Source organism: Pezoporus occidentalis, unplaced genomic scaffold (assembly GCF_034315485.1).
Source record: "Pezoporus occidentalis ecotype Australia unplaced genomic scaffold, CSIRO_AGI_Poc_V1 ctg98, whole genome shotgun sequence".
Lineage (NCBI taxonomy): Eukaryota > Metazoa > Chordata > Aves > Psittaciformes > Psittacidae > Pezoporus > Pezoporus occidentalis.
Window position 1 is genome coordinate 3,209,233 of NW_026916347.1, and position 128,291 is coordinate 3,337,523.

At 39.5% G+C, this 128,291-nt stretch overlaps 2 protein-coding genes and 1 long non-coding RNA gene across 10 annotated transcripts; 1 reads left to right on the forward strand and 2 right to left on the reverse strand.

The window, feature by feature from the left end:
- Positions 1–8,736: 8,736 nt before the first annotated feature.
- PANK1 (pantothenate kinase 1) lies at positions 8,737–48,012 on the reverse strand. Of its 5 annotated transcripts, none has more exons than XM_062606737.1 (8): positions 47,939–48,012; positions 42,914–43,026; positions 27,458–27,810; positions 18,833–19,086; positions 16,418–16,594; positions 15,891–16,014; positions 10,860–10,985; positions 8,737–10,254 (listed from the first exon to the last, which is right to left on the reverse strand). In XM_062606737.1, exons 1-8 carry the CDS (start codon positions 47,941–47,943, stop codon positions 10,195–10,197), a joined length of 1,212 nt encoding a protein of 403 aa, XP_062462721.1. In that variant the 5' UTR covers positions 47,944–48,012; the 3' UTR covers positions 8,737–10,194. The 5 variants fall into 5 exon arrangements, with proteins under 5 accessions (XP_062462721.1, XP_062462720.1, XP_062462722.1 ...); XM_062606736.1 differs by lacking the exon at positions 47,939–48,012 and adding an exon at positions 46,637–46,898; XM_062606738.1 differs by lacking the exons at positions 42,914–43,026; positions 47,939–48,012 and adding an exon at positions 46,637–46,891.
- On the reverse strand, positions 23,868–27,202 carry LOC134157622 (uncharacterized). The gene is made up of 2 exons (XR_009962395.1): positions 27,120–27,202; positions 23,868–26,245 (listed from the first exon to the last, which is right to left on the reverse strand). It is a non-coding gene; the product is annotated as an uncharacterized LOC134157622 (long non-coding RNA).
- An 8,850-nt stretch (positions 48,013–56,862) lies between the features above and the next one.
- On the forward strand, positions 56,863–95,091 carry KIF20B (kinesin family member 20B). 4 transcript variants are annotated; one of them, XM_062606643.1, is made up of 34 exons: positions 56,863–56,986; positions 57,904–57,961; positions 59,286–59,442; positions 59,943–60,029; positions 60,141–60,257; positions 60,451–60,589; positions 61,997–62,181; positions 64,289–64,337; positions 64,900–65,094; positions 65,216–65,327; positions 65,750–65,821; positions 66,243–66,389; positions 67,672–67,834; positions 68,652–68,888; positions 69,612–69,751; positions 70,310–70,454; positions 71,006–71,273; positions 72,006–72,067; positions 72,212–72,331; positions 73,801–73,963; positions 77,743–78,943; positions 80,262–80,400; positions 81,306–81,428; positions 81,792–81,852; positions 82,681–82,806; positions 83,070–83,206; positions 84,211–84,366; positions 85,319–85,498; positions 86,067–86,231; positions 88,744–88,947; positions 91,177–91,254; positions 91,981–92,125; positions 93,670–93,812; positions 94,832–95,091. In XM_062606643.1, the coding sequence occupies exons 3-34, from the start codon at positions 59,287–59,289 to the stop codon at positions 94,907–94,909; spliced, it is 5,493 nt and encodes a 1,830-aa protein (XP_062462627.1). In that variant the 5' UTR covers positions 56,863–56,986; positions 57,904–57,961; position 59,286; the 3' UTR covers positions 94,910–95,091. The 4 variants fall into 4 exon arrangements, with proteins under 4 accessions (XP_062462627.1, XP_062462629.1, XP_062462630.1 ...); XM_062606645.1 differs by having other exon boundaries at positions 71,072–71,273; XM_062606646.1 differs by lacking the exon at positions 91,177–91,254.
- Positions 95,092–128,291: the final 33,200 nt, after the last annotated feature.

A 128,291-nucleotide genomic window follows, 5' to 3' on the forward strand; every position in this document is an offset into this window, starting at 1 on the left:
CCCTCACCTGGAGTGCCTGACCAGGTAAAGGACAACACAGCTGGCAAGGGGATTGTTTTGGTTTAGACCCTATGCAAACAAGAATAGTACCTTTGCTCTCTCTTACACTTTCCAAGCCACAGAAATAATCAGGAACTGTAACACTAAAGAACTCAACAGGTAAAATAAATGCTTTGACAGTTTGGAGGATGGTTAGGTGCCATGACACATGAATAGCTTTCCTATGAATGTGCGTGCATCCTTTAAAGGAACCTTTACATACAAATACCTGTCGTAAACTACAAATCCCACTACCCTCCTTTCTCTGCCCTCTTCTCTCCCCTTGATGTTACAGCCAGCCAACTTCACAGGGATACGCTGTAATGGCATGCTCAGAGTATCATGTTCAGATTTGGTCACTACCATGTGGCTCTACAACCTTTGGCATCCTGTAGCCAAGAGGACACCCTGACACCCTGAAAATTCAGCCAAAGACATCACAGGCTGGAGAAACTGTAGTCCCTATGGTTCCCTGAGTTTCCCCCACTGCAGCAAATCTTGCCAACTCCAAAGCAAGAAGGTGAAGCACTCACCACTTGCGAGCTCTTTTCCACTTGTGAGAGGCTCCTTTCCAAAGGTGAAGGAAAGCTCTGTTTCTTACCAACATAAAGGGCCTTCAGCAGAAGATCAAAAGACTGTGGTCAATTCCTCAAAATAAATATACGTGTAAGTCCTATATGGAACCTAGGTCAGAAAAGAGAAAATACGTAATTGTTATTCCATGGCCTCCTCCCTTTTACATGGATAATAGCAGTTCTTGGAATGTGAGACTACATGCAGGTATGTCTTGCAACCTATGCTACCTGAGTGTTTCATCTTCCAGAACCTTTGGAAATTTGGGCAGAAATATCCTCTCTTTCTTGATATAAAGTAAGCATAGGAAGATCAATACTCACTATTAGTTGAACAAGAGGATGATTACAAGCTTCCACATTTCAAACCTCCTTCTGTAGGAGGATGCTGTACTGCCACTGCCTTTTTTCTGGGGTATCCCTTCTGGTTTGTCATTGAAAACCTTGGTCCAAGCACACACTGTAAGCTTTTTGGACACATTTTGATGCACATGTTTTACAAAAAACAGCACTCCAGCTAGCCAATGCACCAATTCTTCAGTGCAACAATTTTTCACTACAAAATACAGATAACATCAAAAAAAAAAAAAAAAAAAGTCCTATGGTTCTAAAAACTTTTGGCTGTACAAAGGCAGGAGCTTTAAAATAGGCCCTTATCTGTGAAATGATTGTTTTGGCAGCCTGCTAGACTTCCTGCTAGCAGGCTTTTTGGGTGGAAAAAAGGGAAATTCCAAAATGTCAGAATTTCATTTCACATCAGAAGAAAAACTTAATTGGATGTTGGAATTTTTCACAGCATGAGAATAATAAATTTGAATTAGTTGTGCTTGGAAGCAAGCCTTTGCACAGCAATTCCAGTCTCTCTTCCATATCCCCTTGACTGTGGACAAGAGGGTTGGGCTTTTTCAGTCCATACAGGAATCCAACACCAAATATAGGCTGTAATGTCACTCTAGTCTGAGGAGAGCTAACCATCTCCACAGCTTTGCAACCTTTCCTGGCACTGTGTTTTTGTTCTTCCTGCTGGATAACGAGTATGGCTTGCTGTGCTCTTCTGCAGAGATGGTGTTAGCAGTTTTTCCTGCTCATCACCAGCACCCTTGCCTATTCCACCTCTCAGGGAAAAGCACAAGTCAAAGAAGGCTGAACCAGGGTTCAAAGCTGGAAGGCAGAGCAGATCACCTTTATCCTATTCCCCCAGTCGTCACACAATACCAAGTAAAAGATGGTGAGCTACCCCTGGATCTCCACACCTGCACGGCACAGAAAACCAGTCACTTGTCAAGATTTGGCAGTACCTCCCACCAAACTCCAGCTGGCGTTTGCTGACTGATGGGGCTCTCAGGGGGAGCTCCTCACTGAACCCAGGGTCTGCTGTGCCTCTGGATGTGGTTGCGTTGCAGCTCACCTGTAAAACACACACCTTAACAGCTAAGAATACTTGCAGTTCTGATTTTATACCTAATCGTTGCATCTGTTTTGTTCACTGGCTGGGGAAAGAATTTCTTTGCTTTAAGCTTTAATACACTCCTTTAAATAAAATGTGCCCATTGATAATATCTTCAGCAAACATTTACAGAATTAAACACGAACTATTGTCATTCCACTCAGAGACAGTTACAAGCATCACAGATTCTTGTTGTATTTGGAGATGTATCAGATTATTTCCAGGGCACTTATGCAACACAAAACCTTACAGATAACTTCATTTTTCTTTTTACTTTGTGTGTGTGCAAGGGTTTTCCCCCCTGCCATTTGTTTGCTTTTTTTCCTCTCCAAGTTAAGCATGTGTGGACAGAGACCTAAACCAGAGCTAGCTAAAAGCACATCAGAAACTATCTGCTCTGTGCAGCAAGATATTTTGGTAAATATCATGACATTGATTGTCCGCAGCCTTGCATTTCAGTACCAGCCATGTAGCTGCAAAGCCAAACTGCTGCCATTTTAACACAGTGAGGGTTTGGTTTCCCCTGGCCACACAGCAGTAGCTAAGCAAGGTGCCTCATGGGTTTTCAGCAGTCTTTTCAGCATGGAAATTCAGCAGCCCCTTGAAATGAGAAATGTCTGTCAGACAGGCGCCCATCAGAGCTGTGGGGTGCCCAGAGGGCCACGGGTGCAGGCTGACTTGTGGGGGTGCTCACCCGCATACATACTGCTTTCAGGTAGCTGTAGAGCTGCCAGGTCCCCCAAGACTCCTCTTCTCCAGACTAAACAACCCCAGTTCCCTCATCCGCTCCTCATCACACTTGTGCTCCAGTCCCTTCACCAGCTCCGCTGCCCTTCTCTGGACTTGCTCCAGCACCTCAATGTCTCTCTTATAGTGAGGGGCACAGAACCGAACACAGGATTTGACACGCTGCCTCACCAGTGCCAAGTACAGGGTGGTTATTACTTTGCTAGTCCTGCTGGCCATAGAGTTCTGATTCAAGCCTGAGTAATATTCTACTAATTGAAGAGTTTTGCTGTTTGTCTTTAAAAGCAGTTCTCTGATGTTTGTGTAATCAGCCTTTTTTTTTTGGGTGGCCAGACGTTCCGTCATCAAAGTTGCCAGTCAGGTACCATCACTTTCCTAGTATATCAGGCAAAGTGGAAAGGTCGGGGACTGAAAGGGAACTGACTGTTATCTTCTTTCCTACAACAGGTCTGCAAGGCAAATAGACTAGAAAAGGAAAAGCCAGTTCTTCTCTTATTCTTGTGAATAAAGAGATTTCAGTTGCCAAACCTAACAATCTCTATGCATAGAAAAGACAGATTTCTACAGTGTCTTGATACCAGTAGTCAATGGACTCCACAGTAACAGCTCTTTTGCTCCTATACTGATGAAGGTACTTAAAATTTCAGGGTTGGTATCCAGGAGCTTTATAGTAATGCATGCAAAACAAAACTCAAAAATCCCGTAAGGCTGTGAAGCAGATGTTCATGGAAATCTGACACAGAACATTTTAGAACTCTTACAGGTAAGAGAGCCAGAACAAGGCGAGTTGTCGGATGGCAGGTTAAAAAACCCCTCCTAATAGTGGAGAAAAAGATTAGAAATTGAAAAAGGGAAGTGTTCCTGACAAAAACTAAGCTGCCCTTGGTGATTCTTCCCATCAATAAAAGGTAAATTCATCTGCAGGGGTTGGTGATCTTTTTATTTTTTTCTAATGAAATTTCTCATGTGATGAGAGCACAGAGTAGAGGGGACAGAAAACCCTTGTGGAAGTTCAGTTCCTGAATACTTTCTGCCCTACCTGTAAAAAAGCGGCTGCAGTATGAAATGGGTTATGTGTCAGCTCGCAGGCATCATCAGAGAGCAGGTATAGCTTTCTTTGAGGTATTCTTCCCTTTCAGAGAAGAGTCAGGGAGCTGCCACACTTACACAGGCAAATCTGCTTGACTTCAAACCTCTTCTATTTGAAGAGAAGAGATAACTTAATTTCTAAGCTGAAGAATAAATGACTAAAACAGTGGGAAATTTGGGAGTGTTTTGGCTTATCTTGTAAATATTTCTGGATATTTTCATGCACGGCCTTTTGTAGCCAAGTGCAATATGCTGGATGCTAGCTGGGTAACAGCATGGTCCATGCTCAGGACATAGGAACAGCACGTATTTGTTTACTTATTCAAATAACACTGGGGTGAGGTTGTTCAAAAAACAAAACAATTCTTCTAAAATGAACTAAAATTTCTTTTACGTGCATTCAGCATTTTGCAACCCATTTAACCAGCCAGCTTTGAAAACAGGAAATTCATTTTAGTCTTTTGAATATGCATTATTTTACAATTAAATTTTTAAAATATAAAAATAGTAAGAATAATTTTCAAACACCAGAGAGCATTCTCACTGTTCAAATCAGTTCCAGTAATAACTTACTTCAAACTCCAGGTGAAGCCTATCGACCTCCTCAGGGGAGAAGCTTCTCACAGCTTCAGTTGCCTTGCCCACATTATACTACTAAATTTCACAAGACAGAAGTTCGCAGACAACATTTACTGTGCTGCCTCCATTGCATGCTGGGCTAATGGTATGCTTCCAATCAGGATATTGATGGGGTAATGCCAGTGGGAGGATAGAGGGGGCAGATTCAGCAAAGTAGGTAAAAAATGTGAAGATCTTAACATGGTATTACATCTGCCAGTTGGTAATGATTTACTGACTTACACAAGAATACTTCGATTGCAGTCTCTCAACTGATGCAACTGTCATAAAAACTGCTAGGAAAGTACATTTTCATCAGAACATCTTTGCTATGAGCTTGATGCATTAATTTCCTCATCCTTACTGGCACACACATATTCCCTATTCCACCCAGCCAAGCATTTGCAGTAGGAACTCCTACAAGTTGAGAGCAGCTATTTTATTTTTGTGCAATTGGCTAACACATGAATGAAAACTAAAATCCCAAACAACCCCCATGATGGAGTTAAAACATACCAATGGACACAACATCTTGCTGCTTGAAGCACCGATGTCTCTGTTGCGATAACGCTCTGCATTAGCAAACCAGTGGCTGTTCCTGAGGCTGTGTCTTACTCTATGCATTGTTCCTCGATGCTTTCAATGCATCAGAGAATATGTATTCCCTCAGAAGGGAAAGTTCCTCTCATGAAAGAACTTAAAACCAGAAAGTATGCCAGTTGGAAAAAATAATTCAAAATATATTATGTCAGAATGTGGCAACAGGGTTAGCCAAGGCCACATCTGCATGGATGGGCATAAACTGAGATCTCTGTGACAGGGGTAAACTCAACTCTGTATACATCACCAAGGCTGCTTTGGTATATCATAGCATTTGTTAGAGGGTACCTTCTGCTGGGTTCTAGATACGGGGTTCAGATTTGCTCAGACTTAAGTTTGCAATGAGACTGGATGGGTCATCCAGCCAAAAAGCTGGAAAACAGTGAAGTCTACTTGGAAAAGCACTTCTTAAGCTGGAAGTGCTCTGATCTTCACAACAAAATAAGTGAACCCAATTAAGAACAGGGAGTGACACACTGCTGTTTTAAGTACAACATGATGGTGTTTCAGGCTGCTTGCCCTCCTTCATTGCCTTAAATCATACCTTTAACTTGTGTTTCATAGTTGCACCTACAGTGTTTAGGAATCCAGCAGACAGGACCAAGGCGCTGTGCTGGGGGTCTCTGCTGCCTGCACCACCCTGCCATTGGAAAGCAGTCTGGGGGGAAGCTGCAGGAGGCTGCTGACCCCTTGCTGCAACCAGCTGCTTTGCACAGCTGCGCACAACAGAGCAAGCTGCTGAAGGCGAGCAGAAACAAGCTGTGTCTCTGCCAATACAATAAAGCTGGTTGTGATGGAAAAAAATAATTAAAATCATTTGGAGGCCAGTACATTCCTCACTGTGTGTCTCACGTACTGAGACAAGCAATGATTGAGACCAGGCCATTTCCCCACACATGAGAGCACATCTGCATCTAGAGACCCAACACAAGTCTCTCGGTATTTTACACAGGATGCTCAATGCAAGTAGTAGCCATTAACTGCTGAATTAGAACAGCTCTGCTATTCTGTCAAACAACCTGGCCTCCATATCTCTGCTGCCCATCTTTCACTAGCTGTACTTACAAAGAATTAGTGCATTGTTTACCCTGCAGTGCTCTTCTCACCTTGTTCACATCACCCCCAGAAAAGTCCAAAGGTGATGCTTCCATGCCCCTTTCCAAGGCACAGCAGATTCCCCTCTTGTGAGCCTTCACTTTTCTCACTCATTTCTCTTCCAACTCCCCAAGTGCTAGTACCTCCTCTTGCTTGAGGTGAATCTCAACTCCCAAGGCAGTTGGCAGGTTCTCCCACTTTTACAATTAGAACCACAATTTTTATTTGCTGCTTGGGATTTTTGGGGTAGGTGGTAGGGGGAGGTTTGAAGAACAGATTCTTACTGCACAGCCTCTACATTTCTTTTTCTCCAATCACACTAGTAATCATGCAGCTAGTAAGTTCCCATCAGCATCAGAATACTGAATCAGAAACTTCATTCATTTTTAGGCTTAAGCAACCACTTCTTTTTCAGGACATACTAGAGATGAGATGTCCTCTACCTCTCAGGCAGTGGGAGGTAGCAAGACACAAGACAGACTGGTCTTTCTCACAGCCTGTATTTAATCCCAAATTCAAAGACACCTTGTACTTGAAAAACAGATCCCAGTAGAACTCATCCAACTGGAAACAATCATGTATGTTTATTTTGTCATCGGTTCAACCCCATATGGTTTCCCATCTCTAAAATTCTGCCGTGTCCTGCCAAAAATCACTTGCAAGTATCTTGTGACAGTCTTAAGCGCTGATAACAGCGAAACACCAGGACAGCTTTGCTGAGGTTGGAATGCACTGCAAACACCCCACTTGTCCTAGAAGTTAGATTCTCTGAATTGTCCTGATGCACCCCATGGTGGTCTTCATCAAATCTGATCAAGCAAATACTTTATCTTAGTCATCTCTCACTCCTCAGCCTGCATTAGCAACTTTTCCCAAATAATCTAGTCCCCAAATTTACTTTAAAACATAGAATTTCTTCCTACAGGATGTAATTAAGCTTTTTGTCAAAACTATTAAAAATCAGGGTTTCTTGGCAGGGGTGAGAGAATGAGGAAAGTAGCATGTGTTTCACAAAAAACAAATGTTCCAAGTCTAAAAGAAGCAAGAAATTGGCACAGGAATCCCACTCATTCTGTTCCAACTTACCTTGTTTCAGAAGAGAAGCCAGATTAATATGGCCTAACTTCTTAAGATATCAATTTATACCAAAATGAGTGCTTTGAATACATACTAAATCTGCAGACTCACTGATCTTCCTTAGGGAGGCCTGCTCCTTCACCCTCACCATTCCCAAGGATCTGGGTATTTCTAGATTCTCAATACAACTCTTCAATAGTGGTACCATTTTCTAGTTTGTACCAGTCACAGTAGAGGATCATCTATGTGGTCAAGTAAAACTGTTTTCAGACTCTTTAGATGCCTCTGGATGATTAAGTGGGCCAAAGAACCCTCCCATCAGATGACTATAGATAGTGACTGGATACAAAAATTCAAGACAACAGCGATGCTCCCAGAACAGCCCCAAAGTGCTCCTCTAAAGCAAAAGCATTGGAACAGGGCTAGAAATTAATCACAGTCATTCATCCACCTTAACTATGATACATGGGAGGAAACCATGGTGGGGGGAAGGCAGGCAGAGTCTAAAGGCAAATTACAGTAGCAGCAGATTCAAATGATGGTGCTGGTGGGGAAGGAGAAAAAAAAAGTCAACTGCAGATTACAGGGTAATAAAGAAATACTGCTGCAGCGGGCTTTTCTCCTTTGGGAAAGGAAGAATTTAACTTAAAATGGGTTTTGTTTCTGAGTTTGTTTTTTTTTTTTGACTAATTTCTCCTACTTAGTGAATTCTCAAAACTCTTCATCCTGTTAGTCTGCTAATATTTTCCTCAAACAAATATACTCATTTGTGCATTTTAGAGTATTTTCCCAGCTCTTTAACTACAGCAACTTGCCTATTGAGCATTTTAAATTTCAAACCAGCATTTTGCAGTTAAAGTTTTATTCTGTGTTTCTCTTAGGGCTGCTGTCATCAGCTTACCTGACAGTCCCTGGAATCTTACAGAAAAAGATGGAATCTTTCTCTGAAACAAACCAGCCAACCCCACAAACTGCCCCGACTTCCACTGCTTTAGCAAAGCATATTTACATTGTCGATGTTATGCTTCCCTCTACTGTTTACCTTAAGAAATGCAGTTACCTCTTAAACATTTTGAAGTCTTCCTTAAAAAGCGCCAACATATATATAAACCAACGAGTTGCAGGCAAGACTCACCAAGTAAGCTTAATGAAAGTTTCATTTTTAACAGGAGATAAAGGAGGCACTAAGCAGAACTATCCCCACTTACCTCAAGCTCAATATTAGATGAAATATCAACTACAATGTGCTATTAGTCTCATGTTGTAGTTTACAGTCTGTGAAAGAGTCAACTTCAAGGAGGCAAAAAGCTTCACAGACCAAAGCAATGTAACGAAGAGTAAAAAAAAGTCAAGAATCAAAAAATTATCATAGAAATAACAAGTTATGTGACAAAACAGTGTTATGTATTTCACATCACTGATTTCAAGAAATGAATACCACAGAAACACTAAAACAGTCAAAACAGTAGTGGTCTTTATTTCCATCAGACAAGTTAACACTTTTGTCGATATTAATTTATTTCAGCATTTGGGAGAAATTAATGACTATTAAAAAAAGTGAAATAAACCCTCTTCCAAAAATATACTGGATAATACATGTGTCTGAATTTTATACTGTTCATCTGATGAGCCCTTTACGTTATGTGATATCACATACAGTTTTTGCAAGACAAAATTTATGGACTGTTTTTCAGCTTCTGATTTGTGAGCCCTCAGGGTGTCCAAGAACAGCAAGCTTCTACATGCCATGCAGCAACCTAACAACATAGGTTTCAAAAGGGTCTCTATTTAACAGGGAAAAAAATAATCTAGAGAAGTCTACAAATCAAAAAAGGTAGAAAATACTGTATTGGAAAACCCACTCAGGTCTTAGTGTCCTGGAGGGAAAGTTAACCTCAGTTTAAAAACAGAAAATACATTAGTCAGTATTTTGCTAATTTTAGAAACTGGGCCTTGAATAATGCAATTATCAGTTGTTTTTGATTAAGAACAAGTTTAAAATTGCAGACTACAGAAAATTCTTCAAATAAATGAACACAAACTCCTCCCTTTGTCATCTAACACCAAGTATGTACCATATAAATAACATCTGTACTACAGTACTCCTTGTATAGATCAGTGATTTTCAACAGGAACAGGATTTCATTTTAGTGTCAAGCAAATAATTAAGATTTTAGTTTACATCTTGTTTAAAGTTTTTAACATAGAGGACAATTAGTCCTGCAAAACCAGTTAGCACTCTGTTCCTGCTGCAAGTCATGACTACTGAAAACATTATAATCTTAAACCCCCTGCCCCACCAAGTTTTCTCACAGTCTTGCCCAGAAACCCATGTAGCCACAGAAAGTTTGTAAATCTATTTTCTGGGAGGAGCAGGGAAGATATTAAATAAGAAAGTGTCTCATCTAATGAGGAAAGGAAAGGCAAACAAAATCAATGACTAGTTTTCACAGTAAAATGCATCAGCTTTGTAGTTTCATTTGAAACCAAGAACAAATCATGAAACGTCATGAAAATAAGATAAAAAAATCTCCTAGAGTGATTACTAAATGAAGTTATAATTACCACACTGATCAGTAAACCCCAGAAGAAAAGCAGATGCCTCATATTGTAGTTTCTATATTAAACAGTATCTGCTTTTTAAAATAAATCCATAAAATCTGTATGTTTGGCCGCTTTGCACATTTTTCCCCTAAAAAATACAGTGTACAGAAAAAAAATCTCATTATTCCCAGTATGAATTCTTAAGTATAAGCTCAAAACCCAGAAGTTAAAGATCACTAAAAGAATTTTAAATTATTTACAAATCCAGCAGGTAGAACTACCATAATGGCTTCATTTCCATCCTTGTAGTGGCTTTCACTCTTATCCAGCAGCATCTGCAGTAGGAATCTCCTTCAGACAGCTTCATCACTGATCATCTGTCATTTTAAGCAATTCTAGAAGAGCCCCAACAGCTCCAAAATAACCCTTTAAACAAGGCAAAGGGAAACCAAAACCAATCAAATCCCAAAATAAGACATAAGCATGAACATGTACAGTCTGTTAAGGCAATTTAAAGACCTTTCTTATAAGACTGCTGTGCCAAGTATTTACTTTAATATGATCTTGTTTAGGTCCAAGAAAAGGCCTTATACCATGAGACATCTCACACAGTTGTCCAAAATCGCCAAAAAAGAAGGAACTACAGAACCACTGTAATGATGCTGGACTGAAATAGGGCAATTTCCATTATGAACACATCCACCTGATATTTATCTCAAAATTGTGCTTAAAAAATTAGTTCTAGTTCAGATTTATATACCAGACCATGCAAAAGAACATTGCTGGTAACTAAGGTCAGAGAGCAAAAATAAGAGATGTGCAATGTTCAGCAACAAATACCATGAGATTAGCGATCAAGCCAGGGAGTTAACAAGGGATATTTTCAAATGAATGTGTAATTATATTGATGCTGAATTTAAGTTTGTGCATTCACTTCAAAGCAGTTAACACTGAAACTCTCCCTTTTAACTTCACCAAGAACCACAAGATTTTTGGAATTACAAAGAAAAGTTTGACATGCATTTCCTTACCTCGTGTTCCAAAAACAGAGCTTTCAGCTGTCCCTTGGACCAATAATCCATTGCATATGCTAGCACCTTCATAGAAATCATATTAATTCTGAGAAAGTTGCCAACAAAAACCACCTTGTCGATGTTCTGTAAAATTGAAAACCAGACCAGAAAATTTATATTCAGCTACATTATTTGCCTCATCCAACATGTACTTCTACCTCCACTATAAAGTTAAATGGGAATTTTAGGTAACATTTAAATTCTCCAGACTGAAAATTAATCACAGTTACTGACTGCTAAGTCGAGATTTTGCAAGAGAAAAAAAAAAAAGAAGAGTTATCCAAAGAAAGTGAGAGGCTGATACCAGAGATGCTGAATATGGTGAATGTTTGCTTAAAAGCCCATGGCCATCCCAACATGAACAGGGTTATGATTGCCTTGCTGTATTTTGGGGGGTGGAGGGGTTGTGGCTGTTTGGGTTTTTCAGGGGGTGTGTGTAGCAGGGGTATTTTTAAATCATATATGACTATGACACGGCTGCACTGAAGACATCTTTCCCCCATTTGTTAAATGAGGCAACTTTTCAGTGATCACTATGATTATTAAATGCAGATGGACAACCTCTGAAGGGTATCCAAGAAGGATTACATTACAGATGGGAAGAAGCATCTTTCATTATCTATTATCTCAACTTTGGTTCCATTTTCAAAACGCAAGTGAAACATGGCCAACATGATATTTGAATATATTGCATTCCTTTATTTCAAAGCTCACTTGTACTCAGTTTTCATACAGAAGCTTAAGATTTTTGAACAATCAGCACTACACTGTCATTAAGAAAGCCACACACTATCATTACCTGTACACACGCCAGCACATGTAAGCAACAGTTCTGGTGCTTAAGCAATACCCATAACTATCTTCTCAAGCCACCTTTTGCCTGCTATACACAAAAACATACTTGCATTTTGAATTGGTGTACCATATGATGTTCACCATACAGTCAAATTTGTCTAGAAGACTCAGTAGGAGGCCATAAGGCCATCTTGGAGACAAGCTTTTACAGGAGTCCTGAAGGAGCTCTACAAATGTGTCTTCTAGAGTTCTCTGCTGAAAATTAGCATCAAAAATCTGCACAGGCTAGAATTACCAAGTGTTGCTTCTCTATGTTCATTCAGCTCTATAAAGCCCAACACTCGGCTTTGCAGCAATTACTCTCCCTGCAGACCACAGTTTTGTCATGTCCGGTACTGTGCATGTGACATACCACAGAGAACATCTTCACTTGAATACTCAGAGTGTTAATAGCCAGATGTAATCAATCATCCATTCATCCAGTCTCTGATGACTGAGTTACATGTCTGATTGTCCTCAAACCAAACATCAACACAAACTTTAAATAATTCAGAGTCATCTATCCCCATAGACCCTGCAGCCACACAAAACATATTCATACTTCTTCATGGGACCTTTTATGACTGAAAATAAGAACTTCTCAATTTTCAACAGGCTGCTATTAAACAGGGCCGAGAGCACTCTGCATCCTCTGACAAGGCAGTTTTGTCTCTGAAGTAATTTCTGACAAAGGAGGGACATGTAACTAATTAATTGCCTATAATGCAATGCCATCAAATTTATTAGAATCTACATTTGGATTTCATTTTCATGAATTTGTATTTTTTGCTGAATGCACACAAGTTACTGTTACCAAAAATCCAACACTGAATACCTACCACTGCATACAGAAATCACAGAAAATTTCAAATTTAAAAATACTAGTCATAGCTACTAGAATTGGAGAGTATATATCAACATGCAAATTTTGTATCAATTTCATTTTCCAACATTGCTTGACTTCACCAGGTTAAAAATGATGCTAAAAGTTTTCTAGGGTTTTGAACTGAACTAAAACCAGCTTTGGCATATTTCAGGAGTCAAAAAATGAAGAAATGCTACTTTCATCTCCTAACGGAGTCTTGCCAATTTACTTTTAAATTGTTCACTGCTGAAACATTCAAAGCTGAAAGAAAGAAGTCTTAAACTGATGAACTGATAGTGATGAAATGACTAAGCTAACTAAATTACAACATCATGGAAAAGACTCTTTCACTTTGTAGGGTCTTGCTAACTTGTTCAACTACCCTACAGAAGAAAGCTATAATATAGCTTCAATATAGTACACACACATATTTCCAATATAATTGAATAGGGGAATCTGTATCAAAGATGCAATAAAAAATACCCTCCTGCACATGTTTTTGCAAGAAGCCTCATTCAGATGCAACTTACATGTTCTGCTAGTAAGGAAAGTATAAACCAGGGAGACTGGTTTCCTTTATGCAGTTCTCCTGTGCCTAAGACAGACTGTTTCAAATGATGTGCAGCCAAATGGTTCCAGACTATGGAATTTTTCTACCCCACTGCCAACTTTGTGCAAGCAAACTTTGCTTTGAAGTTCTGCAGACAAAGTATTTCATTTATTCCCCAGCCTCATTTTTTTCTGCACATATGCAAGTAATTTTCAACACAATATTAAAGCTGCAAGCATTGAAAAAAAAAACCCCGAAAACCAAAACACACACCCAAAAACCCCCATCCAACAAACAACCCAAAAACAAAACAGAAAACCAACCCCCAAACAACAAACTAAAACCAACTTATCAAAACTCATGCTTCAGGGCATAAACTGATTTTGACAACTTAAAAGTGAGATTTACCGTAACCCTAATCTAATACAGAAAAGCTCCACAAAAGAATATATCATATTCGACTGCTTTTTTAATCTCTTATTTAGGCATTTCATTCATCAAGCTTGGTGAGAGTAAGAGCCATATCACCCAAAAGTAGTTTTGGTGTCTAGATTATTTAGAAAACAATGGCATTACTTCCCCCCGCCCCTGAGAGCAAGCTCTCTGGAGATCAGCTTACTTGCAATGATATATCATGTTTGAATTTTCTAATAGTATGTAAAGCTACTAAATGAAGGTTTCATTCTCTAAAGCTACAAAATAACTTAGCACATGTGTTGGAGAAATTACATTTTGATATTGTTTGCAAAATGAAGAATGCTTTACATATCAATCTACATTCCTCCACAAAGTTCTGTGGATCATGTTCAGTTTTTAAGTAAAGCCTGTCCACAAAACAAAGATGTTAGGAACTTTTTCACAGTGACTCAGAAGCATTCGTTTCATTAGCAGCCCATTTCCTCCTCTGAATGCATCACATGTAGTTCCCTGCTGCAACTCTCCATGCTTTGATAGCCCTGTACAATGCTGCTTGAACTCCATGCCACAAGGCAACACTGTAAAGAAGCTGAAAGCAAAGAGAACACTGAAAGAGAATCATCCTGACTGAAAGAGTCAAATTGCCCAAAAAATAATGTCTGTAGCCACTCTTCAGGAAGAAGGGAGGTTATCAGTGGCATTTGATAGAGGCAGACACTAAGATTTGTCCTGTTCAATATATTTTAAAAGTGCTCTACAGAGGAATATCAGCAACAAACATAACAAGCACTGGCAGATATTCAGGAAAGTCAGGATAAAAAAAAAATAACAGCACAGCAATGCTGAAGAGACACACAGTGGCCAAGGAATAAAATAACAGATGAAGTTTAAGTTAAAAAAAAAAGTGAAATGACACAGAAGGGGGGAGAGAGACTTCAGTATTCAGACACAATGATAGGCTCCAAATTAGCTACCCCCAATCAAGACTGTGGAGGGACTGTGGATGGTTTCCTAAAAGTGATATCCATGGTCACAAAAATCAAATATTAAGAACTGTTAGTAGAGGAAGTCAGAATACTGAATTTATCAGTATGGCATCACACAAATTCACTGTGCAAACACACTCTGAATACTGCATGAAGATCTGATCATTCGATCTCCAAATCAGAACCATACAATATTAAAAAGATAAAATAGCAGGTGGAAAGGCCTAGAGAGAGACATGGTAAAGGTTTATTAAAAAACAAAACCAAACCCCACCAAAAGCAATATTTGCTATTTCTCATAAAACAAAAAGCTAGATAGGACCCAGTAAAGTAATCAGATGGCAGTTTGGTGATTCTCCTGGGTTAGTTTTATTAGGGTTTTGGAGGGCTGTGTGGGTGTATTGTTGATTAAAAAAAAAACAAACTAGAAGCACTTTCTTCTAAACAAAAAATGCTATGGAGCTCAAGATATTAAGTATTAAAAAGAGATTTGATAAATTAATTGAGAGCAGATAACGATTAATTACCACATAATAGTAAAGGATGTAATTTGCAGCTGAAAACAAGTGCCTAAAGCACTTGGGGCTTTTTTTGTTTGGTTTGGTGGGGTTTCTTTCTTTGGTTGGTTGTGGTTTTTTGGGTTTGGTGGGGATTTTTTGAGTTTGGTTTGAATTTTTTCTGGGGGGTGTTATTTTTCTGGGTTTTGGTTTTTTTTGGGGGAGGGGTGTTTTTTAAACTGCTAGAAGCTGGAAAGGTGTATGAATGGAACAATCCATCTCTAGCTATCATTCTAAAGAAAATCATGCAATAGCATTTGATAGGAGTTTGAGGCAGGATAATAACCTATACTTTTTTTCTTTCTGACCCAATACAATGGATCTCGTATCTAACCATTTAAAACAATATGCAGTTTAAACCCATCATGCTATTGAAAGCAGTCAAACAAAATGCTATTAAAAAAAAAAAGTATCTGTCATAGGTAAGACTGTTAGTAACTACAAGGTAATTGGGAGTATTAATTTTGATTACAAAGGTGTTAATACACTACGTATTACATACAGCTTGAGAGCAACTGAACAGCTCTAGGCATCAATGGTTCAAGGAGATCTTTACATTCAACTTTTCTTCTTTTCTCCCTAACTCTGAAGCTCAAAGTACCTTACACTTTGCATCAAAGCATACACATAACACAAAGTTAGGACATCGCGTTAAACATATGCATATTTCCCAAGGCCAGCTACATACCTGCTATATCACCAATTTGCATTTTCGTATTCTGATAATCTTACTATGTTGTTTGTAAAGGTTCTAAGCTCATAGTAAATATGCACTCTTACCTCATTCAATGCGCACATGCGAGCAATAGAACCTATGTTGTTGGTGATGGTGACCAAAGTAGCTCTAGCCAAGTCCTCTTTACTGATGGAATCTCTCTTTTCTTTACTCATCATATGACCAAAGCTGTGTAAGGAAGATTATTCCTTTTAATATGAGTTATTCAGGAGTGCTTAAAGCCCTTATAAATTTTATCATTTAGTAAGCTTTGCTTGGATTTGATATCCATTGATTTGAGACAGACCTGAAATGTGAAAAGGGATCTCATTGGAAAGGCACAACAATGGGCAAAGACATGTCTAAAATAACTGTAATTTAAATTGAAGCAAACTACACCAAGCACTGCTTACACTTGTTTTTTAAAAAAAAAAGAAGGAAGTAGGTGAGAGATCTAAGGGCAAACAACATGATACATTCAGAGTGACATTTCCACATGGACCTAGTACATAGTTCAGGGATTACGCACTCAGCTCAGCATGCACAGTAAGTTTCCCAAGGAACAACTAAAACCAGCTCAATTAACACATACCTTGAGGCTACAGCAGACCCTTGAAGGCCAAACCGCTCATAGTCTCCTCCGTAAATATCCTTCACCAGCTTATCCACATTGGTGCTGTCTCCTTTGGCAGCCATTTCTAATGCTTCTTCAAATGTCTCACAGCCAGTCAGCAGACAGCACAGGCCCAGGAATGTTCCTCCTCCAAGACTAGAAAAGCACAGTTCCATCAGACCAGCAGCTTGAACCAACTTTTAACACAGCCCTTCAGACTCCTGTTTGCAATATGGTCTAGATAGCTACCAACTGTAACTTATAACTCCTCCTTCAGAGCAGTGAAGACAGACACCCTGAATTAAGTTTCCATTTAACAAATGTCATCCAGCATGGTTTTAACTGAACTGCTCTTAAGTCCTTAATATTTAAATCAGAGAAATGATACTAAATAAAGGGTTAGCTGAGAATAAAGTCCAATCCAACACTGCAGATGTCAGCTTGCTATTTGTAGCACTCTAGTAAGCTGCCCTTGCGCAAGAGTAATTGGCCAGCAGATCACTTAAGACAGTGATGAAAGAATAAATAGAGATCAAACCTAAATATCTACACTGGGGTAGGCAGCCAAGACAGATCTTGCCCCCCTAGCCAGCGGCAGTCTGATTGGTTCCTGTTCAGAGTAAGGCTAGTATCAGCTGTTAACATCTCAGCCCTCTGAAGAGCTCTTCTTCAAGAAGAAATCAGTCACTTTAATATCTTGCACAGGCTCAAGTACAATATTTACTGACTACATAAATTTAGCAGATTGGTAACTCATTCATAAAAATTCTACTTTGGACTCTCTAGTCTTAACAGAGATGAACTTCAACTTACTAAGCTCTACATCCTTCCTCATTCTTTTGTAACCCTTGAGAAAGCTACTTTATTTGCACTGATCGCAGTCACACCATCTGTAGCCACTTTAAATGAGAGGACCAGTGAGACACACACGTGCACTTCACAAGAAAGTATGGGTGGTCAGATAGAACACCATTTAGTCACAACAGTCTAGCAGCACTGTAATATATTCAGTATTTGAACAGCAGCAAGCTCTGTACACCAGCCACAAGACAGGACTTATTTCATCATCTATAGTAAGTCAGCAACCTACTGCAGTCATGTTTTTTCTTTCGTAGTAGAAAGGTGGGAAGCACATCTACAGATACTAAAAGTGCTATGCTTGAAAAACAATCAGAATTGCAAGAAAACTGATGCCTCTTCCATTCAACTTGTGTTCATCTGCATCGTAAACAGAAAAACAGCTCGTGGCTACCATGGCGGCAAAGATATGCCCTAGATAAGCCAACAGAAGACACATAGGCAGTCATGTGCACTATATAGGAAAAGCTTTATTATATGTACCATGCACTGAAGAACAGAATGCAGTTTGGAAGGGACTACAGCAAACCCAAAAAGATTCTTTGGTGGTTGTTTTGGAATGGGATTTTTATTTTTTTATTTAGGTTTCCGTTTTGGTGGTTTGTTTTTAAGATTACAAGATTACTAAAAATGAAGTGTATCAATTTGGTTTGCATGTATGAAAAAAAGTGGGTTAGATTTATAGATACTTTTACTACTAGCCTGGACATATTTGTAACCAAGTTGTTTCCTATAAGTAAGCATGGTTGCCACCTCTATAGTGTGAACTTAAACATGCCTAAGGCTGACTTTTGGCCTTGAGAACAAAATTCTGCATCCACACTACTGAAATCCTGGACTCCTAAACAGAGCAGTCACATCTAAATTTATTATGGAACGTAGCCCAGAGACAATTTCAACTCAGCTGTACCTTACAAGCCATTTCAGAGAGCACTAGCTAAGGGAGGCTAAAATCACGCTAAGAACAAAGTAAGAATACAGACAATCAGGTTCTAGTCTTTACATGATGGCATTTCTTAATTTAGCAGCATGGTCCAAAGACTAGTGCAATCGGTAAGGAAACAAGAGATCTAGTGAGATCCCTCCGCCAAAATCCAGTAGTACCGGGTAATTCTGCAAAGTTTTCCTATATCCTGGATTCAACCTAACTACTAAGCAAGAGGTTATTGTTTAACCCCAAAACTTTTCTTTCACTGCTCTGGCTGTTCTGGGGGATCAAAGCAGGGGAAAGAAGATTCCTTTACCAGGACAGCTTTATTTTGGTAGTTCACAGCAAGAGACAGAATGTAGGTAAGAACACCAAGAAGAGACTAAGCTCTAAAGTTGAATGGATCAATGATTTCCTGATATAAAGACCCCTCCCCCCCCCCCCCCCGTAAGAATCCTAGGATATTTCCAGCCTTGGTACTGGTAGGCTTTTAAAAGAAATAAAAAGACAAGCACAATTTGGGGCTGCACCTACTAGTCACACTGATTGGTTCTATCTGTTCAATTAGTAGAGAAAACAGAATTAAAAGAACATGCAATTAAATTTACCTGGATCCTGTGACTCTCTTATAGTTGTCCTTAGAATAAACAGCTAGGATGCTGACCCCTGAGCCTATGTTAACCAGCAGCATAGGATATGGATTATCAAGGCAGTAAGGTTTTTTCTGGCACTGTTCACGATCTGTAGGATTTTCAAAATAATAGCACTCTGGCTGGCCATTGAAACCAACAGAATCAACATAAAGGAGGCCCTGGATCAAACAGTCCAATTCATCCAGTTTATGAAGCTGTAGATCAGCAATCTGGAAAACAGCAACAGGAAATTAATAAACAAACACTTCCTAGTATGATACAACACTGAGAAGGACAAAAGGCTCTGCTGAAGCACTTTGATCACTTTAATAGTAACACATTATGCTATTTAAACAGTACAAAGATCTGTGTAAGCATGAAGTCCAAAATAAAAAGTTTGTTATCCACCCAACAGTGGGCAACTCCCAAAACAATGACATGCTGCACAGTAACATCGCCTAGCTCCTTTGCCTTTGAGACATTCCCTGCTCTGCAAGCAGGAAACATTCCGTTGTCCTGCCCTCCGTTGTGTGTCCGTGTCGTGTCGTCGTCGTCCCCCCCAGTATTCTGAAGCAATAAATTTCTTTCTCCCCTTATCCCATGCCAAGGGGAGCTGTGTTCTGCAGCTTTTGGACAGGATGCAAAGTGCTATATCCAAGTTATCATCCAACTACATTTCCCAGCAATTCAATGAAATTTTTAATAGAAACTTTAAGAGCAAGAAACTCCAGTTAAAGAAGATAAAGCCTTACGAAGTGCACATTTATGTTAATATGCATTAAATATGCAGTGAGTTATGCTTATATGATCTGATGTTTTCCCAGTATGCATCAGCAGTAATCTAAGAGAGCTATTTTTATTAATTATTTTTATTTATTATTTTATTAATTATTTAATAATTATTATTTATTAATTATAAGATGCCTCAATATAAAAAAAAAAAAAAAAAAGAAGAGGATTCCCTATGTTTGGTGAAAAACAATGTAAAAAAAACCCACAACCAACCAAAAATACTGTCAGGCCCATGCCCCCAGCAAAATGTTAACAGAAATACAACTGTGACAGAAGGCAGAAAAACAATCATAAGAGCTTCAAAGGACATGCCCTCTGAGATCTCACAGGTCATCTGTGATTGTATTTAAGCAGACGTGCCTACTTGCCATAGCATTCTGTTTACTAGAATTAGAAACTGTATCCCTTTCTTGAAATAGGACACAGTGACAATCTGTTTAGAAAGTCTCCTTTCCAGATGACATTGAGTTTTGACTTATGTTAGGGAGAGGAGAGGGAGGGAGGAAAAAAATAAAATAGTAGCTGTCCATCCAAACCCTGCGGTCATTTGCGTCCCCAAAAGCAGGTCTTACCCAACTCCACTTTCTAGCAGAAGAAGCTACAGGCTATTAGGAACAAAAGGAATTTGTAAGTAGAAAGCTGTTCTCAAACATTTGCATATTTCAGGATGTTTTTATAACAGCTAATGGAAGAGATTTACAAGGCTAACTACCTCCTATTTTTAATTCTGAAAGCTATATTAAGTCACTATAGAGAAGCAAGATATTTCTGTGGAACGGGCATGGCCAATAGGTTACATTCTTTTGAGCTACTTAAATCTCTCCCAGGTTTTTTCTCTACTTGAACATAGCTCTAACTTGCCTTAACTGAAAGCCATTCTATTCTTTGCATCTGCCTTTTTGTTACACTTGTTAATCTTCAAACCCTAGAAACATAGAAAAGAAGTAAAACCAAAAAACCCCAAACTAGCAGTCTCAAAGACCTCAATATATAGATCCAGTTCTTCATAGGACAACAGAGGAAGGTGGAGACAATGTCTTTTTAAGTATTTCCTCCTGCAACTTTTAAAATCCATTTGTATTTTTTTCTTGAAATAATTTTCATTTATTATGAAATAATTTTCATTTATTACCACATGGCTACACAAGTTACAAGCCCAGAAGTGCAGCATAAAAGACTTAAACCACTTAGCCAACAAATAAAAAGAATAAACACAAATCGGAAGAAAAGGTTTTTAAAGAAACATTACAAAAATCTTTAGGCTGCTTCAAAAATATCATGTATTTCAGTAATTTCTCGCTATTAGACTGAGAGGAAAAGCTCCAATCAAGAGATACACACTATGAGGCATTAATAAAATAAATGCTTCATGCACTATCTTTCACCATGAACATTGTGAGCCCAATGAGTCATCACTTGTTAGAGGATTTGTTTTATTAAAACACAACTAACATTGCACAAAGCTCGTAAAAATAAGGAAAGATTCTATACTAATCATGATCTCTCTCTAGGTTATGTGCTGTATATTCGATTTCCTCATTTTACTGTGTAAGCTAGATGCAGCATGACCAAACATGACCTAATACAGATACAGCATGCATAAACATGCTATGAACCAGAATCCTGATATATAAAGACAAGCCATTAGTAGATTTACAGCCCCTACTGTCAAAATCTCCATTCTCTCATAAGCCAAACACACAGCCACAAGCTGCTTTTGTCTCATCCATGTTATACCTTTACAAATAGGTTAAGCATCAGTGAGAGACCCTGCAAGACACGAGCCAGCAATATAAATCTAAGAGGAAAACACTTCTGGTGTCAGCATAAAAACACAGACAAAATCCTGGTTTCTACAAAGTCTCCACTAAGACCACCAATCCTGTAAGGACAGAACAAAAAACCCTAATCAAAGGTTCTTTTTCAAGCACTAAGCATAGCAGTTTTATTAGGTCCAGCCGTCCATGTAAAAAAGACATACTAGAATCTGTTCTGCTTTTTATAGCTCTGTGCTATATTTAACAGCTGATATACTGTAAGCAGAAAAGCCTTGCGATTGCTTTCTTTCATGTATGAGATCCATAGACAGAAAAACTATTTCCCTGCATTGTTGCAGCAGTCTGGTTTTCGTTTTTGGGAGGAGCAAGACTGGCATCAGTATTCCATGTCAACCCACCTTCATTCAGAGAACCATGAACTCTGCAGCCACTAGACCTCTGCGGCTCCAAACAGCCCAGTGAGCTACGACTGCTCTTATTTCTAAACACAAATGAGGGCACAGTTGCAAGAAATGCTGTAACCCAGTCTTGAACAATAAGTCATGATAAAACAAGGGTCACAATTCCCAAGACTTTTCCCTGTATATATAACTGCCTTCTCTTTATTTGTGTCTTTGCTCAAGCAGCAGAACTGTACCACAAAATAGATGTGCCTGTAAAGATGATAACTGCTGTGTGATTAGGCAAATTGTTAGGGTGTTTTCTGGTGCCGTGATCTGACCTACCACACCCTACTAGTCCTCATCTTTCAGTTGTTCAAACTGCTGCTTCTTGAGGGAACAAAATTTAAGGTGCAAAAGTGCAGAGCAAAACCAGGAGCTGTGTGTAGAAGCATGTTTTAATGTTATGTTTTTTTTTTTTTTCTTACTTTTTACAAAATGCATTTGCAGATAGCTTCCAGCCCTTTACAAACCCTAATGTGAGGGCAGAGAGCATGATGGTCAACTTATCCTACTCTGTACTCCTGTAACTATGTGACTATCCAGAAAAGATTTATGTCAGAAAGTTGTGCTGTGCAAGGAAAAGCTGAAGAGCAAAGCAGCATACAAGACCCTGGAGGGAAAATTGATGATGGTTACAGGGAAACCATATGTACATTTCTTACAAGACCTATTTTTCTGCACTGCAGAAATTCCTCTTTATTTTAGACTGCTTTTTAAATACTGAGGTAAGGGAAAGAACAAAACACTTTGAATCTCTCACCAAATTCTTCAGCACCATCAAAAGGAGGGACTTGGGACTTCAACACAAGCAAGTGCAAGACAGCAAGGAAGCAGTGAACACATCTATGCACCCTAACAGATCAACACTGGTGTACAGACATTTTTCAATGAAATTCCAGCCCAAGATTTCACTCAGTTTGAATTTTCAGGTACCAAGTTCTGATGAGCACAGAAATGTCCAAACCTACACGCAGTAATGAGTTCATCTGTCTCTTGGACTTTCAATCAGACACATGATTTTTTTTTTTCCTGTAAGAAATTGTTAGGAACTAACATCTTGCAAGTTTTTAACTATCAATTACAACAGCCTCATTTAGTATATCACTGGGGCTTTTATATGCTTTCTGGGCATTGTGCCAGTTTTTATTTCTTATAATAGCTTACAGCCTAGCTTTTCCTTCTATCTCCCTCCCATTACGGATCCTCCACTTTCATAAAGACATACTTTTCTTCCTTTAGATTTTTATTGTCTTTACCTCAACTGCTAAACCTGCTTCTTTTTGAGCTCAAATGAGGCACTCCCCCCGCTGATTCCACACCCTGAGGGTGGGAAATAGCCACTCACATTCAAACAAGACAAAGTATAATGCAAATAAAGGGTAAGCCCAACTTTGCTGAGGCATAAAAAAACCAACTAGTCTGGGATCTTCTGCAGAGAATCTGCCCTCTTGCCCAGCTAGGTGTAAGAATAGCTTCCCTCTCTTGGCAGGTGCCAAGATGCACACTGCTTCTCCCCACTCCTACTGAAGAGTCTTCCAGCAATCAGTGGGAAGTCCAGTGGTGGTAACAGAAGTTAACCACACTTATTTCACTCATTCTTTAGATGCAGCTTTCAACTCCAGCCCAGTCTACACACTACAAGCCAGCATCTATGGCCTGAGCAGCACCACTCAGCCTCCTCCAAGCAAGTGAGGTGCAACAAGATTTTTGACTGAGTTACACTAACCTAGAGTTACACAGCTTACTCATCCTACAACACAGGACAGTAAAATTTCTATAGGTGTTCAGTAAAGGGATACAAAGATCGCACTGCAACAGAAAGGAATTTTGCAACAGAGCCGGTTTAGGCAAAAGTCTGATTAGTCCATTCTCCCCTCATCCTCCATGTATCCTTTACATTCAGCTGCTTTAAAAAACTGAGTGACAGCTTATTAATTTATTCCTCATTACATTAACAGCATACTTTTGCACAAGTAATGTGACAGAGGAGTCACAAAGTATAGAGATTTTTATTACAGGTATATAAGCATAGATACTCCTTATTTTTACAGAACTGATGTTACTTAAGCATTTACAGTTAACAGTATGTAACTGGGTAAAGATTATCAGAATTAGATGACATATCAACATATTCATCTATGTTTTAACACCACTGTTACCTGAAAGTAAAGTCAGCCAGACATAAAAACCAGTTATTCAGAAAGGAAGAAAAACCAAACAAAACCCAACAACAAACAAACCAAATCAAACCAAAAACCTGCTCTAAGCTGGAAACAGTCCTTCAGTGCATTACTTACCGATGTTGTTCAATGAGTATAACCTTCTAGTTGGTAAAAATGATTTCTGTGGTCCAGCTTAATGAATAGAGTGCTTCTAGGGGAAGCATTCAGATCTTAAGAATGAATTAAATGATTTGCCAGGCTACTGATTGTTATTGCTGGCAGTTACCATGCAGTTCATGGAGAATTCTCCAGGTCTCCTACTATTCAACACTGTGGATCACATAAGAGGGAGATCAGATAGCTAAACCTAGCTATCTTTGTAGATTTAGTTGCCTTTCTATGGCACATAAGACAGGCTTAAGGTAAACAGAAAACACCTCCCTATTTTATTTTGTAATACACAAAAGAGATGTCTAGACCAAACCTATTTAACTCATTTAGGGATTTGAAATTAGACACTGGAACAGGTGAGGAACAACAGGGTGCTTGCTTGCTTGTCTACTTTAAGGAGAAAAAGTTGCTGTTATTTTAGAAGGATTCCTTATTTGGGATTTGAATGCTGTTTTGCAATATGCTGGATGATTTGTCCTAAACTTATGCAATCCTGAAAGTCCCATAAGCATTTAGAAATACCATAAAAGACAAATAACTTAAAATCATGTACATGGAGAAATCAAAAGCCAGAACAAAAGCACGTGATCTGTATCAGTTTCATGAGTTTCATAACATTTAGTCAAAATTTCTCATGAAATTATCAACATTCACAAATGTACTTCAGTTTTTCCACGTCACTTCCAAGTAACAGAAACAAGAATATTTAAAGTCTCTTCCATATAAGGCATTATACAATATTGAATCCTGCAACAGAAGGACTTGGCACGTACTCTCCACTTCAGCAGGTGCATTAGAGTGATCAAATATTTGAAACAGACATTTCAATGCTTTGAAAGAGCAATCCTGAAGCTGTTGTCCAATGTCAATTTACAGTCAGCAGAACACACTGAGATAGCCAGGTGCTGTTACAATGGCTAATGGAGTATGACAATTTAAGTGCTAGTACCCAGGACACTCAGCCCTTTGAGACAGATTAAGCAAGCAAGCCTTCATGTAATGGATAGTATTGTGCTTCTGTGATACTCTATGGGTATTACAGTGAGCCAACAAATACTTCCTATAAAGGAAGGTGTGGATCTAGGTAGCTGTAAGAAGAGATGTCCAAAGCACTCACATAGTTGTGAGTGCACTTCACTGACTGCTACAAAACATCCCAGCCAGCTTTTATGGTGTTTTTCTTAAACTACCTCTTAAGTGTTGCAGCACACAGAATGTTAACCAACACTGCAGTGATATGGGATTCATGCTTAAGTCTGACAGTAATTTGCTACATGACCTCATATCTTTGCACAATAACTAGCAAAACAGCTCCAACTTCAGTTATGGCTTCCAGTGCTACATTAATTATATTGCAACAGAGATTACAGAGAGTTGTCCCTCACTGTAAGCTGCATATTTATACCAGATAAAGCCAAAGCTATGGAGAGAAATGCCAAGCTGTGATAGCCACCAGGTAACTTCCAGTTCAGTTCTACTGCTGGGGGAGCAAGGGTCATGAACTTGCTTGTCAAGTAAGCAACTCTAGCTCCTAGTACAATATATAGGAGAGAGGAATTTGGGAAGACTGACCATTCCAAAGGGATAGTCAGCCTCTTCAGAAAGTCTCAAAGTGACCTCTCATTGTTACTACAGAACATGACCTGAATCATTCCGCAGACACGTGGAAGGATGCTTGGAAACCTGAACTGATACCACACTGACTAACACTAGAATTAACCTCCTTAATGTGGTGCCAACATCCTTACACATTGTGAGACAAACTAAAACTTTGGAGGACTCAGCAGCAGCAGACCCTAACATGAGGGACTTGCAACCAGCCTAAAGGACAAGAAATTTGTAACTAGCAGTGGACTACTACAGCAATTCAGAAACTTGCTAGTACTTCATAAGACTAACTGCTTCCATGTCAAAAATTTACTGAGGGTGATTATACAACACTATAACAGCTGGGATTCTTGCTGATCTTCAGCATTCTCTCTCCTCCTTAGGATCCTGTCATTTGTTAGGTGAGGGGTATTCACAAAGAAAAAATCTCTTGCACTGCAGGAATAGATGCTTGGAGTTAAACATGAAGCACACAAAGCCAAGGACTGCACTCAATTGCAGTTTCTGAATCAGTATGATAGCTCCCTAGACTGAAGCGGAGAGAGAAAAGGAACTGATGTAATCTGTCATTCCCAGCAGCCATCCCTCGCCCCCAAGATCAGGTCAAAAGTTAGGGACATAAATATCAGATCTGTCTGTCAAGTAAATCATTCACATTAATCTTAGTGAGATTGCTCTGGTGCAGGCAGATTAGTCATTCTTTTACAGAAAATAAATGGAGATATGCTCCAGTTGAGACACATACACAACAGGCAATCGTCTTTCAAATGACTAGTTCTAATACAGTTTGTACAATGGCTCTCTATGCCTCTGTCACCACAATCAATTTCTGCAGCGCACTCAGTGAAGTCATCTGGGAGTTAAGACTACTGCCGAAGTTTGTACAAACAGCAGCATCCCAATACATCAGATTTACACCACCTTCTGGAGTGCCTACAGAGGTTATTTTTAACTTCTAGAAGATCTGGGACCCCATCATCTCATGAACTGCTTTTCTTCATAATGCACTCCCAGAACTGAAATCAAAAGCTAGCTGCTACTGTTAAGTAAGCATGGTTTTCTGTTTAAGTTCGGTTTCACGTTTGGTCAAGTTTCTGTTTAATGTTTGGTTTCACCTTTTCTGTTTTCTGTGAGGTTTACTGTTAGGTAAACCTTGGACCACGCTTGGTCTTCCAGGTCTTGACTTATGTCTGCTTAAAGATCAGTACAAGGGGAAGGGAACCTCAACCTAATCTCCAGCCTGCATGGCTTCATTTCTGGTTTTCCGATACCTGTACTCTCAGGTTCCTGTAACTACAGGTTACAACACCTGTAATCTCAGCTTCTAGGTTGTTGTAACACACTCTCAGTTGATTATGAAGCATGTGATCATCACAGCTATACTCTAAAAAAAACAAACAACCAGCAGACCAACCCTCATTTTCTAAAGCTATCTTGCACGGTTAATACTTAGTAGAATACCCTCTTCCTGTCCCCTCCAAAATCTCAGCAATTCCACTAATTAACAAATGTGAATTAATTCTGTTAGTCTTAAACCAGTTAGGATGGACTTACAAAACAAGTTTTCTCTGAAAATTTCTACAGGACTCCTACAATTTTTTTTTCCCAAAGTACTTCCCACTGAACCCATATGAACCATTCACATACCGTTCTAAAGTCTTCCTCAAACTTGTAAGCTCCACCTCCTGTGGCACAGAGCGTAGTGTGCAAACTGGAGAAATTCTTTTCGCTACCCATCTGTATGAACCTGTGCATGGCAGAGCTGGGAAAGCGGATGAAGTGCAGGTTTCCTTTCCGTCCACACATAGTCAAATTTTTCAGTTCAAGATGGACATCACGAATGCCAGTTTTACCATATGCTGTATTGGAGGTCAAGTATTTCCTAATGCTTTTCAGATTTTCCACCTCTTCCTGCTCCTCTTCTGCAGTAATGTCCTTAGGTTCAAAGTAGACCAGTTTAACCAACGTTCCACCGATATCCATTCCAAACCATGGAAATGCTAAGGATGAGGGGAGAGAGAAAGTCACTATAAATATAGAGGTTACCCATATCACTTGAAGCATTTGCTGAAGGACAATTTAGTGCAGTCACAATGACCTCAGTTAAGAAAAAGAACAAAGAAAACCTCAAGATACTCTTTCTCTGGAGAAGTAGGTTTTAATAAAATGAAAGTATTTTTCCCAGGAAAACATTTATTCCTCAGACAGCACCTTATGACAGAGCACATTTATTGCATTTCACCCAATTGACTCCCGGCACCAGCTGTTAGAATAGACTAAGGAGGAGAGGAGAAAGAAACAACCAAACAGAAGAACAAGATTTCTCAAGTCACACTGCCACTGCATAACATCCACAACTGCCTTTCTAAGACCAGATGGAATTTCCACTGTCACAAGGCTCTGTCTGAGCAGCAATACTCCCATTATCCTGGGAGTCTCCAGACTTCAACCCTCCAGAACTAGCAGCTCTGTTGGAACTACACCGCTTGTATATATTAGCAGAGAGAGTAAGATATTTTAAGTTCCATATTTACCACTGACAATTGTTTTGAGAAAATATGAAACATACCCTTTGCTGTATGTGTTAGGCTATCATACAACTATACAAGAAATGCCACTATTTGCTTCTCAGCATATACAGAATCATAGAATAGTTAGGGTTGGAAAGGACCTTAAGATCATCAAGTTCCAACCCCCCTGCCATGGCCAGGGACACCTCACACTAAACTGTCACCCAAGGCTTTGTCCAACCTGGTCTTGAACACTGCCAGGGATGGAGCATTCACAACCTCCCTGGGCAACCTATTCCAGTGTCTCACCACCCTAACAGGAAAGAATTTCCTCCTTATATCCAATCTAAACTGCCCCTGTTTAAGTTTTAACCCATTACCCCTTGTCCTGTCACTACAGTCTCTAATGAAGAGTCCCTCCCCAGCATCCCTATAGGCCCCCTTCAGATACTGGAAGGCTGCTATGAGGTCTCCACGCAGCCTTCTCTTCTCCAGGCTGAACAGCCCCAACTTTCTCATCCTATCTTCATACAGCTTCATACGTATTTGCCACAGCCAGCCTAGATCAACCAAAGCCTTTGTTCTGCTAAGAGCAAGAGAAAATGAGTATGGAGAACCGCAGGCATAAAATACTAACTCGATTGGTGTACCTGCTCTGCTTGTATATACAAGCACACGTTTCAAATTGTAGGCCAAGTAACTTTATAAAGCAATAAGAGGTGAGAATATAAAATCTACATACAGGTACTGCAAAGGAAGGCAGCTAGTAATGTTGCTAAAGAAATGAAATGAAAAGTATTGAGCATGTGGCTTAACATCCAAGATATATTTCTAAAATAGGAGTCACATAGTCACTTTCCTGCTTTTAGGGACAATCAGGCAGACTTGCCAGAAGTGAGATTCTACCACCTAGGGCATCTCAACTTAGTGTTGCTACAAACTCCGAACCATGAATACCATTTACATTACTGATTTTTCTGCCAGTGAACCAAGATGTAAGCAATCTGGGGCAAAGATTTTAACTAGCATAGGAGGTAATGATCACAGTTTTCCTCACATCATCACAGATTACTATTAGGTTACTCAACGTTATGCTGAAAGGAGCTTAGAGTCTTCTACTTTTTACAAAGGTCTCAGCATCACTCTTGTCTGGCTGGCTAATTCAAACTTCAGTTTCACAATTGTCAGAACATTCCCCACCCCCTAAACCAATCCTTAAATGTCAGAGGTTTAAAAAGGTTATTTTGCTCCTTTGCTGTATGCCAAATAATTGAATCAGTTTCTCCCTCTTTCCCCAAGGACAAGGCAGACAAAATGCATAAACTCCAAGAAGTAGCTTGCTTACTGTTCAGTTTTTCTAAAAGCACCTACTCTTATCTGTTTTAACATCTAATTTCTTTTTCCATATCCTGCAAGCTGCAAGACACAAAGACACTAAGGCACTGAAGTGAAGTCTAATTTGATGTTTGGGAAGATACATACTATTTGGGAAGATACATACTATGCAGATGAACAAGAGCTCCCTGAAATAGGAAAAATGTAAACCAGGTGTTTTAAAAATAGGTTGTGCTTGCTTTTTTTTTTTTTTTTTTGGGGGGGGGGGGGTGGTGGGGGTATGGGTGTAACTCAAGCACTTCTGGAAGTACAAGGTAAATATTTAAGCAAGAGTGGTCTGGTCCACACTACCAACACTATAATGCAGCAGAGCTCAGGATGCCAATTGCATTAGTAATTTTCACAAATCTTTATTTAAGCTGCTGAGAACTTTAATTACTTGTCCCACTGGAACAGTAAGTCTCCTCCTCAGATGTATCTTAACTATGTAGGCAGGAATTTTAATTTTAAAAGTAGCATGGCTGGACTATGTGATACAGAACCACCCTGCAGCTAGATGTAAGTCAACTTCCAATATTCGACATCACGGGCATAAAATCTACCTGTACCAACAGTTGCTTTAAAGCTACAGTGTAGATTTTAAGAGAGGGAAGGAGCATTCCAGCCTCCTATCAAACACACATCCAACAATAAAAGCATTAAGTACTAACAGCTGAGAGCCCATAAATGACTGCCAAGACATTTATTTTATATCTTAACATTCTGAGGAATCATAAATAAATCATTAACAAAGAACAGGTGCTGTAGAAAACAATTCTTGACCGAGGTACAGATAATGCTCACATTTAAAAAGCAAGCAGAAATACCAAAACACTTTCTTTTTTGTTGTTGTTGATTCTTCTCTCTGTGAATCTAAGCTCCTTTCATTTTGTTGCAAGCCAAACAGAGCTGCAGAAAGAAAAGAACTTTGCTCTTAGAACTGCAGTTTTCTTCAGCACAAATAGAGAGCACAAGATCAGTCCACGACAACTAGTATTTTGGTTACACAGAACAACAGCTTAATTTTCTTCACAGTTTTTCACACCAGCTGTCTGTTGAACTCACTTGCAGCAAAGACAACTATTTTGACTGGTTGACCAATGAGGACAAAACCCAAGACTCAAAGCTCCTGACAAGTCCCACTGTAATTCATGTAACTTCCATAAAACTGGAGTGACAGTAGAAACACTTCTGTATTACAGTGATTAAAAGATTTTTTCATTGTACCTTTTGTTATTATTGTCACATGCCAAAATGAAACGCACCACTGAAGTTCTGTCACTTCGGTATATTCAGACACCCCACCTTAGCTGGTACATACACACTTCAACTTCCCTGACACTGCTGAATGCAGTGGTAATGGAAGCATACATGCAGGCTGCAAGGTGTTCCTGAGTTCTGCCACCTCCCTGAATACAGGCAGTAAGACCATACAGAGGCCACCAAAATTATTAGGGCCCTCACTACTACAGACTGGGGACATGAAGAAAGAAAGGTATTTATGTTGATACAGTCTCCATAGACTTGAGGGAAAATTGTGGAGTTTTTTTTAGGGCTGTTCAGATTTTTTGTTTTAAACTGGAAATTCAGCATTTGATTGATAACCAGACAAAACACTGAATAAAACTCAACATTTGTTGAGTACTTAAAAGCCAGAAAAGCAAGGAGGGGAAAGTGAAATCCATCATATCCACATCTTAGGCTGATAACAGTTATTCAAAATTGTGTGATTTACCATGAAGACTTAAGACACGGGATATGCTGCAGAGATGCTTTCACAGTGTAAAAAATGCACTTAACTAAAATTGTCTGGCAAGACTGTTATGAGCCAATTTCTCTCTTTTCAGCTGTCAGTACTGGATCAATGCAACCTATTACGGTGGCGAAAACACACCTATTCTACTGTATTGCTCTGTACTGCTACATAGCAGTAGGTCATAAAAAGTAACACCACTATAAAATCTAAGACCCATGGAACTGATACAGAAAGTGTCAAGATAAATTATGCATTCTTAAAAGCCTAGCATAAACCAAAGACTTTACTTACCTTAAGAAAATTAATTCTCTTTATGCTAATAAGCTGCACCAACTACTTACTGGCTTGTTATCTTGAGTTAAAGATCTCCATTACTCCAAAATCTGCTGCACAAGCATGTGACAATGCAAACAGAAGGTATCAATAGCATTGCATAATTAGGTAATCTGATGCACACCGACAGCTGTGCTATCTGGGGGAAAGGTTCACTCATGAGACACTCCATGACATATTTTACCTAGTTTCTGTACAAACTTTGAAGGGTATGAACCTAGAGAGCTATTCCTGTAAGGCATTATTACATTCACAATTGAACACATTTGATTTTTAAAAACCCTGCCTTTAACACACAATGTAAGGAGAGGGGTGAGGGGTAAATACCAAATCACAACCTGCTCCACATGGACAACAGCTCAGGGGAAGGGAGAATGAAGAGGAACTCCTGAGTCCCTAAGTTACATCTCCCCTCCATTAAACAGGATAACCAAGAGTAATCCTTTTCATATGTTCAAACAACCACAACATAAGGTTGGCTGAATCTTTTTACCCCTCAACTCTCAAAGACTGTGCCTGAATCCTGCTGGTTAGAACTTTCTTCTCTCTATCTGGCTCCTAGATTTACTCATGACCAATTTGCAGCAGTTTTATTCTTTCGCCAAAACTGTTTCAGCTTACACATCTCTTACAAGATATGCATTTCCTCAAATACAGGTACAGTATCTCCATTTATTTTTTTTTTAACAATAATTTGAATGGTGGTATCAATACTCTGATATCTTAGTCATATATATCTCAGATAAAATACCTTAGGTTCAGCTGATTTTCTTCCTGGACACATACATGATGAAATCCTATTGCTCCATTTACATTTCATTTGCATAGTTGGATGATCTAAGAACTTCCCATTTTAATTGGAAGAGGCGAGAGAACACCAAAAAAAGTGAGGGGAGGGGAGATCAAGAGACACACATAAGATGAGACAGCATTCTCGCAGCTTGTTAGCTGCTTTTTATTAAAAAAGCTGATAATAGCTTACTTTTTTTTTTTAATCACTCCTATTTTTCACAGCAGTTTTGAGCAATCCAAATAAATTGTAAAATGGAAGCATTTGCTTCCTTTGAACAAAAATAGAGTACGTATCTTAAAAAATAATTATATCTGCTTAGTAATGGAAGTTTCTTCAAGACTTACAAAGCTAGAGCTGAATAAATCATGCACATATATGAGGTGATGCCTTCCACTTGATTTTCAGCAGCAAGGTCCTATGGAATGTCTACCTCCTCATCAGAAAAGGAAAGAAAGAAACCAAAAACACCCCACACAAAAACAAACTCAGAAACCAACAAACCTGCAAGCACAGAGCTGTTTGTTAAACAAGTGTGACTATCACATGCAAGTAGTCATATTATCATGAATTGATTTCTGAAGATAGCGCTAAGAGACTAGGTCAACACCTAGCCTGTACAGACAGCTTCATTAGAAAACTCTGAAAAATAAAACCCCAATTTGCAAAGCTACAAGAAGAAATGATTAGCTACGGAGAATCTCATTCTTTAATCTAATAGCACCCAACCCAATGGAGGTGATAAGTTTAATTCTCCCATTCCTGTTGGAAATGCATTATCTAGTTGATATGCAGTTTTAACTCATGGGATGTTGGACCACAACACACCAACTAGTTCTTTATGACCAGTCCTATTCCTTCAGCAACCCTCACTTCCAACTACATTAAAAGCAGCTGGAGACTAACTTTAAGAATTCCTTCAGGTCACATGCTTCAGGTCACATCCTAAGATTAAAAAGACTGCAGGATATTCCAATGCCTTGGACAAAATTTCAGTAACTGATAACACTGTATTTATTCACCACATCAAACAGTAGCAAGATCAAAACCATTTTCCCACCTGTAGTCTTCACTAAAGCAGGCTAGATAATCATAGCAATCCATATGTAACATCACGACATATCAAAAAGCCTAGGTTTTCTTTCTTTTCTACCTGGCCTTAAGGTACACAAGCATGCTGCAGCCAAACATCACAATAACAACCTCAATATTGGTCAAAAGCCTTCTTTACAGTGAAGCTACAACTTTTTAAGTGTTCAGAAATTATCCACGACAACTATAATTCATAATAACTAGAAACAGTCACACTACCTCAAAACACACATTCTTTGACATGTAACAGTTACCATCTGACTCAGGGTGAGATAAGATACTGATTGGAATTGACCTTTACACTAATTTAAGAAAAGCAATAGCATTAAGATGCCCAGCTGGCTTCTTCTCTATGTCTGATGTAGAATAACGCTGTGAAGCAGCAGTCTAGTTAACTGCTGCTCTGAAATCCTTTGTCCTCACTTGGCTACAGTGCTGTTTCAATAGGGATCAATGAAGGAACTTAACTGCTCTTTTTTTTTTCTTCTGTTCAAAGATCACATTTAAGCTGAACAACATGACAGTTTAGGAGGCTTTTGAAATTTGCAGAGTTTACACTTTTATTACCTTCTGGAGCACTTCACAATGCGAGGCATCATAACAGGTATTTTTCTGCGTTCATTATGCCGTGCTGCAGAAAGGTAATGCAGACCTTAGTCTCACAAAGGTTCTGCACTAGTAATTTGAACCAGAAAACTGAAATAAGCCTAAAATCCCTGATAACTCACCAGTTCAGCTAAGGAAAACACAAAGCAAAGACAAGCTTTTCAGCAGAAGGCAAGTCAAAAAGAATATAAACTGGTCCTCAGATCCATTCTCACCATACTCTAATCAGCAAAGCACACTGGTTTCACAGGGAATCTTCCTTTCTCAGAGTGAAAACAGACTTAGGAATATAGAACTCTACCTCATGCTAGCAGAAAGTAAATGCAGTCAAGAAAACATATAAGGATTTAAAGGAATAATTGTTGTGGAAAGATAGGCTTCATTTGCTGAAATACTGGGAAATGCTAATTACCTCATTATCTTTTCCACAGTACAAAGCAAACCCCACAATCAATACTGAAGTCTTACATGCCATGTGGCAACTGCTTTCCATTTTGCAATGTATCCTTAAACACAGAACAAACATCTGCAAAGGTTGGGATTAAATACAAAAACCAGTAAAACGGGACTGTGTAGTATTCACTGGAGATGGATAGAGAGGAGAAGTTGAATATAATTTAACTATTTTTTTAAGCTGGTGACAGTCTGCTATCATATTTTCCTGAAGGACTAATAACTGCAAATTATATAATCATATAAATTAAAAAGTTCAATAGCAGCAAGAATTCATGTCATTTATTTAGCAAAGAAAATGCCTACAAAATAGTTCTACAAAGCACTTCCCTCATCTGCTGTTTTCACTAAAGCCTCATTTCGTTAAAACCCCACAATGAAGACCTGGTTGTCACACACCTTGGCAATACAGCCTAGTCACTGATGCTCTTCACTCTGATGGGCTCTTTTACCTCTTCAAGATGGGAATGAAATTGCAAACTCCAGATTCTTTTTTACTCAAGTGATTCCATGAATCCTAAAAGCCTTAAGCTTCGCCTCAAAGTATTTTTTACTGTTATGAAGAGTTTGATATGCAAGTGCTGACTCTTCCTAGCTACACCAAATCAAAATGTGTTAGTCCAAGTTCTGCAGGTTTTGTTGCTGAACGAAAGTGTGAAACTGGACAAAGGCTAACCTGGTTTGTGATGGAGAATGATTTGGTCATCAACATGTTAAATTTGGTAAATTAATTTCCAACAGGTACACTACACAATTAATGAACACAGAGAACATTCTAAGGGAAACTGATATGTGTAGCTCAGCAAAAAACATTTAAAAAGCTGGACAAGGTACTGGCTATTAAAGTAGCCCTGTGAAAGCTGCAGCTCTCCAAGGCTGTTTCTAACTATTTTGCTCTGCTTATACAGAAAAGTTTTTTAAGTATTCAGTTCAAAAGAAAGAAAGAAAGAAAGAGATTCAGACCAGCTGAATGCACACTACTTCCTACTGAGTAGAAACATCTTTAAGTTTTGGCAGTGGGTAGCTGTGATCCCGACTATTCCTGATTACCCTTTCAGAACATGCTGAACTTTTAACAAAGAAGCAAACATTTCTGGCTTTATTGGAAGGGCTACCGAAGTGGGAGTACAAAGAAACAGAGTGCTTTCTCCATTGGACTGTTTTACTTACAGAGCTTACCATCAAACTATTCAATGGCGCCATACCTACACAGAAGTTAGCTATGATCAAGAAAGTAAAAGATGTCATTAATCAACAAACTTCATACAGTTAAGTAAATTACAAATACGGATGCTTGAGGCTTGCAGCCTGAAAAAAACATGGAAGGCAATTCACTAACACCTCCCAAATCAACTAACCAAAAGACACAGGCAAAGCTCAAAAGGAGCATATTACAGTTTTACCCTGTGGGCAATACACTCCCCCCCCCCCCCCCCCGTCAGAAAAACTCGCACTCGGCTCCTAGTCTTCTTTTCTCTTAACAGCGTGTGGGGAAGGCGAAGGAACATGAAGACCGCAGAGCCTTCCCACCACTCAAAGCATAGCAGCGCTCACAGCGCTCATGCCGACCCGGCTCGAGCATTACTTACAGCGCTGCTTGGGCACTATGAGCTTCATGGGTGCGTCCGGGAAGCGGCAGCCACCGGCAGGACCCTGGGCACCGCCCGACGCGATGCTCGGCGCTAGCACGAAGCTGCTGCCGCCCGCCCGCTTTCGTGCCGGGCCGCCGCTCCCCGCCCGCCGCCGCCCCATTGGCGCAGGGCGGGCCCGGCCCACGCGGCAGCGGGGCCGTACCCGGCAGCTGCCGCCGCATTGGACAGCACCAGGGACCCTCGCTCCGCCCGCCCGGTCCGCGGAGGAGGGAGGAGAAACGCCCGCGGCGCGATCAGCCGGGGGGCAGCCAGCCCCGGCCGGGCAGTGCTCTGGGCGGAAAAAGGGGAGAGAGCCGCAGCACCCGCAGCCGCCTGACAGCGGGCTGATACAGCCCCCCCCCCTGGCCGGTCTGCAGCAGCGCCGCACAGAAGAGGCCGGGCCGCCGCGCTCATCACTTACGTGGCCTGTGCCGGCGTCCCGAGTCCATCCTCCTGCGTAGCCTGCATTTCTTGGCCGGGGAGCCGTGGCTGAGCGGCGGTAGCTCCGCCCGCAGCAGCAGCGTGTGCGGGGCCTCTCCGCAGCCGCCGTTGCTCAGGGGCTGGCTCGAGGGGTGGAAGCCGTTCTGCAGCAGCCCGCCGAGCAGCGAGCAGGAGGAGGCGGTGGGCGGTGGCGGTCCCGCCGGTGCGGCGGGCTGTGCGCGGAGCTGCTCGCCCATGGCGGCAGCCTCTCCCCTTTGTCTCCCGGCTCAGCTCCGGCTGGGCGCGGCAGTGCCTCTGCTCATGCCGGCGCCCGTGCCCGCAACTCCGTGCGCTGGGATGCAGCGCCAGGCCCCCCCCGCCGGTCGCGGCGCACGGCGCAGGCGTCCTGCCCGCAGCGCGCTGCAGTGGGGCGGCCACCGCCCTCCGTCGGGGACGCGGCGACCCTCCCAGCCCGATCCCCCGGGTGACGTGCGCGCTCCCGGCCGCCGCTCCCGGCACCTGCGGGGCAACGCGCAGCCCAGGAGCGCGCCAGGGAGAGCGGGAGGCTCGGGGTGGTCCCCGCTCGCACGATACGGGCCGGCAGAGGCAGCGGTACGGTTGCAGTGCGCCTCCTCTCCCGCGGCCCGGCTCGGTGCGGCACACTGTCATTTTCGGTTCAAGGTGTCCACAGGGTCTCTCAGGTGACTCGGGTATCTACGTCTCGGGGGCCTGTGACCCCAGGTGTGCCCGATACCTCTCACACACCTACTCGGGCATCAGCGTTCACGTTTTTGTCTACATCATCACGTGTTTCCTGCACAGCGTAGAGGGACTAGTGTGACCTTGAGGGTGTTTGACCTCATGCTATTTTAGTGTCTTCGCTTTCCCTGCCCAACACTGGCAATCCTGTGACTGTGATTTACTCCCCGACCACTGAGACCTCCAAGTGTAAAAACACATCTTCTGAATGAAATGTATTAAATATCAAGTGGACATAAAACAATGCGAACCGTGCTGCAGTGTGTGTCATGTGTGTAGCTGAAACACTAACTGAATTTTGCCCTGCACATGAAGGTTATTCCTATAGACATACTGCCACTTACAGACAATTGTCCTTAAAGCAAAACCAGGTCACATAATGGCCCCTCCCTACACCTAAAATTAGTACAGGACACAGGCCCTCCACTGTGAAACACCTACAGAGAATGAAGAGCTACTCTCTAACTGCTTCCAGAAAGGGATACTGTGTTAAGAAACTGCTCCATGAGATGTAACATGACATTCTCCCCTTTTTGGCTGGGCCAAAACATTATGTTAAGATTTCTAAGAGCAAGCCACAGGAAAAAATGTACACAAAGTTGCGGAAATGAAGAAAGTGTTTGAGAACAACGAACAAGTAAAATTTTCTTCCTAAAAACCAGCTACCAATGTTCCAAAGGTGATCAAAACACTTGCTGTTTTCCTCATATCCTAAAGAATAAACAATTGCTGTAATTGCCAGCCCAAAAGCAACTGCCCTGAAGAGGGCAGGAAGGAAAGCAGGCTACATACATTTACTGCTAGAACTTGTAGTGCTTCCAAAATTGAAATTTTTCAAGACCCCCTAACTTACTGAATTATGTTTAACCTAAAAACCAGAAGGCTGCTGCATGGATTTGGAGGGACCTTCACAACACTTGTTGGTAGTTCTATGCAGCTGGCTGCTTTATGAAATTCCCTTGTTAATTCATACCTCTCCTGGCATGAGGAATCCTTACTGCTACTGTCCCCAGGTGGCAATGGTTGTCCCTCGCTCCATCCCTGACACAGAAACTGACTGCACACCCAACCAGCCCAATGTAGAACAGGATCAGTCCTATGAACTCGTTTTTCTCTGCAATTGCAGTATTAACAGGGAGCAGACACATGGGCAGTTATGGTATCTCAGCTTAAGGGTGGCAACTTTTTACCTGACTCCAACAAAAACAAGACCACCTTTAACTGTATGCTTACATTACCTTGTGGTAAGATAGCCATCCTTCCACTGACTCTCCAATGGAATGCTGTTGTTTCAAGTATTGTGCTCAATTTTAGGCACTAAACTTCTGTAATAACTAACACAGTATTAAATGAAAACATCAAGTTTTAGTCTAGAAAATTAAACACTTGAAGGGATATTCAATTCTGGAACAGGCAACAGCAAAGGAAATATATCGCAGTTGCTGAGAAACCAGAAAGGATCTATAATCAATAACTGCAGTAAGGAAAATTCACTTTAGACTTGAGGTGGACATTTCCTAGGATGAAGTTAGACAAGTATCAGGCTGCACTGTCAGACTCAGTTGTCCATTGCTGCAAGCTTTTAGGAAAAGGTAAGTATCTGTGAGGAACAGTAGAGCTGATTCTGACTTAGAGCAAGAACAAGCCATGGCCTGAACACCTTTCTGAAGTTCTTTCCAATATTTTATTTCTAATTAAATATTTCCCTAATATTTCACTGTAAATACTGCACAACTATGCCAAGGGTAGAAGTGGATTAGACTCTGCTGAATAGAAGAAGTAGGTCAGGAAAATACTGTTGGGATACAATCCAAATCACTGACAAGTCAGGGGCAGTGTAGACCAATAGCATATAACAACAACAAATGTCATCTCAAATAATGCTGGAGAAAATATAAAAATGGAGAAATGTTAAAGACTGTCCAAGTGAATTGACGGGGTTTATGTAGAGGGACAGATTAAATTCTACGTGTGCAATTTTCCCTGATTTTGTAAGCTGTCCAGCAGAAATGGATGAAAACGCTTTCCAAACTTCAATTGTTTAAAGGTTTAGTTTCAAGCTAATATGCTGCTTTATCAAACCCATTTCAGACTTTTGTACTGGTGAGTCTCACATGAGCTGATTTCTGCACTGCAAAATACCACCTTTTTCATATTATTTTTGTTTACACTTGATTAATTTTGGAATGAGCTTTTCAAAAAGTTTTACAGACCCTCTTTAGTTTTGATTTCGTAATTCTCCAGCTCTTCTACAATGTAAACTTAGACAAAGGGAATAAAATTAGAGTATGTGTGATGTAGTATGTGATCACCTGTAAGTGTTTAAAATGAAGAAATCTCATGTCCTCCAGTGCATATAGCCTGGCTTATCTTGGGCACCAGCAAACTACAGTGCAATCATTTGGCATTCAGGGAAAAAGACCTGAGCCTTTTGCATTAATCAAGTTGAAACTGAGAGCAGATGAACCATTTATCCTGTTCTGCATCAGCTGTGAACCACAGGTAGAAAATCTATGAGCCACAGGTGGAAATCTGGTAGCACCAGATTTCACAAACTCATTGCCTGATACAGTGATGCAGACAGCCTGTGCTCTTCTAATACCCAGCACAGGGGCTAAACTGGTGACCTGATGGTCTTGCATTATACTCAGTATTTCAAAATATGGATTGTCTTAAAAAACATGATGCAGATTAAGTATGACAGAAGTGATAATGTCACCTCCTTAAAACAGGACAAAAAGTAGAAATAAACAGCCCTGCTACTCTCACAGTTGAGCAGCAGGCTCAAGACCTTCTGTCTGCTGGCTTTTTTTAATCCATACTATTTATGAGACAATGCATCACAGCACAACTGGCTGAAAGCAGGTACTATTTTTAATGGGTGTTGTACTCTCTTGCCTTCACACCACATGCATACACACCCAGTATGGTACTGCCTGCTCTACATCCCTTTATATTAATTTATTTTATATATATTTAAGTTGTTGCAAATCAAGACTAGGTAGAACATAAATCAGTGAAGTAATGGCATATATTAAAGGTTCAGTTTCTAACACTTTGGTGCAACCAAACTCAACTTTTCCTCTTCCTTTTACTCTAAATTTCTAAACAAACTCTGTGAGTCAGTTCAGGTTTCAGTCTTAGCTTGCAAGACAACAATCCAGGTAGAGATGCAGTACTGACAAAATCAAGGATGCTTCCCGTTCTTTCAATATTAATTTACTCAGTATTTCTGTCTTCCTTTCTGAACAGGATATACTTCACTGTAAAACACTGTAAAACAGAAATCTGCTGGGAAAAGGACTGCAAACACATAGCATATTGAAGAATCCAGGACATGAATGGACTCAGAACAGTGAACAAGTCTGCTGTACTGACTCACTGCACATTGCACATTTGCATGGCAAACACTTCATGGACTATTCGATACCTGCCTACACTTCAGACATCAAGCTTTCTATTACCTCTATTTATTTCTTTAGAAAACACGGAGAGCCAGGCTGCAATTTTCTATGAGTCAGCTTCAACAAACTAACAATTACCTTGTGATTAAGATACTATGCCACAGGATCAAAAGTGCTGTGCTCCAGCCCTTACTGTTTCAAAACCAATGGCACTGGAAAACAAAACAAAACCAACCCAAAACAAAACACCCCACCCTTTCAGATATGTTATCAGGCACCCTGGCCTGAAACTTTTTGGAATATATCATAGAATCATAGAACATATAATATTTAGGGTTGGAAAGGACCTTAAGATCATCTAGTTCCAACCCTCCTGCCATGGGCAGGGACACCTCACACTAAACCATGTCACCCAAGGCTCTGTCCAACCTGGCCTTGAACAGTGCCAGGGATGGAGCACTCGCAACTTCCCTGGGCAACCCATTCCAGTGCCTCACCACCCTTATAGTAAAGAATTTCAAGGATTAGCTCTTCCTCCCTCATTCTGTGGGGCTCACATATTCCTGGTCTGAGGACAAGCTAAAAAAAAGCCATCAAACAGGTGCAGTCCACATGTATATACATCACCCGAGAACCAAACAGATTATTACAGAGCACCAACGGTGTTACTCTAATTCAAAGCCGGGCAGCTACAAAGCTTTGGTCACATTTTGGAGAGAAGTGGTAATGAGGAGCATCTACACATCTCAAATTACATAAACTGTATTACGCAATGCAAAAGTGTAATGAAACAGGCTTCTGGCACAGCTGCCTGCAGACTTATGTTCAAGGGGTTGCTGGCACTCAGCCGTTCCTGTTTTTGTTTCCATTCAGGTTACTTCTACGGTTATCCTGTTTCTATATTACAGGACAATCACACTAGATCTTATTCAAATTTTTCCCTTTAAAAATAAAGCAAATACTGTATGGCTTAATATACTAATATAAAAATATTAAGAATATTCCTTGCAAAAAAATGAATATCCTGTTGATTTGGTTTAGGTATATTCACATTTTACACATATTAAAAAAGTGCCAACTCCAGAAGTCCAGTATTTCTTCCCAATTTCTTTTCAGAATGGGAAAAAAACCACACTTTTTTGGTCTCTGCAGGTCTCTTTGGTAGACACATGTTTAAAATATACTTCAATGCTCTTTTCCCCTTACTTTAAACTGCAGGGCTAGAAGACCAACAGTCAAACATAAGTATATAATAACAAATTATAGATGTATAAATCAAATGGGACAAAACAGCTCTAAAACTGTGTAAAATTCTTATCTGGAAAATGCAATGACAGAGTATTTAAAAAAGGACCCAAAGGGCTCTAGTATTGTCAGTGTGATCACAGAAAAATTCAGCCTTGCTATGACAACAGCCAGCTAGCACGAGAATTCTGCTTTCCCTGAACACTAACACTTCTGAGAGAGGGGGCCTGACTGCAGATGACAGAGAAAATGAAGGGCATAAATATAGTCATATACCTAAATCTTTACCAGATGGAAGCCAAGAAAGATTATATTGAGACCATCAGTTCCTTCCCTCCCCACCCACCTCCTGGTGCAGTTACGCTTTCTGTGACACTTAAACAAAACCTGTAGATTTAATGAAGGAAAAGTCCTGCTCCCCTGCAAAGAGTTGAGGCTATCTCCCCTTCACTTTAATCAAGGGAGTAAAAGATAAGACACTCTGCCTAAGTAGGAACTTAGCTTTGGCAGTCTGAATGGCCCTCAAGAGGAACTTTCTTTCACTTCATTGTTGACAAATGGGGCATAGATAGATCTCCTGGTGCAAGGGTCAAGAGGAGTGTCCAGGCAAGGCAGTAAGAACGCTATCTGGATAAAGTTGTCTGGACTAGGACATGACTTGTATATATACACAATAGCCAGGACTAGAGAATAACAGTCAGAAGAAGACATAGGTGTAGTCTGGTCTTACCAGCCTGCCAATCCCTGTGGGCAGATTTTGCAGTGGCCCAAGTGGTTTCTGTAGTTATCCTTGGGCAGTTCTGAGATGAGGTTAGAGACTGCGGTTGCTGTCTTTCATCCCAACTGAAAAAAAACACACAGCAGTCACAAAACAGTGAAAATATTTTCCTTCTAAATCTTTCCCTGCCAGTACTTTTGTTTCTCTGTGTCCAACTAGACAACTACAAAAAAACTGCAGGTGCATTTACTCTCTACAACTTTAACTGAACCCTGGCAGAGCTGTTGGTGCCCTTCTTTTATAGGGGACAAAAACCTTCAGTGCCTTCAGTTCAGTTTTAAATCTAGTCTATGAAGATAAAGTAGGTGTTGGAGGTGAATCACCTTTTTTTTCACGCCAGTTTCTATTCTGAAGTGATTTTGTGAAAAAGAAAAGGCCAGGTAATGGATTTAAATTATCAGGTATGTAAAAAACCTGATTTTTCAATTACAGTCCCCTTTGACCCTATCCACTGTATCTCGTACCTAACTATGGCTCAGTGCATTGCTGCTTATCTTTATCAAACTTAAATATACAAAAGGTAATTGGAAAACATGAAAGTTCACAACCCACAGATGATTGAGAAATACTGTTCATCATCATAAAAAAAAAATAATTGCAACAAGTGGCAGAGTATTTGGTAGAGAAAACAAAGGCCTTTGCTACTGACTGCTCCCCATAGACAATTACCCTCATGTATGTTTATGTACTGTCTTTGCTTGGCTGTCTTTACTTTTTTCAACTTGGCATTTTTATGTGGTCTTACATAATCCCAAACAGGAGGGAAGTAACAGTTTCAGAACCAGCACTTTGAAAGACAATGACAGAAAGGCTGACAATTACAAAATAATCTCTCCGTCATTCATCACTGCTACATCTGAAGAGGAGAAACAGGTTCTCCTATCGATACTCAGCTGTATGGTGATTTTTCACTTGCCTTGGTCTGTATGCCCAGATTTTACATGCTGACATGAAATCCTCATGGATATTAATGATGACAAACCAGGTCAGACTTTCTACATTTGTATGGGGAAGGGATAAAAAAGGCTTCTGTCTGAACTGTTTTAGCTAAACACATATACCCCCAAAGCAGACAAACCTGACTTACTCTTCTAGTGCAGAAAAAAACAGTGTCCGTCAGAGGGTAGAGAGGACACAGAACTTCTATGTTCCTTCTTCCAAACTAGTCCACAGATGGGAATCAGTGTAAAACAGAAACAGACCACACCTTTGGTATTTCTCCTCGACCACCTTCAGTAGCAGGGGAATGTATGTCTGAATGAGCATTTAAGCATAGGGTTAAGTCTAACCGCCACAACTAATCTGGACTTAAAATTTTAGAACTTGAACAATATGACTTTGCTTTCAGATAGATAACCCAAAGATTTTTTAGGTTTTTGATGCTGAGAAGAACATTTAATATGTCCTTGTGAGACTAAGCTGAAACCACAGACAATAAAACTCAAATGCTAATCTTATTTTTAAAAATATCTTTTTATCCATGTTTGCAAAGAATGAGAGTCTTGTGTGGGAAGGGGCTGTGCTATAAATGACAAATTTGTTCCTAAAGGCTCCAACTACCTAGTAACAAAGAAGGGAAACAACCAAACATTATACTAACATTGGGTTGGTTTGCCATAGTTACATTCTCTGATATTTCTGGGACTAGTGACCTTTCAGAGTAAATACTACAGTGAATAGTCTGTTCTTTGCAATGCATTTAGTTTCGTTCCAGAGGCCAGTTTAGAGATTTCAGATCTTCACAAGGTCAATACAAACTATGTACACACAAACCAAAAGAAAAACAGAACTAAAATCATAGACTTCTGTTTTCTCATTACAGACATTGAAGAAAAAACCCCGAACCAAAAGAAAACCAATAGGAAGTAAGTTCCAGCATCTCTCCTGCACAGAAAGCAACTTGCATTTCACTGCAGGAATCTTAGTGTCACCAAAATACTCGTTTTTTGTAATAAAACATAACTAATACAAACCCACAGTTGGTCTAATGGGAATTTAAGATGCAAAGAGACCACCTGGGTCACAAAACAAGTTCCTTGAATCAGTGATTAACCTGGAAGGATCTTAAAAACATATGCCAAGTACCATGGAGCACAAAATTTTGTATTATTTTGTAACATATGACTGGACACCTTGGGATCAAAACATTATTTTGACACTCATGTATAAAGTCCTAACTATCCACATTTATTGTTGTTTTGAACCCAGTATGGCAAATCAGATTCCTTGGTCTCATGAACAGCGCTAACCTGATTTGTTGTATTTGTCCTTGATTTTGACAAGGAAGTTAGATAAAGGAGCTACAGTTACTTTTAGTGCCAGTAATTTCACATATGGGAAGAGAAACCAAAAGCATTGTGCATCTCCTGTAAAACAGATACCTTTTTTGTTTACAAAACTTCTGTTTATCCACTGAAAAAAGAACTGATATGGCTAAGACATGGACTTCTCATACTTTTTGCCTGACTGCTCTAGATGTAGCAAGAACCAATTTATTTGCTTTTCCTCCATTTATGAAATTTACTTAAAGTATCAAAGGAGACATGTATCTTATCTTCATTCCACTTCCTCTTAGAAGAAAGGAGAATTAAAAAGGAAAAGCACACAAGCCAGAAACGGAGGTACCGCTACTCCATCATCTGCAGATACGAGGAAAACACTGCCACAGTAGTTATGAGGCATGCACATAGAAGAATCCCCACATGATCTAGTCTCCATTCACAGGCACAACTGTAACCTAGTATAAACTGGAATTGATATGTCTGACCTAAAATCCTAACCCAAGAAAAGTTGTCTGATTTATGACCTCCTTACTATTGCCAGTTTCCATACCTTAAGAACCTCCCAGAACATATAAACAATACATACATAAACCAGATCATTTTTAGAGCAGATTAATTCCCACATTCTGAGGCAAACAGCACTGGATCAACACACCATGACTGTTTCCATTGCATTAATAAAGACTGCATAATCAATGAAAACACTAAAAAATAAAGATCCCTTCCCTGCAGAGAGAAATCAGGCTGGAACCCCAGTTTCAGTGAACTAGAAAGCCTGTGATTAAAAAAAAAAAAAAGCAAACAAAAAGAACCCAAACCACTACTTCTCCCCTATTCACCAACGAAGTTTAAGTTTGATTACAAGCAGATTGATTTCAGTCACAGCACAGAGTGGCATAAGGAAAAAGGAAGAAGACATAACATAGTTCTGAATTCAAATACTTTGCACTTCTCTGTAGCCACAGATCTTCAGACATTTTGCAAACTGTGACTCACTGCTCTTCCCACCTCCCATCTAAAGAAACAAAAACAACCAAAAAGTAACGAGCCAGCTGAGAAAGGACTTGCAGACAGATCTCACCTCCAAAATGAAATCTGTATTTGGATCAGTTTGACCCAAAATGGTAATTACAATACCCATGCCCCTCAACTGGAAAATTTAGTTGCAGTATTCCAGTCATTTTCAGATTTTTAACTCATCTGTCTAGGCAGGGTCAGTGCTGAAATGGAAATCTGAGATTTCTGTCAGAAAAAAATCAGAATATCTTGATTTTCTTAAAAAGAATTCCTGTTTTTCTCAACCAGTGACAGACCCAAGAACAGCTTCAGATCCCCAGAAGTTCTATTCTCAACAAAATCAGCTATTAGTCTAGCAATTAGCAGTCAAACTTACATTTCACCAGATCGAATATGCTGTCTTCCATTTGATGTGTCAGGGCCTTGAAAAAACTCCTCCTTCATGCTGCTTATTATAATCAGGATCCATTTAGGTTTAAAAACCAAACAAACAAACAAACCCCTTGCCTGCAGTTTCAGCAAATTAACTCATCAGTATTAGCTTCCTTTGCTGAAGCTCCTTGAGCCTCTTAGATACATACATTTTCATTTCACTGTCATTTTGCTGTTCTGCTTGTAAAATTCAGTGAAAAGCTATTTATCTTTGCAGGTACATCCACATAAGTTGTGTCATTTGGCTGTTACGACCGTGATCAAGGTTCTAGGTACATAGGTTACTGACCTCAAAACACGCTGTTTGAAGACCTTGTCTGACATAATTGTGGCTTAAACCATGACAGTGTTATTCTCTATGTCAATAGTAGTTTCATCTGTTGTCTACTATATTTACAGCTGAACAAAATAAAGAGAATAGAAACTACTACTCAATGCAGTTTTCTTCAGACATTCTCCTGTCACAGTACTGGACTTAATTTCAGCTATACTAGTAAGTAGCCTACTTTTTAAGGATAAGGATGTTGAGGTATGTACAATGGAGAATTAGTGATTTCTAATGTTACTTCAACTCCCAATTTAAGAATCATATTTAAGAAACATGAACATCTCACTAAAATGTGCCAGACGTTCCTCTTCCTTACTTCAACTGAAAATCATTCAGAACTGTTACAATAAAATTGTGTTCCATATTTTCATTGCATGATGAATGTTCAACATGGAGGTAATATCTGACTTCCTCAGGGAAGAGTGCATGTATAGCTAAATGAACTACATTCCCACCAACCAGTGACAGTGAACTTTGATGTGAGTTAATGATACAGAGGAAGCAACAGGGCAAACTGGAGGGGAAAGGGGAAGATGAGCAACAAACTTGCCCGGTAAGAGGCTAGAAATCCCAAGTTTGTGGTCTGGGTTCTCTTCCCATCATAGGCAGGCATTGGCACTAGTTGTGGTTTCATCAGATCAACCCTACATTATGATACTACCTTGCAAACTGCAGCCAAGGAGGAGGAGGGAGGGCAGGGAGAGAAACAGAAACACAACAGAGAGCGTTGAAGCCAACAATACTATATACACCCCAAGTAAAGACGGCACAGATCTTCATATCATCCCCCTATCAATGTTCTCAACAATATACATCAAACAATTTACTAAGAATTCTGAGATGGAAAGTTTATTCATACAATGTTCATGTGATGAGGCTTTAATAAATCACAGTTCCTGGATGGGAAGAAATACATACCACATTAAATTTTCCTTGTCTAAGTTCACTGCAGAGATTCCTGGTGACCACAGCTGCTTTAGATGCCCATTATCCACCTAAAACTGGAACAAAAGAGTCAGATGAAAAAAACTGACATGTGTAACACATCCTCAAGAAGAACTCTGGAGTAATTTGCAGGGTATAGCAACATTTGTTATACATAAAATCAAGCCTCATGTTTATGTGTAACAGAATAGCCATCTGATTAAAACAATAATAAAACTATAGCATCTACTTCTGAGTCATTTATCTTGGATAATTAATTTGCCAACAGCATGAGTCACTCAGAAATGAGTTAGCGAATGACTCATTTTAACTTTTATTAACATTCTCCTTAAAATTCCTTCCTTACCCTTAAAGTGTTGCACATTTTAGTTCTTCTCACAATGCCAAAATCTGCTTTATTTAGAATAGCTGGATTAACTGCCGGAATAATTATCTTCTTTTTATTATGCCATTCACCCAGAAATCTTATGGTGCTTTATAAATGTGTGTGTATTTTTTAGAGCACCCACATTTACAATGAAGTGTAGTAGTATGACAGTACCTGGCAGCACCACACAAAAGCACCTGACTGGAACTGCAGTTAGAACCTATTATCTGTTGAAATATCAAAGGGAAATTCAGATGCACAAAACTGAATTACAAACAATGGAATTTTGCTGTTTACATCTCAGTTTTTGCACAGTAGGGTTTATTTTGACTACAGAAGGTCAGATCAGACGGTGCTTAGTAACTTCAGTGGAAACCTTTCTATTTCTTCGGATATCAACTGTGAGCAAACTTTCATTAACGAAGCCTGGCCTGTTTCAAAAGCTGCTTTTCCTTGGCTGCAGCATGGTGTGACATCAGGCAAAGCAGCATAAAATTGAGAACTGTATGTGGAACTATGTTTGGAAATACTCTTAACTCTGCAAGTCTGAATATGCCCAAAGGCTGCAGTCCATTCAGCTGCCTGCAGTTTAACTCCTTGCTGAAGAATTGCCAAAGGTGCAACTTCACAAGCAATTTAGACAATCTAAGACTGCGTAACAGAAGAGAAGCAGCCCTGCCCTTCTGTCCCACCAGCATTTCTGCCTGTTCTTCCGCTATTCCAGCATCTGTTTGACCAAATAGGTTTACTTGCTGATTTGGCTGAAACTACTGGTATAAAATGTGATTAAAAAATTAGCTGCTCATTAATCCACTCTTTAGAAGCAACTGAGACTTTACGAGTTTTCATCATCTTCCATCTGTTGCTTCACTTTCAAGGAAGAAGACTGTGTTTCTCTTCAAGGACTGCAAAGAGCAGTGTAGTCTGACTACATGGCACAAGTATAGGCTCTTCTTTTCAGGAGTATGACTTCATTCTGTGCAGGGCAGATGTCTAGTGTGTATTAAGCTCTCTGCCTTCTGTGTTTGCTATAGGTTGGTCAATGCCAAGACTGAAATACTAATAAAATACAAGCTTAAAAAAAGAAAGATGTTAATTCCTTGCTCTTTTATCATTCTGTAGGATAACTGTGTTACCCAATATTAGACATTCATTTTGATAAATGAATAATAGGCTAGTGAAGACAGCTAAGGCTTCATTCCTGACTTCTTCCAGAGGGTAGTTCAATTACAGTTCTGTTGCTTACCTGTACCATGTAGCATAACTGCCCTTCCAGAACAAAAATTTAACTTAGACCTGAAACTATTCTAAGCATTTCTCGCCACTAGCTCTACAGGAAGCGTAAGGTAAAAAAATCTGAAGGTCAGTGGTATGACTGTCCCACTTCAATCACATCCTCACATGAGTTCAAGAAGCTCCAAGTGTCCAAAGCCATGATGACGTTCCAAGGAAGGGTACATAATGTCAGCGAACAGCACTAGTTTCTGAGGTCAAGGCAGACAGTTGACACTTGCCAAGAACAAAAGATCAGTCTTGGGTGTCAGAGCCAGAAGGATGAGTAATACTACACTGAATTACTGTAATGGCTGCACTGTAATGTATCCTGCTTCTTGGATTCAGCCCATGTTACATGAGCAGCAAGCTTCTTGCTCTTGAACTACATCCTTTTCAGGCACCTTGTATTTCTGACATACAGAACTGTCCAGTCTTCCAGCTTCTAACAGAACTTATGTCTGTGTATCTATATATATGTGCACACAAACACACACACACACACACACCCCTTTAGTGGAAATCTTTCAGTTTCTTCAGCTATTAGCTATATATATCATACCTATTTGACAGATCTTAGTATCTTGTCCAGTTTTCCTATTTCAGACTTTCTAGATACTTACTGACTTAATGTTCCAACTTATTTATCTTGTTTTTAGTAAGATGACACAGCAAAAGTTGAGAATGCAATGATCACCAGAATGTCTTGGTGAATTTTTCTGGAGCTGTTCTGAGGGGTCTGGGACCATTAGACAGCTATTTATAACCCATATTTTACATAACACTACAAAAGAAGAAACAGTGTTCTCAAAACAAAGTAATCCTAAGAATTAAAGCCTGAATTTCTTACGCCATGGAGAATTTCCATAAGCAGCCTGGAACTGAAATAAAACTGAAACAAAACTGAAACACATGTTTCATTTTAGGAAAGTCTACCCTGAGATTTCACCTTTAAATCATGATTACCCATCTTGGTATTTATATAGCTCTGTGGATGATGGAAAAGGAATCAGCAACACATGGAGAGAAATAAAGTTTTACTAATAAGATCTGGAATACACCCCCAGCCCTTAACCTAGAGGTTACAAGCTAACATGCTCTGCAAAGAAAATAATTAACATCAGGTATGGCAAAAAGTGGCAATAGGTCTAGGCCTAGAGTTGGAGCTAAAAGGATATTATGCAAATATTTGCATAATTAAGCACTGGTTTAGGAAACCAAACAAAATTTGGATACATACTTCCAACACCCTTCATGAAATATAAGCAACATTAAAAAAAAAACCATTTTCTGAAGTAGTCAATGGTTCTGGACTGAATGTATCCTTCTGTATCAACAATACTTCTCCATTTTTATGTCCAAAGGATACAAAGACTTGAAATCCACAGGAAAACTGAGATGTAAGACTCTGGCTATGTGTAATCAGTGACAAAACTCATACTGACTTATCTAAATACAGGATTCAATTTAGTACTCCAGCTGTAGAGCCATTTCTAACAGTATGTCCTGAGACATCAGTATAATGTCGACTAGGAGGGAAGAATATTTTACCCACCCAGTCAATACCAACCATCAGTCTTCCTGCTTGTGGATTTTTGTTACGGTTTCCAGTTACACGATTATCAGTAGATCAAAAATGCCTGGTTTACATGATTTAGCATGATCACAAACGAAAGTGACACAGAGTACTGGGTCTGGTTATAATGGAGTTAACTTTCTGGGGCACATCATAAATGCCCCAGAAACTATATTCAGCAATCAGTTGTATGTAAAAGTCATCTGTGCAGAGTGGTTTTAAAAAAATAAGACAGCATACAATTTAAAAGAAATCATCTATTCTCATATAAATATACTTTCACAAAAGAATCCTTTGACTGTATATTTTTAAACAATAGTTATACTATTCACAACACGTATCTTAAACACCTGATAATGAACTACATTATTTCCTACATGACTATGAACCAGACAGATAGCTGATACATTTATAAGACAAATGCTTCTGTCACAACCTGAAAACAGTTCGTACCATTTTCTCCAACAGAGGCCACTTTTGCTGTTACATCGACTAGCATGACATTGTGTTGTTTAGCCTGATCAGCAGACTCATGTCTATGCTTCAGCACAAAAACCCCAAATACTTAGCCATCACTAGTGGACTTATAGCACTGATTGCCAGAGTTGCAGAAAGACCCTAGAAAAGGCAGAAAAATAGAAGTAATTGTTTTGGTTTTTTTTTCCCTCCAGTTAGTAAAGCTTCAATTTCCTTTAGAATAAAACACACAAAATCATATATATACACACACACATACCCAAAATATTTCTCAATTATTATTAATCTTGACAGTCTAAGAAAGTTCTACTCCAAATTGACAGTTCAAATGAGTAGGGTGTATCACAGAAACATTTAAGAAACATATTTTATCATCATTTATGCTGTGATCATGGTTAAAAACCCCTGAGGTTAAGAATCCCACTATATTAGGAAAACACGAGTACAGCTGCTGTAATGAAAGGCCCTACTGATTCTGTCTTGAAAAGTTTCCTGTTCATAATAACAAAAGATTTAAATATGTGTGGGTGGAAAAATATACAACATTAATACTGAAAAAAACCCACCCTAACTGTATTACTAATTCCTCAGAATATCGAAGCCATTTACATGCTTTAGTCACCAGAGACAGTATAGAATACTATCACTAAGACACATTGTTACACATGCTTATTAAAGAGCTGTTCAAGTTCAAATAATCTGAAAACCTAAAAACTTGGTAAGCATAATGATTCAAGGCACCTGATTATGTCTATAGGTATGTTTGAAACCTGTTGATGAGAGGTAGAAGGTTCTGATTTCAAAATGCTAGATCTCACTTTCAAAATGGTTATTATTTATATCACTGCATTACAGAGAGTAATTGATTTTGGAAATTTTTAGTTTAATTCCAAGATTGAAAGTTTGGTTACAGCTGAAATGTTCTCTTTAGCTCATCAGAGAATTATTCAATTAAAAGAGGGACAGAACAAATAACCAGAAGGTTGAAGGAGAATCCAAACGGAACAGCAATAACTTTGTCTCATTTGTACTCTCTCCAAAGACTAAGCCTTGAGTTATTCTAACTGAAGAAAATACAAGTCAGTAAATTTATTTCAGATCTTCCCTGCATAAGACAATATAGCTCCTGCTCAATACTATATTATATGAGTAATACTATGCTTGCCATGCACAGATTTTCAAATAAAAACAGTATGCTGGGCACATGAAGCACACTTTCATTACACAAAACACTGGCAAGGGACCAGGAGGCCTCACAGCATCTACAAGAAGCACACATGTGGCAATACCTAAACAAGCCTTCTTAACACAACCACATCTCCAGCTGTGAGCTCCCTGTCTCTTCTCTCAGTGAATGACTTTTTAAACAACCATAACCTTACTTTTTGAAGCAACCAGCCCTCGTCCTGGGAAGCAACCAGAGGCCAGGAATCAAGCCCCAGGCCCAGCATCAGACACTCCAGCTTGCCTCCAGCTTGCTCATCAGCAATCCCCTCCTTCCTCCCCAGGCTCCTACCTGCATATCCCACACTGGATTGTGCTCCTCAAGCCAATGGGTCTACGATTCCTCATCAAACCTTTCTGTCAGTGGGTCTATGATTCATTTGTCAAACTGTATTTTGTGCTCCCAGATGACCTCACAACCGTCCACAAGCTCCTTCCAGTAAAGATCTCCTCCCACCCCAGTTGAAATCCCACAATTACTCAGTTAACCAAATCAGACATGAAACAGCCGCAGCATTTGTGGCTAGCAGAAAGCCCCTGCCCGCCTACTGGGGAAAGCTGCCCTTCATCACCCAGCCCTGCTGCCATCCTCCAGCCCTGCTGCCATTAGCCGCCCCGGGGCAAAAATCTCAGGAGCCAGGGAACACCTGCGGAAGCTCTTGGTTCCCCTAGGCTAGACTGGGAGTCTTCTGCTGGGGGCTAGCCTGAGAACCAACCAGGGTGAGGGTGGTGGAGGGCAAGCTGTGGTCTCAGTCCCAGCCAAGGAGGCTTCCCCAGTGCAGTGTAGTGAGCAGGGCTGGAAGGACCTTTGTGGTGGGGCTGAGGCAGTAACCTTGGACACTACTGCAAGCCTCACACTCAGGGACACGCCACCTCATCTCCTGTAATCAATCTGATGTGTGTTCATATCTGTTTGAAGCAAGAAACTCAGTGCTATTCAACTTGCACAGGATGGCAACATGAACATTTGTTTGCTTTCAGGTGGACTGCCTCTGTGCACATGGTTCAAGGGAAAACTTGAACATATGCAACGCTAAAGCAGGCTAAATTAGACTGACAAACCCAAGCCATTTTTCTCTTCGTCACCTTAAAACTAGTCTTGCTGTTTCAGATAATGTAATACCAACTTTTAGAGAAAACCAAAAGATGTTTTAGGAGGCATAAGCAGAAAACAAACAAATAGGTAAAGATTCAAAAGTCAACCACAGAAAACCAATATTGAACAAACTGGGAAATGTGAGACTGAAAAGTAGCTCATAAAACAGATGATAAAGGAAAACATGTCTGTATTACCAAAGAAAAATAAGCAAATGAACAGCCTACAAAGTCATGAATTCATAAAATCAGTTGTTTATGCATCAGAAATAATGGCACATGAAAGCAACCGACAGGTGTGGGACAGTAAGGGTACCACTATACATGCTCAAATTAAACAAAGTGTGAAATGCATCCACAGGACTGCAAGCAACAAGATAAATGACAAGCATTGCCCTGAAAGATAGGGGTGAAAAAAGGCTGATGTGGCAGACTCCCAAGAAGATAACACAACACACCATTTTCCTTCAGGACACCTATGGGACAAGGAATGGGGGTTTTCTTGACAGTCAGCTGCAAACCCTGCAGAACTTTGTCTGCAACCAGGATGGGAAAGCAGCACAGTCAGAGCATGAAGCACAGCAGAAACAGGAGGGCTGAGGAGAAACTGAAGTACTTTGTTAATTCCCTGGGGAAGGTGAGTTGAGTACAGAGCTGAAGCTACTCCTGGTTTGGCTGCTGCTCAGATGTGCTGAAGGATGTTGGGCCAAGTCCCAGAAGTGTTGGCTGTGTCTCTACTTCTGACAGCAATTTAAAAGCTAGCTGAGTTATGCTGTCTCATAGGGCATCATCTCATCATTCAGGTGAGTAGACCATCCACAACTTTGGAATGCTGTCCCAAATACTAGGAGCATAAGATTCTAAGGGTAATGGTGAGAGTTCTAGCAAGTAATTTATAGAATATCTTTTCCGCTTTGGGCAGTGGCAGCCTTGCTCCACAAGTTACAGAGAATTTGAAAAGAAACAAACAAATTTCAGGGGTGAAGGAGTTAACAGTTTTGGCAGGAAATATTTTTGTTGCAACTGGCTGTGGTTGCACAAACCACTTTAAGGAGATGATATTGGTGGAAAGCCATAAAGGTTATTTACATAGACAGAGTTTCATCTCCCACTCCAAAGCAGGCTGGATTGTTTATGCTAATCTAATGTTTTCTTTATCATGGCCTAGTGTGAAGCTAGGAACACATGTTAGGTTGTGTTTTTCTTTGCTCTTTCAGTACGCTGCTAGCAGTCCTTTGAGATACTGGTTTAATGAGATACTAGTTTAAATTATGCAGCATGTGCAATATCATAAAAACAGTTTCAGAAATTTAATATTCAAATAAAACCAAAATATTGCTTGTACCATCAGCTTTATTATGCTCCAATGTAGCAAGAACAAAGTTATGCAGGAAATAGATCCCAACCTTTTTAGGAATATACCTTGTAAAATACTCCAACAAGTTGAAGAGAACAACTTTCAGGTTTGCTTCTAGCAGCTATTTTTTCCATTTCCTTGACAGCCATTCTCAGTCCCCTCCTGGTATGAGAAAGCTGTTTTGGCATTAGCTTAGTTCAACAGTTGGTATTTACTGTTCTGTTCAAGTCAGAAACTAAGATACTTTTTATTTAAAAAGCCTAAGTCTTAAAGCATGTCTACAAGAGCTTGTCAGTTTTCTTTGGCAACAATTTCAAATCCAGTGTTGCATCATATTCTGCTGTTAGAACAGACCCACTCTTGCAACATAGCCTGCACGCAAACTGAGTACACATCTTTTTGGATATGACATAGCCTCTGTTTAAAGAAAGATGGGATTTGATATTAAAATTAACAACCTCATCAAAGCAGCTGATACAAGATCTGTGTAGAATTATTTTTTTTATAGGATTGCTTGCACTGGCTGGCATTCTTTTCATCAAATGAAAAACAAACGTTTGGTTTTGGTAGTTACTGGCTATGTTCAAGTTACTTTTCCTTTAATTTCAAATTAAAGCAGGCAGACATTCCTTATTAAAGTTCAATGAATTCCTCTCTGAATTCCCTAAAGAGAAACTTAAGATGATTTTCATTACCAAATCCTGTGTATTTCCATACCCTGCCATTCTAAGAAAGGATGATCTGTTTAGCATTATGATACTATTTTGAAAATAAAGCCAAATGATTTCTCTCATCCTTGTTTAAGAAATTAAATCCCCATCTTGAAAACCAGGTGTTGTCCACCTGGGGATAGTTTTAAGCAAAAGCACCTTACTAAGCATTTTCCACAGCTGTCACTCTGTCAGTATTGTAAATCAACGTAAAGAAAAAACACAGCCTGAACTTAAAACTGGAGTTTCCCAGTTCTGCTTATCCTTCCTCTGATAAAACAGACACGTGCAGCTGGAGCGGCTCATCTGGCCTTTTCTCTTTCACCGCTTGCAAACAGTGATTATCCTGTTTGATACACAAACTGCAAAACGCCTGTGGAAACAGCATCCCTGCAATCACCCACAAAATCGACAAGCTTGAACTTACATATATCCTTCTGCCAGGCCTGAGGGAGGCACAGCACGGACTCTGGAAGCGGCGAGGAGAGCAGGTAAAGGTAGGCCCGGCGAGGCTAGGGCGCCTTCCCGTGGCAGCCCAGCTCCTGCTGCCGCGGAGGAGCCAGGTCCCGGTGGCTCTGGGTGAGGACAGAACTGAAGCCCAGTAAGCACCCCCTCATAGCCCTCCACCACAGCAAAGCCCAGTCGCACCCTGAGCACACATCACATACTGCACCGCTACCCTGGTCAGGCCGTAGCGCTGCGGCTAATAGCCCACCCCCCGCGACTACATTTCCCGCCGGCCCTTTCGCCCAGTCACGCCCACTCCCAGCAGGCCGCGCGGCGCCGCTCACTGCCATTGGTGGAATTTGAAAAGGAGCCGCGGCCGTACCGGTATCCTGGTACCGGTGGTAACGGCAAGTGGTCCGGGAGAGTGGGGCGCTGGGCTGTCTTCGTGTGCCTGGAGCTGGCGGCTACGCCCGCCCAGCGTGGCCTCGGCTCTCAGGTAAATCTGGCGGGTGGCGGGGCTGCCGGGCTTTCCTCTGAGGAGGAAAGGAGGCAGTGGTCGCGGCCCGCGGGTGGCGAAGTTGAGAAGCAGCAGTGTGGGTGCCCGTCCGGAGGGTGGTGCGGGGGCCTCTTCTGCTCATCGTGGCTGGCGCCTGCGGTTGGGAATGGCGTGTGGGAAGTCTTGGGGTGGGAGGAGTCTGAAAGCTCGGTACGGCTGCCGGACTTGAAAGCCGCGGGTAATGCTTGGGCCAGGGCCGTGGTGCTGATAAGGCAATGTGCCAGTGTCCCATAAAACCGGGAAAATAATGCAAAGCCTTGAACTGAAAGGTTGATATTTGCAGAGGGAAAATGTTAATTTTTTTTTTTTTTAATCTTTGTTTTCGTGTAATATCTGATGTCAAGCTGCTGGTCTGTGTGGAGCCTTTTCTATCCTTTCTTGTGCTGCTTAACAGAGCTACACAACCTGTGTGTGTACTTTGCAGTTTGCTGTGTGTGTCTTTCTGGATCCCTTTCTGCTAGGGTCCCTGCAGATCTAAACTCTGCTGTCACTATAAGCAGAGTTACAATAACATATCCCAGTATGTAAGTACACTTTGATGCCTACAGCCAGGTAGTATACCTGTTTACATAAGAATACCTGTGGTAATTACTGTGCTGTATGACACGCTGTGGAGGTGGACAGTCTGCATCTTGGGTCTTCCATGTTATCTGGCCGAACTTTACTGGTTTGAGTGCTGGGCTCATATGAGCACTTGGAGTTCCAGCTTTGCAAACGTAGCTTAATGTTTTTTGAATTGCATAAAAAGGTATAGAATAAGAGCATAATCTTCACAAATCATGTTTTAAGTTTATATTTAAAGCAACTAAGGTGTCAGTTATCTAACAAATATTTTTCCTGTCAAGTCCTGATAAAAGTTTTACAGTGTGACTTTCTGTATCTGATCAGTAAGACTTCTAGGTGGTGATAGCGCAGGTATGTTTGTTTCCTGTAGTAGCTTAGTTACAGGTCAGTGTTTGTTCAAGCTGTGATAGTATTTCAGGCCAAGTTTTCCTCGCTTTCATACCAGGCCTGACAAAATAAAACTATATATTAGAAAAAACTATATATTAGAAGAAACAAAGTAAATGTTGCTGCTTAGTTTACCTATAACTAACTCTACCTCATTTGTAGCTTGGTGATGTTTACCTAACTTAATGAAGTCCTGTGTCTGCCTTTTACAGGCTGGGTAGGAAGACTAAGCCTCGAAGTGTTTTGGCTCTGAAGTGCAGATGTGTTTCAGGTTTTATGCTGGGGGGAGCAAAAAAGTTACAACTGCTTTATAGGCACGACTCTTCCTGAGCAAAGGGGCTTTGAACCAGCTCTGATCTGTCCATTGCTTTAATGAACACTGCATGTGCATTTCAGAACTAGGAGGTCATATAGTAGGTGTCCAATTGCTACAATGCTTGCTGCCATCCTCTGTGAGCAATTGCCCAATGAGTTAGTTATTTTAAACTCAATCCGTAATTAAGCTGACAAGTCACATCTGTAACTCCACAGGAAAAAGCAGTAAGAGAGTAAAATGCCAACAAAATATACTAATATTTTTAAATGCACTTTTAAGAAGTTATTTTGAAATTTACCTGTCTACTCAACATTGAATTAATTTATTTCGTTTTCTATAGCAAATTTTCAATTCCCAGGTTCTGAGCTGGACAAAAGTCTTTAAATTATGGATTTATAAATGAATTGCTGATGCATAAAATGGTTGAAAAATACTAAAAGGCAATACTTTAACTTACGCTGTGACATGAGGTCTTCTAATTTTCTAGTGTCCCCTTAATAGCTAAAGGTATTTTTTAGTCTTTGGAATTTATCAGGTCCTGCAGAAATAACCATGTGTTTTGGTTACTCGTGCAATGAGTATTCAAAATGGATGCTATAATGGGATGATGGACAAGTGGATGTGGAGCAATATAATTTGTTTGGTGTTTTTTTTTATTTTATTTTATCTTCCTTGTCAGACATGGCTTTTAGCAAAGTTGTGGTATATGTGTAAGGCCTTTCCTGGTAAGCAGTTACTTTCCATTAAAAGAAGAATGGAAGCATGGCTGCTCTTGTTTCATCATGATGCTAACTCCTCTGCAGACTCTCTCCCTAGCTATCAGAAACTGGCTATGTAAATTACATATAGAATAAAGAAAACTTTCTCCTTGGAGAAATTGAACCTATTGGCTTCAAACTGTATTCTAAGGGACTTCATGAGCTCTACATTGTATGATCAAAGAGCAAAAGATAGTTTTGTTTTATCTTGCAGGATGGAACCAATGCTGGATAATGAGCAACTTTTCAGACACTCCTATATTGCTAGTATTGAGCCACCTCAAAGAACAGGACCAGTAAATGTGGAAGATATTAAAGCAGATCTCTCTACTGAATTTTCTTTGGTTTCTTCAAGCTCAGATACAAGCCAGGTAAGAAAATTTTGATGCTTGCATTGTTTGGATATCTTTTTAAAGGAGTTTAGACCTTTCATTGATAACAATAATCAGAACTTTACATAGAAGATGAAAAGCATCTTTAGTATGTCTTTAATTTGGAGAAGATGCATAGGATTAGACTAAGTAGTGAGGCACTGCACTAGTACCTTGCAGGGTGCATTGGTCCTCTGTGAATGAGGCTAGTTGCCAGTTTAGAGCAGCTTAATCATTGAATGTTTTTGTGGGTTTCATTCTTGATATCTAGTTGGCCTGTATGTAGTGTATATACATGTGCTGCTAGATTAATAACTGTAAGTTATGACAGTGACATTCTGCAGTGGCCTAGGCACTTGTAAAAACTGATGTAATGAATTACTTTTGCTTCCCATGTCTTCAAATAAGTTTGTTCAAAATAGCCTGTTGAAAATAAAATTGCTTGTCAAAGAACATTAACAAATTTCTAACTTAATTTTTTTTTTCTTTTTTTACTTAAGAGGAGCAGTTTGGAGTCTAAGGGACACATACAAGTTTGTCTGCGTATTAGGCCATTTACGTCATTGGAAAGAGAGAATGAATTCCAGGTGTGAAACTTAATTAGTTTAAAAATACTTTATAGGGGTGTTTTTTTCCCCTGTAAGTTGAGCTCTCTGTACTCTTTTCATGCCTGCATTGATTATGTTTCCTTTTAATAGGACTGTGTTTCACTTGAAGACTCAACAAGCATCATACTGAAGGCTCCCCAAAACTCTTTGAGTCGACTAAGTGAAAAGAATGCTGGACAGATGATACAGAAGTTCACTTTTTCAAGAGTAAATTAATTGTCTTTAAATGTTTTTAATTTATTCACGGGAAAACTTGGTTCAACTTATTTAATATTAAGCAAACTAGATTTTTAAACTGTCAATAGTCTTTAAGTTTACAAATATATAATATTTAAAAGGTTCTTTAGAAGCCTCTAATGATCGCTTTACCAAGAGATATCTTTATTTTGTTTATGCTCAGGTGTTTGGACCTGAAACAACTCAAGAAGAAGTCTTTGAAGGTGCCATGAGGCAACCTGTGCTGGATTTCTTAGATGGATATAATCGCCTCATTTTTACATATGGTGTTACAAATGCTGGGAAAACCTACACATTCCGAGGTATAAGCATAAATGAGTCTCCTTGAATGAAATTTCTCTTTTGAGTGCTCATTGTTTCTAGCAGAAATATTATAGCTTTTTCCTTTATTTAAAGTGTAGGTCCTAGACATTGACTTATCTTGAATATTAATAAATAACCTTCAAAGTTCCCTTCCATAACAAATATCACTAAGCTGTCAACAGATGGAGTCCCTCCCAGAGTTAAAGTAAGCATATAGTGATTTGTAAGGTTACAATAATTTCAACCAGTTGTTTGATTTTTCTTTTCCCCTTGAAGTATCTAGAATGTCAGGGAGGAGAGGGAGTTAGGAAAACATACCTTCTATGTAACAGGATATGAAAGGTGTGTAAGTTACTCTACACTATACTAGTGTTTGGGTTTTTGTGTCTTTTTTTTAAGACTGTTTATTGTTTGCCAGTGAGTGTTACTTTGTTCATGTTAAGTTGACTAACAAATGACATCGCAATAAACAAGAAATGATTAGAGAAGAGAGACAATGATGAGAAATAAATGTAAGGCAACAGTACTTTAATTTCCTATGTTATTTAGTTCCTGGTTTGGTTTTTAAGTGCTACCTAGATTTTACGTAAGTTCTGATTTATGTGGCGCAGCTAGTGCTATAACTCTTAGAAGCCCATCTGTCTTGAGTAGCAGAAACTGTCAGAGGCTGGAAGATGATATTTTCAGAGTCTGAGATAGAACAGTAGTTTCTCTTCTAGTCTATCACATTCTGTCTGTTTAGAAATCAGTTAAGTGAGCCCTTCTTAAACTTGCATCTGGATTCAGAAAAATCGAATGTGCACAAAATTTTTTGTCTCCTTTTTGCCTTTCAGGAGCAAAAGTAGTATGCTCTGAGAAAAGGGTCTGGGACAGCGAAAGGCCTGTGTCTTTCCACAAGGCTTCTAGTACTACTTTTGTTGGGTCTGTGGAGTTAGTACAGGACAACAGCTGAGAGATCAGTAATGACTTGTATTTCAGGATTACTTCCGTGAGAGAGTGAGTGAAAGCAGCTTGTGAAATGCAGTCTCAAAAACTGCAGTTCTCTAAATGTCTTGTTGGTTGTAGTATTTTTGTTTGGGTTGTTTTTTTTCCTTTAAGGCTAAGCTTATGAGAATACCACAGCATTTTTTTGTCATATGTTTTACCCCTTATTGTCAGAAGTGTAGAGCATGAGCAGTTGTTGAAAGCCAATAATTTAAAAAAAAAAAAAAAGATGTTTCTGTTATATTGAGAAAACAAACAAACAACAATGACAAAAAATCAAAACCCTACTGCTTGATGCTGTAAGTGGCCTCCAAATTCCTCATGCATCCCTTGAGATTAGGATTGCTTGTTTTTGTCTTCATTTATCTGTTTACCTTGGTCCCAGTAATAATTAGGATCTTTCTTTTGTATGTTGCCTTCAGGGACAGAAGATGATGTTGGTATTCTACCAAGGACTATGGATATGTTGTTTAAAAGCATTCAAGGAAAGTTATATACAGCAATGGATCTCAAACCCCATCGGTGTAGAGATTATATAAAGCTGACTAAAGACCAAGTGAGAGAAGAAATTGCTATTAAAAATTCAATACTTCGCCTAACAAAAGAGGTAGAGAATCACTTCTTCCTATACTGATGAGTATGCACATCTTTAGGTAACTCAGTGTTACCCTGTTCATTTCTCACTAGAAAGACACTGTATTTAAGCATGGACATATCTATTTGCTGTCAGCCAGCTATTCAGATGAGCGATAAAGTGGCCAGTAGAGCTGATGAACCCTGTTCTCCTGTGGATTTCTGTCTTGTAGCTGAATACTTGGTAGGATGTAAACTTAAGGGTGTGTTTTTCTGTAGTTTGGGCACCTGACAATTTATCCTCTAGGGTTGCTGGTGCTTAAAAAGGACTGTACACTAACAGTATCCCCATCTGTGGAGATGCTGTCAGGTCTGCTCTTTTAAAGAATTACTGTCTTTCAGGATACTTGACTGAAATTAATGATTTTTGAGGTTCTTCCCCTCTTTGTTTGGCAAGTATCCTCAAAAGAAGCAATTTTTATTTCATTTTCCTTTTTTTTTTTTTTTAACAGCAGAGCTATAAAGCCAGTGGACTTCTAAAGATTTGAATTAAAATGGCTTTCTTCTGGGCTTCCTTCTAAAACAGATCACTGTTGAATAGTCAAGAAATACACTTCAGTTTCATGAGCTGTCTGGAATTCTGAAGCTGTTTAGTCTAATTACAGTTACAGGGGATTTGTATGTTATGTAAGGATACCCTTTTTCTTGATGTTTTTAATTCTGAAATGAATGAAATAAGAAACCTGAGTGTATGCTAGCAATTTGAACTAGGAAGGGATTATTGTGGCTTTTTTTTTTGTTTGTGGTTTTGTTTTTTTTTTATTTTTTTTTATTTTTTTTTAATCTTTAATGAAAATGTTCAATTTATCTCCCTAGTAGTATGCCAGGTTATAATGAAGTATTCTGGCTGTTGTGTCTTGGAATATATGTGACTTTTTTTTTTTTTTTTCATCTTAGTTAACTGGACTTCTCCAGTGTGGAAGGCAGGTGGCAGCAAAATTCTTCAAGCTTAACTTCAAAAGCTCAGGCTCATCTTAAATCTTGCTCTAAGAGTCTTTAAGAATTTCAGAAAAGCCTGTTATATGTGCATTGAATACATGTATGCGTTCCCTCTATCTTCTGAAACTGTGCTTAAAAGAACAATACTTCAGCTTATAAATTTGGTGGCAAAGTTTGTGTCTATATTAAGAGACAGATTTTGATGGCTGTTTTTTATGTATAAAGTTCAAACCTAAAAGTTTTGATTACTTAACTATTTAACTATTTCAGGAATATCTTTATATAATTCCAACTTTAAATGAAATATAACCTTGACAAAATATTAAAAAAAACCCAAACAAACCAACCAAAAAAAAAAACCCCTAACACCCAAACAAAACCCAACTGACCTAAACCAAACTTATTTTCCTCTCTCTTAAGCAGTTCTGTTTCTAAACAAAAATCATTCAACCAAAACTAAAACTGGGAATGGAGTACATGTGTATGAACCTCATAAGCTCTAATTTGTTCTTTTGATCTTTGCTGGACTTGTGGTTTTCTTTTATTGAAGAGCACAGCGGAAGATTTTTGTTCTCTTCCTAAGACCTAGACTTTATTACAGGCTGTAGAAACCTTTCGCAATTGAATCACGAAGCAATAAATTGCTCACTTAATTTCTTAAGTTGAACATATGTTCTACACTTAACTGTTTCTGAGAGTTGACCTAATAAGCTTCAAGATAAGGAATTCTGGATTAGCAAAATGCCAATAATAAAAAATAATCAGGACTCTACATTTGCTGTGATAAGAGTAATGGTAAACTGCAACTGGATTCCTGCAAATCATCCTGTTTAAATAATCCTGTTTCTGTGTGGGCTCTCACTTCCCTCTTTTTCTGTGGCTCATTTTCTTCTGGTTCAGCAAGCTGAAGTGCTGTATGCTGTGATAAGGCCTAACAGAAGTGTCAGGAATGAGTATTAAAGTAAGAACAATCCTTTCAACAGGAGTCTACTGGTGCACTAGGCATAATATGTAGGTAGAGTTTTTGTATTGATACATTACAACTGTGCTGCATTCCTATCTAGTAGGACAATAGAGCTACTACAGGAGTAACTGGTGGAGTACAGTCAACAATATATCTTCAAGTCTGTTCTCTTTTATAGGTAGACCATCAAAATGGCACCACCAACAAAGCTCCGGCTGATTCTAATGGTACGTTTAATATTAAGGAATTGTAATTGAAGCTCACAAAGAAGTTTTCATCAGGTCAATAACTGACTTATGGACTATGTTAATAATAAAGTGACTACTTGACATTTTTATATGCCTATGAATTGGGTAGTAAGCAATTTATCTGTGCAGAAAACAGTACTACTTATTCTGTGGGCCCTAGTTGTGTCCTGACAGGCTTTTAGAGTAACTGTATGTAATCTAATTCTCGCACTTAAAAACTACCTAGGTTTGCTTTAAAAAGTCAGGATGAAGTGTACTTGTTGATTTAATTCAATTTTCTAAAGATACTGGAGAGACTTGAATAATTCCAGGCAAGCTGTGTGTGTTTGATAGAATTTGCAAGTGGAAAAGGAAGTGGTAGAGTGTCTCTTGCAATTATGTAGGGCAAGCATATGATGCTTAATAAAAGGGGGAGGGGATCTTAGTTGTTTTTGTCTATGACATGTGTTCTAGAAGGCTCAGTTTTCACTTACTAATTTTTTTTTAAATGAAATTCACTTTACTAGGCCTATATTGACTTGTAATACTTTGTTCTTGGCAGATTTGGAACAGCTCTTAAAAGACCCGGAACAGTCTAGCCCAACTGTGAAAAATTACGTGAAGTTTTCTGTTTGGGTTTCATTTTTTGAGATTTACAATGAATGTTTTTATGATCTCCTGATTCCTGTATCAAATGACAAGAAGAGAAGGACGCTACGCCTTGCTCAAGACATCAAGGGATGTTCGTATGTAAAAGGTGATTGGAATACATTGCAAATTGCCAAATAGTATTACTCCTGGTGTGCATATGTTATCTCTGAAGCCCTTCTTACTTTTTGTTGATATTTACAAATTTATCATGTTTGTTCTTCCTAAAGGTCTGCAGTGGGTACAGATTTCTGATTCTAAAGAAGCTTTTCGACTTCTAAAACTGGGGTTGAAACAGCAGAGTATTGCAAGCACGAAACTAAATGCTAACTCCAGCAGGAGGTGAGAAACATATTGAATAACACTGGGCATAGGATGGTGTGTGGGACGGAGCATGCAACAAAAGTATGTCTTGAAGGTCTAGGGAAGAAGCTTTAAGAAGGTCTAGGTATCTAGGTTTAGGGTTTGGCATCCTTTAGCAGTGCTTTAAGCCAAAAAGATTCAGTCCTTCAATAAGATGAACATGTACTAAACCTAACAGTGTTTTAATCAAATAGTCTCCTTCAGGCAAAAGCACTTGGCTCCTATTCTATCGAAATGTCTGAGGAAAAAAGGCAAAATAAGTGCTACATAAGTATCTCTTCAAAAGTTTGTATCTGATAGGGTATATGCTTAAGTATGTTGGCAGAGTCAACAGTGTTTTAAACAGACGTGATGGAGTCTAAAAATATTTTCACTTCTCTACTGATTTAAATTTCTTTTAGTCACAGCATATTCACAGTTAAAGTATTGAAAATTGAAGATTCAGGAGCACCGCAAGTGATTCGAGTCAATGAGTAAGTTCAGAGCTGCGTCTCCCTCTTCTTTTATGATGTCAGTTATCTTACATGTTGATGTACTAGTATTGCACTATACCCTCAGAACTCCCTGGTAGAGCCTCACGGACATACAGAGTTTTCCCCACTTTCTAAATTCATATGGTACTTGGTCCTCTATCACAAGCCATCAGGTGGCAATGCTGTTCTGTATCTTGTACCCTCTATTCAACACAGGGTTCAGTTAGCCTGCTGTACTCCTGAACTCATGTAAGTCCTCAAAAGGAATTGAGGTGGAAGGGGAAACCTGTTGGGAGGCAGTAGTGTGAAACTTGTTTAGGGAAACAGCAAGAAATTCTTTCTCTAAGAAAAGTGTTTTTAAAAGCAAGTAATTTTTTCATGCTCAAAGGTAGATAAAGTGAATTTCTTTATATGCTTTCAGATTGTCATTGTGTGATCTTGCTGGTTCAGAAAGATGTACCAAGACCCGTAATGAAGGTGATAGACTGAAAGAGAGTGGAAATATAAACACCTCCCTTCTGATTCTAGGCAAGTGTATAAACGCACTCAAGAACTGTCAACAGTCAAAGTAAGTCCTCTTATGAATTGCAAACTGGTTGTGGATTTTAAATATTGCCTAGAACATTTAAAAGCTATTGTTTAAAATAGACAATGCTCTCACTAAGGTTTTGGTAGAAAAGATATATAGACTTGTAAAGTCTATATTGTAAAGTTGTGTTGATCTAGGAAAGCTATTGTTAAACTTGCTTTGTTTTGTTCCTTATCTCATTCAAATTCTGACATCCTTTAGATATGCTGTTATGGATTTAATCAAATTAACTTGCTTCTGAGCTTGGCTTATCCAACAAACTTTGCAAAAGAGTGTTTTAAACTTGTGTTAGAGTCAGATTTTCAGCCTTCTGTTATTCCTTAGAGCTAACTCTATTTTCTACATACTTCTATTGGCAGCTGCTCATAAGCTGTTAGTCTATTTAGAATGTGGTTTGGTTTTTTTTTTTTTTTGATCTTAACTTTGAATTTTAACAATATAGAAGAAATACTCTAAAGCATGATCTCTTAAAATGCTAATATGTGCCCCTTTGCAAGCTGGATTGGAAGCAGTAACTTTCCTAAAGGAGTTTTGTTTCAGTCCTGCAGCAAAGCTACTTATGAGCTGTACATGTGTTCTGGCAGGAGCATCACTATCTTGAGTTCTACATTACTGTTCATATAACTGAATAGCTGTTGTGTGTCCAAAATGCAGGTAACTTATTCAGTGGCAAGTGTCTTTAATCATATCTTAGGAATTCTCATAAAAATTCTTACCATAAAAAAACTACATCACCAGCTGTTATGTTCAGGGTCACAGCTTTTGATTTTTGAAATGCTAAACTGCTGGGAATTAGGAAAAGTTCTGAAAAGTATCTCCATGTGTTTGATGTATACTTGTTTTCTTGCAATTGTCTGTTTTCAGAGACAGGATACTGAACAAGAGGTCTCTGGTAGTGTTGGATACTGCATGCCTAGAACTAAGTATATGCTTTCCATGAATGTGGAAAGGAAAAGAGGTGGGACTATAGCTTGAGGTAGCATAAGGTCATGTGACCTACCTTATGCTATATGTTGAGCATGCTGTTGGTTGCAGTGTATCCTCCAAATGTATTGCTATAGCTGATCTGAGACAATGGCTAAAGCAGCAGTTCACATCAGCCGCACAATCTTTTCACAAATAGCTATATCTAGTCCAAAATAACCTTAATTGATTTAAAAGCTACTTTTATAAATATTTAAGTGTTTGGCTTGCACTGCATAGCTCTGACACTAGCTGGAAATTATTAACTTTCTGGTCATCTGTTCTTTTGTCTTTGAAGGTTACAGCAGCACATACCCTTTCGGGAAAGTAAATTAACTCACTACTTCCAAGGATTCTTCAGTGGAAAGGGGAAGATCTATATGATAGTAAATATAAGCCAGTGTGCGTCAGCATATGATGAAACACTCAGTGTGCTAAAGTTCTCAGCCATTGCACAAAAAGTAAGTGTGTAGTGTTTCATCTTGTGATTAGTACTTCTGATTTGCATTTAAAGGACAGGTATTTTCACTTGTAAGAATAAACTTAGTTACTGGATTTTTGTCTCATTGAATCATATTTTCTAATTACTCCTAGTCAGGCTTTACTACTTTGCTGAAAATCTGTAATTCCTATAAAATGTCCAGCCTAACAAGACAATTGCTGTATTTGGAAGAAATTCCCTGAGAGCTAGGTAAACTTTTTTTCGGTGGTCATGATATGCTCCCACGTAGGAGCAATTGTAGCTCCCCATGTACTACTGCCATCTAAATTTGATTATTGCTCACCTGAAATATTGATAAAATAGGTTGAGCACCAGAGTTTGAATGGTCATCTTTATGACCATAGAGGTTTCAGTGGGTAGGTGGAGGGGGGTCCAGGCCTTTGGCATGTGGGCTTGTCTAAGCAGGTTAAGTACAACACCAGAAGGAGCAGACTGTAGGAGTGATACAACTATTTAAAAAACAGAATTTGTAGGATGACATTTATGTAATGCAGCTAGAAACTCCAAGTATAGGAAAAATAGAAATATGTCGGTGTGTGAGGTGCCAACCCTCTTGTAGGTTGTTCAGCTTGTGAAACTTGGTTTTCCTAGGATCAGAAGAAGGGTTAGATTATAAAGTGACTCTTTGGTACCCTAGCTGGGAACTAGTCTAAGTAGTGAGTCTGAACAGAGGATAGTCTCAGCAGACCTATAGGAAAGTTCCAACAGCTGTCTCCTGGAAGTGCCAGTAAAGGTTTAAAAAATACTGGTGGCTTTGTTCTTTATTTTCTGGGTAGGTCTTTGTTATGGACGCATCTATTCTTCCTCAAGTTCAGTCATTTGGCCAGAAATCAGCAAAAGAATCACCAGTACTTGACACTAAAATGCCAATCCCAAGGAAAAGAACTACTGTGCTATGGGATAGGAGCTTAGAAGATGTGATTGAAGATGATGAGGAGCAGCACATGTCAAGAGAAGAAGCAGTGCAGCAACATGAAGCAAATCAAGTTTGTATGAGAAAAGAAGACTATATGGTATGTACTAAGGTTTCTTTAAGAGTTAGTGTAGAATGGAGTCTTGAAGCAAAGCGGTTTTCTCATTTTCCCATCTCATGGTTTTCTGGTGTTTTTTTTTTTTCTGATCACCATTATTCAACTTGAATATGGTCTTGAGATCTAAAAGTGGGATTACTCATGACTTAGTGACTACTGTGGGAAAACTGTACAGACTGAGAAGTAAGAGTTGCAGATTTTTATTTCTCTCCTTTTGGTAATGCATGGTCAATGCACAGCAAGTAATATTACCTGTTTTCTAGCAATACAGGAGACTGTTCCTTTGTGTTCTATGTATGGGAAAAATCTGAAAACTGTTCTTTAAGGAAGAGCATTTTGGTCAATACTAGGGAAGACAAGGGTGAGGGAACAGGGGACTTGAGGTTTTTGTGGAGTTTTCATTAATATTGCCCCAAAATGAGGATCTGGAAAACAAGAACCAATTCCCATGGCACTTAAGCCTGTCTTTTTAAGACGGCTTCCAGGGTTCTTGTAATAAGCTTGTTGTTTGATGATGCCTACTCTGTGTGAACTTCTAAATTGCAGATAGTTCAATCTACTCATGAATCCTTCTGTTGTATGAATGAGCTAGTAAAAGAACTGTAAAAACTTTTGCCAGTTCAAAGTGCTATAATGGTTGAGGAAAGGGGAAAAATGTCACTTGTGGGAAACTGTTTCTTTATTGAAATCTTATGGTAATTCTAGACACTGCTGAATCTCATAGAAGATTTGAAGAAGAAACTTATTGCTGAAAAGAATAGCAAGCTACTGATGGAACTAAAAATTCGTGAAGAAGTCACAGAAGAATTTACACAGTTTTTTGCTAAACGGGAAAGAGATTTCAAGTAAGATATAGCTTTAAGTGGTTTTAAAGTTACTGGTTTTAAAAAAAAAAAGTAAAATTCACTTGTTTCTTAAACCTGTCTCTCAGCCAAAAGAAACCATCCACACCCTTCTGATAGACTTGCTGCATTTGTTAATACATCAGTTTTCTATTTGGACAATGAGTTCAGGAAAAATGTCTAATCTATAAGTGATGTTTGTTCCCTTAGCGCTTTCCCTACAAGAAAGGCTTTTTTCATAGGATTTCTATTAAAAAGAGGGACATTTGCATGTTCTTTAGTTACTACAGTCTTGGGGATACTCCAGACAGATATATTGACTTGAGAAGCTTACTAAAAAAATAAGTGCTATCCATAATCTTTGAATATATTAGTCTCCCCTCATTCTCTGGGGCTGTGTGGCATGGGAAATATACTTGTATTTTGGTGTAGCAGCACTGTTTTGTGTATCATTCTCTTGTGCTAAAATAAACAACTTTGTTTATAAGCAGCTGTACTAATAACTTCTTAGCATCTCATACTGGCTAGCTTTTATCTGACTATATTTTCCCTGTTATATAGAGAGTGCCTTTCTCAGGAACGAGAACGACTTGAAGAGAATACTGAAAGACGTCTGGAAATCTTCACGGAACTTGTAAATGGTTATATTAAAAACACAGATGAAGGATATACAGACAGGCCTGGCAGTGAGGAAGCTGGACCTCTGGTACTTTTACCTGTGTACACCCCCTAACCCATACCCCAACATCTCTTTTGTTAACTACTCATTATGGCCATTATGTCTTGGGGATTAGAAGAGTGGTTTCAAAGATTATGTGCTGTGTAACTGTATCCTCAGCAAGATGTATTTATCCAATTTAATAACAGTTATTGAGCCTTGGATGGGTGTGCATTTAGGCATCTTTGGGGTTTTCTGCATTGTCTTGCTGTATTTAGTCAATGTTCTCCTGGTAAAAAAAATACCCGCTCTTACACTAAGTTTGGAGGGGATGCTTTTGTGGTGATGTGAAAGGGAATGTGGTGGGTCATTAGATGTTTTAAAAAAAGAAAAATAGCTATGACTTGATACTGGAGAGTTGTGTGTAAAGGTAGACAAAAACTGGCAATCAAAACAGATGAAACCCCAAGATGGTTTTGAAGCGAGAATTAGCTGTACTTATATGTTTGAATTCATAATGGTCTTCCAATTTTTCTGTAGAAATAATGACTATTGGGTAATTATTTGCCATTTCTAAATGGGTATAAATTATCTTTCAGGATGAAAAACATAGCATTGGGCCTGGTACCTACACTGATCTTGAGGGCGTTATTGCTTCCCTGCAGGATGATATTGCAGATATCAAAAAGCAAGCAGAAGAAGCACACAAGTACATTGGGAATCTAGAGGACCCACGGGAAGCTACAGCTTGGCTTGAAAAAGAACTGGGAAAAACTACCACTGAGCTAACTAAGACCAAAGAAGAGCTGACAATGAAAACCAAGGAACTAATCAAAGCTGAAAGAGAGCTGGCAAAGAAAAGCAAGGGTGAGCTGGGTGTAACTGTGATGTGAAAGGCAAAACCAAGAAAGGACTGACTATTGACTATACTCCATCCCTGGTGGTGCTCAAGGCCAGGCTGGATGAAGCCTTGGGTGACACGGTTTAGTGTGAGGTGTCCCTGCCCATGGCAGGGGGGTTGGAGCTAGATGATCCTAGGTCCTTTCCAACCCGAACTATTCTATGATTCTAAGTAGAACAAATGATCCAGTTAAGCAGGATTTTGGAACCAAATCATATGTATCAAGGTGGTAACCAATTGTTTTATGTATGTTCAGGTTGAACAATTTCACAGGTCTTGGTTATTCCATTTCTAAGACTACTTAATTTTATCAATTGCAGGCTTCTGAATCCTGGGGTAAAACATAAAATTGAATCTTGATTTCGTGATATTGTAGTCCCAGCGCTTTACATTTTGCTGATGCCGTGTTTTCAGGTACCCTGTGGAACGTTCATAGAGGAAAAAGTAACAATACCTTATAATACAATTTCAACAGACGTCTCTTGGCATGATCTATATTTTATATGGGTTGCAAGGCTCAATTCTGTTTAAAAACAAAAAAACTAAGCAAGTTCTGAAATGTCTTATGAGTAGATGTCAATATGGAAATAAATCAATCTGTTCAAAAGCTACTGAGTTACCAGAAGACCTGGAAAAAATAGACTAATAAGTAAACTACATATTGGCTGCTTATTTGACACAGTCTTTTCTTGTTACAGACGTTGAAACACAGATGATAAAATTAGCTGAGTCATCTGAGCAGCTTAAAGAAGCAGCTGAGGTAACTTTCTCAAGGAAAAAGTTGTGCAAAATTATGTGTTTTAATACAGTATTCCAGTAGCTTAAAATTCCTTTATGACTGATATTGCTTCCAAGTAATTGAATGATTTAACACTGACTGAATTACTGTTCTTTCATTTCCAAGAAAATGAATACACAGAATAAAAGGATTCAAGAACTAATGGACATTGTGGAGCAAAAAGATGATATTATTACGAGACTACAAGATTTGATATCCCTTTTAGAAGAAACCATAAAAGACTATGTAAGTCTTGGCTTCTCAATTTTCCTTATACAAAGATCTAAATCTATCTTAATATTGGCTTAACTATTTCAGAAAATTGAATTTTTCTGTAAGGAATTGCTGCTTGCTTGAATGGTATCAGGCGAGTTGGCATTGAAAGTAAAGTTACACTGAAATGTGGGGGGGGTGTGGAGAAATGGAACTTTCAGAAGCAGTGATCTGGAGTTATTGGGCAACAGGAGATGAGACTTTGAAAAGGCCCTCTAAAGAAAAGGGGGCGGGGGTGGGGAAACAACTCAAAGTGGGAGGACTTAAACAGTAGGAATAGAGGGGTTATATCACTGTCCTTACTTTTGCCTGAATGGAAGAGGAAGAAAAGGAGGTTTTGTTGCAGTAAAAAGTAAAATTTTATTTAAGTCAAAAAGTTAATGTGGGAAGGGTAGTGATTGCATAAAGGAGTAAGAAAAATCAGTGTGTTTCTACCACCATCACCACCATGCACACACCCTTTTATAGGGCGGACATATGAATATATTGAACAAAGTTTTAACTGGGAGTGGTTGGCCAGGGTATCTCTGTTTATGATGTGATTAATAAAGCTTGCAACTGGCTAGTCTACCACCACCTGCTGAATATCAAAAGACTAGCTTGGCTAAATGTATACTGGTTTAAGAAAAAAAAAATAAAATCTGCATTTAAGGTTGGTTGTTTTTTTGAGCATAATGTCCAGTAACCTGAAGTAGTTCTGAGAACCCTTCAAATTAAACTTAGCCAGGGCTCTGACCTATTTCTCTCTTCTACTATAAACTTAAGACTTTGATATACTTAATCTTCTGCTCCCTTTACTGCCCCACAGCAACCTAGCTTTTCAAAACTGGATGTTCTGAGTGTAAGAGTTTTGATGACTCTAATCTGTCCAGTGTTTCTGGAGAGTGTGTGGTACGAAACTTAAAACAACCACAAACCTCATATCTGAATAAATTTCCTTTTTTTTTTTTTTTCTTGGAAGTACTTTAAGATGAATAATTGGTCCTTGGCAACCAGCATGTCTTGTTACTTCTGTCATCTTGAAAGTAAAACTTCTTTCTTAATCAAACATGCAGTCTAACTGGGCTTTTAAGTTATTTCCAACTACCAAGTATGACAAGGAAGTGATGAATTTACAGAGCTGACTATTTGCCATTCTTACAAATGACACTGGACACTGCTTTAGATGGGAAGCAAACTCCTCTTACATGCAAGTCTTGTATTTTGTAATCTCCTAGTTTCTTGCTATGCTTCTGTACTTCAGACAAGCACAATGCTTTGCACTGTATCTGAAAGCACACCTGCTTTTGATTTAAGTAACTGATCTATAACTGATTTGTTCCTCTCACAACCCCTAAACATATTAGATAATTTTGTAAAAATACTTGGTTATAAAAGATTAATAAGCTTTTTAAGTGCTCACTTTGTAAAACTTAAAAGTAATTGATTTTATTTTAACACAGGACAACACTGTAACTAGCCTTAAAAGAATGGCAGAAAAGAGCTCTAACCAGGTGATTGAAAACAGTCAGTTCAAGGATTGTGAAGATACTGTATTGGGAGTGGGAAGAAAACGCTGCTTTGAAAATAGGCCTACTGTGGAAGAAGGGCCACCTACAAAGAAAGGTAAAATTTCTACCATCACTCGTGGGGGGGGGGGCTCCCAAAAAAAACTCGATTAGTAGCCCAGAACAGAAACTAAAAGTTGTGAAGCATAAACATTGCGTTACGAAGAGAAAATCTACTGTCTTAAACTGTAAATGGAAGTAACTTGTGTAAATTTCATGTTGTGCAGCAGATCCTATACTGTGCACTCCTAAATGTTTAAAATAAAAGTTAGTTTTTAGACTTTTTTTCATCTTTTTATGGACTTGCACACTCAGCTGTAGTCCTTAAATTTCTTAACAGCTGGTTTTGTACAGAACTTGCTGTTGATGGACTTCTGGGAAAGTAGCAGCTCCCACTCAAGTTGCTTTAAAATATTCTAAGCAATCATGAAAGGGGTCTGTCAATGACTGTTTTCAGTCATGCAGCATGTGCTGTTAAACTTTGTTTCGTTCTAAATGCATGCTGTGAACACACCAGCTTTCGTCACCGTGACAGTGCTGGCAAAGTAGAGAAACTTTCCGTTTAAATGGAAGTAAAAATATTTCAAGTCCACAGATAGCATATTGTGTGCAGCTTGCATCTGCACTTAAATCTTTTCACTTTCCTTCCTTCATCTGTGAGCTTACTAGTTCTCTTAGAATGAGGCGAATAAACTAACTACAAGTGGAAGACCTTCAAGTGTAAGCGTGAAACTTAAAAGGACACTGCACTTAAATTATCATTTCATTAAGATCTGTTAATCAGTGAGATTTGAGCTATGGGACAGATATTGTACAAATGGTATATGTAAGATCTGCCTGCATCTAAGTGACGATGACAGAGGTGGCCTTCAGTTTCTCAGAATTACGGAAAAGTACATAGAAAAGCAGAATGAAGTGTCTTCCCTTTGTGTCCCTTACTTTCTTGGCCTTCCTCCTGGAGAACAGATGCAAGCAAGAAAATGTTCCAGGCAAGGATAGGTTCGAAAAGTAGAAATAAGATTTAAGAAAATGGGAAGCAAAAAACATTTATCTCCATAAAGAGGAGATAAAACATGTTAAAAGGAGACTTGTTAAATTCACATGCTCACAGAAAACTGTGGATAGAGATAGTGAGTAAACCAAATGCTGGACTGTCATGTATCACACCCTGCAGTGAAAGAACAAGGGAACATTAGATCGAGTAGAAGATCGGTTTAAGTTTATGGACAAAAGCACTTCATGCAGTGGGTAATGAACTTCTAGTATTTCCTGCACTAGAAGGTAGGAGAGGCAGGTGATTCTCAGATTCTAGGAATGATTAGACAAGCTAACAGCCAGTAGGTCCACACACAGATACTGAAATGGTTAAGCAGAGTTATACTGTCCCATATTCTTTCAACACTCCCAATTGTTCTGTATTAGGGAAGGTCTGTAGGAAGTGGCTGGACCTAACAACAGTAGAAAAAGGTGGTAAAATATTAGGCTACATCAACTTATAGTGTGTGATGCAGTAGGGCATTTGTCATTTGAAGTCTCTTATTTGAAGGTGTATAAACGTCACACTTACAGAAAATTTCTGTACCAGATGCATGTCTGATTCAGCTCTGCTATCTTTGATTAGGATGAATATTAGATCATAGCATGGCCATTTGATGGTGCCATCTATATAAGGGTGGGAAATGAAGCTCATTTAGACTTATTGATATACTAGATAGTAGTAGGTTTGTTATCTCACGACTGAAGCTCATCTAAACAAACAAAAATAGAAAAGGGATAGTACTCAAACAAAAAATTGACTATCAGTGCCAATTAATATAAGCACCGAGATTTTTCTGTTTAAAGAACAGGCTATTCAGACATGTTAAACATGTTTCTTTTGTGGGTGTTGAGAATAGAAGGCATCTGATTTTAAAACTGAGTTGTTTGAAGCTCCAAAATTATGACATTTATTAATATATGCTTACATTTAACCATTCTTGTTAAATGTGCAATAGAACAATTTGTGCAGCTACACTGTGATAATTTTCTCATAGTATTTAGATATACTAATGGCCTAAGACTGAAGTTTACTTTGGGAGTAGATAAGTTTTATCTTGTCTTGAACTTTCTGGTTTTGTATTCTTTAAAACTTACCTTCCATATTTTGGGGTGGGGCTTTTTCTTTTTAAGTACTTCCTACATAAAAACCTTCTGGACTAAATATTGTGTTTTCTTGCACTAGTATTTTACTTTGCTGCTTGGTTGTGATTGTCAGTACCATGCATCTAAATAATTTCTAAATCTTATTGTGAATGATCATACCCTACTCACTCTAAGTGTTGAGCTATGATCTGCCACTTTTTTCATCTTGCCACCTTACATCACAAAAATGTATCTTAAGGTACCTTGGCACCTTTCCCTTTTAGTGTGAACTGTGTAAAACTCACGTCCAATGTGAAAATATGTAGCATTTGGATAGGGAGGAAATTATCTCCCTACCTGGAATTTTTCATCTTGTAGGATTCAAAAGCATGGCTTTACAAGCCAAAGTAAAGCTGCTGTTGTGTTTGACCTAGCAGGAGCACTTGATATATGTCTACCTAGAACAGAAAAGTACAGAAAAGCAGGAAGGAAAAATGTCCTGTGGAATTTGATCACTCTAAAAATAATTAAAAAAACCAACAAACTGAAATCAGAGCCTCATTTGAGATGGAGAACACTGTTGCTAATGTTTCAGTATGATTTATTGTTACTAACTCTATAAAACTTGTTGGATCTGTTTGGAGGATGCTTCTGTGCGGTGCCTATTTACTTAATCCTTCCAAAGTAAGATGACAGCCAAATTCCACCTTGCTGCAGTTACTGTACTTGCAAGAACCCTCTGTCAGGCTTGATTTTTAATACTAAAACATAGAATGTATGCTACTAAATGGACACTGCTGGATTCTAAAATGCTTCTGTGAAGCATGGCTGGAGTCAATTTTGAAGGTGGTGAAATGTGTGTTAGTTTAGTTAGAATTGCTCATTACTTAAGGGGAAAAAAAAACTGGCTTAAGCTAATATTTATGAAAACTTGTGGTTGGGGTGGAACATTTCTCCCATCTTTCTGGGAGAACTTTACGTGCAACATATTAAGTGCATGTGTAAATAGTTATCCTTATATGTTGTTTAGAAACCAATTGAAAAGAGAGGAAGGTGCCAACACTAAGCAAAAAAAACTCATGCTGGATATTTAGCTTAACTTTTAAAGTTAAGGGGATAGCAAATATAAATGAAACTTCTCAGAAATGTATATGACATAGCTCGTCTAAACATGGTATGAGTGGTTGCTAGTTGTATTAAAGACTGTTGAACTGGCGAAGGTGGAAACTAGATATGACTGTGAATGGTATGTAGCTCACAGGTATCACTACATATTAGTCAAACTAGAAAGGCCTTTCTACTAGTGGTACAGAGTAGGAGGCAGGAATAGAGCCATGGAAAAGTGTTAAGATTTCTCATGCTGCAAACTTTCTAGAAGCCTAACAGGCACCTACTGCATTTTAAATTAATCAGAGGGCTTTAACTACTTCAAGACAAACATGTCCAATGATATGGGCAGATGCTCTATCCCTGGCAATGTTCAAAGCCAGGTTGGACAGTCTTGGGTGATAGGGTCTAGGGTGAGGTGTCCCTGCCCATGGCAGGGGGAGTTGGAACTAGATGATCTTAAGGTCCTTTCCAACCTTAACCATTCTATAAGGGTGTGGCTTTCAGATGGTGACTGCTTTCTGTATAGTAATTGCCATATGGTGTTGCTTAGTGACTTGTACTATCTGTTTTAACCAGCCTGACCTGTATGTTATTTTTCTTGCTTAGGAGATACAAAGGAGAGTTGGGAATATGACCCTCTAGAGCAAAAGAGAGCTGAATATTTGAAAGCAAATCCTTATGAGAACCTTGCAGAAATATTAGCACTGAGGGAAAGAACTGAAACCTTGGAAGGTCAGCTAGCTGCACTTGAAGAAAAGAATAAAAAAGAGTTTAGCGAGCAGATAACCAACTTGCATCTCAAGCTTTCTGCTTCTGAAGAAAGGGCTTTTGGCTTAAGTGAAGAACTTAAGCAGTGTCAAGCTGATTATCAGAAGATTGCTTCTGAATTGGACAAACAGAAAACTATAAATAAGGAACAAGAAGGAAAGATTATTGAGCTGAATAATGAAGTAGAAAGTGCAAAACAAATGTTAATTGATAAATTGTCACAAATTAAAGCAGTGCTGTCTAAAGTAGATGAGTTGTATGAATGTCACTCACTAGCTGACTCTTATGCTATGGATATTGATTTTGTTAATCTAAAAGCTTCATTAGACTTTCAAAAAGGCGAACTAGAGAGAGCTCAAGTGAGTTCTGTATACATGCAGTCCCAAACTGCTGCTACGGAAGATCAGAAATGGGAGGGCTTCTTTCACAGCAGTGTTGAAAGCATCTGGGAAGAATGCAAAAATATTATAAGGGTTTCTTCAGAAAAAAGTCAGCGGATTCAAGAACTACTTCAACAAGTTGAAGACTTAAAGAAAGGACTTGATGACTCTGAGAATTGTAATAATCAACTAAAAATAAAATTAAATGAAATTGCAAATCAAGATCATCAGTCCTTAAAGGAAAAAGAACTTATGAGTCAGTTAGAAGAGCAAATTCAGAAGAAAACACAGGATTTTGAAAAACAGGCTGCAGAAGATCGCAGAATAATTGCTGAGTTCGAGGAGGAAGTTACCACCTACAAGGAAAAAATAAGAGAGCTTGAATGCCTATTGGAGGCTTTTAAAGCTAAAGATGACAGCATAGAAAAGTTAGAAGAAGTACTCAAAGAAAAAGAATCTATTATTTTAAATCTAGAAACTAATACAGTAGCTCTGCAAGAGAAATGTGCTAATTCAGACCTAACCATTAAAGAGCTAAATGATAAAGAAGTAAATCTGAAGGAGGAAATTGTGCAGTTGATGAGCAGTTTGGAGAATATGAAACGCTGTCTTCAGGAGAAAGAGAAAAATGAGGATGAGCAAATACAATCTATAGAATTGTAAGTAAATACTGAGAACTTCTAGACCTTTGAGAATAGACTCAAAGCTACTTTCTGTGAACATCAATTTATTTTGACATAACACTTGCATGTGTATCAACTTTTTTAACCAAACTACTTAAGAAGTTTTAATACACTATTTTACAGTTGCATATTCTGCTGCCTATGTTTTCCTCACCTGTTTGTATATTCTTCATAAATATGCATCTAAATAGTGTGGAACTACTGTAGGGGGAAACAAGAGCATGCAAGGAAATAAAGAATTCTTTGGGGATCTCTAATATTGTTATATTGCATACCCTTTCTGGAGGAAATAACATAGTTTAATGTTATATCCTGTAACTTGTCTAAAAGCAGATAATGTTTTCTTTTGGAAAGGACTGAATGTTAAAAAGGAAAAGAAGAAAGTTAAAAACAAGAAAAGAGCTTAGGGAAACAGCTGGTTTTGTTTCTAGCTATTCTAGGTGAACAGAGCCTACTATAAGAACTTGAAGGAATAACAGGTTTAGAAGGATAGAACTTTCCCCAGCCCCTTCTACTTTTTAAATCTTTAAGAAATAAGAGATTAAATGTATCTGACAGACTATATTTGCTATATGCTAAGGCAATTGCAAGACAAAAATGGCTTCAAGATGTTGTGTAGCCCTTCTTCTTACTAGGGTTTCTTTTGTGCCATATTTGTAGGTACCTGCATATACTCTGATGCACAACTTAACATGAAGGTCTGGGGATCCCCCACCTTGAAAGGTGTTTCTCCTGTTGTGTGGCCTTGTTTTGTATCTTCAGTTATAGAATCTAAAAAAACTTCTGTTAGTTTTAAAGTAAAAATCCAAGGTGTCTTACTGTAAACTTTTAAAAATAAATATGATAATTTAAAAATTAACTCAAACTTCTAAATTATTTTGTAGCCCTTGTAATAGCAGTACTTGTTACAATATTATTACTTTTTCCACATTCTTATTTTTACATATTTTGATCCTTACAAGGTCTGGTATCAAGGTATCAAGTTTAAACTTACTTGATATTAATCTTGTCCTTACAAAGTAAGAAAAGGAACACCTAATGATAAAAATGGTTGCTCTGGTCTGCTTAAAAATAAATTGCAGTGCTCGGAAGTGAATCTGATCAGTTTATTACTTCAGGATCATATAATAGGCTGAAATTCAAAAATAAAATTGTAAGGCTTGGCATCAATCTGATAAATCTAAGATTTTTTTAATGAATAAAACCAGCATAGAGCCTGAGTTAATGTGGAAAAGCTGTTTCTCTGAGATATGTAATACTAATGTCATTTACATTTCTTAATTTTGAACACAAGGCTACGTAAAGATCTTTCTGAGAGTTCTGCCCTTGTACGGAGTTTGAAAGAAGACTTGCAGAGGAAAGAGGATGAATATATAGATTTGAAAGAGAAATTTTCTGACGCCAAGAAACAAATTCAGCAAGTACAAGAAGAGGTTGGTAATATAGGCCAAATGTTTCTTCAAGTTTGTTTGTGGTTCTGTTATTAAAACTTGTTTTCACAAATTTCAGGCTATGAATGTTACGTGATTAATAATAAAGCTCTTTCAAGTGATGCGTTTAGCATAATAGTGAATCTTAAATTAAATTACCGTTAAAGTTGTAAGCTAAAGATAATACCAGACGTCAAAACACAGATTAATACAGATACTGAAGGGGGGATGTAAATTTTGTTAATGTATTTGAAAAAGGTTTGTAAAAACTATGGCTAATCTGGTTATGGAGAAGTAAATTATAAACATAATCTTTATGACAACAGTAGCCTTATGTTATTTGCTCTGACTTCAAAGGCTGATGTTTCAGGGGGAAAACACTGATATCTGGAAGGAGGAGATGGGTTTTTCAGAAAAATCAACTTTTAAAAATTTGAGTTACGTTTCCTATTAAGGTGTGGAGAAGAAATGAAAGCATGTAATTGCTTTAATGTTAGTTGTTAGTATTTGCTTATCAAGCACTAGGACCTCATGAGATGTTACAAGAACTTAAAATCCAAAAGAGTGTTGCAAGAGTTTGGCTTGAAAATTAAGACTTGAAGTATTAATGTCTTCCCCAGCAGCCTATAATTTGAGGACCTATACCTACTATATTTTCAGTGTATAATCCCCTGTTTGAGAAATAGCAAGGAATTGAATTTGTAGCTTGATTAGGTTATTTCCTGGTAGTTTTTTTTTTGTTTCTTTTCTGTTTTTTTTGTTGTTTTAACCCTCTGCCCCTGAAATTTAGCTGTTTGCAGATATTTAACTCTTAATTAAAATAATTAGTTATTTAGGTAACTTACAAAGGTTGTAAGAGGCTTATACAAAATGCTAGCTTTCCTTGATGTCTTTGTGCGTCGTTACAGGTGGGTACAATGCGATCTGAGGAGAAATCACTGAGGAACAAGGTTAATGAACTTCAGAAAATTAAAAACCAGCTTGGTGAAGAATTAGGGATCAAACAGCGCACAATTCTGCAACTTAAAAAGGTCGGGTTTTTTTGATTTTTGTTTTTTTTACTGCTGTTAATATTTTTTTTGAATCCTTAAATGGGGCAAGCAGGAGGAAAAAGCTTACAGAAACTGGAGTAAAGATAAGAGTAGACAGTTTGAAATTAATAGGTGGATAAAAGATGTTTAAAGAATTTCTCACTGCATGCCACTGTCAAATTATTTTTAAATAATCTGCCTAATTAATACACACTTAATACTTGCAGATATTCTGATTACTACTAACATGTCTATGTGTCACTAATGTTTTCCTCTAAACCTTTTTGGGTTTTAGTCAACTTGAATGGTCCTTAACACCACATAAAAAAATTTATGCTGGACTGTTTTTCTTAAATGCTTTAGGAGCAGTTGAATAATGAGAAGCTGGAAGAAATCTCCAAAGAGTATGAGAAAACATGTAAAGGTCAGAAAAAGACAGTTTTATTACTTCCCCCCCTTTGGTGTGGAATGACAACATAATGAGTTGTCATATTGTTAATGAACTTGGGACAGTTTTGTATATTTATATTTAAAAAAAAACTAGGAACTTCAAACAGGGCATTAAAATTATAAAGTCAAGAACTAAATTTTATTACGGCATTATTTGCAGGCACATTTGAAAGCAGTCAGTCTCATTAAGAAATATGAGCTCAGAGTAAGTGTGAATTTGCTGATATCAGTGTCAGGTTATTAAATGTTGGTATTTATTAGTCATTTTAACAAATTGGAACACTGAAACACTAACTAGCACAGTAACAGTTTCTGCAGGCTTGACAAACATCTAGCAGTTGAATAATTATTAGTTTCACATATAATACAAGCCACAGTCTGATGTTAAACTGAAATGCTTGCCTAAATCAAGCTCATGAGAGTCACTTAAGAATTTTGGATGCAGATAGTTCAGTAGAGTTGCACTGTTTCTAATAGAGCTTTTGATCTTGGGAAATGGGGAAATGACTTCTAATAAAGGCCCTTTGGGAGAGAATGGTGGGAACAAGGAGAGGGCTTGTCCTGGTTTTCTGCTGGGATAAAATTGTCTTCCTAGTAGCTGGTACAGTGCTGTGTTTTGGCTTTAGTATAAGATTAATGTTGAAAGCAACAGTTAAAACATTGGTGTGTTAAGTAGTGGTTTCTCATGCTCAGTTAGTGATGAGGAGCACAAGAAGCTGGGAGGGAGCACATCCAGGACAGCTGACCTGAACTAAGTTAAAACATAATAGGGCTCATTTGTAAATATTTTTCAAATCTTCAGATCTGTGTGCAAAGGAAAAAATAATTGAAGATATGCGGATGACATTAGAAGAACAAGAACAGACGCAGATTGAACAAGAAGAAGTGATTGAAGCCAAACTAGAAGAGAACAACAGATTAGTCTGGGGTAATCTATGGAAAGGGAGCAGGGAGGCAAAATTATATTGGATCTATTGTGATTAGATACTTTAAATTTATGATTTTATTTGTTGACTGCTATTTAGGCATTAATTTTATGTAGTACATAACAAACTTCTAACAGTTAAAGGCTCTGTTGTCCCTTTGCAGTCACAGCTGATAAATTCAAGTAACTTTAGAATAAGGATGTGAATGTGCTCAAATATGCATTTAAACTCTATATTATATAACCTCATTTTGTGTACTGACTAGAACTGGAAGTATGGAAGCAGAAATTTGGAGAGCTGAATAACCAGAGGGATAGTGACTGGCAGCAAAAGATGAGCAAAAATGAGGAGAAAAACACAAGTGAAAATGAGGAAATAATGAAGCTGCAAAAAGAACTGAAGGTAAAATATGGTGACGTCATTCATACTTAGTTTTAAAGCCATAACTTTCATTTAGAAATCTACTTTTTTTCTGTGTCACTGTCTTCAAGAGCTAGGGCATCATATGGCAAGCTGTTACACTAGTAAAGGAAACCTCCTCTATAAACTGTTGTGCACCAGTACAGCAAAGTCTGGATGCAATATCTTTGTAACATACAGCATCACTGATGCCCTGTAAGGAACTGCACTCGTCCTTATATTATGCTACCATAGATGTCTTTCTATAGCTAGGCTTCTTACAGTTGTCTTAGCTAATCTAACTTATGATAGCTATTCCAAACCTCATTTCTGTCAGTTGTTTTGCAACTAAATCAAACTCTTTCAAGATCTTGCACTTGCTGTATGACCTGTAACCCCTTCTTGTTAGGCTGAGAATTTAAACTTAATTCTCACTGGATTAGAGAGATTTCCCTTCTCTCCCCACAAGCGGCTATTCGAGTGCCTTCTGTTTTATGTGGATGGATGTCTGACAAGAGCTTTGATTGTGATAGGAAAGGAGGCAAAGTTGCTGTGGATTGAAGCAACATTCTTTGGTATGCCCTATCTCTGCCTACTATTCAAACCGTACTGTACTCTTTGCCTTTCAGTCTTGAAGTAGAAGTAAGTTTTCTAACATGTCCTGCAAGGCAGTGTAAAAGATTGGGAATTTGTAAGTTAGAAGAGTCTGTTTACTTTTGGTGTAACTTTTAAAGTGTGCTCACTCAGCACGTCTTTAGATGAGGAAAAAAAAAGGTTCCATGAAGATGCGTCAGTCTGAATAAAACTTGCTGAAAATTGTTCATTTTTTTTTTTTAATACTGAGGAACATATGAGAGTGTAATACTTGCACTTGGGAATATGCTAGAGTAAAACTGTGTTAGGATTTTTATCTGTTTGAAAGAAATCTGTTTAATGGTAATCTGGATTTTGAGATATTTATTTCTTAAGCTCTACCTATGGTTTTATTTCTGGTTTAATTAAAATAGGAAAATGAGGCAAAGTATCAAAATGATAGAAAGAAGTGGCTGGAGGAAAAAATGACACTCATACATAAAGTAAAAGAAGCTGAGATCCTTCACAACAGGGAAATGAGAAAATTTGAGGAGGAAAGAGAGCACCATGTAAAGAAACAAGCAGAAATTGTAAGTGACTGGAGGTCTTAGTATATTGAATCTTCTAGTGTCTTTAGTACAGAGCAAATCTCATGAAGTGTTAACAGTGTGGATGCTTGAGGGTAGCTGACCTTTGTCAAAATCCCCTCACTTTATCACATGGTGAAACCTAGATGAGACCATCTTGTTAAGAAAAGGGAAGAATAGGAGGGTCACAAAATGAAAAAGCTTAATATGTAATAGAAGTTACCGTGCCTGTTCCTTTCTATCCTATCACCACCTCACTGAATTCTTCAAACATTATTTTGTGTGTAAAACACTAATCGGTAACCTACACTTACGTGAATTGCTGCTTAATTGAAGCTAAGAAAACATACTTTGAAAAATAGGATTGTTTGTTTGGCTTTTTCCTAAAAGCAGAAGTTAACAAAAAATCTTCTTTTGAGATTTAGAATAAAAATACTTGGTTAAAATGCTAGTGTTTTTTTTTTTCCTGTATCAGTTTCAACTGAGAATTAATAGCAAGGTAAATACCTTACCTGTTCACCAGACTGCATCATGGTTGTATTTCTTGAGTATATAAGATTATTAAATGAATCTGACCAATCTAAAACTGTATTTGCATCCAGATATAGTTGGCAATGACTTTCTGGACCTGCAATCAGTACAGGAGGGTATTAGGAGCTTAAGATTACTTTAACATTATCTGTGACTTTGCTTGCCTGAGATTTGCTCGCTCTGATTTTATTAGTTAACAAAGAGTATAAATATAGATGCATATTTTCTAATTGAAGTGTAGTTTGCTTTTGTATATTTTTTGTAAAAATAGTTCTATGTGAGCTTTGTAAGATCAATAGAGGCTTTCAAGTTTACTCGGGCCATAAAATACTAATACCATGTGAAACCAAACTATCAGAGCAGTTCAGATAGTGTGTAGAACTGGCATTCAATTCTAATCTTTTATTTTTTTTTCCCTGTTTAGGAAAGAGTTGCTGCTGCACAGCTGATAGAAAAGGACAACAATCTTCAAAAGTGGCGTGAAGAAAGAGATAAATTAGTAGAAGCTTTGGAAATGCAGCTCAAGACTTTGCTTTCTAACACCACACAAAAAGATAAAGAAATAGCGGAACTGAAACAGGCTGCACTAAAGGATTTGAGAAAGGTTCTCTCTCTCTTGTTCTTGTGGGATTTTTTTTTTCTTTTTTACTTTGTTATTCATTAATTCTACAAAACACAATACTTTTTGTGTTTTAGCTCTATTTTTTCTTCTTACTGTCATATTGAAGCCATTAGCAGCTCATTAAAAATAGAAGCTTTATGTTTGAAACTGAATTTATAACAGTAACCAAAGTTTCAAAACACTTAGTGGTTTATTTAAAGTCTCTTTGATCCTTTGATTGCAAAGCTGGACTGGAGATCTTAAACAATTATCATAGCTGCTGCTTTTTTCACAGCCCCAGGGGCTTAATGAGCAAATGGGAGGTGAACTGTTTATAACTCCACATAAGTAGAGTAAAATAAAAATTTACATTACATCTTCCCTGGGTGTTACATGACTTCCCTTCACTTTAAATAGTGACCACTCATACATGAAATTGTTGGCTTTTTGTTGGATAGCTGACTGGTTTAGCTTGCAGTTCTAAACCTGATGCTTCCAAGTAATGATGCTTGTGTGTATATTTTCTTTTGCCAATCCTGCAATTTGTGGCATTTTTTGCTATGTTTTTTAGGATGAGGAAACTGATATAGAAGAACTAAGGAAACAGCTGGCTGAGAAAGATGACTTTATAAAGGAACTGAAACAGCACTTTAACCATGGAAGTCTTCCGTCTATGGCAAAAGTACTTATACCTGAAGAAGGACAAGATGAAATAGATCAGTCTGTAAACAAAGAGGTATGGTTTGTTATGGAAAGTATGTACTAATTATAAGTTTTTAATAACTTTTGTTGTTTTCTCTATATTTCAGCACATTGGGAATCTGACAAAACTTATTGCTCATAGTTCTTCATACTTTGTCTTCAGTTCTGAGTTCTTGTTCATTCTTTCCATCTCCCACTTTTGCTATCAGAAATAGGGTACTTACATTAATAGAATACCATCTCTTGATACGTTATAGGACTTACATACCTGAGGGGAAAAGTAGTTAACTAATCCAGGTTCTAGAGATTTGAAGACATTGTAGTGCCATTTTAGTTTGATTATGCTCAGGGAATTTTGGCTCAAAACTTTTGTGATATTGCCTCTACTGTGGTAATAGAGATGTTTCTGTAATAGGAGCTTCCAACCTATGTCAAGGTTCAGAAGAACAAAACAGTATCTTGCATCCCACACAAAACCAAAACAATATTTGATGTTTATGCAAAGAAAATATCAACTTTGCTTATTTGTGGAAGGAAAAATTGAAAGGCTTGCAGCTATACTGAGACTTCCAATTCTGACTGAACCCTTGCATGTTAACTTGAACAGTATTTAATGATATAGTTCTCCTGCTAAACTGAATTAATGCTGTGTGGCTCTATTGCTAATTAATAGTGAACAAGGCTGAAAGTGGATTTCCTAGCAATCCTTCCTCTGACTGCTAGAACATGCATTTCTCCTCTTGCTACAGAACTGGAATGAATGACAAAACTCATCTCTTCATCTCTTTCCTGTCTACTGCCAAATAAGACTGGCTAGTTTCTTGCTAGTTCATCAGTTCAGCTAGTGCCATATAGATAAAGCTTGTGATGAATGAGGGAGGACAGAGTAGCTCTCAGAAGGGCTACTGCTTTACACAGCTTTGTAATAACAGGTAAGAGAGTACCATAATTTTTTTTTTTTTGCTATTAAAGTAGTTATTGAAGAATTGTTGTGAACAGTTGGTGCTGACATATTTACCTCAAGGAAGTAGAGACAATACTTGTTCCTATGGGTAAGTGGAGTTGTCTAGGAGGATTATCATGTGAGAAACTTCTGTTGATGTTGAAGTGAATGGGGTAAAGTTTTGGGGGGAGAAGTCAAATAATTCCTGGGATACACATTATGACGATAAAGAAGAAAAACTAAAGCATTCAAGGGGATATGTTTCCTGCCATTTAAGAAGAGGCTAAGAAATGGCACTCTGATTAGGACAGGTTAAGGCTACTGGAGAATTATGGAGCTGAGGTTTACAAAATCATGGTTGTGGTGGGTAAGCAAAAGCCAAAACTTCTTTCCTAAAATCCTGCAAGAACTGGGCAGCTGTTGATGAAACTAATAAGAGATAATTTAACAATTAAAATAAAGTAACTTATTCCTATCTGAAGCCACTAATGATCTTCTGAAAACAGGTACTATCAACAGGGAGTAGAAAAATTTGTATTTGAAATTCGTAACTATATTCACAAATGGGCTCTCTGAGGATTAGGCAAAGGTATATCCTTTGACCCCTCTAATGCAACAATTGAGAGTGCTGGGTGAGTGTGGAGAGAACAGATGACAAGGTGGCCAGGATCACACATCTTATCCCTCAATAACAGCATCTCCCTTTGCCACCGTCAGAGGCAGAATACTGAGCTAGATGGACTGCTGGTGAAACCCAGCAGGACATTTCTTATAATCTCTTAGCATGAATAGACTTTTAGTGATTCAAAATGTCCTGTTTCCTGTTGCCCAAACAATTCTAAAAGGTTTTGGGGTTGGTTTTTTCATGGGGTTTTTTGGTTTGGTTTTTGGTTGTTTTTTTCTTCTGTAAATCTTTCTTGATGATCAGATCACCTAGTTTTGTTGCTCTTGGTAGCAATAAAAGCTGTATCACATAATCATGTGAATATATCTGACCTGAATCATATGTTCTTGAAAACTTACCTATTGCTGAGACTTATAAAGTGGCAGATTGTTAAGCAGAGTGAGGAAGTCCTCATCAGTTTAATTTGGCTTGAATCAGTCAAACTTTGTTACTTACACAATTAACTTCTCTAAGTGTAGAAGGGAGAGGGAAAGCTCCCTGAAAACAAGCTAGAAAAAGACTGTACTTTTCTCTCAAGCTCCTATTACTGCCCAGTTCCTAAAGAGCAGCAGAGTTAACATGAGTAAAATCGTGTCAATGCTACTACTGCTAGCTGTGAAAACTGTGACTAGTTGTCTGCCCTTGAGGAAAATGACTTGCAAACAAAGTGTCAGGCTGAGTTCAGCAAGCAAGACTAAGTTCTGTGATCATGTATGGAAGTGATAACTTTTTAAAATTTAACAAAAGTTTTAGAAAATATGAGTTGAATTCTGCTGTGGTTGAAGTAGATTTCTTTGCTTTTATTGGAAGTGTTCCAAAAGCTGACTGCTAGAAAAAGGAATGCTTGCTTTGCAATCCACTGGAGAAGGATATGTATTATAGCATTTAAGTCATAGTTATTTTAAAGTTTGTTTTCTTAAAATGTTCCTATGCTTGCAGGACCATTCTGAAATTGTGCTTGACTCATCTGAAGTGTCTACAGAAAATGGAAAAACTGATCGGTTCCCAAAACCAGAGATGGAAATCCAGTTCACACCTTTGCAACCCAGTAAGATGGAGGTGAAGCACCAGGGTAGCTCCATACCAGTTACAGTTAAAATGCTCAAGCCAAGAAAGAAAAGAAAAAGTGAAGAGATGGATGAGGTATGACCTAGACCAGCTGACATATTATGTTGTGCAGCTTTTCTCTAGTACTCTGTTAAAATCCTATCTTCCTGATTCTCACTGAGACCCAAAGATATATGTAGGGTATATTTAAGCTTCTTCAAACATCATCCTGTCCTCCCCCCGGTCAAGTGAATGAATGTCTGGCCTGTGATGAATAAGGTGATAGGCTTCAGTTTATCCAGACTCTGGCCCCTTGTCTCTGATTTGCACTTTCTCTTCACCTTTTACATTTCTCTCTCCCTACAAGCACCATTTGCTTCTGCCTCCAGCTGTGATATATGTGGGATTGTGAACCAGTTCTATAAAATTTTTTCTTTTGGTTTAGACAATTATTGATGTCAATTATAAACCCCTCCAATGGTCAATTACAAGTTAAGTCTGTGAGCTTAATCAATGCATTTCAAAGTTTCAAGACCACTTCCTTCCACTTTTCCTCCAGCTTGTGTTCTCTTTGATCTTTTTATACTTGAAGGAACACCTGAACCTCCCTGTTTTCTGTAGGCCTTAATACCTCTTTAATTTCTTCAGTTGTACTAGATTATGTACTCCAGCCCTCTTAATGTGCTGTGGTGTTTACATGTGGGACAAAGGCTTCACAGCAGTCCAAGGTGGTCAAAATCTTCACTTCTCCTACCTGAACTGCATGTTCCATCCCTCTGCCTTCTATCAGTGCCAAGACAGTTTTCTCCAAGACACTTAAGAAGGCCTTGAAACCATAAGACCACATTGTGGTGGTACTTTAATCATACTTGTGGGGCTTATGAATCTCTATGCTTTTAAGGACCTCTGAAGCTGACAGGTGACTGTGAGATTGTGGATGATAGGTAGTAAGTGATGTCTTAGTGAGTGAACTTGTCTCAGCTGAAGAGTGAAGCATCTGATGCTTTTCTAGCATTTCTTGCTCAATCATTCCTAAGTAATATGTTTTTTAATCTCTTAATAAAATAGTTAAGATAAATAATCACTTCCATGATTACTGTGCAACAGGGCTTCAATAAACTCATTTTATTAAATCTGTTAAGAACTGTGTAAGTTAGTTCATCTGGAATTCAACACTTCATTCTGGGAGCATGTCCAGAGCTGATTTAAGTCTCTCTTGTGGCTTGAAACAGTTTTCTTTTGAGAGTAGTATTTTTTCTGCTTGCTGGCAAAGTAGGTGAAAAATAACCATCATTCTGAAGGCACTGAAAAAGTACCAAACTTTTTCTACAGATATTTAATCTAATGTAGTTATAGAATCATAGAATAGTTAGGATTGGAAAGGACCTCCATGTTTTTAGAGATTGTTTTACCTATTTGTTTAAATCCTTTCAGTGTAGTTTGTGTTCATATCCTTATGGGAGAACATTTAGCTAAGTAATGTTTCAATAACATGAAACTAAATTTAAAAGTATCTTGCTGTTTTGTTCACCCAAATATGACTCTTAATTTGTTATGCTACATATATTATAAAGGGATTCAGCAACTTTACATGTCACAAGTCTACTGAAGACACAATTTGTTTTTTAAATCGTCTGAAACAGAAAAGCATGTTGTCAGCCGTAAAAGTAAGGGCTGGGGGGAAACCTGTGGTGCTCAACCACATATTGCTCATCTCCCTTTTTTTTTTTTTAAAAAAAAAAGTGGTGTAGTTTGGGGTTGGAATTTTTGGGGGTTTGGGTTTGTTTTTTAAAAACCCACATCTTTTGCTGAGACTCTTATAATTAGGCAAAGAACAAAATTCTCTTTCTCTTCTGACACTGTTATCAGTTGGTATGGCTATTGGTTACCTGAAATCTCTTGGCACCAGTTAATGAGATAAAAGTCATCTTTTAATGACAGCTTAACGCTGTCATGTTAAGCTGTCTATGTCACTGACACGTTTTTATAATTGTCACTGTAAATCTGAATTTTCATTTAGATGTATTGAGTTAACTTAAATTTGTGTATTTGCTTCTCAAATGTCTTAAAGCCAGAAGTATAGGAAACAATGGAAGGAAGAAAATAATAAATGTCTGAATGTTTTGACAACAGGTATTTCTAGTTCCCTTCCACAAGTCTGTTTCGCATTCAATTCACATTTGAATAATTACTTCTATCCAGTGTTAGCCAGTGGCTCCCTACTGTTGGTCTCAGCACTTAAACAGTGACTGCTTCTGTAATATAAAAAATTGTTGTTTTTTCCAGAAGAACCCTAGGTAAAATTTGTCATATTTATTTTCTTAGGATTTTGTGAAAAGTGAGAACGCAAAAAATGCAAAACCTGCTATGACTAATTCACCTTCTACAAGCAACAAGAAAATGGTTTGATTTTATTCTATTTTTGAAGTTAGTTTGGCCTTTTCTGTAAAGGTGGACTTGTGAAAGGAGCAGAGATATGCAGCAGTATCTTATCTTTATCTATGTACTTGAATAGGATTCTAAACATGTTATCTTCCTAAACTCAATAAACTAACCAAAAAGAGTAAGTCTGTATTTACCAATAATGTGTACTAGCTGCACTGTACAATCATTCATAGGGAATGACCTTTCATATTGAATATTGAACATACTATTAATATACATAATGTTATAGGCAATGCCTTTGAAGTAAAAGCAGGGTTTATTTCATCTATATGCAGGAAAATTATTTTAGGCATTAGTAGTAAACTGGGTGGGTTCAGAGGATGGGTAGTAGATTCATTTTCCCCACCAGTTTTCTCTTGTTTTAGTTATAACTAGAACAGCTGGTCTAATGAAATTGCCTACAACTTTGAACCAATTTTTTTTTCTTTAAGAAACTGTTTTCTATATTTCTCATGCCCTTAAATGTATTTTGTGAAACTTTGACAATGTTTTTTAATTCTGGGTGTAAAACAAGGCTGTTTATATTTTTTTGTTGTGGTAGTGTCATTAGTACAGTGAACAGATGTGTCAGTAGGAAAGCTCAAAATGTCAGCTTGAAATTAACATTAAGGTAAAATAAAATGGAATTAAACTTTAAGATGAGCATTGCTTAAGTTGCAAATTGACTTTTGTATTTTTGTACAGGTGTCTACTATACAGCCTAGAAAACCATACCCCTTAAGAAACCAAGAATCCACTTCAAGTAAAAACTCTGCTAAGAAGAATGGTGGAACACTACAAAAAATTGGAGACTTCTTCCAAAGTTCTCCTACTATTATTCAGTCTAAAGGTTTGTACAGAGCAAATAGTCTTATTGCATATTCTCTGGGCATTGCAGAATAGCTTTTTTCTACTGTAACCTATTAATACATATACTGTTAAATGATAAGTCTGCTTCATTAAGTTGCTGTTTTGTTTATGAAATAAAGGAATCTGAACTGGGGCCTGCTATATTAAATCTTGCAGAGCAGAAAAGGCTGTCTTGATTGCAAAGACCACATGGTTATGAAGTTTAGGTTGTGAAAGGTAAACTGGATGGAATGAAAGGATGCAGTGTGGAATATATGCATATAAATTCATCATAAAAGACATAACTTAAGCTCAACATGTTGGAGTTACTTTGGTTTTGCTTACAATAAAACAGTTAAGGGCACTTTCAGGGACTTGTCCTGCTGCTCTAAAGAGAAAAATAAAGCGCTGAATCCAGATTCTAAATCTTACCTTGTTCTATAAGCGATCCCTCCTTACCCACACCCCACCTCTCCACCACTTTGTTTCTGTGGAAACTGTATTAATGCTTTTCTTTATGTACACATGTGGGAGAAAAAATGAGTTCTACAGAACCCAAAAGCTGGTGTCTTATGAAAGTATTTGGAAGACTTCAATAAGCTGACTATGAAGCGATTAATGGGCTTCACTAAGTTTAAGCATAGCCTTGGGAAGATTAACTGCTGGGACTTTCTACTAAAGAACATGTTATTCTTTCCTGTATTAAAACATAATTTCTGAGTTACTGTGTTTAAAACAAAAATGAAATTAGCAGTGAGCACAAGGAATTGCCTGTGTTAAATTCTAAAAGATGCAATTGTTAAAACAAGATCAGTCATTATTCGGTGTGGGTGGTTAAAATTAAGATCTCTATACCAACTGAAAAACTTGACTTGCTACAGAGTACACTTTATCTGCTGTAAGACAGTCTAGATGAAGATAGTGGGATTTTTAAAACATTCCAGCCTTGTCAGATTTGTCTCCATGAGGACAGCATTGTCATCAATGTAAGCCAAATTCAGGGTACTCAGAATTTCACCCTGAAAATACATAATTTGGACAAATGAGGTCTAGTTTGTAACCTTTATTATGATGTCCTGTATTTTTAGTCTTTTACGTAACTTGCTGTTGTTCAGGATGTCTTCTTTTCTAGCTCATAATATGCATACAGTCATCTCTTTAGAGAGCTAGTCCTGCCTTGGTAAAACTACAGAAATACATAGAGAAAATTGACTCTACCCTGTGCTCCTGTCAGCACAAAGAAGTTTTAAGCCTGTTGTTCAACTTTTTTAAATATTTATTTTCCAGTGAAATCTGAATCCTAACTGATTTTAAAGGATACCTTTAAATAGCACATTAAAGCTTTTGCACCTGAAGCTATGGACAACTTTTTCCAGCCACAGAAAACTGTGGTGGTCAAATACCACATCTGAATTTTTATATTTAAACTTCAGACAATATCTCTTTAATTTTTAAACTGTTTTTAATAAGGCTTGCTTTATTCATTAGTTTTGAGGTTTACAAGCACAGTAAGACATTAATTTATGATTAAATATTTTCATCTAGCAAAGAAGCTGATTGCAACAATAAGCTCTCCTAACTCTGCAGAACCAGAAAGCATAAAAGAAAATGAGCCGAAGCCAAAACGAGCTAAGAGAAAGCTGTATTCAACTGACATTTCTTGCCCTCTAGATATTCCTGCTTCTTCGGTAAGTGATTACAGGTTACTGTTCTGTCCACTGTGATCTACTTCTGTAATAGTGACTTAAAATGCACTATTAGGGGGACAGAACAAATGTGACGGTCTAATCAAGTTGCAGAAGAAGTTTGAAAATACTTATTTTTTGATTCTACCTAGCCATTGCTTTGGCCTCTTCTTTCTGCTGTTTTACTTTCTCTGTCTTCTCACCTGTCCATAGATTTGGAATAGCATAATTGAAATACTAAAGCTACAAAAGTCTGCAAGTACAATTAACTTTGCAGGGCAAGTGAGCACCAAAGGTAACTTCCAATTCCGTTTATGCCCAGCTGATATCTGTTACTGTAGGATGATGGTACATCCATGCTTTTCAAAGCACAGTTTAGATAGCCTTCGTGTGTGCTTAAATTATGTCGCCCTAAGTCAGCCTAGAACAAGTCTTCTAGGCCAGAGCTTGATTTATGACTTCTGAAATCCACGTAGATGGTTTTGACAGTAACTATGGTTGCCCATAGTGAGATATGCTATTGAATTTTCTGTAAATTGTATGAATGAATATAGCAGAAACAAAAATGTTTTTCACAGAAGGGTGAAGAAAACAACAAATGCAGAGCAAAAGAAGAAGCTTGGAAGTAAAAGAGAAAGTGACAGACCAAATCCCAGGATAGCAGAGATAGCTATAGGAAATTAAGATGAAAATATGTTTTCTGAACACACTTCCTGTTTCACTAAATGAGTATTAGAGTTTAGAAGTGAGAGCTGGTTTCAAATCACATTTTGCTTTGGACTTTGGTATTTCTTTCAGGAAAAAATAAAGTGATTTTGTATGTCCCCGGTATTTGTCGCTTATTCTGATGCAACAAGAGTTTTTCTGTACTGGGGACCTCTGGCTAAAAGATAATAAGGAAATTTCATTCTGAAAACAACTTCTGGGGGGGGAAAAACAGGTTACTGATTACATGCGTCTTGAAGTGCTTGTAATTTGTCTCTGAAGAAATGCTGAGTAACCCTTGAAATATAATTTTTCAGATTCTTATAGAAGAAAAAGCGAAGGAAAGTGATCATCTAATCATCAAGCGACGGCTTCGATCAAAACAAGCTAAATAATCTTGCAACAGCATGCTTGTATTTCCTTGTTTAGGTCATATTTCCATTATATTATTTCAGTTGATTGTACATAGGAAGTAATTGATATTTCATTAAGCTCTGAAGTGTGTGTATAGGTGTATACAATTGTTCTGATGTTATTAACTTTTGACTTCATTAAAACTGAATTGCTGTTCAAGAAAGCTTGTGTCGGAGTCCATTTTATTTTTGTTTTTTATGTTTTTTTTAGGAATGGTGTCTTTGGAAGTGTTCATAACTTACCCATTGTGCAGGAAGTACTATGCCTGTTCGAAATGGTCGCTTTTTCAGGTGGCCAGTATACCTACGATTGAAAAAAAATTGACTACACATCAAAACTTGTATATGGCTTTGTCCTGGGTTCAGCAGTAGCAGTCATTTTTCCCCTTCTTGGTAGCTGGTGCAGTGCAGTGTTTTGATTTTCGGCCTGGGAAGAGAGGTGATAACAAGGAGGTTTTGGTTTGGCCAAGGACTTTGTGAGCCTTATGCTCTGCCAGGGAGGAGGCGAAGCCGGGAGGAAGCAGAGACAGGACACCTGACCCAAACTGACCAAAGAGGTATTCCATACCACAGCACGTCATGCCCAGGATGTAACTGGGAGTTAGCCGGAAGGGCTGGGAGACTACAGGGTTGGAGGAGGTATGGGTTGGTGCTTGGTCGGGCTGGGGGGGGGCAAGTTATCGGTTGGCTGGGGGTGAGGTGTTGTATTCTCTTCCCTTGTTATTTCCTTTATCATTGTTATCACTGGTGGTAGCAGAAGTGATTTGTGTTATACCTTAGTTACTAAACTGTTCTTATCTCAACCCGTGGGAGTTGCATTCTTTTTGATTCTCCTCTCCGTCCCTCCGGGAGTAGGGGGGGGGGGAGTGAACGAGTTATCTGACTGGGTTTAAACCACGACAGGCTTTCTTTACTCTTCTCCAGTAGATTGTCTGAGCATGAAATGTCTCAGTGTAAGGATAACACATAGTTCAGTGTTGCCGAATGACTCCAAGAGCAGAACCATAGAGTTCTGGAGGACTGTGCAAGCAAGGCAGGGGGTGGCCCCCACAGGTGGCCGGAGACCGGACCTGGGAGGAGAATGTGGAGGAAGCTGTGGGGGCTAACCAATACTGTTATGCCAAGAAGGAGTGGCTGAATACCACTCCTATATATGTGTGAACTGCGTCACAAATAAACTAGAAGTTGCTTATCACCCATATTGGGTTGGCATGTCTGCTTCTCCTCGCCGCTTACAAATGGTGCCCGAACAGGGACACGGACTACAGGGCCCTGGTCGCTGGGGACCCGGATTACAGGGCTCCGACTAGCGGGGACCCAGATACAGGGCCCCGGCCGACGGGGACCCGGATTACAGGGCCCCGGCCGACGGGGACCCGGATTACAGGGCCCCGGCCGACGGGGACCCGGGATACAGGGCCCCGGCCGACGGGGACCCGGAACGGCGAGTGAGCGGCAGCGGCCGGGAAGCGCGGGCAATGCTGCTGCGGTGGCGTGACGGACCCGGGTGCTTGGATTAACCGAAAAAATCCGCCGCTGGGGCGAACCAGACACTGCTGCGTCGGGAGGCCGATCCGGAGACCGAGGTTACAGGACGACCCAGAAGAAGACAATCCGGAAAAGGCCGGCCATGAAAATGGACCGAGAGGTAGCCCTGGACTTTTTACAGTGCTTTTTATAAAAGCGGGGAACTGAGCCCTGAACTTTTTACAGTGCTTTTTATAAAAGCAGGGAATTGAGCCTGAGACTCTAAAGCAGCTAGCAGGTCTAGTGGCTAGGGAAAGCGAAGAGATTTTTTTTTTGCAGATCCTAATACAATATTTGAGGAGAGTGAGTGGCGAAACTTTGGTGATGAACTATTTGACTCAGTGCTTAATGATTATAAAAAGGCAAAGAAACTCGGTAAACCACGGAGGGAAGTAATGAACTGTATAAAAGATACAAGGCAGAAAAGAAAACTGCCGCGGTAGCAACGGAGAAACTAGGAACAGACGTCCCCGGTCGGTTGAAACCGGGGGAAGATTACAACTCGGTCCCCCCCCCCCCCCAACTCGCGGGAGCACAGGGTTTCCCACCCCCCCCCTTCCCTTTCTCCCCCTCCATCAGAAGATGCCGCGGAGGAGGTGTAACCCCCTGCTCCCCCACCACCCCAGTTCCGAAAGTAGGGACTGTGAAAAGGACAGAGAAAGTATATTAGAAGGTACACGCATGATAAAAGTCGAGGAATCCGAAAGAAAGAGGGCGGTGCCTCGGCGCCGGATCGATTGCGGCGCCACTGTGAAGCACGCAGTAGAAAATAGGGATCATGCGCGAGCGGGAGATTTAAAGGAGCCGCGAGCCTCTCCAACCCACTACGCCTTAGAGTGAAAAAAAATTTTAACTCAGTCACGGAGGAGCCAGGTCTGCAGATGGCCACATACCGAACGAGATACATCTGATAAGAAAGACACAGCTGCGAGCAACGGAGACCCCGAGTTCGGCGCAGGATCAGCCCCCGACTCCCCTGAATCCGAGCCAGATTTGTGTCCTCTGCTTCCAGACCCTGACTCTTTGTCTCCCGGGTCGGTCTGCTCAGACTTACTGGCCCTGGAGACGCTCAGTTGTAACAATGGGTAACCAAATATGTGATCATTACTGGGGAATTTTCTGCAATGGGCATTTCTGCATATCCTGTGTTTACTACACAGCAGGGGGCTAAAGAGTGGGAAGCTCTTGATCTCAAAATAGTTAAGGAGGCCTGGCAAACAGTGACCACGTATGTGTTAAAATTCTCTTATACTCAAGCTGTATATGTTATGATTTTTTCTTGCAATTGACAGGGAGAGCCCATACAGTCTCTCTGTGATACTCATGTACTAGAAGTTGGTAAATATAAGTATGTCCAGGTTTCTGTCAACCCTTGGAGACCTCTGTAGATACTGCTGGCCACTTCTTCCAGCACAGGCTGGCCACCTGTGTCGGAATGAGTGTGCATTTTGGTCAGTATAAAAGCCCAAGCCTCATACAATGTGGGGGAGGCAGAGCCTCTGCGGGGACGCCCGCTAAGGTTGAGCCTGCCACCTCGCACTGCAATGATGCTTCTCGGAGCTGGTTTGCTGTTAGTCTCCACAGGGTCCTTGTGCCACGTTCTGTACGTGGGACTGTAGTGGGAATAATGATGGCTTTTGCAGGGACTAAAAAAAAAAAAAAAAAGAGGGGGGAGAGAGAGAGTAATGATGTTACATTTAACTTTAACCTGTCTACTTCTGAAGAACTGATAACCTGGGGGAGGGGGTATATTTGTGCCCTCCTGCCTACAGGTCCATGGCGACTGTCTGCAAAGTTTGTGAAGCCTTGCCATGAGCTGGACAGACGAATGGATAAACCTGATGCCTCAGCTACAGGAGCTGACTGTGATTACCCCAAGCAGAATGAGACAGAGGAAGAGAAAGAACAAATAACTGCAAAACATCACTTGGGGGCAGTTGAAAAGTAACATCCTGAATATGTGTGCTTGTAAAGTAGCTATTATTAGAGGTTGTGATTTTGTGTATAAAACCACCTGTATTTACTAGCTAGTTGCTAATAAGAAACTGCACCTTGTATTGTATAGATTTGTCACTTGTAAAAGAGATGTTAGAGTATGGAAATTTGCAGTAGCTGCTAGGAAATGCTAAGGCAAAAGCTAGAAAAATTTTAATACAATGGTAGTGTTATAAAGCAGGTGATGGAACAAATTAAGAGGGGGGGAGAATTCCACTGGTGAGAAATTTCTTTGGCTAGTCCTTCACTGCCATCAGCATCTTCGACATGCTGCTGCACCCTGTAATAGTTACTCTGCTAATGTAAATGTGTGTGTGCCTTGCTGTAGTAGCGACTTGTTACTGGATAAAACAAAAGGGGGAAGATGTGGAGACAGTGTTCTCACAGGAGAATGCATAATTGGTACATAAACTTCGAATAGTCCTGAAAGATACAGCAAGGCCATGAGAGGCCTGAAGAAGCTTAAGCAAGCAAGATAAGAGGCTGGAATTCACCAAGTTAATGAGAACTGTGGACTGTTGGCAAGCTTTCAAGGTTGAGTTCTCACACCTGTGTTTAACCAATTATATGTTAGTCACTAAGGGTCTTCAAAACATGTATCCAATCATAATATGCCAAATCACTGTAAGTGCTTCAGCCGGGGCCTTGGCTCAACTAAGCAGACTGGGTTGCTGAGTTGCTAAGCAGACAGTTCTACATTGAAGGCAATTCCTGATTTGTTTTAATGTTGACTCTGTAAGACATGCAACACTGCAGAACCTTTTGTTGTTGGAACAGGGACATGGATGTGAAGAGTTTGATGGAATATGTTGTATGAGTCTCTCTGATTATGCTAATTCGATGCACGCACAGCTGAGAACCCTGGCTCAGCTTACCCAGCAATAGTAAATGAGCAATATCCTAAGAATAACTAGATGGTTGTCTTCATGGGGCATTACAGGTTGAGTCAAACGCTGTTGTTTGAAGTATTGCACGTATGTATCATTGTTAGGTTAATCATCGTAGCTATTAGACTTGTTTATAGTTGTGTGATAAAACAGGTGAACAGAATAACCCATAATGCCTTGCTTGCACAAAGAAAAAGGGGGGAATTGTTGCAGAATGACTCTAAGAGCAGAACCATAGAGTTCTGGAGGACTGTGCAAGCAAGGCAGGGGGTGGCCCCCACAGGTGGCCGGAGACCGGACCTGGGAGGAGAATGTGGAGGAAGCTGTGGGGGCTAACCAATACTGTTGTGCCAAGAAGGAGTGGCTGAATACCACTCCTATATATGTATGTGTGGACTGCGTCACAAACTAGAAGTTGCTTATCACCCATATTGGGTTGGCTTGTCTGCTTCTCCTCGCCGCTTACAGTTCAGTTCTGTAGATCCTGATTTGCAAGATCAGATTCTCATACTAAGTTGCTTTTCCAGTTTCTTGACTTGGAAATGGAGTTGTACCCTTATGCTCTTCCATGTCTTGTCCTTAAAGAAAGATTGATAGTTTGTTTTTTTTCTAACTGGACAGTGACAAAGTGAGCCTGATTCACAAATCTTTCACCTCTTTCATTTCTTCAACTTTTTGTTTCATTTTCTGTTTGTGTGAGTGTGAACTCAGATTTCCTTTTCATTAGCTCATGTTTGGTATTGCCATTTTCTTTCTTCCCTCTTTTCATTCTAATAGAAAAATGTAAAATGCAGGTATGGTCAGATCATTTTAAATAAAACTAAATGCGATGTCACTTAATATCTCTTCACAGGTAGGATTTTATACTTTGTCTTTCTCAAGATCTCCTGTCTTCTGCTATCTGCAGTCCAGATACCTGGACTGGTCTCTTTCAGGGCTCTAGAACACACCAGTGAAGATTGTTACCTGATGTAGATGCAAGTTGTTCATTTTACAGAAGTCTTTTATAGATGGAGGCAGGAAATGTGCAAGGTGAAGGTACCCTGGCCATTGCAGGAGGATTGGAACTGGCTGATCTTTAAGATCCCTTCCAACCCGAACCATCCTGTGCTTCTATGATAAAACAGTCTTAAACAATGGGACAGTACTTGGGATATTTATTCTTTGCCTTAACATTTTGTCTGTTTAGCAGATGTTCTTTTGCAGTCAGCTTCAATCTTGACCCTTTTTTTTTTTCCTGAATAGTTTCAGTTAATTTTAGAACCTATCAGTGTGTGCCTGTTTAGCTGGATTGATCCTTCCATTGTGTACAACCTTGCACTTGCCTGCAGTGGAATTCATATGTTATCATGTTGCCTTGAATGACAGGTTGATTGCTTGTCGTTAAATCACCAAATGGCCTTACAGCTCTTATTTAACAAGAAAACATGCAAGGTAAATGGAGGATTAAAAGAGCACTGAATTACTTAATTGTTGCCTGTATGAGTTCTTTATTGATCTAAATGTGTGGAAAGTAATAGAAATATCTTCAGCTATTTCATGTAACTGAAATTGCTGATAGTGTTTATTCTCTTTATCAAATATAAAATTTCATAGTTTCAACTAATATATGCTTCTTCCTGATTTCATGGTTAACTGACAAAATTACTTTGATTACTCTGGTAAATTGCAATTTATCTGTGCAGCTAACTAGGAAGTAGAGTCAGTATAGTCAAGTCACTGACATTTAGGAATACTACTGCACTTAAGCTGTATTGCCAATTTTTCTAAGCTCTTATATTTACTAAAATTTCATCAGTGTTGCTGAGCTATCTAAAGGCTATGAAAACTCTTTTTTCTGGAAGCCATTTGAATGGGTGTCTTCATTATAACCTGAGCATGAGAGTAGCTATATATACATACACGAAATTTACCTTGTTCATTTTTTGTCCTTAAAATTAGCCTTTGCATTTGGAAGAGCCATACTGAATTAACTTCCTTCTTAGGTGTAGGCTTGGTTATCAGACTCCATGGTTACAAATTTTTACTGCAGAAATAAAGCATGTTCCCTTTTGTTTTGATCAAGGGACTGTGATTTCTGTACTTCCTACAGTTGAAGTTTGAGCCTGTATATGCTGGTAGCCTAGAGAATGGGTCATACTTTATGTATCTCCTTTCTCCATGTCAGGATTTCCAGTTATTTCCTGAGCAGAAAGGGAATAAAAAATAATCCAAGAAAGGAACATATTTACTTTCACTTCTTCAGAAAGTATCAATCTAGTCTATACATCGAAAACTTCTGATACTTAAAAATGAAGCTTCCTTTTCACCAAGAGAATAAGCTTAGATCCTTATAACTTTAATAACGGACTTTTAAGACATGGCCTCCTTTCTTTTAAAATATGGCCTCGCTTCTCTAGTGTATTGTTTTCTTACATGAGGAAGGAGACTTTTTTGTAATATGAAACAGTTTTATTTCTGGTGTAACACCTGAATCCTGCAAACTGCCTCGTACAGCAATGCCATTGTCTTTGAATAGTTCATTTTGAATGTGTCATGCTGTGAGGCATAATTCTTAGAAAATAGCCTGTGTTGTACTTGTGTCAAGCTAACCCAACTTTTCTAATGGTTAAAGCTCATCTTGAAAAGACTATTCCTTCCACAACTTCAGGTCATTTGGGGTGAAGGCATTCTTTTGTCATCCTCATGACGCTCCAACTACAGACCTTAATGAAGGCTTCTGGAAGGAAAACAAGAAGGTGTTACTTCATACAGGTCAAACTTTTCTCTTTGGCAAAACTAAACACAGAGGAAGAGTGGCACGATTTGATCAGACAGCTCATGAATTAAGGGTAACTCGGGAGTTGAAGTGAGAAAAGGGAGCAGAATATTTTGGGGGTGATTTTTCCCTAAATGATGCAAGTACTTGAACGTTCTTGAAACTTGACTGCTGCTGTGGGAGAAGAAAAATGAAACGTGCTTGCTTTGGTCTCTACAAAGCCAGTTAAGGTGTGCTGCCAGCGCCCGCAAAACTCCCAGGAGATGGCGCTGAGACACTGCCCGAGATCTCGAGTCTCACCACTGAGAACTAATGCTGCTAGGCTTGGAGGGACTGAAGTGTTTTACTTTGTTTTAAACTAATTCACTTCTCATCCCATTTAGCCAAGCTTTATAAAAAGTTCAGAATGGAGCATTGCTGGACTATTCTCTTGGAAAAAACCTAGTTCTCCAGATCTTTTTTCCTGCTACAGTGATGTCACCCATGCACAGGAGCAATCAGCATATAGCCCTGTCACAGATGGTTTTGTTTCTCAGATCAGGATTCTGAGAAGTAGTATTGGTTTATATGCACTGGTGTCTACTGTAAACTGTTCATAAATTTCCGCATGCTAACATTTTACAAGAGTGTGCTTTTCTTTTCTAACAAAGATAAAAGCTATTTCCATTGAACAATTTACTAGGCAGAGCTGGGGTTTCTCCAAGACTTAAGAGCATGAGATCAGATTTGTGAAGGAAGAGTTTGTTTCCAAGAGCTGTTTCCAAAGTTTCTAGATATTTATAGCTCTTTGCACTGATGGATAAAGTTGGACTTCCCCATTGTTCCCTCACCTCACTCCTGAGATGCTGACATTAAACAAAATCACTATTCTGCCATAGGGACTTAGAATGCATTTTGCTGTAAGTGCTATAACATTGATTTATTTTTGGATAATTTATGAGAATAATGAATATTCTATGAAGCAAGCTGTGGCTTACTTTACGACACAAAAATGCCAAATTGTACCTTTCCTGCTGTGCACTGAGGCCTCCATGCACTCTTGGGTTGCTGCTGAAAGATGAATTATGAAACTCTGCTCTGGGAACAAAGACAGGTTTTTTGAGTTGAACCAAAAGACCAGCTTTTCCAGTTCATTAAATGACTAGAAGATTTAGGCAAAATGAGCTTGCACCTCTTTCAGTTCATTTTCAACTGTTCAAAGTGCTTTGCTCTTAAAAAGGAGTCCTTTTAATCAGAGAGAAATTGCTAATTTGTTGCATTATTGCTGTTTCATGTCAGGTAAGAGAGAGTAGAAAATTCTGACTTAAAAGAAGTGGATAAAGGAAAGGCAGCATATGTAGATAAAATCAGTATATTAAACACTGTATGTATTTTAGATCTCCTTAAAGTGCCTTACCTCATAGGCAGGTATACTTTATCTTGGAGGCCTCACTTCAAGTGGATAGTTCTGACTACATGCTTGGAGAAAGCTAGCTGGCTAATTTTGTGTGCATTATTAATCAAGGAAGATTTAGATGCCATCTATCATCAGTAGCCCTTAAATAGTGTTTCTGTTTTGACATGTGTTAATGCCTCAAAGCAACACCAGAAATGATTGCACAGGCTCTGTGCAAAACCCCAAATATTAATTCTCCCCTCAGTGGCCTTTAAAACTCCAGGTGTAGCCAGAGAAGCTAGTTGAAAGGTTCTTGGCTGGCAGCATGTTTGCAAATGTTTGTATTCCAGAAATGTGCAGGTTATTGACCATGTGACATTAGAGGTAAAGGCAAGTAGGGGTAAATAAGATATGGGAGTCTTCATCTGTATCAAATACCTTATAATACACTATTACATTACAGAAGCACAGGGTTGTTTTTTTTTTAAACAGCATTTTTATCATGACAACAATTGTCTAATTGCCAGCTTTCACTGCACAAAAAAAACACCCAGTATATTATACCGCTCTTTACTGTAGTGATTTACTTACTGTGCCAGTCTTGTGCTTTCCTGCTACGAAATTGACCTTTTATAAAATGTCACAGTGTTTGGTGAGTCTCAGACTTATTTCTGTGAGTTTTCATAATGCACAGCAGGCACGGGCAGTAAGTTGCTTCACCTAAAATATATATAATTGAAACATTTAGCATAGCAGTTTTATCACTTTGACAACTCTGACATTTAAACACTGGGACTCAATAGGGTATCTTACAAAGCTATTAACATTTTTAAAACACCGTGTTGTCAGTGGTTTCTATATGAGCTGAGGCTTTGTGGGGTGATGAGGGCAAGAGAGACGTTATTACTACACAACTTCCTTTCAGCACTGCTCTCTTCCTACTAGCCGTTCCTAGCAAGCTAGAAAGTGCTGGCTCTTCTCTGGGGTGCTACAGCATTGTGCCTATGGCTGGGCTTTGGATGACTGTATAACAACAAGCTAAGGAACAGATACACTAGCTGGCTTGTCACTTCTGCAAATCTCTGAGCTCCCTGTTGTCCAGTGATAATGGGAGGAAATTGCCTTCCCTCACTGCTAGTTACACCTGCCTCTCAGCATTTAACGATGTTCCTTTTCACATTTTTGAAGAATTATTTATACTGTGTCATTGATTTCAGTGACTTGAATATAATTTCTTTAAAAAAAATCAGAAAATCAAAACTGTTCTTTGGTTTCTAAATGTGGGAGGTGTTTGGAGGTCTCAGACTTTGCTCCACACACATGAAGTCACAAATTCCTCCATTGAAACAGCTATTACAATCATGATCCGAGTATTTCCTTATTGGAAGGTTTTGTGATCATCTGTGAGAACTGATAGATTTCAGTGGCAGCTGAGATGCTTCTGCACAGGTTGATATCCTCCCTTTCACAAGAAACTCCAGCTTGATGACCTGTGCCCATTTGGACAGGTTTTATCTGTATCTTTGTGTCTGAGACTTAAGGTGCTGATAAAGAAGAGGCCTTTAGTTCCCACAGAAACAGCCTGCTGCTTCTGTAACAGGAAACCATTGGAAAAGTGGCTTTGGAGCAATCTTGTGGCTTTGAGGCGGTAGGTGTTGAAATAAAGGCTATGGCGGAATTACTAAGGAAAGTGGTTTTATAGATACACTTCTGTCTTCATAGGAATTTGGAAAAGTCACTTATTCCGCTCCTGGCAGGGAGGAATGTCACTAGACCTGATCTGATGTCATTGACTGTGAGGTTTGTGAAGGTATGCAAATAAGATGTATTCCTTCTAGGAAAATACACAACAAGAAAGTTCCAGGCAATGCTTCCCTTGTACACATTCTGGCTTCTCTATCTTTAAAGTCTATCTTTCCTTGTCTGTGATGGGAGCTCAAGAGAAAGTCTACTTTCCAGTCACCTGTTTATGCTTTCCCCGTAAGACGTGTAAATTACCTGGTAGGCAGTTTTCAGAGCACTAGGCCCTCCACAGCCACTAAGAAACAGTCTTGGCTTGTTTAGTCTTAGTGGTTGGAATAATTCTGAAATCAGGGAAGCGTTTTCTTCATGAAAAGTCAACACGCAAGATGTTTTGGATGTCTGTCTGTCCTGGGTTCAGCAGTAGCAGTCATTTTTCCCCTTCTTGGTAGCTGGTGCAGTGCAGTGTTTTGACCTTCAGCTCGGGAACAGAGCTGATAACAAGCGATGTTTTGGTTTGGCCAAGGACTTTGTGAGCCTCATGCTCTGCCAGGGAGGAGGGGAAGCCAGGAGGAAGCAGAGACAGGACACCTGACCCAAACTGACCAAAGAGGTATTCCATACCACAGCACGTCATGCCCAGGAGGTAATTGGGAGTTAGCCGGAAGGGCTGTGGGACTGCAGGGTTGAAGGAGGTATCGGTCAGAGCTTGGTCAGGCTGGGGGGGCGAGTTATCGGTCGGCTGGTGGTGAGATGATGTATTCTCTTCCCTTGTTATTTCCTTTATCATTATTATCATTGGTGGTAGCAGTAGTGATTTGTGTTATACCTTAGTTACTAAACTGTTCTTATCTCAACCCGTGGGAGTTGCATTCTTTTCGATTCTCCTCTCCGTCCCTCCGAGAGCAGGGGGAGGGCAAGAAAGGGGGGGAAGTGAGTGAACGAATTACCTGACTGGGTTTAAACCACGACAGTTCTTTTTGGCGCCCAACGTGGGGCACGAAGGGTTGAGATAACGACAGATCTGACCGGATTAATAGTCACTCGTCACAATGCTGATTTATTGGCTCTCAGAGTTGTTCTTGTTGATCTCACAGCTTCAGAATGTTGTAACTTACGTAGAGCCGGTATTTGCTGTGATAGTGTTTATCAAGTATGGGGCCTGGGCTAAGGTTCTTGTCTCACTGTGCTTTATGGCAATGGCTTGTAATACGGGCGGGCTCCAGCAGCAGGGCGGGACGGACGTGGCCGTGGACTTGTACCTGGCCATCCGGCTGCTCTTCACCGCCCTGGCCCTCACCCTGCTCTCCATCTTCGTGAGGCTGCGGGGAGCCGAGGGGGAGCGGCCCCGGGAGCCGGCGGCAGCCGAACCGGCCCGGGAGAGCGGCCCCGGGGAGCAAGCGGCGGCGGGAGCGGGGCCGGAGGCCGCGAGGGGACGGCTGTCGGTGGAGGAGGTCGGGGCGGTCGAGGAGAGGAAGGAAGCGGCTGCCGAGCAGCGGGAGAAGGCGGCGGAGGAGCCGAGCCCCGAGGAGGAGCCGAGCCCCGCGGCCGAGCCCAGCCCCGCGACGGCCGAGAGCGTTTCCCGGAAGCCGCCCGCCGAGCCCCCGGAGGACGCAGGAGACCACGCAGCATTTCCCAGCAAGGCGGAGAAGGAAGAGCTGGACTCAGGAAAAGAGAAGCTGGCGGTGGGAGAGCCGGCAAGCACAGCAGCTACACCAGCCCCAGTGACAAGTACAGCAGCATCGTTTGAGAGTTCTGAAGGTTTTGAATGGCCTTTGGGCATCCTTGGGACCTGCCTGCTGATTGTGATGGGGATCAGCATGTTGGCACACACACAGACTGTGTTCTACCCACAACCATTTTGTCTGATCTCAAAAGTTAAGCAGAGTCAGGTTTGGGTCTTGTCTGCAGTTAGACAACAATATAGGGGGACCAAGAGGTTTTCCCCAAGGCTGGACAGTCATGAGTGGCAGGGTGTGTGGGACACTATGGGCAAGTATCTAGTCCACTGGGCCCCTCCAGTGCTTTGGAAGCATCGGAGATGGAAGGCAGCTGTATGGAGTCCCCAGCAACAAGCTGCAGAAACTGCTTAAGGGGACAGTGAGTTATTTTAAGCCTGGTGGGCCCATGGCACTTCAGGCCATCAGAACAGAGATGCAACATGGAGATGGACTCATGATCGAGGGGTGGACTTAGCAATGGACACTATTGCCCAGGTTATTCACGAGTGTGAACACTGCACACAGTCTCTCCTGCTCTGGAAGACTGTTACAAGAGATGGAGCCTGACATGGACCAGATGGACTCAGCAGCTTTATAGGGACTGGTCCATGCACTAAGATAAGAGTGCACTGAGATAAGAGTGATGGTATATTGAAAATGTGGGATCTGAGCATGACGTGAATGGTATGGAATAAGGGGTGGATAATGTCCTGGGTTCAGCAGTAGCAGTCATTTTTCCCCTTCTTGGTAGCTGGTGCAGTGCAGTGTTTTGACCTTCAGCTCGGGAACAGAGCTGATAACAAGTGATGTTTTGGTTTGGCCAAGGACTTTGTGAGCCTCATGCTCTGCCAGGGAGGAGGGGAAGCCAGGAGGAAGCAGAGACAGGACACCTGACCCAAACTGACCAAAGAGGTATTCCATACCACAGCACGTCATGCCCAGGAGGTAATTGGGAGTTAGCCGGAAGGGCTGTGGGACTGCAGGGTTGAAGGAGGTATCGGTCAGAGCTTGGTCAGGCTGGGGGGGCGAGTTATCGGTCGGCTGGTGGTGAGATGATGTATTCTCTTCCCTTGTTATTTCCTTTATCATTATTATCATTGGTGGTAGCAGTAGTGATTTGTGTTATACCTTAGTTACTAAACTGTTCTTATCTCAACCCGTGGGAGTTGCATTCTTTTCGATTCTCCTCTCCGTCCCTCCGAGAGCAGGGGGAGGGCAAGAAAGGGGGGGAAGTGAGCGAACGAATTACCTGACTGGGTTTAAACCACGACACTGTCTTTCCAAGTAGTTTAGCCAGCTAGAACAGGTAGCTTTCCAGGTAATAAATTTGAGTAATCCTTGTTTTTCAAACCAGGTTTTCATCCATTTTGAAGCAAACTCTGGAGAAAATGCTTTGAGCTTAATTTGTGTCGTCGTTTTAAGCATATGATATCAATGTGTGAAATGCCACATGGCATTAATTTCCTCCAGCATTTATTAATAATGTTAAGATAATTAGGTAGATGCTCTTGGTATTAATATCGACTGCTAAACTTCTTATATAAAACAGGCCCAGTGAAGCGCTTACTCCTGCAGATGCTGCTTGAACCAAGCTGGAACACTGAGTTCCCAGCAGGAAATTTCTTGGACAATCTCACACGAATGCAAGTTTTCCTTTCTTGTAAATTAAACTTTATAAATATAGTCAGACTTTAGTGATGCAAATGAGTAATAAAAAAAATGAAGTAGCAAGTACAGTCAGTCTCTTTGCTCTCTCATGACAGCTTTTCAAAGAAAAACCCTGAAGGTGAATTTTATTTAAGGAGTGACTCCTATTTGCTAATGAAATAAACATAAATGATGAAAGAGGGTATTTCTGTTATACAGATATTGCCAAAATACTAAGTGCTTCATAACTTAAACATTTCAGTGTTGTGGGAGGGAGAAATCCATGTTCCAGTAGAAGATATATATGCTTTTTGTAAGCCATATATTTGCTTATAATTTGTGATTTGCAGAAATGAAATATTCTGCTTGATTCAAACGCATTTGCAATATGCAACAACTCAAAGATGTTGAAATTTCATTTTTACTCTACAAAAACCTCATGAAATTACCTTCCTCATCCCTGCATTGCTTTAATGTTAAAGCCACTGTGAAAATATGTTGTTTGTAGGTCAATGCTCTACAGATAAAAAGTAAGATGGACACTAACTGGTATGGTTACGGAATCCTTAACCTCTCCAGTGAACAGATTAAGTTAGAGGAAAACCAGGGCTCTTCAATCTAGGCAAGAATGTTCTAATAAAGGTTATATTTTGAATTAAATATTATCTTTTGAACACCTTTTAGAGGTATTGCTATCTACTCTGTCTCACTGCTTTTCATTCTTCTGGCTTCTGTTTTGCTTCTTATGTAATTTTTATAGTTAACTTTTAAGTCTTGATGTTTGTATATTTTTCTAATGTCCATCACTACGTTTGTTGTCCCTTTCCTAGAGATTAAAAGTGGTGTGCTATGTGCTGTTTTATTCAGGTTGACTCTCATTCTTCCTCATACTCTAAACCAGCTGAGCAACTTGTCTGTGGACTTCAAGGACGCAGTGCCTGACCTAGTCACAAGCATGACAATACCTTGTGGTGCTTTATAGCTTGATAGGAGTGCGCAACGACTTCTGAATTTGACTATATTAATAGTTCTTGAGTTTATGTCTGGAGTTGTGCTTCTAGCAGTAGGAACTTGAGGTCTGTTTGCCAGTCTTTGATGTGGGGAGCAGAATCTGGATCTTCAGAGAGCTTCTCTTATTGAATGTTACTTTATCTTAGTGCTGACAGTAAAGGCCTGTTTTTTGCACTAACATTTTGAAGATGTGAGCGGTAGTGGTTTTATATTTACAGAAATTCATAAAACAAGTATTTCCAAATACCTGATGGAACAGCATTAAGGAATCTGTTTCAGCATGTGGGGAGATTTGCCGGTCAGCATTGCTGAGTCCACTGTCTGCAAATTGTTCATCTGAACTAGTCTTAGATTTAGAACTGGTACCAGGTTTTTGCTGGTTGAAGCAACAGTCTCTTGTTGTGCTAGGGGAGGATTAGATTGTTCACCAAAAGGGTTGTCAAGCATTGGAACAGGCTTTCCACGGAAGTGTGGAGCCACCACCCCTAGAGCTATCTAAAAGACGTATAGATGTGGAATTTAAGGACATAGTTTAGTGGTGGACCTGGCAACGATGGGTTTTCAGTTGGACTCAAAGGCCTTTTCCAACCTACATGATTCTATGATCTTCTTGACAGAAAATTTTTCAGATGTTTTAAATTGTATTCGTTGAAAAAATCTTACTGTTTGAATAATAAACCAGATTTCAGATGCTGTGAGTCACTAAAAGCTTTCTATTTTTTTTTTTTTAGCATCCACACTTAAATGACTACAAAGGAATTAATTTATTACCAGAGGGACAACAGTGACTTAAATTAGTGGTGGGCAGAGAACTTGAAAACTGCCTTTTACTCTTTCTTTTGATGTGTTTTTCTCTTGCTTGCTGTCAGATTTTCTTGCATTAGCTAAAGGCAGTTGAAACATGAGTATATGTGATAGTAAGGTGAATTACAGATGACTTGGAACAGCTCATGACAGATGCAGTGATGGACAAAACCCCCAAACCACATTCAGAACTGAGACATAGCAGAACATCACGTACTTGGTTATGAGACTGGCACACTGGGTTTGCAGAGAATACTGATATGCGAATGTATCAATTTTAAAATTTTAGATAATGGAATTATTTTTTTCATACCTCACAGCTTTGCTTTCCAATGCTGTGATTCAAAGTTATATGCTAAGTATTAAAACAGAAAGAGAAGACTACATCAATTGTACATACCTTTTTGTCAGTGTCCTATCCCAGCTTGGAAGGTGATTTAATTTGTAAATTGAATTGGAACAAATTGCTTGTGTGATAAATAGAATGTCTGTATTAGCTGCTGCATTATTCAAGCTGCCCTGACTGTTAACTGAAGTGTGTCAAAAACTGTCTATAAATGCATTTGTACATGGCTGTGTTGGCTTCAGTGGAAATTTGCCTGCAAACAGAATTTAGCTTCATGGGGGAGATGCAACCTGTGGGCTATGAATGAAAAGTAAGAAATCTTTGACAGAGTTTGCTAAAACAACAAAAAGCTGCCATTCTGTGGACACTGGTCAAACAAAAACTCCTAAAGCACTGAATTACTTGGTGACGTTATGAGAGATTCACTGACGGGCAAATGCTGACAAGGTGATTTTATTTAAAGGAGCTGGAGAAGATGTTAGCAGCTGCTGCTGGGACCATAGCCTCAAAATTAGCAGAGGTATACAGGTTAGACCACCTCAGGTATTTTAAATAGTTTTTTTTATCAGTGTGTGCTTAGTCTCTGCAGTGGTTCTTTGTGCCACTCCAAACAGTGAAGGGATGAAAAAAATCAAATTACCATATTTTTAAGTCTCCTGCCTTTAGTGAACACCACTAACCTTTTGTCACAAAGCAGTTCTGCACATCTGTCTTCACAACTTAAGATCAACTTTCTCTTGTTCAGGGTAATGGTGTCAGCACTTCTGGGGTCAGAGGAACCTTACGGAGCATCATCAGTGGCCAGTAAGGACAGAAACCAGCATGTCAGAATTCTCCCTGATTGATCTGTATTCTGTCAATGCCATTCCTTGAAAGCTGTGAATTTATCCATGAAGCTAGTCAAGGCAGGAACTTGAGGCTAAAATTCTGAGGTGGTATTATTTAAATTGCCCGTTAGCAAAAAGACTTTCTACAGTCAGTAATGTAATTTGTCTGTAATAGAGATTAATGGTGTCTGCAGGCTGTCAGGTGTCACCTCTGTTAGAGAGGTATGACAAAAGGGCAGAAGAATAGCACAACTCAACTCTAGATAAAGTTAATTTTTAACTTCAACAGTAGCTGCAACCCAGTGCTCTCACCTGGGGAAAGAGGCCTCCCTCTCTCCTGCCCCAGCTCTACCTGTTTCAGGTCCTCATGGTGTGTTATAGTTTGTGGGATATGGAGCCTGTGCTAAAACTTGTGATATTTTCCTGTAGCTACGGTGGAGCAAAGACACAGACAGTACAAGATCTGTAAATAGAGGCAATGCCTTTGGTGTATTTTTTAGACTGACGGGTATTTCTGGAAAGATCAGACACAAAGACTCAGGCCTTACTTTTAGTTACTGCTTCATACCGCTTTTTTTTTAATCTTTCATGCTATATCATGGCATGGAGATACATACATAGATGTATATATATCCATATGCAAAAAATATATATTTCATGTATACCATCCAAGACATAACATACAAGATTTGTGGTAGCCATGGTGGTCTGAGGTAATTGTCCTTATTGATCAAGAAAGGCTTAAATGTCCAAAGGCAGTCTAATTCTTCCCTTTGTACAGGTTAGTCCAATAAGTGACATCTCTTCTGTTTGTGTCGTGGTTTAAAATAATGTAACTCCCACGGGTTGAGATAAGAACAGTTTAGTAAGTAAGGTATAACACAAATCACTGCTGCTGCTACCAATGATAATAATGATAAAGGAAATAACAAGGGAAGAGAATACAACCGCTCACCACCCACTGACCGATAATACCCAGCCCGACCAAGCAGTGCACCAGCCCTTTTGTGTAACTCTCAGTTACATCCTGGGCATGATGTGCTGTGGTATGGAATACCTCTTTGGCTAGCTTGGGTCAGGTGTTCTGTCTCTGCTTCCTCCCAGCTTCCCCTCCTCCCTGGCAGAGCATGAGGCTCACAAAGCCCTTGGTTAGAGTAAACATTACTGAGAAGCAACTAAAAACATCGGTGTTATCAGCACTGTTCCCAGCCTGAAAGTCAAAACCATAGCACTGCACCAGCTACGAAGAAGAAGAAAAATGACTGCTACTGCTGAAAGCAGGACAGTTTGTAAACCTTGTCCTGCATTCAAATGTAGAGCTTTTGTGCCCAGTTGTGACCACTTCATAAATTTATCGGATCCATGGTTGCGGAATGGCTTCTTATTATTCAGTTACAATAAAATTACTCTTAGCTCAGGCAAAGTTAAGGTAAAATGTGAAAAATCCAACCAAAACAGAAAAGACAGGCCTGATCCACTCATCTTGTGATAAGGTCAGAAGCTGCTGAATCTCCATTATTCAGGAACTGGTTGTAGGTTTTTCCCTCGTATGGGAATTAGTGCCTCTGACACTTTCTCAGAAATGAAAAGGTCTCTTCACTGGCCAGGTGTCTGCTCTCATTCCTTAAAGGCTGAACAAGTCCTTGGGTGAGAAAGGGTTACAACTTCTCTGCTGACACCGCAATGCACACTTCACAGTTGCGCTATGACAGAGCTCAGGATTCAGTGATGAAGGTGAGTTCATCTAGTGGCCCAGTGCTGTCAGACACACAAGTCCTATGCCCCCTCCATCCCTCTTCTTGCTCCCATTTCTAGTGCTGATACCAGCACCCAACAGACAATTTGGGGTGCCACAGAAAACTGCCCCAGGAACAAAGCAAATTGATCTTCCTGTGGGTTGAGGAGGGGGAATCAGCTTGGCAAGAGTGCAGACAACTGACACAGCTGCAGAAGGAGCACGCAGGAGCAGGAGGATGCAGCTGGATGCAGAGACCATGTGGGGTGGGAGTAGCGGTCCATGCGGCCTTCAGCCTATCCATCAGCTCAGCTCTGTTGGTGAACAGTAGTTAATCTGTGCTCTTTTTCAACCTGAACTTCAGCAAAAGTAGCTGACATAAATAATGGCGATAGATGTTAGCAGCTTGTTACTGGCACTTGCTAATTGATTTGGAGGTGACTGCCAGCAGCTTTCTTCACAGGGTACTGTAATCCCTTACCTGACACTGTGGGCTACAAAGTGTGGGTAGGGGCAAGGTCTTGCCCTGTGATGCATCAGGGGCTCTGGGCAAACTCAGAGGGCGTGGGAAGCATTGGACACTTCACAGGGGAGTGGGATGGACTTAGATGTCATTTTTGGATGTGGTAGAATAGCTTCTTGCTTTAGCGGAGCTTCTGTAATCTCAAAGGAAGTTTAAATGTGTTTTCTCTAGAGACAAATAATTGCTACGTGGAATGAGATTTATGTGCTTGCAAAGAAAAAGCTAAGAAAGTAATATTCATCTGTTTTTAGCAACAAGAGTCCAGGCTCTCCAGGGATACATAAAATCTATAAGTGAACATAATTCTTTTGATCAAGAGGTGAATTTTTCTTTGTGTAAACCAGAGCATAATTTTACTCTGTAGAGAGAATAAAATTGTTGCAAGATGTGTTCCAGCCATAGTTCTCCAATATAAACTATATAAGCAGATAAAACTGAAGAATTTTTTTTCATTAAAAAAAAATTAGTTCTCAGCAAATGCTGTCTCCAGACTCTTCTAAGACAGAGAAAGTTTATTCTATTAATTGTAATTCTGGTCACTTGTCTTACAAATGTCAAAGTCTTGGTCCACAGGGTTCCACTTCAATGAACAGCTTCAGCTGAAGATGAGTGATGGGAGAGCATTACAAACTTCCCACCTCTGCTTTCAAACAGGACATACAGTGGGCTATGGATGTTCCTGGGCAGCTGTAGTGTGCTCCTGTAAAGCAAATCTTGGATTTGTCACGCCTGAGATTCAAGATGCTTTGGTTAATAGTCTGCTGTGGGCACTATTGCATGGCTTTCTGATGATTTAGTGGGCAGGATTAGCTGGTGACAGGGCCCCGCATGTGATATAAGAGAACAGAGAGGCTTAGCCTGGAGCAGAGGGGAAGAAGGTTAAGATATTTTTTCCTGTTTATTAGTACTGAGCTCTGCTTCTGAACTAAAGCTGCAGTTTCAAAAAGCTATTACAGTCAGCAGCAGAGGCACATCTAGCCACACTTATCTAGTCTGGTGAGGGAGCAAATGGCCTCAAATCTAAAGAGGATGAAAGAGCCAGAGGGGAGAAAGAGCATGGGGATTACCCTGTACTAGCCATGTTTGTTGTGAAAACCAGTGCTCCCCTCTGCAGTGTTACAAGTCTCCTCTTAGCATGGATCAGGTATATTGAACATAGTGGAAATAGCATTACCCTGGAAAGTTATTACATGATCTGCCTGTGCCCTTTTCCCACTTGCCAGGCTGAGTTTAATTTTCATCTCTGTGTTTATTTTCCTGTCTCTGTGTCTCTATCTGGATATCTGAGTTGACTCACACAAGAATTTCAGTAAGTTTCATGTAAAAACTGAAACATTTTTGTAAAATTTTCACTCAATTTCTTGCTGGTGGGTGACAGGTTTTGCCTTTGGTGTCTCAGCAGTTATGGATAGAGGGTTGGAATTACGGACAACACTTCCAACTGGATGACAAAAAAAGCGCTCGGTGCTGAAATGGTTAATAATGTTTCTGACAGCTAATGTGCTCCTGTCTTACTCGGAATAGCTGATATCCTCTAACTGTTTCTGAGGTGGAGGAAGACAACAGCATCTGCTCTTACATTCTTCAGCTAAGCAGTGGTGTATTCATAAGTCTACAGAAACACTATATACATAGAAATGTAACTATGAACAGGTGGGAACTATAGATTTGTGGTAAAGGAGATATTCTTCAGGCACTTTATTGTAAAAGGGCAGTGTTTGTACTTCCCTTTATAACTCTGTTTTTCAGAGAAGTCTCCCAGAATTCTTAAACTTGTGGCTTGCTTGTTCCCTGCAGCATGTTGAAATCCCAGATTTTATATAGTTTAGGCTTGTTATATATATATATATATATATATATAAACTATTTTATATAGTTTAGGCTCTTGGACCCTCTATGGGGTTAGTCTGTACAGTTCTGTGGAAACACAGCAAGCAGTCAGCAGCTGATAGCCTCTCAATATTTATCAGTGCTGAAGGCTCTTTCTTGTCACTACAGTAAGTGAGAACTGCTAATTTCTTTCAAATGCAGTTTTTGCTTTAGTTGAGGTATTTGAAAGTGTAAACAAAGCAAGGAAGCTCCTGCTGACACTGCCTAATAACAGTGGGCTGAGAAGTTGTTCTATTACAGTGTTTGGGGATGAACAGATATACTACTTTTTCTACCTGTTTTCAGGTTTTGCTTCTCCTTGCTTGTACCAACAGGTAGCTGGAGCAGTGGAAAGGACAGCTGAAGTGTCTTACTATGGACTTACTCTGAGCTTGAGCCAAGGACTGCCTATTCTACCCAGATGCTGGTTTATTGGTTTGCTTGAGTTGAGGACTTAAAAGGCAAATATATTAACACCCAAGGAGCAATGCTAAATTGAAGGCTCACATGGGTATAACAACTGCCCCTAATGTGGACCTCAGTTGCTTATCTTAACTCTGCAGGCAGAAGTACTCCAGAAGAGATCATACACTCTACCTCCATCTCAGTCCATTTGATCTCTCTTTTAGAAGCTGACATTAGGTGATACACAAATAAAACTATGGTGCAAAGCCCTGCATTGGTGAAGGGTTTGAAGCTTTATCTCTGTCTTCACACAGTTTATGTACAAAGCATTTTTTTGGCTTGAATTTCATGCAATCTGATCTGTGCTAAGGTGTGAACCTTGGTAAATATCTTCCTCTTAGAAAACTTACAAAAAAAATAGGAGAAAATCAATCTTTGAGTCAAAAATAGATTAAAAGTGTGGTGTAATATAGCACCATTTGTTATCCTTGCAGTATCTGGATTTTATTTTAAGGGCGCAGAAAGTCTGCACAACAACTCCTGTCAGTGAGGAAATGCCCAAAATGGCAGGTGTCCTGTGTGCTGCTTACACCTTTCCACATGGGGAGGTGATGTACCTTCTTCTACCGAAGCTCTAGCAGGGCTGAGGGTGCAGAAGGCTATTACACTCTTGACTCCATCCTGAACACTGAGGAATTATCACCTGTTTTGGAGGAGTATTATACTTCTTAACACTATAATCTACCAAATATAGGGGAAATATGGTGGCAATTTACCAAAACAGCTTGCATCTTCTATCTGATACCAGGCCTGGCAGATGAGGAAGGGGAGTTTCCCTTTATGTTAGGGATAGGCTGGAGAGTATGGAACACTGTCTGGGGACAGGTGAGCAGTTAACAGAGAGTTTGTGGGTCAGGGTTAAAGGGAATATAGCTATGGGAGACATTACTGTGGGGATCTGTTACAGACCGCCTGATCAAGGAGAACCTGCGGATGAAGCACTCCATAGACAGATAGGAAAAGCCTCACGGTCGCAGGCCCTTGTTCTCATGGGTGACTTCAACAACCCTGACATCTGTTGGAAGGATGATACGGCCCGGCACAAGCAATCCAGGAGGTTCCTCGATTGTGTACAAGACAACTTCCTTCTGCAAGTAATAGAGGAGCCGACAAGGAGAGGTGCCATGCTTGACCTCGTGCTCACCAACAGGGAAGGGCTCCTTGGAAATGTGACACTCCAGGGCAGCCTTGGATGCAGCGATCACAAGATGCTCGAATTTGAGATCCTCAGGACAGTGAGAAGAGCATGCAGCAAGCTCACTGCCCTGGACTTCAAGAGAGCAGACTTTGGCCTCTTCAGGAACCTGCTTAGGAAGGTTCCATGGGATATAGCCCTAGAGGGCAGGGGGCTCCAAGACTGTTGGTTGATATTCAAGGATCACCTACTGCAGGCTCAGGAGCTTTGCATCCCAACCAGAAGGAAGTGCAGCAGGAGGGCCAGGAGACCTCCTTGGATGGATAAGGAGCTCCTGAAGAAACTTCAAAGGAAAAAAGAGGCTTATAAAAGGTGGATGCAAGGACACGTGGCCTGGGAAGAATACAGGGATGTTGTCCGGGAAGCTAGGGACCAGGTTAGGAGCGCTAAGGTCCAGTTAGAATTAAACTTGGCTAGGGATGTGAAAGATAATAGAAAGGGATTCTATAGGTACATAGTGAATAAAAAACAGAGTAGGGACAATGTAGCCCCTCTCTGGAAGCTCTCGGGAGAACTGGCTACCCTGGATTTGGAGAAGACTGAGGTTCTGAATGACTTTGCCTCGGTCTTCACTGGCAAAAGCTCTGACCACACCACCCAAGTTTTGGAAGGCAGATGCAGGGACTGTGAGAATGAAGACCTTGGGTACACTGTAGGAGAGTATCTGGTTCGAGACCATCTTAAAAATCTGAATGTGCACAAGTCCATGGGACCTGATGAGATCCATCCGCTGGTCCTGAAGGAGCTGGCGAATGAAGTTGCTAAGCCACAGGCCATCATGTTTGAAAGATTATGGCAGTCAGGTGAAGTTCCCAATGACTGGAAAAAGGGAAATATAACCCCCATTTTCAAGAAGGGGAAAATGGATGACCCAGGGAATTACAGACCAGTCAGTCTCACCTCTGTGCCTGGCAAAATCTTGGAGCAGATTCTCCTGGAAGGCATGCTAAGGCACATGAAAATCAACAAGGTGCTTGGTGACAGCCAGCATGGCTTCACTAAGGGGAAATCCTGCCTGACCAATTTGGTGGCCTTCTATGATGGGGCTACAGAACTGATGGACAGGGGTAGAGCAGTTGATATCATCTACCTGGACTTGTGCAAAGTGTTCGACACTGTCCCACACGACATCCTTGTCTCTAAATTGAAGAGACATCAATTTGATGGATGGACCACTCGGTGGATAAAGAACTGGCTGGATGGCTGCATGCAAAGAGTTGTGGTCAATGGCTCAATGTCCAGCTGGAGACCAGTAACGAGTGGTGTCCCTCAGGGATCAGTGTTGGGACCAGTCTTGTTCAACATCTTTGTCGCTGACATGGACAGTGGGATTGAGTGCGCCCTCAGCAAGTTTGCTGATGACACCAAGCTGTGTGGTTCGGTTGATACCTTGGAGGGAAGGAATGACATCCAGAGGGACCTTGACACGCTTGTGAGGTGGGCTGATGCAAACCTCATGAAGTTTAACCATGACAAGTGCAAGGTCCTACACCTGGGTTGGAGCAATCCCAGGCACAGCTACAGGTTGGGCAGAGAAGAGATTCAGAGCAGCCCTGCGGAGAAGGACTTGGGGGTGTTGGTCGATGAGAAAATGAACAAGAGCCGGCTTCAGTGTGTGCTTGCAGCCCAGAAAGCCAACCATATCCTGGGCTGCATCAAAAGGAGCGTGACCAGCAGGTCGAAGGAGGTGATCCTGCCCCTCTACTCTGCTCTTGTGAGACCTCACTTGGAGTATTGTGTGCAGTTCTGGTGTCCTCAACATAAAAAGGACATGGAACTGTTGGAACAAGTCCAGAGAAGGGCCACGAGGATGATCAGGGGACTGGAGCACCTCCCGTATGAAGACAGGCTGAGAAAGTTGGGGCTGTTCAGCCTGGAGAAGAGAAGGCTGCGTGGAGACCTCATAGCAGCCTTCCAGTAACTGAAGGGGGGCTACAGGGATGCTGGGGATGGACTCTTCATTAGGGACTGTAGAGATAGGACAAGGGATAATGGGTTAAAACTTAAACAGGGGAAGTTTAGATTGGTTATAAGGAAGAAGTTCTTTACTGTAAGGGTGGTGAGGCACTGGAATGGGTTGCCCAGGGAGGTTGTGAATGCTCCATCCCTGCTGGTGTTCAAGGCCAGGTTGGACAGAACCTTGGGTGACATGGTTTAGTGTGAGATATCCCTGCCCATGGCATGGGGGTTGGAACTTGATGATCTTAAGGTCCTTTCCAACCCTAACTATTCTATGATTCTATGATAAAACTCCTATAGGAGCCATATGAGGTTATTTTTGAAAAATCTAGGAGAATCCCAGCCCTAAGCCAAACTTTCTCCTTCACAGAGTTGAGCATCCTGATTTCCATTAGTGACTGGAAGAAAGGAGTCTTGTAAAATATTGATGCGTCAAAAGGAGTTAACCTGAGGCAGTTTATGAGTATGTTTATTGGAATTTTCTTTAAATTCAGACTTTATGAAACTCATTTTTACCTCTCAGAATGTTTCAGCGGTAAGAAAGAGGTAAACTTAAATGTACATGTTTGTGCATTTGGGGAAGAAGACTTAAACTTCAAATTCTATTACAGTACCCAAATCTTTGCTCTGGCTGGTTTGTTAGCATAATTTTACAGCTGTTCTCGGTTAAGCCAGTTGCTCACAAATCTTTTAAACAATCCAGAGCACAGATGAAGCTTCATCTTAATTAGAGCTACTACACTGTATGGAATAATTGGATCTTCAGGAGTATTTCCTTCTGTGACATGGAGAATAGGAAGAAGCAGCCTGAACTCAAAGTCAGGGGCAGATGATTAGGAAGGGGTTGTAATTGCATGACTGTGAGTTATAGTTTACACTGAGTCTGAAAATTACATATTTTTTCCAAATTAATGTCTTTCTTTGTTTTGTTTTTTTTATTGGTTTGGGTTAGGGTTCTTTTTTTTTTTTATGGTAACACCTGAAATTCCCATTTTCTGGTACTTGGCAGTTTATTACAGAATTTGAGAGTTTTGGAGCTGAGTTGGTCTTACATCCTCAATTCCAGGTATAGCTGTTTTTCCTGGAAAATAATTAGATTTGAACCTGCCACAGAAATGAATCACCTGTGGGAGAGAATAGGTGAATGCTGGTACTATATTGCTCATGCAGACTTCTGCTGGCCTTGCTGTCAGAACTATGGAATATTTGGCCAAAACCAAAAGTTCTTTCATTCACTCCAAGGTGCCCTATTGCAAACTGTGTTTTTCTGGTCATTGTTGTCTCTACCTCTAACAGGGTCTTGGTGCTGTTGGAAATGGGGACCAGAGAATTAAGCGTTCAATTTAAACAGGCAAAGTACAATTCAAACCAAACACAAATGCAAGGAGTGGTAGACAGACTTTTAATGAAAAGTCTGGCTGTTTGGAGGCTCAAAGAGAGTGTGATTTTTCTCCATAGTGTGAAACTGGCTTTGCTGACTCTCCTCAAATAGTACCTCGAGTACCTGGAGATTTGCAGAAGACATTCTGTCAGGCTTGTTCTGTATTTTCTGCACTGACCTCTTGAGGATTTTAACCTGTTTCTGTGTGTCTTTCTCTGACGGGCACAGAAAGTCTGCACAACTCCTGTCAATGAGGAAATGCCCAAAATGGCAGGTGTCCTGTGTGCTGCTTACACCTTTCCACATGGGGAGGTGATGTACCTTCTTCTACCGAAGCTCTAGCAGGGCTGAGGGTGCAGAAGGCTATTACACTCTTGACTCCATCCTGAACACTGAGGAATTATCACCTGTTTTGGAGGAGTATTATACTTCTTAACACTATAATCTACCAAATATAGGGGAAATATGGTGGCAATTTACCAAACAGTTTGCATCTTTTATCTAATACCATTTGATATATGATTACAAAACAAGTTCTCCTATTAGAGGAAAATTGCATCTGAATTCAGTCTCTGATCAGTCAGCAGTTTCTCTTTACAGTTGATAGACAGTCTCTCAAACTATGTTTCAAACATGGATGTCTGAGCACATTATCGTATCAGATAAAGCTACCCTAGTCTGTTTATGAAGCAATGTGATTTCTTTCCTACAGATGTGCTCCAGCCCTGGGTTCCCATGCTCAGTATCTCATAGTGTCTAGGTCTAATCTCTCCCACAGCAGCCTGATCTCACCGTGTTTGGCTAAACCTCACTGATTTTTGAGCCGGTGTGTCAGGCACAGAGATTCAACTGTATCCTTTTGCACTGATTAGTTTTCCTTTGTCATGAAACTCAAATCATCAGGTGAAAAATCCTCTGTTAAAGTGCCTGCAGGACTCACATGATAATTTCACCCCTAAGCAGCAGTTCAAGTGGTAGCAGCACTTAAATGCTAAATGTTTTAAGGAGGGAGTTTATAGATGCCCCTTGTTTATTCATTTTGACATCGTAATACACCAACATGCTTTTATGTGAGAGAACATCCTGAGAAAGAGACTTTCTGTTATGGACTGTAAACAGAGCTGGAGATACTATTCAGTAATGTTTCTCAAAGGCATTCTAGCAATTTCTAAGTATCCATGGGCTTCACTGTGTCACTTTTCAAACAAAATAAACTCAAACCCACCCACCCACCCAAAATGAAATAGCATTGTAATATCAAAGCCTATGAGAAGGGTGTATGGACTGGCAAATTGCCAAAAGTCCTTGTTAGTTGAAAATCAGTGTTAAACAGCAGTATTTCCAATGAAACTGTAAAAACAAGTGTTAGGTCTGATACAGATCAATGTTTTTTATAAAAACCAAAGGTATATGAAATCTTTGACAAAGGTTTAGGTTGCTGCTTTCAGAGGTAAGTCAGAGCTAAGCTGAGCCCATTCAGCTGAAATGTGTTTTAGCTGCAAATTTCAGCACCTAGCAGCAATGCATGCAAGGTCACACTTACAAGAAGGGAATAATGCTTCTGAAATACAGTGCCTCTGAGTACCTTTGCAGGGTTGCATATCAGACACCATGATATGGTATGTTGAGTTCAATGAAAAATGCAAGACCTGAATCAGTATTTAGGAGTGCAGAGCCAAAGCCAGTTGAAATGGGAAACTGACATCCATTTTTAGACTTAAAAGGTTTAAGCATTCTAACATATCACTCCAGGAATATAAAAACTCATTGCTTATGTCCTCAGGCCTTTCTGGAAAATATGTTTTTGTAAAACAATGTTTTGAGTTCAATTAAATACTGTAAATACTGTACTGCATTAACAAGCAATTTTAGCCATTTTTATTATTCTGCTGTTTTTAGCTTGTAGGTCTTGTTGTAAAGGGCCTTGACCTTCCTTTCCAGTTTGAAATTGAAGTGGCTGCCCGTACATAGGGAAACAGTCTGAACTGGCAGGCAGATGTATCAGTAAAGAAGCTCTTCTAACTCTTTCAATCCTACAATTCTACAATTATTCAGCATCCACCTGTCATGGACTACTCACAGCTTCACTTTCCTTGCTTGTCTTCTCTGCCTCATTCAAATTTCTGCTCTCTGCTTCTGACTTATCAGCATCTGTTTTAAAATGCCATGGTACACAGCTATTATTTTTGTATTTTATTTTGTCTAGAAAACCCAGGCTTAGCTGCATTAACAAGTACACTAAGCATTGGGTGGTAAGGTTCTCCTGAGTAATTCTCTTCACATTAAGAATTGTAGTTTGAATGAAGGATGCATTGAGCGTGTGTGAAGTAGCAGCTATTACCAGGTAGGTAACAATGTGTTTGGAAGTACATTCTTACAACCAGAAAGACGGCAGGTGTCTGCTCCTTCCTGCAGTCAAGGTATAACCAGGTATAATGTTCGTAGGGACTTAATTTTATAATAAACCCAAGAATTTTTGGCAAGTGCTACTAAAACATGTAATTTGTCATGTAAATCGGTTTATCCCTCTGTTAATAACTATATTATAAACTCTCTATAAAGACTTCACTATTTAAGGAAATCTGCAATTAGCAAAACTGCCTTTTAAGATAAATATATTTCAAGCGCTTTTGTGGCTTTTAATTATAAATAGCTTTACATTTATATTTATATATAAGAAGAGGATGAAGATATAAATCTCTTCTTCTCTCCTTTTTTGTATAGCTTGACTGTACTGTGCCCAAGACAGTTCAGAAGATCACCTTGTTTGTCCATTTAAGCCTTGGTTCAGTCACATACTTGCTTGAGTTTAGGCAAATAACTATGCAGAGTTATTCTTAACTGAGCAGGACACTCATGGAGAATATCTTTGTGAATGAACTAAGGCTGCAAGAATAACATGGTTATGAAAATGTGGGATCCAAATTGAGGAAAACACCTTGCTAAGATCAGTTTTGAGTTTACTGATTCTGGAATAAACAAGCACCTGCGTTATTCTGCATAGCACATAACATTTTGCTTGACGCAAACCGGAACATCTTGATTTGAGAGCATACTTAATAAAACCAAGGAGTCTAAAGGCTAGAATTACAAAATAAGAGGCACCAGTGGAGATCTCTTGGCTCAGATCACCTTAGTTATCTCTTTACCAGTGGTCACGGGTTCACTAGTTTTCTCCATTTCTAACCAACCCAGACCTAACTGGCATACTCTTCTCACTTTGTTCTATGGAGTTTTTTTCCACTTTGCAAGGATGGTTCAAATGTTCACTGGGAGAGGTGGGGGTGAGAAGGAGCAAGCAGATGGACATGGTGGTGTCTAGGGTAGTGCACAGGTCATGTAGGTCACACCCAGGTCTTCATGTAGATCAGTGCTTTGAATCACAGTAAGAGTTACCTTCCAAGCTTAGTGGTTGCATATGTTCAATGGTTTGAAATGTCATTGACAGAGGATAACATGAAGGTATCCAGGGGTGCTCTTTAGTAAATACTCTGCTTTTTGAAGGGATGCTCTTTTTAACACTGCTTTCCACTTCTGGGTATGAAATTATCAGGGTTAGTGATACTCCCACTTCTTGTCACTCACCAGGTAACTTACCAATTGCAGACTGAATGTATTCCTTGACATTAAGATTTACAAATTTCAACACCTAGTATCCTTTTTCTATCAGTTTATGTCTTTTCCCATTTAAATCATCATCACTGTTCACCTGACAGCTGTGAGCCTGGGGGCAAATGTCTTATCACTTTGTGTTGTTGTTAGAGTAGGATCTTTATGTCATGAAACATATCACAAACTCAGCAGGAAAAGGTGTCTAAAGGAGAGCTGGGGATGGGAATGTTAAAGTTAGAAAAGCAATGCCAGCTGCCCTTGCAGTTTTGCTGCTCTCCTTGGGGTCACTATAGGCACATCCTCTGGTGTGACACCTATAGAAACTTGATGATAATTAAGCTGAAGACACAGAACCAGCTGTGTTTCTGCAGAAACACACCTCTGATTTGTGTTGTGCCTTGTCCAAGGGAAGACTTGGGAGCAAGTTTATAGGCCCTTCCAGTTTCATTACTGTTTTCTTTCTTAGAACCGTGTGATGGCTTTCTCTTTTCCCCCTGGCTCTGTCAGGGTGCAGCAAGGGCTGGGGAGCTGAGGGGGATTCTGCTAATCCTGTGACAGGCCCCATCCAACAGCATGGTGTGGGAGCCGGTCCTGGGGGAGGCTGGTCAGGGCTTGCAGGGACTATTGGAGTGCCCTGGCAGACTCTTTGCTTAAGCAAGAGCACATAGCAACCAGTTCAGGACTATTTTACTAGGTAAAAGGAGACTTTAGTATTCTGGGAAATGGTGGAAAGCACGGATGAAAGTGTTCACATTTCTTTATCTCAACTGATCCTGACTTCCTCTGAAAAGTTTTTAGGCAGCTATGAAATGCTTGGGGTTTTTTAATAAGAGGCTGAGCTTTTACTGTGGCTGAAGAACAGTTTAATTGAGTGCAGTATTGGTATGATTCCCTTCCTATGGAAGAAGAAGAGTGGAGACTTTTTAACAAGGTTCTAGTAAATTTCAAATCTTCATTTAGTGCTTCTTTCTTTGGCTTCAGATGCCACTCTCAGATTTTTATCTTTTTTATTTTCTTTGTTACGTGTTTATCTGAAACAAATACAGTGGATTGTAATACTTCACAAAATGCTGCCTGTTCTCGAAAAGGCTGAAGTGGGTCAGCACTGCTTGCAGAGATTGCCAAATTACAAATGGGCTGCACTGAAACATCTGATATCTTTCTGCCTCTCCCTAAAGAAACTGCAAGACCAAACCAAAACCTAAGCTTTCTGTTTGTTTTATTTTTTTATTTTTTTTTTTGGGGGGGGGGCTTCTTTTTATACAAAAGTGCAAAGAAGAAGGTAAAAAATGTCCTAAAAGGACTTTTGTTATAGAAGTGCCAGCAAGAATAGGGCAATGGCATGTGTTTCCAGGTTATGAGATGGTTAATCTATCCCTTATTTACTGCTAATATATATCAATAAGTATTAATTACTGTTGGCAGGTGGCTTCCACTGATGGTGGAGTAAGTTTCTAAAATAATTGGGTTTGCAGATGTGAGCTTATTCAGAGCATCTCACCTCTGGGAATGAGCTGTCAGCTTTTGTTTGAATTAGCTGCCAAAGGAAAATGTTTTGGACTCTCTGCTGCTGTTTCTTACAGTGTGATTTGTGCCTGAATGTCTGCTTGCAGGAGGTAGTGGGGTTGTGAGTGGGGAGTACTGCAAGACAAGATGTGAAGACACTGACAGAAAGGAAGGCAACGCTTTCAGCAAGTCTGTCCACACAACTCCAGAGATGCCTCAAATTGAATTGCTAAAATTTCCTGAAAATGAAATTATTCACAGCTTACATTTTCTCAAGTTTTTTTTTTCCCTCTGCCTTTGCCTGAAAGCTTATTTGACTTTTTGAATAAAGAATATTTTAAAATATTTTCATCAGAAGGAATAAACAGCATAAAATGTGTTGGTGCCTGCCTTGGAAATAATAAAATCCCTGTTTTCTTCAGTAGCGTGAAGTGTGGAAAGGTCCCATATTTGCAAGTCAATATATCTGTGCGTTTCTACTGATATCTAAAACCCTTGGCAATACATGTAGAGCACCTTCTCAGGGACCACTCCTGCACTTTTCTCAGGCTCAAAATTTAAAAACATGCTTGTAGAGCAACTCAGCAGCCCAGCATTCAGCAGATGGGTGCATGGTGACTGTGGCAGTCACACTTATTCACCTGGTGAGTAGCTTTACACATCTGCCTTTCTTGAAGATGGATTGCTCTGGTGCTGCAGGTTACCCTCAGCTCTTCTGGGACTCAGTCACGACAAAGATCAGCCACAGGTAAGTGATCTCTGCAACCTGAAACAGCAGATGGCAGGTGTTATTTTTCTTGGTTTCCTGAAGAGACAAAACTTTACAGAACCGTACTATGTGCATGTGTCCACATCTTACCTGCTTAATACATAGGCAGACGTGTCACAGTAATTCCATCTTCACAGGTTTCATGAAAGTAGGCAGCCAGACAGAGGAGAGAGAGGAAAAGACTGCAGGATGATCTCTTCCTTACCAGATAATCCATACTGATGAAAGTCACAAAGCAGTAAATCATATGAAAACTTATCACTGCAATTGAGAATACTTGAATAAACAGTGTTTTGGTAGTATGATAGCTATACAGCTTTTTTCTTAATGCAGTAAATGGGTTTCAAAATCATTAGACTATATATTAGCTCAAATAGTGGCTTATGTTAGAAATAGTGGCATAAAAAGTAACTACAAAATCTTGCTATCCATATCTATACTATAATCTTGCCATCATGAATTAAATGCTTCAGCAAGCTTGTGTGACATTTAGAGATGATTTAATTCAGGAAAGCAAGATGTGGTTTTACCATAGCTGAAGGTAAGACTCTCTCCCCTAGTCTCACTCTAGATGGTTTCCTTCTTAGAGCTACTGATGTGCTGTGTTCCGAGCTTGCTTCTCTGAATAGTTACCTACCAGTCTTTCTCACTGAGGAGTTCATGTGGGCAAGATTTAATTTAATGGCAATTAGACACAGATGAACCACTTTTTGTTTCAGTATCAGCCTTTTGCTGAGCAATGATAAACCTTCAATTCAAAAGGATTACCTAGAATTTACAGGATTTTATTAGTTTGTGATAGAAATTTAAGAAGTGAAAACAAAATCTGGCTTTTGCACTAAGGAATAAAACAAAAATTGCACACCACAATTTGAAGTATATTAGAACTAGAAATGTTCGATAGAAATTCAGTAGGATGGCTTCTTTAGGACCAAGTTAATGAACCTCTAGTAGGTGTGAATTACAGCTGACTGACAGAGTTTGTGTTTAAAGAGAACCTAAGACATTAGAAGTTTCTTTTAATGCATGTGCACAGTTTATGAAAGAGCTGTGCACATTACCTACCCACCAGTTCAGGCTTTGATTTTCTGTAAAGTGGGAATTGAAATTCTTCTGAGGGATGGTCTGGGAACTCCATGCTTTACATGAAATTGTAAGGTGTCTCTTTTAAACCTGCCAGAACACTACAAACTATAGAGCTGGAAAGGCTAATCTTTGCTACTGTGCCATGAGTGTATGGGGCAACGCTCGGAAGAGGGACAGATGCAGCTTCTTATGAGTTTTCAGCTTTGGCTATTTGTCCACATCTCGAGGGCAACATAGATTAGGAGATTGGTGGGTGAAAGTCAATTGGTATCAGGAAAAAGTGTTTCATGGCAGATCACTAGACTAACAGTATGGGATATGCAGACAAGCAGCAGTCATGAATAAAATAAGACTATCAAATCTCATATCATGTTAGTAAGAATAAGTGACTGGTTAGAGGAGTTTAAATTACATAAATATCACCTGTTTGCTCACAGAAAAGTGTGAAATTGTACTTTGAGGAGGTTTGTGTTATATGAAACATGTTTGAAACACTAAACGAAGCAAGTGCCCTGTCTCTGCTAAGGACAGATTCTCCCTCTTCTGTCCCATGGCTGGTAAGACATGGAGTAATATAAACAATGATTTTCTAGTTTTAGTTCTGCTTCTAGTTTTTTCAGTAGAAC

Coding starts and splice junctions, on each gene's coding strand:
- PANK1 (XM_062606735.1), bottom strand. CDS start 37,032: ATGGGCGAGCAGCTCCGCGCACAGCCCGCCGCACCGGCGGGACCGCCA. Junction 27,811..36,776: donor GGGACGCCGGCACAGGCCAC/GTAAGTGATGAG, acceptor CCTCATCCTTAG/CATTTCCATGGTTTGGAATG. Junction 10,255..10,859: donor CTCTGTTTTTGGAACACGAG/GTAAGGAAATGC, acceptor CCTTGTTTAAAG/GGTTATTTTGGAGCTGTTGG.
- KIF20B (XM_062606643.1), top strand. CDS start 59,287: ATGGAACCAATGCTGGATAATGAGCAACTTTTCAGACACTCCTATATT. Junction 81,853..82,680: donor GTATGAGAAAACATGTAAAG/GTCAGAAAAAGA, acceptor TCAAATCTTCAG/ATCTGTGTGCAAAGGAAAAA. Junction 88,948..91,176: donor AAAGTGAAGAGATGGATGAG/GTATGACCTAGA, acceptor TTATTTTCTTAG/GATTTTGTGAAAAGTGAGAA.